This window comes from Haliotis cracherodii, unplaced genomic scaffold, assembly GCF_022045235.1.
Source record: "Haliotis cracherodii isolate W230 unplaced genomic scaffold, xgHalCrac1.p SCAF_32, whole genome shotgun sequence".
NCBI lineage: Eukaryota > Metazoa > Mollusca > Gastropoda > Lepetellida > Haliotidae > Haliotis > Haliotis cracherodii.
The window spans coordinates 278675-422853 of record NW_027266289.1 but is presented as its reverse complement, the minus strand read 5'-3'; the positions used below and the strand labels follow the sequence as shown (position 1 = coordinate 422853).

Sequence of the window (144179 nt, the reverse complement as noted above, 5' to 3'; positions counted from 1 at the left end):
TTCTCTCAAAACGTAAACGATTTGTTTGATTTTTTGCAATCTCACAAAAGAACCAAGTTTTATTCTGTCGAAACATTCGATTTTCTATCTTTGTACACCACTCACTATCCCACACAACAAACATAATGGAAAACTTCATTCCTTTGTCCGTGGGACATTTGCCACTCAATGTGGTCACCCTACATAAAACAAAAACATCTCCACAAAATAGGATGGAGGAATGGCTTCAACTTTCCAATAGTTTACTTTCATTTTCTGTCGATCAACAGTTTTAGCTTGGGTGTCTTCAGCTTTTAGGTACAATCGAGCTTGTTCTTTCAACGGAGGTTTCAAAAAGCGTTATTCGACTCTTGTTCAAAAGTTGTTTGATCAATGTTACATCATTCAAGGCATCAGTAAAATTTTCAAAAAGTGTAATGAGAGACAGAGTGGTGAAGAGGACATTTCCAAATTTGACGCATCAGTGACAAAAATGATGTCTGATGAAAGTCCCTCTTGGACGTGTACCACATGTTGCCCTGTTTGTTTTAGGTGGACAATTTATTTCCTTGTATGTGATGGGTGCCACCGTTGTGGCAGGATACGCTCATGATTTCGCAAACACATGGTATCATCATTATTGTATTGTCGTTCATAAACACTTTTTTATTATTTAATCGGAATCTTTCACTGGACTCTGCTTTTGATCATGAACTAGTTTTGTTGTGTATTCCTGTAGATCCACACATAATGGAAACCGTACATGCTATTCATATCTCCATTTATTATTTGATAGCGAGTCATAAACACTTGCTTATGATATGGTCGAAATGGAACAAATCAAATATACTTTTAGCAGAGATTGTCTTATGAATGTGGACATGATTTTCTCGAATTTAATCAAATAGTGTTCTTAGTGTAGTTTAGCAATCATATCCTGAAAACACGTACTCGCTATGTATTCATTTAATGCTCACCAGTCCCTTTTGGTCGGCCTGAGTTAGGTCTAGCTGGAGCTACAACCAATCCACCAACAGCCATGGGAGGATTGAAGACACCTGGAGGTGGATACCCGACAACTGGGGGGAGATAGGTTATCGGTACGGTACCGTACGCAGTCGGTGTAGCAGTAGCCATAACTACTCCACCAGCAGGCATTGGAGGAGTGGCTACTGGAGGTGGGTATCTGGCTACTGGAGGTGGGTATCCTCTGTATGCAGCTTTAAAATGAATATAGGAATTATAGTATGTGCTACTCTCCATATTGTATTGATTGTTTAAGGGGTGTATGTATGTACGTGTTCCAGCGTGTTTGGTGTTATACACAGTTATGGAAGGATCTGAGGCCTTTGAATCAAACACATCGTGGTGTATATTGGAATTGTGTGGATGGTACATGTAAAACGTTGAGCAGATAAAGCATGCCATGTGTAGTGCTTGTTATATCTATGTAGCTTGTTAATATTTCACAGAAATGATATTCTCTTCAGCAAGGTGAACAGTCAATGAAACACGTGGTATGTTTTCATGTCGATGTCTAAAGCATCATCCGCATCCCTAAAACCTTCTAAATTGCAAGGCAAAAGGAAGTTCATACCCATGTTGGATGGTACATAAACATGTAACAAACAAGAATCAGGAATTAGCATTTGTCCTTTTGAAATCAACTGCCACGTGGGGATTCCGTTGTGGCGGCCACGTGGGGATTCCTTTGTGGCGGCCACGTGGGGATTCCGTTGTGGCTGCCATGTGGGGATTCCGTTGTGGCGACCACGTGGGGATTCCTTTGTGGCTGCCATGTGGGGATTCCTTTGTGGCGGCCACGTGGAGATTCCATTGTGGCTGCCATGTGGGGATTCCGTTGTGGCTGCCATGTGGGGATTCCTTTGTGGCGGCCTCGTGGGGATTCCGTTGTGGCTGCCATGTGGGGATTCCTTTGTGGCGGCCACGTGGGGATTCCGTTGTGGCTGCCATGTGGGGATTCCTTTGTGGCTGCCACGTGGAGATTCCGTTATGGCTGCCATGTGGGGATTCTTTTGTGGCGGCCACGTGGGTATTCCGTTATCGAATAGTTCCCCGGCGGCCCATGCTGGTCGACTTAATGGATGGTGTGGTTATAATGTAAACATGTATTTTGTTATATATTTCTCAATTGTCCACCATGCTTACCATTTCGTTGTTGTTCATAGCTTATTCTCTGCATCTGAAAGTGTATGAACAACATGTATCATTCTTACGTCACTATACCTCAGCACCGTATTTCAAACCTGTAACTTCATCAATAAACGCCCTTGCATATTTTCAAAAATAACTTCAAAATATATAAATTGATGTTACCGCACAATCATAATGATTCAAGCCATATATTGGTTTGTCCATTAGTAGAATCATAAGCACAAATATTCTAAATATAGGAGCAAAAAACAGGAGATGAAATTATGAATTCATAATATGATTGTTGTTGTAGTGTTAGTCAATGATTGAAGCACTGTTAAAAAGTTCAGTGGGTTTCAGAGTCAACAGACATGGCAGGCTTGATCGTCCGAGGAACTTTGGGATGGAACAGTTTCTAGAAGGCTGGCTGTACCAATATAAGAGTGAGTGAGTGAGTGAGTATGCGCCGCTTTTAGCAATATTCCAGCAATATCACGTCGTGAGACACGAGAAATGTCTCATTGTACTCATGTCGGGAATCGAACCCGGGTCTTCGGCGTGACGAGCGAACGCTTTAACCACTAGGCTACCCAACCGCCCCACCAATATAAGAGCGACCGTTTGCAACATGACTTGCGTTTTAACTACCTGCCCAGTGCCGACTATGACAAAGAAATCCTGCCAGTTTCCATCACTTTCCCGGACTCAAGAATGAAGACAGCCCTTTTTGACAGTGAAATATGCTGGTCGTGATGGCAGCTGCATGTAATGAAGGGCCTGCTACTCACTGCTGCTGCCATTTGGTTGACCCATTGTATTGCCTTTTCCGAAAGTAAACCTAAACGTTTGTTTTACCACAATTTGGTAATTATTCTTTGATTTTTTTTTTTTTTAGAAATGTGTTATTGTTATGAAAGGGTTTTATCACTTTTATTTAACAAGAATGAGAAAGTCTCAAATTGTATAATAATGCCAGGACTATATTCTGGAACAAGATCATTATTCAAAGTATATTAGAGTGTTGGAAAAGGTTCCAGGTAGACACCTAGCTATTAGACAAAGCAAATAACTGAACAAATGATATGGCTACAAAAACTATTCACATATGGTAATACCACCTTGTTATACAGAAATTGGTTGACTATGACCTTGCCTTAAACGCATCTAAAATATAATATAGAAACTGTCAGAATCATTCACGGCTGAATGGAGTTTACTATTTCTGATGAAATGTTCACCACAATGTAAACAATAAGTGATTCCAAATAAATGTCCCTATACTACTTGCTTCACTCTGCATCCATCTCCGTTCTCGCTGCTCATCTGAAAATAGTAATTCAACTTATGATTTGATAAACATTGGAATTAGGTAGATATTGTATTGAACATAGGAAACAAATATATCTTGTATTTAAAATGGGATATAAGTAGATATTGTATTTAACATGGGAAACAAATATATATTGTATTTAACATGGGATATAAGTAGATATTGTATTTAACATGGGATATAAGTGTATATTGTATTTAACATGGGATATAAGTAGATATTGTATTTAACATGGGAAACAAATATATATTGTATTTAACATGGGATATAAGTAGATATTGTATCTAACATGGAATATAAGTAGAAATTGTATTTAACATTGGATATAAGTAGATATTGTATTTAACATGGGATATAAGTAGATATTGTATTTAACATGGGATATAAGTAGATATTGTATTTAACATGGGAAACAAATATATATTGTATTTAACATGGGAAACAAATATATATTGTATTTAACATGGGAAACAAATATATATTGTATTTAACATGGGATATAAGTAGATATTGTATTGAACATCGGATATAAGTATATATTGTATTAAACATCGGAAACAAATATATATTGTATTTAACATGGTATATAAGTACAAAATGTATTTAACCTGGGATATAAATACATACTGTATATATCATAGAAAATATGTCTGTATTGTATTTTACTTAGGAAATAAGTATAAACTGTTTTTGACGTGGAAAATAAGTATATATTGAACTTAAAATTTGAAATAAGAATGTATTGCATGCTTCCGGTGGCATTCGTAGTAGGACGACAGGACGTGTCTAATACCTCAACATATATCCTAAATGATAATGGAATTCAGGTTTCAAATAAACCTGAACCGGCTGGCAGGATGTGTTTAGTTGTTTACATGCAAAGTTGAAAACTGAACTTTTAATGTAAAAGTGTAGGACTTCGTGTCGTGTACAAAAGGCTAAAACAGTGAAAATGTCGACTCAAAGATGCAGGGAATACTGTACTCAACAACAAAAGTTTCTGTGACACAAACATTTTAGTGTATTTTTCAAACAAGTAAAGTTTGGTTTCAATATGGTAGTACATGTATGGAATCAAGTCACAAAAACGCAACTGCTACAGAAAAGCATGCATTCCATGAAAAAGTTGACTTTTATGCAAGTCCCATGCATTTCACTACCTAAGAATGGGTATTATAACGTGTGCGTTAACGGGATTCCCTATGCATTGTTTAGCATCGTGCTGACAACAACCACTCAGAAAAACAACAAAATTACGCAATTATTCAACATTACGAAATGCCACGCCTGTCCGAAAATGAGCGTCTGCGAGCCATTGGTATGCTTGAAGCAGGATGGAGTCAACGTGATGTTGTAAGACAATTAAACGCCCACAAAAACACCATTTGGTGTTTATGGCAACATTGGCAACAGAGGAATGCAGTCAGACACCATACTCGGAGTAACAGACCACCCGTAACCAATAATCGACAAGACAACTGGATTCGAACAACACACCTACGAAATCGATTCCAGCCAGCAACAGTGACTGCAAGAAACATCCCTGGCTTTCGACGAATATCTTCACAAACCGTACGTCGTCGCCTCAAATGTGCAGGGATTGTCGCCAGAAGACCCGCCAGACGTCCCATTTTGACAGGAAACCACCGTCAAGCACGTCTACAGTGGTGCAGACAGCGTCTACGCTGGACGGGCATGCAGTGGTACAAGTTCTATTCACAGACGAGTCTCGTTTTCACCTCAGCCACAGCGATGGGCGGATTCGAGTGTACCGACGTCGAGGTGAACGTCTTTCAATCATTGTGTCATGGATGGGTGCGGGGGTGGCAGCGTTATGGTATGGGGTGGGATTACAGCAAGACAGACGACCCGTTTGATAGTGGTAGACGAAAATCTCTATGGACAGCGCTACCGCGACGAGATCATCGTCCCTGTTGTTCTACCGTTTTTGCGTCGTCATGGCCAAGGCATTACCTTTCAACACGACAACGCCCGGCCTCGACAATTGCTCGACTTGTTCAGGATTCAACAAAACAACGTGAATGTCATCCCCTGGTCGACTCGCTCCCCTGATCTCTCACCAATCGAGCACATGTGGGATGAGATGGATCGGCGCCTTCGGCGTCATCCACGTGTTCCACAGACGCTCCAGGAACTTCGAAACGTGCTCCAGCAGATATGGACAGATATCCCACAGGACCTTGTGCGACGCCTGTCTATTCCATGAGACGAAGATGTGTTGCTTGCATCGCAACCAGAGGTGGACACACACGCTATTGATTTGTAAGTTGACATTTTGGCATGGTCATTTTTATTTATGAAATCACGCATTTTCTGGAGTCAGTATGGCAAATTGAACCATTTGAATACTTACATGAGTCTTTTATCTGTTGCAGACCGAAATTGTTTCAGATTTGGTAAAAAAAATAACTTTGCATTAAATCTTATTCAATGTCACACGAAATTTTGTTGTTCAGTATATATGCTACTGTATAAATTAGTGAGCGTGTCATTTTACCTTTTTAGCCAAATGTAACCTGTTTCGAATGGATAATCAAATCTGTTTATTCTCTGCCGTTGACGTTCTACATCTACTTTGTTCTTGGTAATTATTTTGGCAATACTAATACTCGAATATATTTATAATATGTCAAAAGTTTAATGCATTTATGAAGTAACTTCTCTACTCTATTGTCTGCTTACTTTGCAGTTGTTCCTCCATGGCTGCCTGTTTTTCCAGCATCAGTCGTCGTGCTTCTTGTTCCTCCATGGCTGCCTGTTTTTCCAGCATGAGTCGTCGTGTTTCTTGTTCCTCCATGGCTGCCTGTTTTTCCTGCATGAGTTGTCGTGTTTCCTCCTCCCTCTCAGACTGCTCCTTCACTTCCTGTATCTGCCATGTAATGTTTATAATGAGTTACAGGCTCTATGTGATGTTGTCATTAAGGACGATTTCAGTTTTTCTAAATTTAGATATAAGTTTTTAAAAAATGAATAGGTATTGATCTAGTGCTCCAAACGTCCTAAAACGGTTGTTGTGTATTGTGTTGCACCCTGTGCACTTCTCACTGTGTACTCCTCAGGCATACATGACAACATGGTTTTAACAAGATTTACTGACATTAGTAAACCTTTCTAACATATTTTAATCAGATATTTATCAAGCCTTCATGAATAAGAACACCCTGGTATCTGTATGTTATTATGCTAACCATAAAACAAATGACTACACATTTGGTCGTTTACGTAGGAGCATCTTTAGCTTGCCGTAGGCAATGTCTGACCTGCCTTAGAGTGAGAATTAATTCACGTTTTTATGTTAGTCATATTGTGGTTTAATGACATCCCACTTTGTTTTTACTTTCAGTCATAATGTTCTAAAATTACATCTCACTATTTCAATTGTCACTCATGATAGGAAAGTACAGCAAATTGTTTTCAGGAATCCTCTCAATCCAGCAATCAACAAGAACTATTTCTGAATACCTCTTTCTGCATTGCTTGTTGATCGGTATCTTCATCTGAAATTAGTAGCACACAATAAGTCGAGCGCAAACTGAGTCAATATTATGTTTAGTATGGTGGGTGAGATCTGTTAGGGACACGTGGAAGGCAAGTAATATGAAGTCTTCTTTAAAAGTAATAAGTATGACCTTCTTTCGTCCGTGTTTATCTCGCTTCACCTTTATGTACTGGTTATGTTTAATGTATTGCTGGTATGAATTATTCATTGTTAATCAGGTTTACTATTTTTACCTGGCTCCTCAGAGGCCTGGCCCTGGTCACAATCCGCATCACCATAGTTGTCCTCTGTGGATTCAATAAATAGCATGTACGATTTCTATAAAGCATATACCTACATGTACAAACATCAAAACTGTCCATGGTCAAAGTTTATCATTCCTATTAAATAATATGCATGTGTTTTGAATCACTTTAAAATAGTGATGATTCCAGGTGTTCGCGAAAAGGTGAGCGTGTCCTGCCACATCGGTGTTACACATCATAAACACATGCAAAGGGAAGTCAAGTGACAATATGAAAAAAACATATAAGAAAAAAGTTAGTTATTGAAAAATCGAAGTCACCTTGCTTGTCATACAATCTTATGGATAGTGTGTTGTTACTCTGATTGTGTATGAGTAAATATAAATTTGAAACAGATGAGGTGTTTTGTCTTGTCTTATTATATTTCCAGTTCAGTTTCGGAAATCAACGGAAGGTAAACGTTTTGGCCTGGTCCTCTTGTTTTGATTTTACCAACCCATTCCAAACTTTACACAATAAGTAATATATTTACAACAACATTTATTTATCGTGTATTAGCGACATACACGTGCTGACTTGCGCTCCTTAGGAACGCCAGAAACGTATGATCGTGGGTTTGAGTCCTGGTTCAAAGTGGCGTTGAACCTAACGTACCCACTTATTCATTCAAACGCTCATACCTGACACAGCACTGTCCTATGCTATGTTGACACATCTCTAAGAGCTGATGTTCTTCTTGATATGTGTCAGGACATAGACACTTAAAACATGAATATGTATATATATATTTACCCTCAGCTTTGTCTGTTTGGTCATCTGGTTTTCGGAGATCAATGATGCAGTCTTTGATGATCTGCACTGCGCCATCTTGCTGTTCGCCAGAATCGTCTCTCTGTCTGATGTTCAGGTCGAGGAACTGAAGGTTTCCACCGAGTAGATTTTAGAATTTTCGATGGTTTGTTCATTTTCCATGCCTCCGTGTACTTCCCCAACAACAGTAGCGTCCTTGACAGTACCACCTGCAACTCCAGTGACTTCCTTCGGTTTGTCATCTGCATCTTTGTCATCACCATCCGGCTGGCCTCTGTTACCTGTGATACAGATGTCGCTGTCAATCACGGTCTGTTTTTTGCGCATTCCGCCTTTTACCACGCCAACTACAGTCGAGTTGTCAACATCTCCCCCAGTAACGCCCGAAATGTGCTCCACTCCAACATCAGAAGAATCAACATCTTCATTGGATGAAGTCCCCATCACCTGATTCATGCTGCCCTCTTCATCCACGCCTGTGGCGCCTGTGATGTGCACATCATTGACAACGTTTGTCACGTGTTGCATGTTGTCCTCTACATTGACGACATCACCTCCCAAAGAGTCGTTGCTAAGTTGTCCATCTTTGACCACGCTGGTCAGGTTTTGAATATTGCCCTCTTCCTCCACGGTATAATCTCCCTCGCTGACGCCTTTAATTTGTGCTTCCTCGACATTAGCAGAAGAAATATGACCTTCTGAGACGAGTTCCGCGTTGGACCTTTCCTTCATCATTTTAGAATGACCCCTGGCAGTCTCAGCAACAGCCGTTCTAGAACTGTCAGGATGAGATGATCTCCATCCCTTCATCAAATTTCTAAAACGCTTTGCGCTTTCTGTATTTCCTCGAGCAAAAGCTTCAATTTCACAATTAAAGCGTTCATCAGTTTTACCTTCAAAGTAAGCTATTATTTCCTGTACCGTGTATACTTTACCCTCCATAGTTGATACTGTCGTCTTCTTGTTGCTGTGATGTAATATTTCCACCTCACTTTATATAACTTGTCTGTCTAGGCACTTAGAAGATTGCCTTGTTTGCTGTTGTTATTTTCTATCACTGGGTAGATTTTGAGAAGTCCTTTTCCTGGTGCCTTTAGTTTAGATTTCTGCAAATTAAGAAGTAGGGGGCAATGCAAGTGAAATTCAATCGCATTTATACAGTTCATCTACATCTCATAGCTGAGTATATGATGATAAGACATTCAGTCATTCCCATACTTTCACAGTCTACAAATTATTTCACTGAAACTGTCGGAATATTCCCGAGGCTTACGCTGTGTTTCACGATGCGGTGTCTATAATCATGATCATATCTTATCAGGTCTATTTGTGTTGTCTTGAAAAATGTTCTCTAAACAATAGCAAAAGAAGCATCCCAAGATTAAACAGCAGAAAACTAATCATGGGAGGAACTGAGATTATTGAGAACTTATTATTGCTTATTATTGTAATACAACGTTTTTTCAATTGCTCCATGGCAGCCTTAAAAAGATCACAAATTAATTGAATCAAATCATATGTGCTGAAGTCGACAGTCGTACATCAATATCTGAATATTCTAGATCTTTTGAGCAATGTTTTATCATGTGATCTCCAAAATCTTCATAAGATTTTATTTTTCACTATTGTGTGTGTGGTCTTGCCATCTATTCTCGTATCGTAAGCCAGAAATTCTTCCTAGGATTTAATAGTAGGGAAAATTTTAGACACCCGTAGGATTTAACAGTAAAAAAAACAAACAATTATGACACCTGTAGGATTTAATAGTAGAAAAGTATTTATCACACCCTTTATGATTTAACAGTTGAGAAGTAATAATGACTCACTCAACGTAATTTGAAACAATGAGAATTGACCTACTCTATATATCTATTCATGTAGAATACGTTCTCGGTTAAAGACGCGACAACATTCACTGTTCTAGAATGATGCTCGAATATATTTCTATCGCAACCTTCGGGCGTTTCCTTTAAGTGCCACATCCCATTACTTGCAGTTGTCCCTATACATCTAGTCGGCACACCAGATTGAAGCGAGTACATGACATGTTTTCTGTTTATGTGTGCACAACATTTCAAGGTAGGTGTAAACTTAAAACTCAAAGTATGCACACCCGTTTGAAGTTTATAAATCCATAAACGCGAAAAACATGTTGAAGTCAATTCTTATAAATAAATATGTAAATAAATTAATAATTTCACAGACTGCTTATTTAATAATTAACACACAAACAACTGGAGACAACACAATCAAGCTTCATTTATATTGGTACCTTCAGTATATAGATCATGCATGTATACTCTAAACAAATAAACGGAATACGGATACGTTTGGCCATTAAAGCAAAATTTGCGAACCAAGAGGTGCACAAGGAAGAGGTTTAATGTGTTATCGTGTCAACAACACTAAGAACGTTATTAAAGTGCAGTTTTTTTATTGCCTGGCATCAACCCCAATCGAACGGTGACAGTTCCACAACATGCCAAGATTAACAGAAGTGCAAAGAAACTACGGCATTGGCCGCTTGCAGGCAGGGGATTCCAGATCAGCTATAGCCAGGGTTTTCATTGTAGCGCCCAGCACCATCACAAGGCTATGGGGTCAGTTTCTACAGCATGGGTCAATACGTGATCGGTCAAGGTCGGGACAACCAAGAGTAACTACCCCCGCCCGAAATCGCTACATCCGACTGCGCCACCTACGAGAAAGGGCGACCACAGCCACGTCAACATCATTTAAAAGACCCGGACTGCGCAGAATCTCCGACCAGACCGTACGAACCCGCTTAAGAGCAGCAGGTCTACGGGCATCATAATGAGTGAACAACATCGTCAACAACGACAGTATTGGTGTGGACAACACAGGGTGTGGCCTCAACGGCGATGGAGAGATTCAGCAACGAATGAAGATGTCTCCCTCCATCGAGGGGATGGAAGAGCCCGGGCATACTGGACTCTTCCATGGGCAAGAGATGTCAGACAGCTATCGATTCCGACGGGGGACATATGCGTTATTGATGGTAGCTGACCTTCACCTTGGACCTTTACTATGTATCGATAACTGAGATGACTAAAGTCACCAAGTGTTCTCTCCTAAACATGACCATGACAAGTACTCTCAATTGCCTTCCGTCAACAAACAGTTTCCCATGCAGCAAAACCTTATTGCCGAAATATATTCTTGACAGCCACATCATATTAAATCATAACTCTTAACCCCTGTTTGTTCCACTATTTGTTTAACCACAACATAAATGCCATGAAAGGGCTGGTGGTTTGGCCAGTAGGGCTGGGACGAGCCGAAATTTACCACACGGGTACCCACACCCCTATGAACAGACCCTACCCGGGTACCCGCTGTAGGTCTCAAGAGATAGGTCCAAATGACCGAAGCACTGGGAAAATGCTTTCAGATACTCGTATAAAACGATCTGGTCATGCATAAACTGAAGTTGACTGAAGTATTATTTTTATTCAAACATATAACGCCAGATCCGAGTACCCGAGTTACCTGTGCCAGCCCTAGTAGCCTGGTGGTTAAAGCGTTCCAATTCCCCACATAGGTACAATGTGTGACGCGAATCTCTGGTGTCCCCGCCGTGATATGGCTGAACATCATACTCACTCACTGTAGAACTCGTAGGGATTGAAAAAAGTTGTCGGAGGATTCGAGACAACCTACTTAGTGAATGTTTTAAAGAAAAACAACATATCATAAGACATGCTAACTTATAATTCAAATTCGCTTTCCTAGTTTCTAAGGGGCGTCGGATAGCCTAGTGGTTAAAGTGTTCGCTCATCACGCCGAAGACCCGGGTTCGATTCCCCACATGGGTACAATGTGTGAAGCCTATTTCTGGTGTCACGCAGCATGATATTGCTGGAATATTGCTAAAAGAGGCGTAAAACCGTACTCACTCACTACTAATTTCTAAATTCCCATGTGTCAAGGGAAGTCACATGAGAACAATAACTTGCTGCATACAGTAATCAGCTGGCTCCTTCGATGCCAGGTCTGCTTGTTGATTAGGCTCGATTAGATAGCAAATGTTTAGAAAGCATCCTCCCTTTGATGTAATTAAAACAAACGGAGGTCAGTCGGTTGTGTACGAAGCAAGTTTAAACTTTGGCATGCGTGGGTGTGTGGACGCAATTTTTTAATATTTTTTAACTGTTCGAGTGACCAGGAGACCTTTATGCTTAATTGGATAATTGGGATTCCCAAACGAGTTCGAGACAATATGGAATTTGACACATCGAGTTCACAGATCCGAGTATAAATTGTGATAAATATAGACGCAGGGACCGGAAGGTGAGTTCGAGACAACCGGCAACTCGACACATCCGAGTTCCACAAAACGAGATTAGACTGGAGTTGAAAAGCAGCAATATGTGACGGGGGACACTTTAATTGTGCAGTCATCACAATTCGTTAGTTCATTATAGGTCTCTGCAGATTGATTGTATCTCCGAAATATGTATGTATACCTTCTGCAGGATGTATTTATCTGTGATTCAATATCAGGATTTCTATGAAGTAGTTAATTCTCCAAACATATAAATGTGTGCAGTGAAATGTCAAATCAAATTCATGTAAGAAGAAATATTTCATTGTGATATATGCTCCTGTCTAAATGGTTAGACTAAATCACACAATGGACTCTGCTTTTCACAGAGATTTCTTATGAATATTGAAAAGGGCTTATATATATATTTTTAAAGCGTTCAATGAAGCAAGTGTCACGAGTCACGTTTTCTTAACTAATTATCTAGTTATGTAACTCTCATAAAGGGAAGATGCGTTAATGTAAAGTATTTTCCATAATTTCAGTACTCACAAAATAACTGCTTGTGTCCGTACTGCCCAACACACAACCTTCTCAACATCAAGTTGAAATCCTGTTACGCCCCTCTCTTTCAAACTTTAAACTTCCCTATCGGGTCAGGTGACTTTGTTTTTTCTTCTTTCAGATAGGCCGTTATCAGACATGATAAAAAACGTAATCTAAGTGTATCTTGTCATCAGTCAGTAATGTTTTGCACTTATACATCGGTTTATACATGATGTTGCACCATAATTAATGGAGCTCTAGCCTTATCAACAAATGTAACGAGTCACTAAAACCATGACACCATTGTATTTGATTTCAGTGCTGGTTCATGTCTGTGACATCGTCGGAGAAAGACGACACTGGTATTTTGAGTCAAACATATCTCCCCTTATTTTCGTTCATGGTATTGGAAATATCCATGTATAAAACGGAATGTGATGCTTTTTCGACACAACATAAAAGGACTGTTTTTACAATGTAAAACACCTGTTTTGTATCAAATACCCAAAGAAAATTTCAAAACAACTAACATTGTATTCAATATTGAACACATATTTGTTCATTATTATGTGATCATGACAACTGTATCACCTCAGTATCATAATGATCATGCCATGTGTATCATCTCCCCAGCAAACAATTCTACGTTGTGACAACGTTGTGACAACGTTGACTTTTCGTTGCTATAACGTTGTGATGTTACGTTGTCACAACGTAAATCTGTAGACTCCCAGATTGGTTGCTACAACGTTGTGCATAAACCAAAATACAACCAAATCAAGACGTTGTCACAACGTCCATTTTTTACATTGCTACAACGTTTAACCAAAACGTCGCGACAACGTAGGTATCGCATACTGTTCACATATGGCGACACTACGGCGACACTACAGCCATTGCAGCACGTTGCTGCAATGTCCATGTAGATTAACGCCTGTATTATTACTCAATACCTCCAGGGCAGCCTGAAAAGTTTGTAACAATCTAGTTAAGACATCAGGTACCAAGCAATACATTCTGCAAACTGAATTCACTTTAACCCTATCCATGAAACAGCAAGTCAATGAAATGCACTCTCTTTTGGCAGAGTTTGAAATACGGCCAAGATCAAAATCTAAATGTTTTAAATTGCATGTACAATTTGGTTATATAATATTTTTTTTCCCAAACAATTTTCAAGGCTATGTGCAAATTGTTCACAAATGTTTCAACACAAATAAAATATATTTGATTTTCCCCCGAATTTGCAGATTAAAACCACCAAACAATTAGCCCTGCACAAATTGAAACATTTAAATTTTCTTGGCCTTACCCCATACATTCAGCATTGAGAGCAACACTGTGACAAACAGAATAGTCTATGCATCTGATGTCCTAAGATCCATTTCCCAGTAAACGAAATGACAATATAATTCTGGTTGAGGTGACCTTTATTTATTTGTTAAATGACAAGTCAGAACTTGGTCTGAGTGGCTGAGGAGCCTTTTCAGTCCTCAAATGAAAAGTCACAGGGATGATCTTCAACTGTATCCATAGTCTCTCCTTATGCCTTGGTAACTGAATAAAAAATGACACAAATGTTATAAAATGGCAAGACAAGGGACAGATTTCTGACAGAACAAAATAATGGTTGCATTCCCCAAAATAATATTTTGATGTCTGATGTCGGTCTTTAAACTGTTAAAAACTGCTGAAAGTGCGAAGAATGCGCTGACAGTAATGCCATGATGCTCTTGGATCATACATAAGCAGAAAAGCTTTTAGCACTGAATCATTGGTGTAACTTTATACCCCCGCCCTTTTAGATTGTGGGTATAATTAAATAAGAATCATCTAAATTTTAATTCTTGAAGATGTTTGTATATATTATTGCATCATACATACCTTTCTGTCAGCAATGTACTTTAAACAAATATGCTTCCACAAGACTGTTTTCTCCACCTGAAAGAAAAACAGAAACCACAAAGTATCACATTCTTAAATAAACCAGTACAGTATAGCTAAATCCCATTTACTTAGATTAATAGAGTATGATGTAACTGGTGGTAATATTGCCAAATAGTTTTATTCAAAAGTAGGAACTTTACCCTTCTGCTGTACATCACAAACTAGTGATTCAAGTTAATATGTTGGCCAAGTTTCTAAAACCTTATTTGAAAAATATGTACATAGATCTAAATGAAAAATATATATTGCCAAATAAAATAAATAATTCCCATATTTGAAGCAAGAATGTTGAATATGAATTACGAATTGACCCACCAATAATTAAGTTATAGAAGTGTTAACACTTTGGGGTATTTAGCCTAATTAAGATTGTGATTATTTTTTTTGATACTTAGATCTACCTTAATATTTTCCATATTAATATGCCAGGATAGTTATATATGTTCTAACATTTACAAAGATTAGAAACATGGGGAAATTAACAAAATGCAATAGCTTATTCAATACCAGACGAAGTTGAAACAGCTCTGTATATATTTATTGAAATATATTTGTTACTACGTTTATTAACATAGATATAATACAGTTTAATATCGTTAAATATAATTCTGTAGTATGGTAGCCTATGGCGACATATGGAGATCGAAAACCGAACGAATATGGTTGCTATCAATTCCATTGTATTTTTCATTGGTGCACATTGGCTATACCTATCTCACCTTAATAATCAACAAACGATGACCAACTCACCGACAATATATGGTGATATTTAACTTTTGACTATCGGCTAGCTTATCATCACCAGCGAGGACAATACTGCAAACACTCCGTTATAGCGCGCGACGAGAGACTCGTTTTACTTTTGCTCGTTTTCATTAGAAGGGAGTCTGACATAGATCTAGTTATCGGAACATGATGAATTAATTCTTTTTTGGAAATAATAAAAATATACATGATAAGCGCCTTGCTATTATAAACTTTATAGACAGCACCAACAACCTGATGATCCACATTTAGGCTACTTCAGTCAGTGCTAATTAGGCCTTTTCGGAAACAACAAGTATGTTTCTGTCTCTTCCCGAAAATACAATTTTTTCATAACATCATTTAGCACTTTAGACCAGGGCTACAACTACAGAGTCGATCTGAAAATACTTCCATTGTTTTGATTCCCTCTCTTCGCTGTATAAGAGAAATCTACTTCACCTTTCACATGGCCTGAATGAGCCGTATTGTTTCACAAAAAATCAAAGTCAGAAGATTAGTACATGTAAACTTTAAATAGTAAGGATTTCAGAAATAACACGGAAGAAATGGCGATGTATAAGTTAGGCCTATTTACAGACCTACGAGCTTACGATCGAAACCCGAACATAATATGACGGCCACAAAACGCCGCTGGACTGAATTCTGGTCAAACATATACTGCTTGCCCTTGGTAATTACCCTTCCCAGCTAACACACGACGTTGTCACAACGTTGTGGAAAGGTTGTGGATTGTTAACGTCGTGAAATAACGTTGTCACAACGTTATTATAACGTCAACGTGAAACGTTATTTCACAACGTTATAACAACGTTGCACATTCACGTTGTGAAAACGTTGTGCATCGGACATCGCACAACGTTTTGTAACTACGTTTCTGAAACGTCGGTGAAACGTTATAAAGTTTGCTTCTTGATAGTCATAAAGGAATAGAACTGCTTTATCAAAATCAACATGAATTTGTCAGAATATCAAGGCAGTAATGCATTACCTTTCTGTATATTCGGCATTTGAATTTTCATCTCTTAATACTAAAATTTCCAGAACGTAATTGCGAACTCTATTACAACGTTAGTATTACGTTACATTGTAACGTTATTCCACAACGTAACAACAACGTTGCAAATTAACGTTGTGATAACGTTATGCTTTGGACATTACAACACTTTTCGTAAATGATGTTTAGGAAACCACTTGTAGATCTACCATCTCGTAGTTTTATTTTTTTTAAACATAAGAACGAAGTTATCTATCTACTAAATGTTGTCTAAAGCAAAATTACAGTTAAAAACACTTTGGCGCGCATTTTTTGCGGCGTGAGAGCGACTGCTGAAAAGTTTAGCCTGTTGCCTCGTGAAGTGACGTCAAAATGACGTCACATTGTCGCGGAAGATTTGTTGTCACCAGCCATCTTAGTTCAAACTCTCTCTGGATATATTACAACCAAGTGATTGTGCAGCAACGGGAACTGGACAGATGATCTGTGAATTCGGGTAAGGTAAGTTATTTTTTCAAAAGCAGTCTCCGCTTGTTGATATGTTTCTGTACATGCAGATAGTCAAATGATTTAAATGTATTGTATCATTCAGAGTGGCGGGGTTTAGAATGCAGTTTGCCGGTCACTTTCAATGAGCTGAGCGTCAGTGTTGATAGTAATATTTGATACACAGAACGTTATGTATATAGAGGTGAAGGAAGCCCATGACTTTTTACCATATTATTATTTTATGGATACCAAGGGTAATTACCAAGGGCAAGCAGTAGGTATATCATATGTTTGACCAGAATTCAGTCTGGCGGCGTTTTGCGGTCGTCATATTATGTTCGGGTTTCGATCGTAAGGGTATAAGGTCTGTAGGCCTAAATAGGCCTAACGTATGCATCGCCTACTGACCACTGACAGTTATCGCCATTTCTTCCGTGTTATTTCTGAAATCTGAAAGTTTACATGTTCTAATATTCTGACTTTGATTTTTGTGAAACAATGTGGCTCATCCAGGCCATGGGAAAGGTTGAGGAGATTTCTCTTATACAGCGAAGAGAGGGAATCAAAACAATGGAAGTATTTTCAGATCGACTCTCTGTAGGCTACTAGTTATAGCCTTAGTCTTAATGCGCTCAATGATGTTATGAAAAGTTGTATTTTCGGGAAGAGATAGAAACATACTAGTTGTTTCCGAAAAGGCCTAATTGGCACAGACTGAAGTAGCCTAAATGTGGACCATCAGGTTGTTGGTGCTGACTATACATTTTATTTTAGCAAGGCTCTTATCATGGTGTAATTTTATTATTTGCAAAAAAAGAATCAATTCATCATTTTCCGATAACTAGATATATGTCCGACTCCCTTCTAATGAAAACGAGAAATAGTAAAACGAGTCTCTCGTCGCGCGCTATAGCGGGGTGTTTGCGGTATTGTCATATTGGTGATGATAAGCTAGTCGATAGTTAAAAGTTAAATATCACCATATATTGTCAGTGAGTTGGTCATCGTTTGTTGATTATTAAGGTGAGATAGGTGTAGCCAATGTGCACCAATGAAAAATACAATGGAATTGATAGCAACCCTATTCGTTCGGTTTTCGATCTCCATATGTTGCCACGTATAGGCTACCATACTAGGTCTACAGAATTATATATAACGATATTAAACTGTATTATGTTAATAGACGTAGTAACAAATAAATTTAAATAAATATTTACTGAGCTGTTTCAACTTCGTCTGGTATTGTATAAGCTATTGCATTTTGTTAATTTTCCCATGTTTTCTAGATCTATCTTTGTAAATATTACAACATAGATTCTATATAATTATCCTGGCATATTAATATGGAAAATATTAAGGTTAGTATTAAAAAAATTAATCACAATTTTAATTAGGATAAATACCCCAAAGTGTTAACACTTCTATTCATAATTCATATTCAACATTCATGCTTCAAATATGGGAACTATTTATTTTATTTGGCAATATATATTTTTCATTTATGTATATATTTTTCAAATAAGGTTTTAGAAACTTGGCCAACATATTCACTTGAATCACTAGTTTGTGATGTACAGCAGAGAGGTAAAGTTACTGCGTTTGAATAACTACAGTTGATCTGTTGACTGATAAAACTATTTGCCAATACTACCACTAGTTACATCATACTCTAAGTAAATGTGATTTATCTATACAGTACTGGTTTATTTAAAAATGTGATACTTTGAGGTTTCTGTTTTTCTTTTAGGTGGAGAAAACAGTATTGTGGGAGCATATTTGTTTAAAGTACATCACTGACAGAAAGGTATGTATGATGCAATAATATATACAAACATCTTCAAGAATTAAAATTTAGATGATTCTTATTTAATTATACCAAAAGTCTAAAGGGCGGGGGTATAAAGTTACACCAATGATTCAGTGCTAAAAGCTTTTCTGCTTATGTATGATCCAAGAGTATCATGGCATTACTGTCAGCGCCTTCGCACTTTCAGCAGTTTTTAACTGTTTAAAGACTGACATCAGACATCAAAATATTATTTGGGGAATGCAACCATTATTTTGTTATGTCAGAAATATGTCCCTTGCCTTGCCATTTTATAACATTTGTGTCATTTTTTATTCAGTTACCAAGGCTTAAGGAGAGACTATGGATACAGTTGAAGATCATCCCTGTGACTTTTCATTTGAGGACTGAAAAGGCTCCTCAGCCACTCAGACCAAGTTCTGACTTGTCATTTAATAAATAAATAAAGGTCACCTCAACCAGAATTCTATTGTCATTTCGTTGCTGGGAAATGGATCTTAGGACATCAGATGGATAGATTATTCTGTTTGTCACAGTGTTGCTCTAAATGCTGAATGTATGGGGTAAGGCCAAGAAAATTTAAATGTTTCAATTTGTGCAGGGCTTATTGTTTGATGGTTTTTTAATTTGCAAATTCGTGGGGAAATCCAATATCTTTTAATTGTGTTGAAACATTTGTGAACAATTTGCACATAGCCTTGAAAACTGTTTGGGAAAATAAATATATAACCAAATTGTACAATCATGTAATTTAAAACATTTAGATTTTTATCTCGGCCGTATTTCAAACTCTGCCAAAAGAGAGTGCATTTCATTGACTTGCTGTTTCACGGATATGGTTAAAGTGAATTCAGTTTGCAGAATGTATTGCTTGGTACCTGATGTCTTAACTAGATTGGTACAAACATTTCAGGCTGCCTGGGAGGTATTGAGGAATAAGACACGGACATTGCAACAACGTGCTGCAAAGTCTGTAGTGTCGCCATATGTATGCGATACCTACGTTGTCGCGACGTTTGGGATGAACGTTGTAGCAACGTAAAAAATGGATGTTGTGACAACGTCTTGATTTGGTTGTATTTTGGTATACGCACAACGTTGTAGCAACCATTCTGGGAGTCTACAGATTTACGTTGTGACAACGTTACATCACAACGTTGTAGCAACGTAAAAAATGGATGTTGTCACAACGTCTTGATTTGGTTGTATTTTGGTATATGCACAACGTTGTAGCAACCATTCTGGGAGTCTACAGATTGACGTTGTGACAACGTTACATCACAACGTTGTAGCAACGAAAAGTCAACGTTGTCACAACGTTGTCACAACGTAGAATTGTTTGCTGGGTTGGTATCCATGAAATAATAATATGGAAACAATTCTTGGGCCCCCTTCACCTCTATCATCCTGTTCTGTGTATCATATTAATATCAACACTGACGCTCAGTGAAAGTGACCGGCAAACTGCATTCTAAACCCTGCAACTTCTGAATAATACGATACATTTAAACCATTTGACGATCTGCATGTACAGAAAGATATCAACAAGCGGAGACTACTTTTGAAAAATTAACTCACCTCATCCGAATTCACAGATCATCTGTCCAGTTCCAGGTACTGCACAATCACTTGCTTGTAATATATTATGTCCAGAGTGAGTTTGAAGATGGCTGGTGACAACAAATCTTCAGCGACAATGTGACGTCATTCTGACGTCACTTCACAAGGCAACAGGCTAAACTTTTCTGCAGTCGCTCTCACGCCGCAAAAAATACGCGCCACTTGTTTTTAACTGTAATATTGCTTGTGAAAACATTTAGTAGACAGATAACTTCGTTAATAGATCTATATGTTTATATGTTTAAACATAATAACACTAAGAGATGGTAGATCTACAAGTGGTTTCCTAAACATCATTTACAAAAAGTGTTGTAATGTCCAAAGCACAACGTTATCACAACGTTAATTTGCAACGTTGTTGTAACGTTGTGGAAAAACGTTGTCATAGAAATATGCAATTACGTTCTGGAAATTTTAGTATTAAGAGATGAAAATTCAAATGCCGAATATATTGAAAATTAATGCATTACTACCTTGGTATTCGGACCAATTCATGTTGATTTTGATAAAGCAGTTCTATTCCTTTATGACTATCGAGAAGCAAACTCAATAACGTTTCACCGACGTTACAAAACGTTGTGTGATGTCCAATGCACAACGTTTTCACAACGTGAATGTGCAACGTTGTTATTACGTTGTGAAATAACGTTGCACGATGACGTCATAATAACGTTGTGACAACGATATATCACGACGTTACCAATCCACAACCTTTGCACAACCTTGTGACAACGTCGTGTGTTAGCTGGGTCAGTACCATATTGATCATGACAACTGTATCACCTCAGTATCATATTGATCATGTCCTGTGTATCACCTCAGTATCATATTGTTCATGGCAACTGTATCTTCTCATTATCATATTGATCATTCAATGTGCATGTGCTGTAGTGTATACACGTGATACTCTGGAACATCGCGCATTCATACTGACTGCTGTGACAGTGTAACCTTGAGTATGCTCTGTCTGTGGAGTGGATGTCCAAATACTGGTTTAAGCTGCATCATCTATATCAAAGTCTATTGCAGCTAGACAATTTGTGTGTGCAATTTCACATAATAGTACTGACATGCGGAGTCCATCGTGGTTCGAACCCCGGCTGCGTCATATCAAAAGACATTAAAAGATGGTACTTGTTGTTACCCTGTCTGTCGCTCGGCATTAAGGGATTAAAACAGGAACTCGTCGGCTTGGAATAAGTAGATTGGCATCTAAAGTTATCAACACTGAAATAGTTATGTTGAGCAAATGCTAATGTATTACGCATGTTCCTTCTTTGCCTAGAGATCAGACAATTCTCAGATCCAACACGTTTTCTGAATAAAAACATTCATGTAGGTTTACCTTCACAATCCACAATTCTGTATCGATCAGTCAGCTTTGGGTCACTCTCTGAAGACTCCTTCTTTGAGATTGTGACTTCGATGAGTTACGGGTGTGCTGTATTGCATCCAAGTGGGGAAGTGAAGTTTTTTTTGTAAATCCCCGCTTGAGCCCCAAATATGTGGAGATATTGTGCTCTTATTATGTGTTCAATTTACAAAAACTTGAAATATAATGTTTCTTCCAATAGCAATTTGTAATTTTTCATAACAATGTCAGCCTTGTGTACGTGTATTGCATGTATTATCCTGTATATTAAAACATATTATAACCAAATCGTGAAGCACATACAATGTGTGTGCGGTATGACATTAACCTAACATTCAAGAAATATACAAAACACAAGTGAAGTCTTTGAATAGGATTTAGAAGTGATACACATAAGGAAGATAATTCATGGATGTCAACTTCTTTATTATGAGGAACTCAACGTTTCGGGGTATATACTTACTCCTTAATCAGGTGAATACATGCTATGAACCAGAGCATGGTAAGTCCGTGATGCAATCATTAACAGGATGAAATAGCCAGGTGTTTTATTTATCCAGTTACCATATAGGCGTATCATGGGTACTCCTTTGAAGCACAAATTAAAGATGTAGAGAAGCTTTCCGTCAGATAGGTGTTTGCCACGGTCAGGGTGCGGCAACACCTGCAGCAGTTTGGTCAGGGTCTAAACAAATCTCACGTGGTAATAAGGGTGAGAGAATGTCGTGCTAGTTAGGAGTTAGTTCAGGTGTGGTAAGCTAGTGTCAGCTAGGGTCAGAGAAGATATCTTGGAAATTGGTGTTGGTTAGACTAAGAGATGTTAGGATGACACATTTCAGGTAGGTATTAGTTAGGATGAAATGATGCTGGTACATGATCAGGTGAAATATATCGGGTAGATGTCAGTTGGGGTTGGAGGTTTCTGGTAGGTGTTAGTTAGGATGGTAGGTGGTCAGGTGAAATATATCGGGTAGATGTCAGTTGGGGTTGGAGGTTTCTGGTAGGTGTTAGTTAGGATGGTAGGTGGTCAGGTGAAATATATCTGGTCGATGTCAGTTGGGGTGGGAGGTTTCTGGTAGGTGTTAGTTAGGATGGTAGGTGATCAGGTGAAATATATCTGGTAGATGTCAGTTGGGGTGGGAGGTTTCTGGTAGGTGTTAGTTAGGATGGTAGGTGGTCAGGTGAAATATATCTGGTAGATGTCAGTTGGGGTGGGAGGTTTCTGGTCGGTGTTAGTTTGGGTCAGAATGGATCTCTGGCAGGTAGGTTTCTGGATTGCGCCTGTTCGTTTTTATTTGAAGCGTTGATATATGTGTACCAGAATCCATTGACACTACCAATATTCTGAAAAAAGTAGAATTTGATTCTGTTTGAGAGTTACAACATCAACATATATTTGCATACATAAATGAAGATTGTTGGTAACTAAGTACATTGTTTTTGGTTGGTTGGTTGGTTTGTTGTTTAACGCCGCACTCAGCAATATTCCAGCTATATGACGGCGATCTGTAGAATAATCGAGTCTGGACCAGACAATCCAGTGATTGACATCATAAGCATCGATCCATGTAAATGGGATTGATGACATGCATCAACCAAGTCAGCGAGCCAGACCACCCGATCCTCTTAGTCGACTTTTACGACAAGCATAGTCACCTTTTACGGCAAGCATGGGTTGCTGAAGACCTACTCTACCCCGGAATCTTCACGGGTCACATTGTTTTTGGCAACGTTTGCAAGATGGCTTGATGCTTAAATGTTTCTCACTTTCTGACAGCAGGTATGTACATCTCCTGCCCATTAGTTGTCATGCCAGAACAGCGTGCCGCGCCCACTTCCAGCTGTGACGCCTCAGTCGTGTTGACGTTGTACATAGACAGGTAACGTCGGCAGATGAACACCCCCCAGCCTGACGACAATGTGATTATTCAGTTGCTCTACTGGGTAATGGAACATACACACAAACAGACACAGACACACAAACACACACAGACACAGACACACAAACAGACACAGACACAGGCACACAGACACATATGCAGACACAGGCACAGACACACAGAAACACAGACACAGACACACAAACACACACAGACACAGACACACAAACAGACACAGACACACAAACAGACACATATGCAGACACAGGCACAGGCACACAGAAACACAGACACAGACACACAAACACACACAGACACAGACACACAAACAGACACAGACACACAAACAGACACATATGCAGACACAGGCACAGACACACAGAAACACAGACACAGGCACACAGGCACACACACACACACACATTCACAGAGAAGAGAGATAGATAGATAGATAGATCGATCGATCGATCGATCGAATATTTGGGTTATTCGTCTCTTAAATTTACCATCGAAGCTGATATATATTGGTAAAGGAGAGCCGGGAGACTATGTAGGAAGGAAACGAGAGAGAGAGAGAGAGAGAGAGAGAGAGAGAGAGAGAGAGAGAGAGAGAGAGAGAGAGAGAGAGAGGGTAAGGGAAAAGGGTAAAGAGAGAGAGACATACATACAGAAAGAGAGGGCTAGAGAGAGAAGGGGGCTGAGAGAGATGAGAGAGAGAGAGACATATAGACAGACAGGCAGACAGAAAGAGAGGGCTAGAGAGAGAAGGGAGCTGAGAGAGATGAGAGAGAGAGAGAGAGAGAGAGAGAAAGGCATATAGACAGACAGACAGAACGAGAGGGCTAGAGAGAGAAGGGGCTGAGAGAGATGAGAGAGAGAGAGATATATAGACAGACAGACAGACAGACAGACAGAACGAGAGGGCTAGAGAGAGAAGGGGCTGGGAGAGATGAGAGAGAGAGTGAGACATATAGACAGACAGACAGACAGACACAAAGAGAGGGCTAGAGAGAGAAGGGGGCTGAGAGAGATGACAGAGAGAGAGAAAGACATATAGACAGACAGACAGACAGAAAGAGAGACAGAGAAGTGAGGGGAAGGAGAAGAAGAAGAAAACAAATAGCAATAGAGAGAGAGAACGTTAGAGATGCAGGGGAACTGATCAATTGCCGAAAATTATTGACATTATTTTAGAAGGGGCACCTACCTTTGTCATCAACAACAAATGTATTCACTCTTGTCGAAAATTGGGCTATTCTCGTCGAGAACTTCCCATCGTAGCTGATATACATCATGTCCTGAGACGATCTCCTCGTACATGCACAGGTGTAGTACACACGCCTGAAACACATTCATTTACAGGCAGGTGAGCTCGAAGCCGTTTCCTTCAGAAGGTTGTTGGACGTGTACAATATATGTTAAACAAGAATATGTTACAAACCGAACTAAAGCTCATCTACCTCAAAACAAAGTATGTGCATGTTTATTATTGTATCGAGTTGTAAATAATATATATTAGTTGTAAACATTACTATTATTTTTAGAACATATATTATCAATAGTTAAAAGATCAAACCTGTTGAATTTGTCGAGGTATAGATGGCTACTTCTGGTAAATTTCCCTCGAACTAATTCTTCTGATTCACATTTTGAAGCATTACATCTGTGAAGGGCTTTGTCAGATAATATAAACACACGGTTGATGCTGCTGTCGATATCAAATGTAATCGTTCGGACTGAAAGCAAAAACATTTGTTTTAATTATACAAATTTACCCTAGTCTGATATATATCACAAAACGATCACTGTTGCAATGTACTCTGAATATGTTTACAAAAAAACTTTGCTGTGATCCTATGAAGAATAGTCACAGAACGTGCGAAATTACTTTGTCTCTTCTTCAACATTTAGCAGATATATACATATATAGAAAATATGCCGCCCAAAAAATAAAAAGTCAACCAGTCAATTTAAAACTAAAATAACAAGAAACTCACATGGCAATTTCCAATGATAGAATTTTTTTCCCTTCTCACTGTTCGCTTTTGTCGATGAGATAGATTTTGCATAGAGGGATCTTGTCCAGTATACAGTGTTTATTGTTTGGTGGTAGTGGACCTCATATATTGTGTAACTTATGGCGTAGGTGTCTATCTGGGTGGTGTGAACGATGCCCGGCCCTGACACAAACGTGAACTTACACAGACGGCCATTCCTACATACCATGAACAGTATCTGTAAAGAAGAAAAGAATCCGTCACATTGCCAACATTACATTACACCCTCTGATGCCACGGGGTGGCCAGTATTAAGAAACATAGCCACCATTCAAGATAACACTGCGCTCCGATTTAGGAATCATAAAACTTTCATAAAACAATAGGTTTTTCATTATCTATGGCAAGAAGATATATCTAATGTCAACCAGAGTCAAAAATGATTTCTAGGAATCAGGACCTATGATGTATTGATTTAAATGTTGGTCCATTCTAGATCTCAAAGCAGATTAATAATCAATTAAAAGCTGAACAGATGTTCAGAAAACTTAGTCACGAAATACTATAGACAAAACACCTATACATACATATATGATTATGATTTATATTATTTTAAGCAACAACATCAATGTGTTCACAAAATATTAAAATGCTACAATCATCAGAAAGTACGCAATTTAATGTTTGGGGAGAGAGATACAAAAGCGGGAATATACAAAATGAGCACTCTGATGTAATCAAAGCAATGTGAAACTTTGAAAAGGGAATCTAAGCATAAACATACTGGATGCTAAAATACCAGACAAATCCGTCGCTCATCTAAATACTCACAAAATACAGATACCGTCATTGTAAAAAAAATGGCACAAACCTCGATGTGGAACTTGACCAAAAATATTTGTTTGAAAACTGGTTATTTAAAATTTTACTCTTTAAATAGCAACATGAACTGCATCCGTAAAGATGTGTACGTTTTAACATGTGCGACCTGGGGTGACCACTGGAAAAAAGGGTATGCAACTAAAAGACCAAATCATGAGATCACTGTGCACAGACAGCAAATTCGAGTTCCAAAATGTCCTTTGTATAAATGTAAGCAAACGCACTGATGAATGCGGGAGTGACCGTTCCACTATCTCTCCGTTTAACAATGACAAACATTTACGTTTTGAAACATAACATATATCCTTTGGGGATTTAAGACCAAAATGAAATTCCAAAGTATAATTTTCAAAACTTCCCTTTGTAATTCAGTGAGTGTTTGTGCAATCACACCAAAATGAATCATGATTGTCGCTGACTATGACGTCAAATGTTTTTGACGTCACGAACTGTCGCAACGTATTATCATTAACTATGCAGCCATCGACGTCATATGACTGACGCGGTAGCGTCATCAACACGCAAGAAAAACAACATTCAAAATGTGACATGTCAAAATCAGTATTTTTGAAAAGAATTTAACAGTTGTGGTAATAATCATCATAGGAGAGTGAATATCACCTTTTTACCAGTTTTCAGAGGCTTGGCGAGAACTCGTCGATAGTTGCAAAGTGATGGTGGCTGAGCTATGTTGCAGGCGCCAGATGTAACGTCAAAGAAGAAGCAGTCAGCCGATGTCCTCAAAGTTGACCAGACGGCGCACCCAACCAAAGAGGAGCTGTTATGAGGAGATCCCGCGCTTCCCGACTTGACCATCCGTGTCTGAGTTCTCGTGTACAGGAACGTCACAGTGTGAGAGTTCACACAAAGTGTTTCAGCTAGAAGTATGATGACCACGGGTAAATTCGCCATGGCTCGTCGCAGCACAACCACGTCCTTCCTCTGATCAAGTAGAGTATATACAATCTGACTCTTGACAAGGATTTAATCTCAACCTTAAAGAAAATTGATCATTTCTTAAAAATTCCAAGGATTTTATTTATGGGACAACAGCTGTATTGATATTTCCCAGTGACATTCAAGAATATGATGTACAGTTAGTTTTTCACATTACTCTGCTGCAGAAAATCAAATGTTGACTTTACTTCAATTTATTAATGTGACGATGTGCTGGTGTTGGGAAAACAATGGCACATGTCTGAGGCTTTTAATTCTTTGTGAAAATAAGTTCATTGGCAAGACGACTGCTAATTAAATTACGCTATACTATATTTAACCAGTAAGCCACACATTGATCTTCATAAGGAAATCCCTCGCAACAACCTTTGGTGTTAGACCATAGTGTCTCCAGTGTAGCAAAATTCACGTCAATGCGTTTGTGTATGAACTACATTTAATTCTTGCCTGTGAATAGATCACCCTTTTAATAAACATACAGCTGTATTACACATTGTGTAATACCAAACGCGCGTGCTTATGTACTCTCGGAACAAGTTTTACGAACAAATAATGAAAGCTCTCGACATCCCTTGGCTTATTCAACGACATTGTGTGTAGAGATGATAGATCACTGAGAGGAGAGTATGCACACTCGATGACCCCAGCAACCTTGTTGCTAGGCTGACGTTTCGTCGATGAGGTGCAAGGCCCTGTTCCACTTCGTAAGTCGTAAGTCTACATTAAAGAATGTGAGTTACGATAACCTCAGCGTAACGATAAGTGTAGATGCAAGATTTCCTAATGTTTTGAAAGTATGAACTGTTAGTGAAATGACATGAAAACAAGTTAAAATTGTTACAATCCATTTAACTTATTATTCATGGTGGTCCAATGATTAAGACACTTTATTATTACACTAACGTTCTAAAGTTCAATTTCCACGTAATATGTATCAATTCTAAGATACATGTATACAATGTTTACATGTTCTCAGTAACTTTCCACTACCTCGTGACCTTAACCTTCATGTGCAATGTCAAAGCTCACAGGTCATGTCGCGACCTCTTCAAAGCTCATGCATTTTGAAGCACATGCTCACCAGTGTGTATTGGACCTCCATGCTGCCAAGTTCTCTCCTTACTGCCTGCTATATTTGAACTATGTAGAGACACATGTGAGTACCTTTCCCTTTCATTGTTAGGTTTTATGTTTATTACTGAACACCTTGAAATTGTACATATGCCAAAATATTAATTTAGTGCAAAATTGTTTAGATATTTCACACAACTGTTACATTGTATTTGCAAATGTGTGCTTGGTAATTTTGCATAATTTCAATGTAGTCAATGTATTTATTGCCTTATTTGGACGTAATTTCGAATGTGTTAAATACTAGGAAAATTGGTAAATGTTTCTGAATTTAAAGAAAGCTATTGTTTATTGTAGTTTTCTGAACCTCATCAACTTGTCGGCGCTTCCACGTGTCACCAACTCGTCACCAACTTATCACCAATTGTTCCTAAAGCCATGGCTCTGACTATAAACTGTATTATGTTTAACGTCACAAAATAAACCCTGTTGATGCGAGTGTTAGTTTTGTCGTCTTGCATCCACAATAAGTTTGTGGAACGGACGCCTGAATTCTAAAGGTGGACCGTTGTATGGTATTAGATTCCTACGTTTCAATTTTTGACATGTTTGAAGTATTATTCTGTTAAACTCAATTGGATTATGCCGTGGATCGTGTAGGTGTCAGCCTATTCATACTCAACAGTATAATTCTTAAAATGTTAAAAATGGCAAGTAATAAATAAAATACTAAACTCGCTCCCGTGTAAAACCAAATTACACGGATGCTCGTTTAGTATTCTACATATATTACACTTGTCATAACGTTACAACTTAATACGAGGGCTGGTCATAAAGTTCTGAGCCCGACTAACTTTCAACTATTGGCCATATCAAAACGAACTAGTCAATGTAAAACATTGTTTGAGTAGATCATTGCAAGTGTATCTGGTCTGTTAATGCCGTTTGTAGATTAGTGACAGCCAGTTGAACGTGATAGGGGTCCAAATAGACACAGAAATGGAAAAGAGCGAGTGCCGAGCAGTCATGAAGTTATTGACTTTAGAGAAAAGTACTCGCCAAGAAATTCATGACAGCATGTCACAAGTGTATGGGAATAAGCGCATGGCTATTGAACTGTTAAACGTTGGACACCTATGTTTAAGACAGGGAGAACAAGCCTTGATGATGACCCTAGATCTGGACGTCCCTCAAGTTCCATCAATGAAGAATCAATCTAGCAGATAGAAAATCTTATGCTGTGAAATAGCCGTATTACCATTGCTGAACTTGAAGAAGATACAGGTCTAAGCCATGGATCCATTGAAACTATCATTCATGAACATTTACAGATGAATAAAATGTCTGTACGTTGGGTGCCAACGTTTCGAAATTCAGATCTTGAGGAAAAGACATTGCCAGGGACAATTTAGAGTTTTTGAGCAGGATTTTGTCTTATTCCAAAATAAATTAGTAACATGTGTCTATCACTACGATCCCGAATAAAAACGTCAATACAGCATTCCAATTCACCAGCTCTAAAAAAATTATTTCTTCAAGATCAGTGAAGAAAGTTATGGTCACTGGCAAAGGGGGTGATCCTTGTTGATTACCTGTAAGGTCAAGAGATTACCCGTGCCTACTATTTGCTTCATCATCTGAGGGATTCTTTCAAAGAAACACGGCAAGGAATGCTGACTGCTTGAGGTCTACAGCTTCGTGACCATGTCTCCTCTCACACCTCTCGACTTGCAAAGGCTGCTGTGTGACAATGTCGATTAAAAGAGCTTTCTGACCCCCCCTACGCACCAGATCTGGCACCAAGTGATTTCCGACTATTTCCTAAGCTGAAAGAACACCTTCGTGGAAAGTGCTATGACGACAACGATGACCTCAAAGCTGAGGTCTATCTCATAGCTTCATTTTCATTATGAGAAGTGTATTGAAAATCAGGGAGATTAAGTTTAAAAAAAACAATAAAAAAACCAAAACACTTACACATGTGTTGGTTTTGTTTATTTTTACCAGCACCATACCACTTTCAGGAGAAAAGTATGTGTACTCTTTGCAGTGTGTGACGGTGTGTGTCTGTACATCAAGCCGCAAGTAACATAATGCATCTCAGTTGACGACACCTCTCAATGTCCCCCTTGCTACAAAGCATCATCGACCCCTTGACAATCACGGTGTGTTTCGCTCTATTGAAATATTTGGCTTCATGCATTTGGTCTTCAAAGAGATTATTAAATTTGTTCTGCACAAACCCTGCATGTCAAAGCTACTCTTCTAGACATATGGGATAGTGCTGCAATGACGGTGCGTCAGGCCATACATATATTTCCATGTGTTGTGCATACAAAAAGCCCCGAGAACATGTTCCCTGAACAAGCCAACAACCATTGGGCCAAACGCGTTTCATTATGTCTCGTTTTTATTCAGCTGAGTTGGCTGTGAATTTCACTCTTTGTTGTTTCAGTCACATGAAGTGTTCTTGTACTGCTGGGTTTATAGATTCTTAGTCTGAATAATTAACGTAAACTGATAGAAATACATTGTCATCAGGTGAAAACCATAAACCAGCACATTTGTGCTAAAATAAGGATAGTATATTTCCTTGCTAAATAACTTATAATCTATAGATTGATAGCAGTCCATTTTCATCTACCAACATATTTGAAATGGGTTGCAAATCAATTTTTGCTGTAAATTAGGATTATGTTTCATATGAAATGTGTGTTGATGTGTTTAGTAATTTTTATGTGTAACAGTTACCTTTAGATCTCGACGTTACAATGTAACGTCATGATTGGCAAAGTGTTTACTACCTGATTGTGTGCAGAACAAACCAAGGAAATAATGACAGTGTTAAATAAATAATTGTCTCACTCAGCACAGAGTGTATTGATTAACATCCTGAATATAAATATATTTGAAACGACGGAGGACGCTTATCATATACACTAGAGCATGCTGTAAATTATTAAGAGCTCGTCATCGTGTTTCTTAAAAAGGATTATTGATGCTGCAGACAGAAAATTCAACACACTGTCGGCTTCATGATTCTGAAGGACTGAAACTTCAGGATAAACAATTAGAAGATTCTCTAGAAGAATGAACTACTGGAGAAACCACACCTATTACGTAAAACATTCCAACATATCTAGCTGCTCATTGACCATTGTGACAATGTCAAAATGCTCAGAAGCTAGTTACTAAATTGGCCTGAAGATGTAGCGTTAAATCACATTATCTAATACATTGTTGAACAAAGGAGCCATTAGCGATCAGATATAGTATATCTTTGCTAGAAAATAGGCAAACGTGAAGCCTCGTGAAGCCTCTGCCATATAGGAAGGCGTTCATGAAATCTAGACGTAAACTCTCCTGGTGTGATGTCATGACATCCGTATTCAGAAATAGACATGACCAATGCAGTACAATATTGAACAGAAAGGTCCATTATTCTAACCTTGATTAAAACGTTTGAGTATTCATATACGAATGTCTTTCCAGAGCCAAAATAAATTCTGCAATTAACCCCGACGACCAAGTTATTTTGATATTCTTCATTTTCGAGAGCTCGTAGTGATTGTTATCTACATTCTTGATTACCTCTAATGTTACAGGGTAACATTGGAATACTAGTTTCACTTGGATGAATGTCAGACAGTTCTATATCTGTAACTACCTTTTCTTTATATAATGGTTCATTACTTCCTTCTATCAACCTATGCACAAGTGTAGTGTTGTACCTTGAAGCATTGATGGCAACAAGGGCCACGTGATTGTTGAAAAATATACTTATTCATTTGCGTGACAAATAAGGGTCGTTAATGTTTTGAGTTGTTACTGCTCGCTGAAATAATACCTATTGCTGTACACCGAACAATACATCATTTTGCAGGAACATTTTGATTAATGTTTTGTTTTCATTAAGTAGGTGCTGATAGGTTTAATGATATATAACAATACAATGGAAAATGGGGTTTCATGTTTGGCTTTAGATAATTCAAATGAGTGTGGTAAGTATTATTGATATATTTACATGACGAATATTAAGCTGTTAAAATAGAAATCGTATGTTTGGTTAGGTTGAAAACAACAATTATAATGCCCATTTTGTAACGTCCAAATCTTCATAGATCATATCCAATCAGTATCCATAAATATATTTTGCCTAAAGGTATATTCATAACTCAGTTAAAAAGACGTGTATTTATATAGTGCTTCCACCACAAAATTCCCTGTAGTGCATTCTGGGTTAATAAAAATATGCAAAATAATCCTTTTGGTGTTTATGTGTCAAAATAAGCGGGACGTATTGCTGAATCACCATGTCATGACACAAAACAGTATTATGTTGACTGTGTCATGGTGTCGTGTGAGTGGTATTGATCATGGCAAATGTTTCACGTCAGTATTCTATTGACCATAGCATATGTATCACGTCAGTATACTATTGATAATGACAAATGTTTCACGTCAGTATACTAGTGATCATGACAAATGTTTCACGTCAGTATATTATTGACCATGTCATGTTTCTTGCTTTGATGTCACACTGATCATAAGTGTTTCACCTAAGTATGATGTTGATAATGGCATATACTTCACCTCAGTATTCTATTGATCATGCTATGTGCATCGTCGCAGTGTCATAATGATCATGCTGTATGAATCAACTCAGTACAATGTTCATATATATTATGTTGATATCAAGCGTAATTAATATAACGCTACATCAAATTTAATATTAAACATTCCCCCTAATTATTATTAGCGGTAGTGTAAGTGTTTCATCATAAAGATGTAGTATTGTGTTTTGCGATAGTGAATTTTAGCTTCATCAGTTTACTTAATATGCAGTCGCACCGTCTCCTTGTTGAGATATGATAGGACGTCATTCTTTGTCGATGACAACACACACTGATAACATTGCACCACGTGAACAGCATGCGGACTGACACAACATTGAGTTGACACACCATAGAAGTTTCTTTATTATATTTCTAAAAATAACAATACAGGATATATGATACAGCCTACTCGAAAGTTAGATAAATGAATTATCTATAGCCCATGAATGAATTATCTCCCTTGGAAAGTGTTGGCACATCAGATCATTGATTCATGCGGTCATTTAGACCTTAATATTAATAAAGTTTTGACAATAATTCAAAGTCCGAATTATACAAATGTGGTTTATCTGTACTTTCTAAAACAAAATACAATCTGCAGAGAATAGTAATTAAACCTTTCAATAACCATAACAACTCTCTGCTGAATCCCGTACAAATTTATTCAGATATGCGTTTATTCTCTTGTACAGCCCTTGTCGTCGTAAAATATGCACTGTGGGTCCACGCGTCTTTGTGATTGAGCGTACATATGTAATATCATGGGATTCATACTTGAATGAGACGTATTAAAGGCAACGAGCATGAAGACAATGCAATTAATACTGAAAGAAATAGCTCCAATAGTGTCATGATGTGTGGGCGTGTATATACCCAGCACGTGACTATCATAGTGTGAAGAAAATACAGGGGTCATTGGCTGTTTATCGACAGATTATATGGACGATGAATACACATGTAGTCACGACTCAATCACTGAGTAAGTTACACATGGTAGGACATCATAGAAGTCAATCCGATTTGCTGATTCAGCCATGCTTTAATAATAATTTAAACCCACCACCACAACAACAAAAACGATAATAATAATTAGGATACAATCGTTAAAGGCATACTACCAGTTTCGTTTTTCTTTGCTGTGTCAGTGTGAGACATGCACCTATGCTAGACACTACCTTTACAGCATATAGGGGCGGTCTGGTAGCTGTGGCAGTGTGAGACATGCACCTATGCTAGACACTACCTTTACAGCATATAGGGGCGGTCTGGTAGCTGTGTCAGTGTGAGACATGTACCTATGCTAGACACTACCTTTACAGCATATAGGGGCGGTCTGGTAGCTGTGGCAGTGTGAGACATGCACCTATGCTAGACACTACCTTTACAGCATATAGGGGCGGTCTGGTAGCTGTGGCAGTGTGAGACATGCACCTATGCTAGACACTACCTTTACAGCATATAGGGGCGGTCTGGTAGCTGTGGCAGTGTGAGACATGCACCTATGCTAGACACTACCTTTACAGCATATAGGGGCGGTCTGGTAGCTGTGGCAGTGTGAGACATGTACGTGTGCTAGACACTACCTTTAGAGCATATAGGGCGGTCAGGTAGCTGTGTCAGTGTGAGACATGCACCTATGCTAGACACTACCTTTACAGCATATAGGGGCGGTCTGGTAGCTGTGTCAGTGTGAGACATGCACCTATGCTAGACACTACCTTTACAGCATATAGGGGCGGTCTGGTAGCTGTGGCAGTGTGAGACATGTACCTGTGCTAGACACTACCTTTACAGCATATAGGGGCGGTCTGGTAGCTGTGGCAGTGTGAGACATGCACCTATGCTAGACACTACCTTTAGAGCAAATAGGGGCGGTCTGGTAGCTGTGTCAGTGTGAAACATGTACCTATGCTAGACACTACCTTTACAGCATATAGGGGCGGTCTGGTAGCTGTGTCAGTGTGAGACATGTATATATGCTAGACACTACCTTTACAGCATATAGGGGCGGTCTGGTATCTGTGTCAGTGTGAGACATGTATATATGCTAGACACTACCTTTACAGCATATAGGGCGGTCTGGTAGCTGTGTCAGTGTGAGACATGCACCTATGCTAGACACTACCTTTACAGCATATAGGGGCGGTCTGGTATCTGTGGCAGTGTGAGACATGCACCTATGCTAGACACTACCTTTAGAGCATATAGGGGCGGTCTGGTAGCTGTGTCAGTGTGAGACATGTACCTATGCTAGACACTACCTTTACAGCATATAGGGGCGGTCTGGTAGCTGTGTCAGTGTGAGACATGTATATATGCTAGACACTACCTTTACAGCATATAGGGGCGGTCTGGTATCTGTGTCAGTGTGAGACATGTATATATGCTAGACACTACCTTTACAGCATATAGGGCGGTCTGGTAGCTGTGTCAGTGTGAGACATGTATATATGCTAGACACTACCTTTACAGCATATAGGGCGGTCTGGTAGCTGTGTCAGTGTGAGACATGTACCTGTGCTAGACACTACCTTTACAGCATGTAGGGCGGTCTGGTAGCTGTGTCAGTGTGAGACATGTACCTGTGCTAGACAATACCTTTACAGCATATAGGGGCGGTCTGGTAGCTGTGTCAGTGTGAGACATGTACCTGTGCTAGACACTACCTTTATAGCATATAGGGGCGGTCAGGTAGCTGTGTCAGTGTGAGACATGTACCTGTGCTAGACACTACCTTTACAGCATATAGGGGCGGTCTGGTAGCTGTGGCAGTGTGAGACATGTACGTGTGCTAGACACTACCTTTACAGCATATAGGGGCGGTCTGGTAGCTGTGTCAGTGTGAGACATGCACCTATGCTAGACACTACCTTTACAGCATATAGGGGCGGTCTGGTAGCTGTGTCAGTGTGAGACATGTACCTGTGCTAGACACTACCTTTACAGCATATAGGGGCGGTATGGTAGCTGTGGCAGTGTGAGACATGCACCTGTGCTAGACACTACCTTTACAGCATATAGGGGCGGTCTGGTAGCTGTGACAGTGTGAGACATGCACCTATGCTAGACACTACCTTTACAGCATATAGGGGCGGTCTGGTAGCTGTGTCAGTGTGAGACATGTTCCTGTGCTAGACACTACCTTTACAGCATATAGGGGCGGTCTGGTAGCTGTGTCAGTGTGAGACATGTATATATGCTAGACACTACCTTTATAGCATATAGGGCGGTCTGGTAGCTGTGTCAGTGTGAGACATGTACGTGTGCTAGACACTACCTTTACAGCATATAGGGGCGTTCTGGTAGCTGTGGCAGTGTGAGACATGTACGTGTGCTAGACACTACCTTTACAGCATATAGGGCGGTCTGGTAGCTGTGTCAGTGTGAGACATGTACCTATGCTAGACACTACCTTTACAGCATATAGTGCGGTCTGGTAGCTGTGTCAGTGTGAGACATGTACCTATGCTAGACACTACCTTTATAGCATATAGGGCGGTCTGGTAGCTGTGTCAGTGTGAGACATGTACCTATGCTAGACACTACCTTTACAACATATAGTGCGGTCTGGTAGCTGTGTCAGTGTGTGACATGTACCTATGCTAGACACTACCTTTACAGCATATAGGGGCGGTCTGGTAGCTGTGTCAGTTTGAGACATGTACGTGTGCTAGACACTACCTTTATAGCATATAGTGCGGTCTGGTAGCTGTGGCAGTGTGAGACATGTACGTGTGCTAGACACTACCTTTACAGCATATAGGGGCGGTCAGGTAGCTGTGTCAGTGTGAGACATGTACCTATGCTAAACACTACCTTTATAGCATAGAGGGGCGGTCTGGTAGCTGTGGCAGTGTGAGACATGTACCTGTGCTAGACACTACCTTTACAGCATATAGGGGCGGTCTGGTAGCTGTGTCAGTGTGAGACATGCACCTATGCTAGACACTACCTTTACAGCATATAGGGGCGGTCTTGTAGCCTAGTGGTTGAAGCGTTCGCTCAACGCGCTGAAGACCCGGGCTCGATTCCCGGCATGGGTACAATGTGTGAAGCCCATTTCTGGTGTCCTCCGCCGAGATATTGCTGGAATATTGGTAAAAGCGGCGTAAAACCATACTCACTCACTCACTCACTCACTTATTAACAGCATGTGCCTGATGTGATAGTATCCAGTCTGGGTAAACACATTCACATTTACTGCAAGCCCTGTTCTTGCTCTGTTAATATGTGAAAAACAACAATGCATGTAGTCGTATTCAGGAGAGGTGGGAGATTAATTAGAGTTAATTACGGTTTCTGTAATGTCGACGTGGTTAATCAATATCATTTGTACACACAAGTAAGTTAAGTGTTTCTCAAAGTTGTAAAGACGGTGCAATAAAGGTCAAGAACGCCTTTTTTGGAAGTATAAATGAAACTGTATTTTCATGAACCGTTTCCATACAATGTTCACTTTAACAACTTCGTATTCCCCAATAATGCCTGCTTTACTCTATTGTTAAGAGATTTGGAGCTATCAAAGACCAAATATTGCTGGTGAAAGTTTCTGACTATAAGACTAGTCCAAATGCTATGTTTAGGGGAGAATGTGGACGATGCCATATATGTCATAATTTTTGTCTGAAGTGAATAAGGATTATGCATATGCCTAGCAACAGACATGCGCGTCAGGCACGAGGAACACTTTGTCTGGGATTGAGTGCTCATTGTAATATGTGAGCAATTTCTGTAGAGACATTTTTGTTAAGTTTTGTTTTGATCTTTCAGAAAGTGTTTTCAAATATTTTTCAATGAGATTTAAAAAAAAGAGTTTGATAAATGTTAACTCAAGAGCGGTAAAGTAGTCTTGAGGTGAAATTGGGTTTAACGTCGGGTCCACAATTATTGCACTTATATAGCGACGTGCATGTATGTGTGTGTGTTTGTGTGGCTGCGTTTACCAGTCCTGACTGTTACCGATTTATAGTGCTAGCTCACTGTGATACCATCCCGCATTTTAACATGCATACCCCCCTCAGACACAATATACTGACTCAGAGCCGACCAGTGCTTGTTTTAGCCCCTTAATGACAGGGTAACAACAAGTACAATCCTTTAACGTTTTTTTGTAGGACGCGGCCGGGGATCGAACCCCGGACCTTCCGCTCTCCGGGCAGAGGCTCTAACTCTAGACCACAGAGGGGGTCGTAGTTGATATGATCTGTACTTGGCATTTAGGTGGAAGTTAGAACCTGAGTTGTATGTAATAGAGCCATTGTTGCTTTATAGCGCCCTGTATATTCCCCAGAGGATGAGTTTCAATTGTTATTTACAGTTCTTTGTACAAAAGAAAATTCATAAATCTCTAACTATGAGGCAACCACACTTGTGTAAACATGATACTTGAATAAATAAGGTGATATAATACCACATACTTTTCTCAGTGAAAGCAATCATTATATAAGGATTATTTATATGCTATACATGTACAAACGTGATTTCTCAGTTCTGTTTGACTACATTTTTTACATGGGTTTCAAAATCAGGACAAAATGGTTAATAACTATAATATCTGCTAAATGTATTGCACTATACGAATCCGCATGCATTTGTCAATCAGGCCTAAATTACAATGACATTAGATGGTCAAGTATCCTTTCCAGTGTTTGGTTGTTTGTCAACAGAATAATATTAGCATGTCAATATTTTGTGTGAATAGCATTATCAGCACTATCAATTCACAACATGTTTATTTTATTTACTGAGTCTTACAATGTGCCCAAATACATATGTCATGGCACTAAACACACAAGTGGAGCATCACTTGTCTGTTCATATGAAAGCGACAGAAGCTTCCATATCGTACCATTGTCAAGGTCGACAGTAAAAATACTATTTTGTTTCCATAAAGTAGCAATGGCTTTACCGTTTCCATCAACATGAAATTGTTTCACTTTTACCTGTTTACGTCTTATCAGGAAACTCGACGATTTGGTCCTAATAGAGTATCTTAGTATGTTGTGCATGCCATAATATATGGATTTGCCTTCGTCACCTATGGTGACAAATGTAGTATAAGTTTTCTTTTTAAGAACCCCCTTCATACATCCTTTATAATCATATGCTATGAGTTGTTTGTTAGTAACGCAGTAAGCAATTTCAAGTTGTTGGTCAATATCAAAGGCCTTAAAATTAAATAGGTTTACTCTAATAATGTTAGGTAGTTTGCCTTCAGTCGTCATTGTCATAAGATGACTATACCTTGTTCTGTTTGTCCTAACAAGCATGAACACAAGTGGCTTAACCTGGTCAACCACCAATTGGGCTGCGCTAAGGTTAATTAGAAACCTTGGTCGTAATTCACCAGAGCGACAGGACAACACTGAAGGCTGCCTGATTGCTACTAACAACTCCTTCGATGCCTTTACAAAAGCCATGTCAATAATATGTTCTATCTTATAATTCGTGTAATTGACAGTGTGTCCAGTATTTAGATCCAATTGGTACAGATAAGGTGTCGATGAGGGCGTGTATATGACCTGTGGCACGAACTCTCGATTTCGTATACGTCCACTGCGACCAGCTGAAAACAAAATGAAAGCACTGGAACATCCGTAAGAAGTAAGCCTGACTATGTTGTTCTTGACAACTGACATCATTGTATGAGATATACATGCTGTCATCATTAATCAAATCTTGAAATGTGAATACAAGCTACAAAACCCTTTCCAAAATCAGAACAGTGACCTGAAAAAAGGAGAGTCTGTTGAAGTATTCCGAATCACAATCGGATCGTTGTAATATCAGATGATCGCCCCACCTAAAGATCCGGGTTAGAACAGGTCTTCAGCAAACCAATGCACTGCAAAAAAAATCCATATATACAAGCTTGTATATCCTTTGGAAAGATGATATTTCCAAAGGATATACAAGATTGGAATGATGATATATACAAAAATATACAAGTTTGTATATACGACATATACAACAATATACAAATTTGTATATAAGGCGTATCCAAATTTGTTTTCTTTGTATATATTGGTAAAGGGAGATAATTATTATGTATTTGTGTATAAATATTATATATGTACAAATTGAAGTGTTTTAAGTTGAGCACTGTGTTTCTTTGTATATGTTGGTAAAGGATGATAATTGCTATGTATTGCTCTATATCTGTTTTGTATGTGCAAAATAGTATCAGCAAGTTACAAAAAACTGATTTAGTGGCGGGTAACATTACTGGAAGGTTTAATTAGTACTCCACACTGTTAGCGGGAGTACATACTGTCCTTGCAATGATATTGACGGGTGGGCGGTTGAGGCGTCTGGTACTTTTCCTGGCGCGGTGCTTGGTATGTGAGTAGACTTTATGGTCAAATGCACAGAGAGGATTAGCTGTCGGGGGCGATTGCATTGACGGTAACTTCTGTATTGAAAGTGTTTGAGCTTGGATTCCTTTTACGGGGAGGCCGCGATGTGTTTTGTAACATGCTCTCGTGCACATATGCCAACAGAGTGGATTGCACAGAGGATGAAAACTATTTTATCACTACTTAAAAGTGTTGAATTTGGTTTGTTCTGAGCTGTCGGTTTCATTGTAGATATACATTGTTATAATGTGAAATCTCGGACTACAATGGCGGATTGTCCTGTTTTCGTTCAGAGCGTTCAGCATCAAACATGCCGTTATTATTATTCATAACACAATCGTCGGATCTTACATTTCCAGACATCATACGTTTTCTATCATGGATACTTGCACTATAACGGGGAATGTAGCGTCACACATAAAAACTGTTAATACTCCGATGATGACTATGTTTAAGATGAAGTTGTCTTTTATAAATGAATGAGATGTTCAGCTGGCTTGGTCTAATTGGTATTCACTCCCTGGAACAAAAATATTGTTTACTAGCATTGTATTATGAGCAAGCGGATGCGTAAATAACGTGTGTAATATATTCCCGTATTATATTTTATAATACTTGTTCTTTTAATATTGTTATCAATGAGAGAACGAAGATTACCTTGAAAAAACACAACAGCATGCATATGTTCTAGCAAAAGGAAACTTGATATATATTCATTTGGCTTAATTTCTACTTTGGAAAACTTAGTTGGCGCTCTAAAAGCTTGACGCTGTATAATTTGGCACGCGCATGGTTGGGTGCAAACCATATGTACATAAATAATAATAAAATAATAATACATCATGATGGCAGTTTCAATGTAAAGATTAAGTATTTCTAAAGATATGGAGAATAAATCTTGATAACTGCTTTAATCTTTGATCTTTGGGAAAATAATTAAAAGTGACAGGAACGTGATTTACATAATTAAAATATAGATTAATATACAAATTATAAGAGAGGGTTTGTGATTTATTTTGGGATGAAGTCAGTATTTAACTTGCGCTTTCCGACATTATGCGTATTTCGCACACGGTTAAGAAAAAAAATGCAATTCATTTATTTATAAGAAGTACGAATGCATCAATCCTTCATCACAGGACCATGTACATAATTTGTTGAATGTTATTTCGTGAATACACAAATTGCATAACACATTCCCTGAGGACAAACCCAAATTGCCCGTCCCTTTGTGACAGGTGTTAATTAGAGAATGTATTGCCACCACATGTCCCGGCACTTTTATGATATGTAATGAACCTAGTCAATCCCTGGGTCTGTAACAACAACATGGGTCTAATAAAATCAAAGTAACATAAATGTTACGTAATTCGAATTAAAAAAAAGACTGAAAAAATGTAACATGAATATAATTGCCCTTTTGAGGGTAATATAATTTTGGGAAAATATACGTTTTTTTGTATTTATGGAAGACTTCACACAAGCTGAAAAATTAAACATATGTTTATATAGCTATATTTACATACATGGCATTAACATGTAATATTAATAATATTGATCATGTTTGTTAATTTGTACATTTCGTTGTTATTGGTATCCTGAGTATGTTGTAATAATGTGTTCTGATCTTATTTGACGTAGATTACATGAACTAGAAGAGTGACTTTCTTTCATCAGCATGAAAGGATTACCCACACATATACCCTTAATCCTTTGTCAAACAGAAAGAAGTCATATAGATATCATATCTAACTGGTACTAAAAGTTCACTATCAATCTCCTCTGATAACAAACTTGCATTTAATATCCCCAAGCTACAATACCCAGCATGCTCATGGAGAAATTATGAGAAACCCGAATGATATCCTGTCTAGGTGGTCACACCCGGTGATTGTTAAGACATTCAGACAGTATGGAAGTCTGTATTCATTTCTTATATCCCAAAAGGACCCACCAAGCTTCCTTTTATTAACATTGGGATGAGGGGAGATATACATATTGTATTAAATAATACATCAATACATCAAAACAGAACAAAAAAGATAGGTCAGCAGTGCGGTTGATGGAAAGGGGTTTCCTAAGAAAAGCTATTTAACTGTTTAATACTTAATACGTGTCTCAAAGTATGTATTAATTCTTACTACTAGTTATTATATATGTGCAAATCCACCCGAACGTCGGATGTACATGGCCGAGTTCAAAATAGCTAAATTAGGCACTGTTCAAATTGTTTCCAATAAACCACTGATTAGAAACTCACTTAACCTTTAGAATAGAATCGTTTCTTAATATATTGTAGTTGGGGCATGTGAAAAAATTAATGCAGTGTACCATTGTGACAGCCACAAGAGCATGCATGATGTGTTATCTGAGATGTGTTTTTTAAGCCGATGGAAGTTTAAAGTGACAAAATCTGGTATCATGGCTTAACTGAATTTAACATTCTCCAAGTTTAATAATCCTCTTTTTCCGGTGACTATTCCAATTATTAATGGTATCAGGTAGGAATGACTTGGCATAGCATTCTGTTCTACAACGTATAGCCTGTGAATTGGTTAGATTTCTTTATATGTAATCACTAACAGCAAAGATGTTTTCCATCTTGTAAAAAGGTGTAATGGCTACGTTGATCTCATTTGGCAGGTGACCGAATCATCAGACAGACCAATCAAATGTGACCAGTGTATTCGCCTGGTCTAAACTACTAATTACTGTGCTGCTCTCGACTGTGGGCAGAGTAAGCTATTCAAACTCGTTAAGTGATACAGATTAACCAGATTCCTCTACGCTGGGCAAACACTGGTCTATGTAGAATCATATCGTTATCTGGGACTACGGGTTGACGAGCATCTAGATATGTGAAACTGTGAAAGAGTTGTACAATTCTGCCAGCCATGCTTTGTCTTATTCTGTTGGGTGTATGTCTTATGATGTTTTTATAAAACTGTATGAAAGTCTTGTGGAGCCGGTAATGTTCTATGGCTCTGGTATATGAGGATAAAACGTTAATCTAATCCAAAATAGAGCCTGTAAATTATTTCTTGGTGTTAGTAACGGTACCTCCAGTATAGCCACTAATGGAGACATGGGTCTCTCCTCCCCGTTTGTTACATTACATGCTAATGTTTTTAGACTACCCAAAGATTTAATAACAGTACTTGTAACGCTTTGATGAAGAAAATGGTTACTATGTAAAAGTTCATGGAGTTCTAAAGTTGTTAAAATTGCCTGTAATCTTAATATTTATGATGTTTTAACTGCTCCAATGTCCCAAAAGAAGAAAATTGCCCATATTAAGAACGTTCTCATAAACAAAGATGAACTGAGCTGGAGAACAGAGCTTTGGAACGATAAACATAATGTTCAGGGCAATACAATACAATACAATACTTTCATGATCGTAACAATGTTGCTCCATATGTTTTAGATACAGTGATCACTGTCGCATTTTAGCTAGTTTTAGATCTGGATCGAAACAGGACGATTTACAACCCCCGAACCCTTTTAGAAAATAGAATCTGCCCACACTGTTTTAAATTTGTTCATAAAGGTTTGTCGAAAATGAATTTCACTTTATTCAATGTTATGTGCTTTATGATCTTAGAAGTATTTTACTTAGATAATGGTCATCTCTTTTGTAACACGTGACGCGTTCATAAAATAACTTCCTCTGTAAGGTTCACATCCAATTGTCAGACATCCCATTTGGCAGGTGACCGAATCATCAGACAGACCAGTCAAGTGTGACCAGTGTATTCGCCTGGTCTAAACTACTAATTACTGTGCTGCTCTCGACTGTGTGCAGAGTAAGCTATTCAAACCCGTTAAGTGATACAGATTAACCCGATTATGATTGTGTAAGTGGCGCTTGATCTGTGTCGGGATGTGGGTGTGTTGTTAGCACAGAGTAGTTTGTTCAGTGATATAGAACATAGGAAATTAAGAAGATTAATAAAAACAAATCGTTGAGGTTGTTTTGCATCATTTTCATTAAATATATTGTTACACAGATTAAACTGCTCCATAACCTGAGTACAATCTCACCCACTATAAGTACAGTATTATATTACATTGAGGAATTCTCTAAGATCGCAATGACAAGGTACGCCTATATTTTGCAACCTGAATCAATTCCCTGGAGCGTCAAGACCATACTTTGCTCGGTTTAAACAAGAATTGCAGTTAGATCCGCTTTGTCGTAGATAAGTAATAGCGAAGGCCAAACAAACAAAATTTCCCTACATTTCTGAGAGATAGCTACTCTAACATATGTACACAGAGCAGCTAAAGATAAAAAAATGCGAATATATATATATATATATATATATATAATAATGGGATCATCACAAACATAAATTTTATGAATGCTAAAACTCGCAATAAATGTGTACCCTACTCACACACGAGTCCCACAGGAGACAGGTCAGCCAAAGTGGCCCAGACAGAAGACGATCACACTTAAACACTTAAAGCAAAGCAAGAACAACAACTTTGAGGAATAGTGTCCTTTGCAATGATCTAATGAAATACATCAAAATGTGTGATAGCACTCGTTTCAGTTTATGTTGTATATATAGTGTCTTTCTGATAATGAAAAAAATATAATTTCTTATGATAACTTTTCCGCCCACTGTATGAGTGGTATGTTCCACATTAAAGTTGATAAGAAATAAATATATCCCGTAAAAATATTTTACTTCTGGTGTATGATTTGATTAAAAGTGCATAACTTATCCTGTAACCATCAAAATGTCTGCTTTCTGGCCACTTGGTCTGTTCCACTTTAATGAAAGGTAAACAGGTAACTATTTCTTAACTAACCATCCTTGACTAATTCTGACTAAAGGTGTCGTACGCATTTTATATTGATCAAACTGTTATTAAGATCTGTACAAATCTTCTATTTCTTATGTAAAACATAACGAAATACAAATTATTTCATAACATCATATAGTTGTCATAATGAAAATAGTATTAAAGCATTGTTGTCACATGCAATAATAATACTGTTCGGTATCATTAGTAAACTTTGCAACCACATATTATGTGAAACCTTCTATAAGAGGTGAAGAAATTCAATGAAGCAGTGGTAAAATCTAACCATATATACAAAATTGTATAGTTTTGGAAATACCAACTATACAAAATTGTATATTTTGGAAATACCAAATATACAAAATTGTATATTTTGTATATATGGGTATTTTTTCTTGTGATGCTTGTCAGACCATGGGATCGTTTGGTCAGGCTCGTAGATCGACGCTCGTGGTGTCAATTACTGGATTGTCAAATATTTACAGACCGCTTTCATATAGCAAGAACATTGCTGAGTGCGTTGTTAAACAACAAGAATACAAAGAAGAAGCATATATGTGTAGGACTGATATTTTGAAATGCATTACCAATGTCAGGAATGCAATTAGGCAGAAACAAAAACTTGGGTCTACATATTTTGGCATCAAAGCACGTCCTGCGTACCTCACTGATACAAGCATGACATTTGTTTTAAAAGTCCATGTTTGTTAGCAAGTACTTTCAGAGTACTGAACTGGATGCAAATACTTACACACAACACATCGCAGTCCTCTTGTTCTTGACTGGACAATGGTGGAGTGTGCACCACATGCAGAGTCCAGCAAAGGAGCTGCCTGCAAGACAAATATAACCTCATATCTAAACATATTTAGTTTCAGTCACCACACAAGTGGACGTGTGAATATGTATATGTAAATATACATGTGTATATTTCTTAAACACTACAATATAAATCAATCAATCAATCAATCAATCAATCAATCAATCAATCAATCAATCAATCAATCAATCAATCAATCAATCAATAAACACACACAACGACAGTGCAAGAACGGGTAAGAAAATGAAAAGTTTTGATGTGCTATTACCAACCTGTCTTAGGTTAAACTTATGTACTGTCACACCGGAGGTCTCTGTAGGGACGGTCTGAGTTGTCAGGTGGCAAGACAGGTCGGGAGTCGTGACAATGAAACTAGCGCAGTCAACAACCTGGCGACAGAATAGCTCACACATCTCGGGGCCGCATGGCTGTTTGACATAGGGTGACCCCAATACACAGCCCACAGTTGAGATCAGCATCAGGAAGCTTGGTGTTCTGCCCATAATGATACTGTCTTAACGGGGGTATGCCTAGTATCATCTGACGTCAATTGTTGCACTGAAAGATAAGCACATATATATAGTTGGAGTCGCATTTGAAGACATGGATGGTATACAATAGTCTTCAGGCAAGACAGGCAAGGTTAAACAATGTACTTACATCTGAAGCACAAACCTACGCACGTTCCCATAACGTCCATGTAATGATTTAAATCGTGTTTAGCATTGAGTTCCAAATCTAGATATATTTAGTCTCTAAACAAGTTTAGATTAAAAACGTCTGGGAACTATGCATGTTTTCAGTCTATATAAGTCATGCTTTCAGTCTAGATAGGTCATGTTTTCAGTTTAAGCATGTTTTCAATCTAAACCTGTATATAAATGAAAATATAGCTTTGACTTGATAACATTAGGCTGGCACGCCGTGATATGACTGGAATACTGTTCAAAGTGGCATTAAACACAAAGCACAAACTAACTCACTACTTTCTAAATATGATTCAAACTGAAACTAATCTCTTACATATTTATACACAAATAGTTTACCAGTATTTTGAAACTATTCATGCTATCGTTGGACATAGTTATCCATCAGTCTGTGTTTGAATAACATGCACACGGATATGCTATCAATGCAATGTGGATTTTTCCAAGCATAGCCAAATCCATACGTGTACAATTTAAATGGGCATTTCGCCAAACCCTAAATTCCGAATCATAGGCCATAGTTGGTGGTACAGGTATCAGATCAATCAACCAAAGTCTTAATTGTAAAATAATTTTGTAATAACACGATCATAGCCCTTTCTGCAAATGTTGCTTTATTCCATCAGATTAAAGAAACTATTCTGTTCAATTCCACTACAAAGGCCATCAAATTGGTTTACAATTTCCAAATTATTTCCATCATAATACCAACACTCATGTGTCTGGTTCTTCACTGGTACAACCAATAATATTGTTTTTATGTTTTATTTACATTTACACCTAAAACCCAATGACAAACATATCTTTCCTATGAACTTAGAAAAGTTTGCATATCTCTAGGAGATTCTGACAATAATACCATATCATCTACAAACAAAATCAGAAATATATATGTTCCAGGAGCAGATGACTCACTACATTTTCATTGAGAGTTATTGCTAATGCTTCCATTTATAAGGGAAAGAGTATAGTAAACATTGCCTCCCTGTTCTTAATTCCTAAACCAAAAGTACAATGTTCTGACTAAAGAAAAAACCTTTATGTTTGACACATGCCTTAACATTACATTACATTGACTTTATCATTCATTTAATTTTCCTCAATAACAAGCTTGCTGATGATATACAACAAACAGCCTCTGTCTATGACATCAGCAGCTTTTGAGGGTCTCCATTGCGTTAGTGACACCCATGTATTATGCGTGTTGGTCACAGTTCGACTGGATAGGAGACAAAGTAGTTCGACTGGATAGGAGACAAAGTAGTTCGACTGGATAGGAGCCAAAGTAGTTCGACTGGATAGGAGCCAAAGTAGTTCGACTGTGTAGGAGACAAAGTAGTTCGACTGGATAGGAGACAAAGTAGTTCGACTGGATAGGAGACAAGGTAGTTCGACTGGACAGGAGACAAGGTAGTTCGACTGGGTAGAAGACAAAGTAGTTCGACTGGGTAGGAGACAAAGTAGTTCGACTGTGTAGGAGACAAAGTAGTTCGACTGGATAGGAGACAAAGTAGTTCGACTGGGTAGGAGACAAAGTACTTCCATACAGACACAATAAGCTGGGGATAACGAGGAACTGCCCGCCCATGCTTCCTTTACCAATAAGTCCTTCACTTGCTATTTTAATAATGCGTCTAACGGTGTCCTATTGTTGGGAAACCAAGCAGGGATCAGTTCTCACATTGGGAACGTGGCTCTCGGTTATTTGAAACATCACTCCCTTATGTACCCTTATTGTCGTTCCGTTTTTTGGTTTATTTCCTGGTATACGGTCCCTCTGCCCGTTCATAAATGCATTAGTATGGTAGGTTTTCCCAAGGAACAGCGGTATTAAACACATTTAGATTTGTTTACTATTGCTTACATTGTTTTTTGACATGCCTGTATCAATATTAAGCTGTTTGTTTCACATCTCATTTCACAATTTTTGAATGTAAGTTTGAACAAGAATTGAACGTCAGTTTGGATGGGTCAATTGAAGTGTGAGCGATTTAAAAGCGCTGGTTAAACTGTGTGAACCTCCGAGCTTGTGAACTGTTTTTGTCTGTTCACAGGTGTGTGAACTCCAAATATCAGATCAATTGACTACCACTTCAGCCAACCAGCATGAAAGAATCAGTGTAAACTTTAAAGTATGAAATTATATATTCATGCGTGTGAAGTAAATGGAAAGTTACTAATTGGATCAGACTTCATGAAAATATAACAGCTAAATATTGGTTACGTGGACAGCTTTAAGTTATATCTTAGTATTCATATCACAAATCACAAAGATCAATTATCATCAGTTAACATACCTTATTGATTACTATAACGATAACCAGGTAACACATTCTTCTAATTTCCAAAACAATACAGACACAAAGTGAATTATCTCCCGAATACATACTGAAACAAATAGCAAATGAATTTGTACTCACCATATTTGCAATCTAACATTGTTAAGATTATTGGGAGTTTCAGCGTGACTTTAGCCCGTTTCACGAGTTTCAGCTTTAAATACGTTCAGATTAAGCTCATACTACTTTCATTCCGTTAGGGATTTAAGCACCTGCCGCTTTTAAGATTAAACATGTCTCACGTGTATTTTAGACACGAACACGATGTTACAGTGAATCCTTCAAAAACTGTGCATTAATCAAACCGACATGCTTGAATAGATTCAGAATCCTTCACAATACATTTTCAATTATGACACTGGTATAAAGGCGCTTTGTTATAAACGTACATTTAATAAAAACTACAGACTGAAGAATATACACGTAAGTGACAATTCCTAATGCAAAACTATAAAAAGGTGTTTACCTTGTGGACAATGTCCTGAGACTAAGCTGCTGCATTGAGGTGAAACACAAACGTCAATCTTATCTCGTGGGATTATCAGTGTTGAGAAAGGCGTCAGTATCGATGTTGAGAACGTGGGACCAGAGATAAGCATCGCCAAAGCTATGGGGACGTGGAATAGCCCTGTGGATCAATGTGTCAATTTAATTGGTACCACTACTGTTCATATAGTGATGGAATGATTTCTAAAAGCGACGTAAAATCCTACTTACTATTTGACATGATCATGAACATGTGACAGATGCTGGGAAGTAAAGTTGTGGAAACACAGGACTTGGCAACAATGAATTTCATGGTGATAGGACATTTAACATTTAGCCTTCAAACTTCGTCATTGTATAACAAACATTTTTAAACATTTCTTTCTTTTTGTTAATAAGCAGTCTATTCGTTTTTGCACAGTGGACATAGTTCAAAGAATAGTTTCAACAAAATCATGAAACAGCATTCTATTACAAACATTTTTAAACGTTTTTCTTTTTGTTGTTATGAGCTTGTGTACAGTGGATATATTTCAAATGTAACGTATCGTTTTTCGTTTTATAACAATCAGGAAATGCGCTATGGTGTGACTGGCTTTCTGGTCCATCCCTTTTTTGTCGAGTTTGTTTGGATGCCACCGTCGCTTATGTGAGGTGTAGGGCAACTGGCGTGTACTTTTATATGCACATTGTGTGAGTTGCGGGTCTTACCGGTAGGACATGTTACCCTCCTCGCGAAAACATGGTGTCATCACTGATTTTCAGTGAACCATTCAAATATATTTCACTGCTGTTTTGCCTTTTACCCAAAGGAGTCTGTTTCGAGACTGGTTGTTCTATGGCGTTGACATTTAAAACAATTTATTATTTATGATGTCAGTCAAATATTTACAATTCTATTGACACTATCTTGCTTAAAGTATGATACCATCTTTTTCCCACGATTTGTTTTTCATTTCAGCCATACATCAAGTATCGGTCAATTATTTATGACTGTTTTGACACAAACGCACTGAGGTGCTGCTATTGGCTGTGCAGAGTTGCGTCCCTTGGGCACGCCAGAAACCTATGATTGTGGGCTCGAATCCCGGTTCGCCCCCATTTTGTGTCTATGTTTGTCAGCACCATACCCGTGCTCGTGGGTTTCATCGAAGTGGTAAACGTTTGAGACCTCCATCACTTTGTACTTTCCTCTGACATTAATCTGACACCCCTTGATATAACTGGAATATTGTTAAAAGTGACGTTAAGCCCAACTCACTCACTCACTCTCATGTCAACCTGGTTGACTTCTTCTGTAGACTCCCTGCAAACACCAGACCATCCATCTCAGACCTTCAGTGGAATGTCACACAGAGGACATAGCAACATCTGTGACAAGTTGGTCAGGGGTGAAATAATATGAGGAGTTAGTTAAAGTTTGGTAAGCTGGTGTCACCAAGGGTCAGATGTATCTGGTAGGTTGGTGTTAGTTAGGATGGGATATTTCTTAGGCGTCAACCTGTTTTCATTGCCAGATGAAAAGGCCATGGTGAACCGACTACACGCGACTTATTGACATGAGGTTTAGATGTTTACGTCAGGTCAGTTGATAGATAGAGCAACAATTTCAAGATAGAAGGTGAGCGAGAGAGAGAGAGAGAGAGAGAGAGACAGGAAGAGAGACGCACAGAGAGACAGATACAGAGACACAGAGAGTGACAGACACAGAGAGAGACAGACACAGAAAGAGACAGACACAGAGACACAGAGAGAGACACAGAGACAGAGACAGAGAGAGAGACAATCAAAGAGACACAGAGAGCAACAGTCACAGAGACACAGAGATAGAGAGACACAGAGACACAGAGAGAGACAGAGAGACACAGAGAGAGACAGACGGAGACACATAGAGAGACAGATACAGAGCACACAGAGAGACAGACACAGAGACACAGAGAGAGACAATCAAAGAGACACAGAAAGCAACAATCACAGAGACACAGAGAGAGACAGATAGAGAGACACAGAGACACAGAGAGAGACAGAGAGACACATAGACAGACACAGAGACACAGAGAGAGACAGAGAGACATAGACACAGAGAGAGACAATCAAAGAGACACAGAGAGCAACAATCACAGAGACACAGAGAGAGACAGATAGAGAGACACAGAGACACACAGAGAGACAGAGAGACACACAGAGAGACAGACAGAGACACATAGAGAGACAGATACAGAGACACAGAGAGAGACAATCAAAGAGACACAGAGAGCAACAATCACAGAGACACAGAGAGAGACAGATAGAGAGACACAGAGACACACAGAGAGACAGAGAGACACACAGAGAGACAGCCAGAGACACATAGAGAGAGAGATACAGAGACACAGAGAGAGACAGACACAGAGACAGAGAGGGAGACATACACAGAGACAAAGAGAGAGACAGAGACACAGAGAGAGAGCATCACAGAGACACAGAGAGACAGACACAGAGACACAGAGAGAGACAGACACAGATACACAGAGAGAGACAGACACAGTCACACAGAGAGAGAGACAGACACAGAGACAGTGAGAGAGACATATACAGAGACACAGAGAGATACAATCACAGAGACACACAGAGAGACAGATACAGAGACACAGAGAGATACAGAGACACAGAGAGAGACACAGGGAGAGACAGACACAGAGACACAGAGAGAGACAGACACAGAGACACAGAGAGAGACAGACACAGAGATACAGAGAGAGACATATACAGAGACACTGAGAGATACAATCACAGAGACACACAGAGAGACAGATACAGAGACACAGAGAGAGACACAGAGACACAGGGAGAGACAGACACAGAGACACAGAGAGAGACAGATACAGAGACACAGAGAGAGACACAGAGACACAGATAGAGAAACAGACACAGAGACAGAGAGAGAGGCATATACAGAGACACAGAGAGAGACAGATACAGAGACACAGAGAGATACAGAGACACAGAGAGAGACACAGAGACAGAGACAGAGAGAGACACAGAGACAGAGAGAGAGAGACAGAGACACATAGAGAGACAATCACAGAGACACAGAGAGAGAGACAGATACAGAGACACAGAGAGAGACAATCACAGAGACACAGAGAGAGGCAGACACAGGGACACAGAGAGAGACAGACACAGATACACAGAGAGAGACAGACACAGAGACAGAGAAAGAGAGACAGACACAGAGACAGAGAGAGAGACATATACAGAGACACAGAGAGATACAATCATAAAAGACACAGAGAGAGACAGATACAGAGACACAGATAGATACAGAGACACAGAGAGAGACACAGAGACACAGGGAGAGACAGACACCGAGACACAGGGAGAGACACAGAGACACAGAGAGAGACAGATACAGAGACACAGAGAAATACAGAGACACAGAGAGAGACACAGAGACACATAGAGAGACAGACACAGAAACTCACAGAGAGACAGACACAGAGACAGAGAGAGAGACAGACACAGAGACACAGAGAGGAAACAGAGAGACAGAGACAGAGACACACAGAAACAATCACAGAGACACAGAGAGAGACAGATACAGAGACTCACAGAGAGAGACAGACACAGAGAGAGACAATCACAGAGACAAAGAGAGAGACAGGTACAATGACACAGAGAGATACAGAGACACAGAGAGAGACACAGAGACTCACAGAGAGATACAGAGACACAGAAACAGAGACACAAGGAGAGACAGACACAGAGACTCAAAGAGAGAGACAGACACATAGAGAGAGACAGACACATAGACACAGAGAGAGAGACAATCACAGAGACACAGAGAGACAGGGAGACAGACACTGAGACAGAGATACAGAGACAGACACAGAGACACACAGAGAGACAATCACAGAGACACATACAGAGACAGAGAGACAGAGAGACAGAGACAGAGACAAAGAGAGAGACAGAGACAGAGACACAGAGAGAGAGACAGATACAGAGACACAGAGAGATACAGAGAGAGACAGACACAGAGACTCACAGAGAGAGACAGACACAGAGAGAGACAATCACAGGGATAGAGAGAGAGACAGAGAGACAGAGACAGAGACACAGAGTGATACAGACACAGAGACACAGAGAGAGACAGACACATAGACACAGAGAGAGAGACAGACAGAGACAGAGAGAGACAGGGAGACAGACACTGAGACAGAGATACAGAGAGTCAGGGAGATAAAGACACAGATAGAGACACAGATAGAGACACAGATAGAGACACAGATAGAGACACAGAGACACAGAGAGAGACAGACACGGATACAGACACAGAGACGCATGTTCGAATCTCCAGAAATGACGTCATGATAGAACAATGTCTTGAAATATACCATGCTTCGTTTTCTTTGTTCTTTGTGATTCATCCCGTAGTTATCTCTTTCATGTGTGTATTGACTTCTAGCCGCATTAAGTAAACAGGCTAAGCACACACTCTAAAATGAGGTATTGGACACACCCACAGGTAACATCAGCAATGTGTTTGTCCTAACGATGTTTACGTGTGTAACATGATGGCTTAGTTATTTCAGATGCTTTGATCTTATTTTCATTTCTTATCACAAATCTTCTTCGACCAAGTGTGCCTTAGCGATCAAAGACGTCGTGTATTCTTAAAAAAATATTTCTATTTACACTTCAAACATTTCTGTTTAGGTCATGCTAAACCCTTTAATCAAAACGTGTGTATAAGGACTGGCTTTCTATTGCCGCCCTTACATGCACATTCCTGTAAACTTATCTTGAGTTTTGGAACAGCATAAATGAATGCAAATGATTTTTTATCAGATTACATTGTAATGGGCTAGCAGTCGGAAAGGGTGACTCTTTAACATTCAACCCATTGAGGAAACATCTTATCCTCGTATTTTCTATAGTACTGTCGTAACTGCTGTTCGGCGTCCAGTGCGACCCTGCTACAGTTACTAAATGTATTGCCGTTCCTGGTCCTTGTGGTCAATTAAGCCAGGACATTGCCCTCGCCTTGTCCACCACGGCTCGGCTCCGTCAAGGAGTGATTGGCCTAATGACCCTTACTCCAAGTTGTCTCTATCAGCATTCATACTCACATAATAAAGAAACGCAACACCAGTTTATACTCACATAGTTTTACTTACTCTCAGCCCATCTATCAATACAGAACAGGATCAGACTGGCCAGGCTCGTCACTAGCTGGGAGAAACTTAGAACGATCGGGATTCGACTCGATCGACTGCAAACTGCGCTCTTCTCTCCTAATGTTGAGGGTATCATTTTATAGTGTTCGAGCCTGACCTGTCCTTGTCACATGTCTCAATACCTCCATTTGATTCGTTACAAGTTTAGATCTGACCATGAACTCATGTGTGTCGCCATCGGAAAAATACCAAAAGCCTACGTGCCAGATTGCTCATCTCTCTATTGATTCTGTGACTCGCTCCGAAGCTCCCAATGGCTTATACCTTGTAATTCCCCATTTGTTTCATTAACTCATGGACGATAGCCAGAGACCAATCCAATGATAAATGTGAAATGTCCAGAATACACTTGTGATAAATGTAAAATGTCTTTTCTCTATTGATTCCTTTCCAACTACAAGTTCTGTCACGAACTATATCTAATGCAATTCCTAATTGCAGCTATAATGGTTCTATTTATTATCATTCGTTTCTGAGATGCATTTTTGACCTTATAACATCCTCCGCCTGTGGACAAGAGCTGCCCACAGCTCGGAAGATCTAAGCATGAGTTCCGGTCCGAGATATAAAATACAATCACAATAAACATAATGGAAATAAAACAGGATCGATCATTCCATATATTAAATTGTAATCAATTTTCAAATGTTATAACGATTTCGAAAACAACGAATACTTTTACAGTAAAAATGTATTTACCTGGTAAAGAATAAGTTAATGATCCTGTGTTATTTCGTATAACCACAAAGCATAAACACCATGAAATATTATTCAAATACCATGTAGAATTAATTAATAGCGATGCATAAAAGTCAAATGTCACTGCACATGGCCACAATATGGCACCACCATTCACGAAAGTTCATTTGTCGCTGGTCCCAATCGAATTCACTGGCTCCTTTCTTGTTTCGTAAAGTCAACTGGCGAAACGCTGTCCAACGTTCTTGAATCCTTGAAAACACACGGCCTATGCACACAGTCAGGTCCTCGGCTGGGGTGACAAAGCGAGAGGTCGACGTTTCTTGACACTGCTTGAGTGTTGACTGGTCGCTCTCTAAAGATGTTGGAGGCCGATAGAGTTACAATGTGTATGCGGTCGTCGTGAGCACCTGTAGATGCAGACGTCGGGGTGCTGACAGATATAGATAACTCTCTGTTGCCTGCGTTTTGTGTCTAGCGGCAGAGGTGATAGGGGCCGTGCGGCAACTAGCGGAGGAGAGGAACGCCTCTCGACTGGGGAACGCTGTAAGTTATGTAACGAGGCACTAGAAGACCGCCGGTTAATTTGATGGCGTCGAAGACAGTCTTCCCACAGAGGAAGCGACGCCGTTTCGGTCTCCTGAAGGGCAAGTCGCCCTCTCAGGTAAGGGGCACCGCACGCCGGACAAAAGACCTCGGGGACGTTTATCGAGTATCTAGGTAACGACCTAAAACGGAGAGAGCACGATCTATGGATTGTTGCAAAGCAACATGGCAACGGGACGATCCGTACAGCCAACCCGAGTTAAAAAACAACTGGAGTTTTGCAGTAGACACACAGCGGCTGTCGTAACCACCTTTGGTATCTTCTCCGTGTCTGAGATACCACATGGGCCACTAATGGGGCATTAAAAGTGGATGCAATAGGCGTATGGTGCACAATTCGACACGACGGCAGCCCATACTCCATCTCCAGAAAATCAAAAATTTGACAGACGCTGTGAGTTGGATTGGCAAGCTAATGTTGGCTCTCGTTATCCATAATTCCATGATGCTAAAAGGGGCCGTTCTGGATAAGGCAGTCTGCGCACAGGTAAGGAACAGGCCTTGTGAACGGAAATACTCCGCCAATATTGTCACTTGTTCCAACGTTGCATCGTCCATTTGTCTAAGGTCAATTAGGCAGGGTAGTAATCCTGCCAAGTACAAAACTACCCTCCAAAATGGAAGCGCCCGGAAAAAACTCAGACAGCTGATAGTCGTGTAGGAGCGCGGACCTTCAGCTATACGAGCCGAATTGCTTCGTATGGTGTCCGCTAGTGGCTGGTCAACTACCAAGACCTTATCATAAGCTAACCATTGGAAATAGGTAGTGTTATAGAGGGCATCCATGATCAAAAAAGTTTAACACGGAGAAAGGAGCAAGAGAAGAAATAGCAAAAAATCTCAAAGATGGAGCTTCACTCTATCTCAACAATAAAATCCTTTACAAGGTAAAGAGCCAAGTAGCACAAAGACAACCTGTACAATGTGATAGACAAAAGTGAAAAAACAACGTCTCACCGATACCAATGAAAGAAGCGACGAGAGTGGGGTTGATTGTGGGGTTGTAGGGGCCTTAAATACTAGTATACCCTACCGACTATGATGCTGAGGGTGACAAGTGGCCGGTCGTTAAAAGGCTGGGATATAACAAAGACAATAAATTATGAAGTAATCCGTGCCATAATATCCTATTTAGGCAACGAAAACTATTATCATTATTTCAAGGCAGCTGGCCAAAGTGGAGAGGTCAACAGGGCTTAAAAAAACCTCAGAGGAACTGATCTCAATGTTAATCATGTAAGAGGTAACGGAAAGGCGACTCCACAATGTTGAAGTACCATAAAAACACCTGTCGTGGAAGGAAGGAATCGTTTTAAACGAAACGCCATGAGCCAACTTACATAAATTTTTCCCGAAATATATATAGATTGTGTCGGGGTTTGAATTTGCAAATTGTGACAATCAAACAGTAAATAATAAGTGAGGAATACCCGCTGAATACGAAAATTAGTAAAAGGATTTCCAGCCGTTAACGTGAGGTCTCGGGGACAAAGATAAAATTGTGAGACGACAATTTCATGACAAGCAAAGGAATTTGTCAAATGTAAAACCAGTGACGTAACCGGTCGATTGACTTTTTTTATTCTTCGAAAAAGCAAAATACCAGAAATACTGTCGATATGATCAGAAAAACATCCATGGAAATAGTGGATTTAATCAACGACATAAATGAAGGAGGTGGATAATTTGGATAGGATGTAGTTTGATGTGTTTTCCAAACTGTCAAACCGTCAGTTGGGGAGCCTGCTGTAAGTAAGAGCAATGCAAAAAATAAGCGTCGAACTTTAATCCATAAGAAAAGAACGATTATTAAGAGTAACAGGGATAAACCCGCGGCGATGCTTGCCGTTAAGTGATATGGGTTGGTTAAATCTCCATCTAATGCGTAAGGTGGGAGGGAATCCATCCAATTACCATCAATTAAATTATCCGAAATGACCTGTGCCTTTTTCATACGTTGAGAAATAAGGCGTAAATCAACTTGAAATTCTGTGTCCTTTCTACGAATTTCATCGAAAACTTTATCATCAATTAATAAATGTGGGATCTTAAAAGCGGAATCGTCCAGAAGGGGTTGTAAACTATCAATGTTTTTTAAGATTGAAGCATTAAAAAATTCCGATAAAAGTAAAAGATTAGGTGGGTATAATTTTGAAATAGTTGACGTTTTCTCACATTTATGAATTCTCATGTCTATGTCGAATTCATCCAGTTTCAACGCACAGTAACAAGGAATTTTAAATATACAAATCTGACAAGCTGGACGCTTCTCAATGCGACCCTTGCACGTTAGTATTATGGTTTTTATGCCAGTTAAAAGAACTGTGCCTGGTTCAATTTCGAGAGCCATTGAACGTAGCCCATTTAATCGGAATTTTGTATCACACAAGGATTTGATTTCTTGTGTGTCTTTAGTAAACAAAGCAAGTGCGCATGTGAGCGATGTTTTTGGTTTCGGACTGTGAAAAATTGGACAGTGTTTTTCGTGTTCACCATAACATGTTTGAAAATCCCTAGCCTAAAATTCAATATACTGATCTTTAGCTTCCGAAACAGCAAGATAATCTGGTAAATTCATAACCTGAGTGACATGCGTACTTGATTGATTAAGTGATAAGCCAAAAGAATTTATTCGATATACATCAAGGAGAGTAGAATGAGTCTGGATAGGAACAATAAGCGAAATGAAAATTGAATCTGAATTCCGGGAACAGTGAACAGTGCGTTCCCGATAATAATAACCTGGATCCTTATGTGCAACGTGAAACAACGGGTATTCTGCATTGAGACGTTTCTGAATCATTTTTAACGCTCTCTTTACTTCCGAAACTGGGAGTAAAGATGGACTCAATCGTTGATTAACTAACTGTTGAATGCCTAAATACATTTTATCAATTTCTTGTCTAACAGTAGTTAGGAACGTGAGGCGATTTAACAAGATTTTCATTGTGATAAAAATAAATCTCTCCACATCTTGTATTTGTTTAGTGACAAGTATAATATCTTTATGGTTCGTTTCATTTGTTTTCGTTATAAATGACGACATCTGACGAACTTGGACTTGAAAAGCACGAGAAGTATTAGCAGCATGCAACGACAATTGTTTAACATACCGCGCCAGTCGTTCAACATCCTCGACTGTAGCAGTACCAAACAGCGAACGACTTATTGATCCAATAAAAGGAAGTATCGCCCGTTTAGTGCGGGAATCCTTGTGAAAAATGTTAATATGGGGAATTAACAGGTTAATGTCTTTATGGACATTTGTCCAATACGCGAACAACTCTCGTTCGGCCTTTTCTATATACTAGTATCCATCCATCGCCGAAACGGTATAACAAGCCAAAGTATATGTGGACCTAAAGTCTCGATATCTTGATCTATTGCCCATTCCATCTAAATCAGGCAATTTATATTGAAAGATATGAATCCATTTATTCTAGGAAATGTCGATTCGTGACATATGTACGAAGACAACTCCCCATGGAAGTCGGAGTTCCGTATGCACGGAATTAACCCGATTCTGGATGCTAACCAACGCGATGACAATGAATAAGACCCATACTGGTCGGAGGAGGTCTCTGGATTCTAAAATTCAAAGAAACAAGAGCATAAACATAATTATTAACTTCAAACTAAATATCATATATCACTCATGTTTAGTTAGAAAAGGTTTCCATGTCTTATGAAACCTAGTAACTGTCTGACTGTATTCATCGCGAATCTTCACCTCGCTGACTGTATCTAAGAAGCATGATAAAAATTGTCACAAGTAGGTAATATATAATCTCACACTGGGAACCGTGCGAGTAAGCAACATCCAACAATAGTGAACTTCTTTTACAGCATCAACATATATCATCACAACATTATTTATTGTCTCGTTTTTGTACTCCACGTCACCTGACGGTATTCAGTTCACATGACTGTATCTCAATTCTCATCATCGAATATCACTTCACTGTATTTGTAACCGTATTGTATAACCATGCGACCCGTAGTCGTCATTTCACGTATATTGTAACTCATTTGTATTCTCGTATATACCCACAAAGCGAACTTGCTTTATAGTGGCCTGCGAAATACATGTGCAGCCAGAATCATCTCGTAGAAGGAGTATATAACCAAGCGACCCGTAGTGGTCTTTCTTTATATTGTAACTCATTTGTATTCACGTGGCCCGCGAAATACATGCGCGGCCATAACCCATGACCATGATTTTTATTCTTCAATATCAACCAACACATCTCTGTAAATAATCCGAGTATTCGGAGTATTCAAACACAATATTTGACAATTACAATACACATTTTCAACATATATGCACGTTTGTATTTTCCTATAACCTTGTGACAATTGAATCATCTTAACACCGTAGTAAATCTATAGCATGTATCGATATGAGCCGTGCTCCATGCATATAGCCTTATGTAATTCTAAACCTGAAATACAACACATGCAAAAATCAATATTAGAGCGACCGTCTCCAACACGAAGTCTGCAGTGTCTGAACTAAAAAGGAAATGAAATATAACAATTAATCCGAAACACTATTCGACAAATATAGTCAGATATATTCTAACGTTTTCGCTTCTTTTGTAATGACTTCTGGATCATGTAATCACGAATCAATCCTTGAGGGATATTAGATTCGGGTTCCCATGTAGCCTCCTGTAACGTGAAATTTTCCCAGTGAATCTTGTAGTACTTTTCTCCATTCACAATTTTATGCGCTAAGATACGTTTTACTATGAAAACGTCCTCCTCCTGTAAATCAAAATCGGGATTCTGTGCCTGCTCGGGGTTTAATGTCTGAGGCGTCGGGGTGGTCATTTCCGTATGATTGTTGTCAGATTGAGACGGAATCGTTTGGTTGTCCGTAGCAACAACTGGGATTGGGTTAGTTGGTCTATCTTTCGGGTTGACAAACCGTTTAAGCCGGTTCGCGTGGACTGGAACTTTCAGGACTTTGTGATCATTACAACGGCGTAACTTATAGGTGAAATGTGGCAGTTCATCCGCAATGTAAAAAGGTCCTTGGAATATCTGGCCTAGCTTTTTACATTTCCCAACAGCACGTGCCGTGGAATGAAGCCATACCTTATCTCCGAGCTGGAAAATGGGATTTGAGGTGTTCCTGTCATAGTAATATTTCGCTTTGTTGTGAGCCTCTTGTAAATTGGTACGCGCCAATTTTCTAGTAACGTCTATATGATGTAAAATGACATCAAGCCGTTGCTTAATTGTTTGTGGTAGGGGTTCAAATGATTGTAATTCAACATCAACGGGTACTGAGCATTCCTGACCAAACAGGAGAAAGTAGGGGGAAAATCCAGTACTCTGAGTTGCCGGGCTAGTGTTATAGGCAAACATCACACTAGGGAGAAGCTCATCCCAATTGTCCTGGTTATCATTGATAAAAATGCGGAGCGTTTGCACGATAAACGAATTTAGTCTTTCACAAGCTCCGTTGGTTTGTTGGTGGTAACTACTAGTTTTCAATGGTTTGATCCCCAATATTGAACACACCGCTGTAAAAAGTTTGCTGGTAAAGGAAGTGCCATTATCAGTCAATAACACTCTGGGAATCCCATAAACGCAAATGTATTTTGAGTAGAATGTCTTGGCTACTTCCACAGCCTCCAACGTGGAAATCGGAATAGCCACGCTCCATCGGGAAAATGCGCAAGTTAACAAAAAAACATACCTGTAACCTGCTTTTGTGGGTGGTAACGGCCCTAGGAAGTCAGCTTGAACACGATCAAACAATTTACCAGGGACTGGTAATGGTTGTAATGGGGCAGGTCTCTTGTGAAAGTCACGTTTATTTGTTTGACAGGCAGTACATGACAAAATATACTGCTTTATGTCCTCCAGCATGTGATGCCAATAGTACTTCTGTCTAATAGCATTGAATGTTCTGTCAATACCAACATGTCCAGCCAACAAGCTGTCATGGTATGCTTGTAAAACATGTTTTACCAACGACTGAGGTATCACCAGTTGACGAATGATTCTGTCGTTCCTGTGGCCCCGGCCGGGCGGCGCATATAAGTGGTACAATATGTCATTGTCAAGGATAAAATCCTGGCTTTGTAACAATAATGTACGTGTGGCCTTGTCATCAGTAGAAAAGGTTTGAGACTTAATGCAATCAATCAGCGCCCGTAGTTTATGGTCGTCATATTGCCTCTTTGCTATGGAGTAATCTCCTAAGGGGTCGGACGATACACTGAGAGGGTCGTCAATTGTGGAGGCATCATACAACTCTGATGTTACCTCTGTTGCAGGCACAATCGATATTTGGTCGCCGTGGTCATTGGACGAGACGATATCATTGTTTGTACTGTTCGTATCAGTACGTGTTTCCGATAGGACTGGGTTAGGTTCACATATGCCTACCTGATCAGACGGAGAGCAACCCATGTAAACTGGGAAAATGATTTCAGACTGAGGGGGAATTGTGAATGCCTGCAGTGCTCGAACTGGGATGGTTTCCTGCTCTACCATCTGTGGATGGGGATCCGAATCTAGGGGTGGGATATCATTGTTTGCCCAAATGGGAACAACTGTGGAGCCATTATGAAGCGACAAAGTACAAGATTGGAAATTTAAGACAGCATCTTTCTGAATCAGAAAATCTAATCCTAAAAACATTGGTGACGTTAACTCTGCAACTATTTGAAAGCGTTGTTCCATGTGGAAATCACCAATAGTGATGGGTAGTAAAACTTGTCCTAACACTGGCACAATATTTTGACCTATTCCCTGAAGAGAGGTCACATCAAACTTTTGAATGGGGATTTCTTTCCACAGACCCGAATCATAAAAAACTTCCCGACTTAAAATACTAATAGAAGCGCCTGAATCCACAATTGTAGAAACTAACTGTTCTCCCAAAATAACATGAATCCTATGCTTGTTGTCATTTTTTGAAGTGACTTGTAAAACAGGCGATTGAGGACGACTGTAACTTGGTAAAATAGGAACCGGCGACTCACGCGAGTGCAAGTTAGTGGGGTCAAAAACATGGCACAATGGCAAGGTGGCCTGCGTGGTCGTGAATTTAATTGCTATCTGCTTTGAGGAGCTTCTGACTGCAACCGGGCATTACAAACACGTTGCAAATGTCCCACTTTTTGACAATAATGACACCTTACATTACGTGCGGGACATCAATCAGTGTGAGAGAAATCATACTCACCACCGCATCTGTAACAGGGGCGTGCCCGAGCCATGGTCCGTCCAGTGTTGTACTGTGTGCGTTGAGGAGGGGGCTGTCTTCTCTGCTGGTGTGGTCCGTCCGGATACGAGAGTGGCTGGAACTGCTGTTGGGGAGGCTGCCACGGCCGAGTTGTATACCTAGAGGACTGTCTGGGGGGTTGGGAATATTGATTCTGTCGTGACTGGAAGGTATTAACCTGGGACGACGATGGTGCGAGCTTTGCCGCGAGTGTAGCAATCTGGTCTCTCAGAGTATCGATTGCCAACTTGACACCTGTATTTTCTGCAATTTGAGGGATTATGGATCGAGCCAATCGTGCAAACGAAACAGCTTCGTTCAGAGCCGTTGGCTGTTTCATTAGCACGTGTTGCCTCGTACTGTCATCCAGTCCCCGAACAAATGCATCCATCAAGTCCATGTCAGTCTTATCTAATAGGCTAGCTGTTTGGGTCAAATCCGCTAAATACGTGTCTATAGGTTCAGTTGGGGATAACCTACGACTCACGAAAGATTCTAGAAGGGCCCACCGGTCAGTTGGGTGGACATACTTGTCCCTGAATAATCTCTCTACCTCATCGAAAATGATGATATCTTCCCCTAGCGATGGTATAAGATCTTTGTACCAGAGGTACGCAGAGTCCTTCAAAAATAGTGGAAAAACTTCTACTTTCTGTGCGTCAGTCCACTTTTTAAAGTTTCCAAAATGAAGGAAACGGTTAAGCCATTCAGCAGCATGGGTCGTGTCTCTGCCAGTAAAATGTTCTGCCATCAAGGTCGAATCTCCCATATTGAAGTCAGGGGGTGGATTTTGTGCTTCGGGGCCTGAGGACGAACTTAGTGAGGAAACGTCAGGGAGAACACAAGCGTACTGATGTAAAAGCTCATCGGTAGAGGGTGATAAGTCCAAACTCTGATCAGAAATAGGGGGTGAGGGTTCCTGGGGAGGAGGGGGCGGTGGGGGTGGTTGGGAGGGCGGTTGAGTTATGACAACTCGGGGGGAATTCGAGAAAATCGTACCAGTAAGGAGACGAGCTGGGGCAAGACGGTCACCTGACGGAGATGTATCAGCATTTGGTGTATGAGACATTACCAGCCCAACTACACCATGTAAGTCCAGAATACCCTATCCATACGTCAAAATGAAACCGTACCGTCAAACGTAAGTCTGGGTGGGAAGACGGAATTGAAGGATGGGAACGACAATACGAAAAACAAAGAATGGGATCGTCTTAAACATTTTGTTCAAGAGAAAACCCGCATACTCCACCATGTCGTAACTGCTGTTCGGCGTCCAGTGCGACCCTGCTACAGTTACTAAATGTATTGCCGTTCCTGGTCCTTGTGGTCAATTAAGCCAGGACATTGCCCTCGCCTTGTCCACCACGGCTCGGCTCCGTCAAGGAGTGATTGGCCTAATGACCCTTACTCCAAGTTGTCTCTATCAGCATTCATACTCACATAATAAAGAAACGCAACACCAGTTTATACTCACATAGTTTTACTTACTCTCAGCCCATCTATCACTACAGAACAGGATCAGACTGGCCAGGCTCGTCACTAGCTGGGAGAAACTTAGAACGATCGGGATTCGACTCGATCGACTGCAAACTGCGCTCTTCTCTCCTAATGTTGAGGGTATCATTTTATAGTGTTCGAGCCTGACCTGTCCTTGTCACATGTCTCAATACCTCCATTTGATTCGTTACAAGTTTAGATCTGACCATGAACTCATGTGTGTCGCCATCGGAAAAATACCAAAAGCCTACGTGCCAGATTGCTCATCTCTCTATTGATTCTGTGACTCGCTCCGAAGCTCCCAATGGCTTATACCTTGTAATTCCCCATTTGTTTCATTAATTCATGGACGATAGCCAGAGACCAATCCAATGATAAATGTGAAATGTCCAGAATACACTTGTGATAAATGTAAAATGTCTTTTCTCTATTGATTCCTTTCCAACTACAAGTTCTGTCACGAACTATATCTAATGCAATTCCTAATTGCAGCTATAATGGTTCTATTTATTATCATTCGTTTCTGAGATGCATTTTTGACCTTATAACAGTACTGCTTCTCTGATCAGAATGAACTATCCCAAACATGTATTTATGGATCAAATAGTGATAATGCTAAATGCTTGCTAACAGGGACCCGTCACCCCTCACCCGTCACCAACACATGCAAAGGCAAGGCAAACAAAACGGAAACATACGATGCAAAGTGTATCAAAATCTTGTTTGGAAATGTCATCCACTGGTCTTCCAAAACATGTTGAAACCTTAACAAAGGCTTTGTGTGATGCAACTCTGATTGAGCACCCTTTGAGTAAACAGACACAATACATTTTCTGAAGAGAAGACATGCTCGATTATATCTCCCAGCCTGCTGGAATAGTGCTGAACATAAAGGCAAAGTTGACTGTTTGAAAGTTAAAGTCATCCTTCTTGTCATATGCACTTGTTAATATGTTTTTGACACTCTTATTCTTTATGGATTCATATAAAGAATAAAACAAATGAGGTGATGTCACTGTTGTCTTTGGTTTCTAGGGAAATCAGTGCAAAGGGAATTGGCAACTTGACAATTATTGAACGCCATCGAATGTACACACCCACATGACTTCAAACATCGCAACTGGACTTTGATACAAAATGCACCAAAGGCGACCATTGTTAAACCTGATGAGAAGTGCTGAGGAGGAATTGCAATAAGAATTCATGCATTCACAACAAGGGTGACTTGAGTGCTTCATAACATAACAAAGACATTAGCTGGAACACAATGGCTTGGTGTTGATGGAAACATGTATGGTGGGAAATGTAGCATAAACTTAGGATCATCATACCCATCAAATGTCATTACGTAGATAGTATCCTACATTCCGTGAATCATTTATCGATTCATCACATATGGTTTAATCACTGATTTTTAGTTATAAATTCACATAGTTTTCACCGCTATTTTTGATTTTGCCGTATGGAATCAGTTTAAGCGATAATCGATACTCATCTCTGTCTGGCGTTAACATTTAATATTTCCTTGGGGTGGGTCGGTGTCTGTGCTGATGGACTGAAGATCCCGTGCTGCATCTTAAGCTCAGCATCACTTGTCAGTAATACTGAGTCATCTAACAAATACATGTTTGGGCTGAGACATTAAAACTGCCCACTACTGGGAACGTATTACTCTGCTTATTATTGCTAGAATACATGTGCTTGTACACGACATGCATGATCAATATTTCAACCAAATAAGTAAGTAGGCGGTATAAAGCACTATATAAACACTAACCTGCCCTATTGTGTGGGTCCCTTGAAGAAAGCGCTACGTTGTGTAGGTCCTTGAAGAGAAGTGCCTCCTCATGTAGGTCCATGAAGAGAAATACCTCCTCATTAGGTCTATGTTGAGATGTCCCTCCTTATGTAGGTCCATGTAGAGACATGCCCCAATTAGTAGGTCCATACAGATAAATACCTCCTTTATTAGGTCCATGTTAAGAGGTGCCTCCATATATAGGTCCATTTAGAGAAATGCCTCCTTATTAGGTCCATGTAGAGAAATACCCCCTTATTAGGTCCATGTAGAGAAATACCCCCTTATTAGGTCCATGTAGAGAAATACCTCCTTATTAGGTCCATGCATAGAAATACCTCCCTATTAGGTCTATTTAGAAAAACATCTCCTTATTTGGTCCATGTTGAGAAATGCCTCCTTATGTAGGTCCTTAAAAACAAATACCTCCTTTTTAGGACCATATAGACAAAAAATCCTTTTCATTAGGTCCACGTAGAGAAATGCTACCTTGTGTAAGTCCATTCAGAGACGTGCCTCCTTGTGTAGGTCCGTGTAGAGAAGTGCCTTATTGTGTAGGTTCCTGGAGGAAAGTGTCACGTTGTGTAGGTCCTTGTAGAGAAGAGCTACCTTGTGTAGGTCCGTGTAGAGAAGTGCCTTATTGTGTAGGTTCCCGGAGGAAAGTGCCACGTTGAGTAGCTCTTGTAGAGAAGTGCTACCTTGGGTAGGTCCACTTACAGAAGTGTCTCCTTGTGTAGGTCCTGGGTGCCAACTGCTACCCTTGGGTATCTCTATGAAGAGAAGTGTCTCCTTGTGTAGGTCCTGGGGGCAACTGCTACCTTGGGTATCTCTATGAAGAGAAGTGTCTCCTTGTGTAGGTCCTGGGGGCCAATAGCTACCTTGGGTATCTCTATGAAGAGAAGTGATTCCTTGTGTAGGTCCGTTCAGGGAAATGCTATCTTTTCTTATTCCGTGGACGGAAGAGCACGCTTGTTTAGCTCCATGTAGAGAGGTACTGGACATTATGTTGACCCATGTAGATGCCTTAAAATAGTACGGAATTGTGCTCTGTGCATTGTTAAGGAGGCAAGTATTAACACCCACACTTATTATGTTTTTAGTCATCGGTTTTATAATGTGCGCCTAGTAAATAATCGAGGGTGAGCAAACGACAAACATGTAATCAATCACTTGAGCAATGGCACCGCTTGGGTACGCCGACATTCAATCAGGCATGCCTAACCACCAAACACAACTTTTGTCTCATGACAAGTTAATGACCGAACTCTAAACCCGGATCCCAAAGGGTAGAAGAGAAAACACCTGTCAGATCCACATGCAAAAACATACACATTGTAGTATACATTTGGTATTAAAGTATAAATTCATATTGATCCTTCAACAAAATACAGTAGCCATGAAGAGTTCAAATTACATACATACTCACTGTTGTTTAAGTGAGTGAGTGAGTTACGATTGATAGTCACTTCGGCAATATTTCAGCCATATCGTGACTAAAGAAATTTATGCGTTATGAAAACATCTATTTAGACTCTATAAAAACCTGTCAGCAAAGGACAGTAAAATTATCAGACGTATCACAGATATATAGTTTTAAAACAATTTTGTGTCCATAAAAAAGTAATACTATATAGAACAATACATTGTAAAAACGGGCTATAGATCGCCAGCAAATGAAGGTAGATCACCATACTAGGGACCATTGGGACTAACAGTACTTACGCTTCCTGCATGGACCCCAGCAGGTTTTACATCATTCCTTCAGTCGCTGGCGATTCTACAATATTGTAGCCACAATTAAAATGACAAATATGCTACGTTTGTTGTTTAAGTTTATTTGCAATAAAGATAGAGAAGACAGGGTATTGCAGTCATGACATACAACTGGCATTTAAACAGACATATATCTTGTTGTAAATATGGTCAGGAACAACGACAACCTGTACACTCACGTTGCCGAGTTGTCGACTCATCCACAAATTCAGTCAAAGAAAACCGATCTTGTCATAATTCAATAATCATTGTGTTGTAAACTAACTTAAATGTAGCTGGGGCATCTCGGGAGCGTAAACACATACTTACTTTTATCTCAAAACAAGAAGTGTTTTACCCGCTAAAACGTTATTGATTACATCATCTGATTTATTGTTTATTTCTTCACGACACAAAAGGATATATCTCACGTGGTTGACGTTGTAGAATTCACTCAAAATTATCGTTCAGGAGAATCATTCTCTTCGATTGATGATGACCGAAAGTAAGAGATTTTTGTTATTCTTTAATGATTAATGATACCACATCCAGAACATATGTGTGGCTGTATCGGTCAAGTGTATATTTCATAACGTAATCGTGATTCAAACAACTGCTGCCAAAATACCAACCCATGATGACAAATTGTGTTCTGATATTTTGGTTGAACCATTGGTTTGAAAACTGCCCTGACATCTGACTGCCTCAAGCTCCACTATTAAAAGTCAGTTAGCTAAATGTCACAGTTGGCCATGGTGTAATAATATATGCATCGATGTGATGACACATTTGGCTATAGGCATCAGGGACATATTGGTGACAATGAAACAATTGCCACCGTAACACATCTCAAATTTGATAAGGAAATCGACAGCTAGTTGCTTTATAATTCAACACATTCCCTTCCCGATGTTGAATTCATGGAGGGCAGTGAATCCGTCCAACTCGATACGTCGGACACCGCTGAGAGGAAAGCGGATTGGGTTAGTCATCCACAAAGTTCCATCGACGTACGTCTGGAAAATATAGTATTAGATAATCTAGGGAACAATACATTGAAAACATGGTTCGTTAATGTCATAATCTGGAAAGTTCTACCAATTCCTAAAAAAAGTATATTTCAATACCTAACACACGACAACCAACCCACCAAGAAAGACATGTGTAGATCAACAGGTAACACTAACTGTTGGACCGGCATTCTCAGAGTTAGTGCGTTAGTAGGAAAACGTACAACTTTATGGATAACAACTTCTGGTTTGATAGCATATAGTGACATATCGATGAAGATTCTTACACATATATCATCAGCTAAGACGTGTAAGGATATTATATTATGATTTAACACACTCAAACTTCCTTCTACTCAGTGACACATGACAATAAACCTACCAGGAAAGACGTCTCTGTTATGGATATCTCAATCACATAGTTAGCGGAACTGTTTGGGATAAAGTCGGTCCGAAACTCAGCACCCCATGCGTTTCCTTGACGAGTGTTGAAGATAATTTTAAAGAGTCCAACGTTGGGGAAGTCCCACCTCAACGACAACAGATAGATGACGTCTTGATTGGGAAGCATCAGCCAGACATGGTTGCTGCAGTTTAAGGATACTCACTTGTAAGCTTGCGAGTGGTGGTGGACATGGATGCAGTGTAAGGATATTCAGTTATTCTATGAAGTACAGGCGGACATGGGTGCAGTGTAAGGCTCTTCACTTGTAAGCTGGGGAGTAGGGGCGGACATGGGTGCAGTGTGAGGCTCTTCACTTGTAAGCTGGGGAGTAGGGGCGGACATGGGTTCAGTGTAAGGCTCTTCACTTGTAAGCTGGGGAGTAGGGGCGGACATGGGTGCAGTGTGAGGCTCTTCACTTGTAAGCTGGGGAGTAGGGGCGGACATGGGTTCAGTGTAAGGCTCTTCACTTGTAAGCTGGGGAGTAGGGGCGGACATGGGTGCAGTGTGAGGCTCTTCACTTGTAAGCTGGGGAGTAGGGCGGACATGGGTGCAGCGTAAGGCTCTTCACTTGTAAGCTGGGGAGTAGGGCGGACATGGGTGCAGCGTAAGGCTCTTCACTTGTAAGCTGGGGAGTAGGGCGGACATGGGTGCAGTGTAAGGCTCTTCACTTGTAAGCTGGGGAGTAGGGGCGGACATGGGTTCAGTGTGAGGCTCTTCACTTGTAAGCTGGGGAGTAGGGGCGGACATGGGTGCAGTGTGAGGCTCTTCACTTGTAAGCTGGGGAGTAGGGGCGGACATGGGTGCAGTGTGAGGCTCTTCACTTGTAAGCCGAGGAGTAGGGCGGACATGGGTGCAGTGTAAGGCTCTTCACTTGTAAGCTGGGGAGTAGGGCGGACATGGGTGCAGCGTAAGGCTCTTCACTTGTAAGCTGGGGAGTAGGGGCGGACATGGGTTCAGTGTAAGGCTCTTCACTTGTAAGCTGGGGAGTAGGGCGGACATGGGTGCAGTGTAAGGCTCTTCACTTGTAAGCTGGGGAGTAGGGGCGGACATGGGTGCAGTGTGAGGCTCTTCACTTGTAAGCTGGGGAGTAGGGGCGGACATGGGTTCAGTGTAAGGCTCTTCACTTGTAAGCTGGGGAGTAGGGCGGACATGGGTGCAGTGTAAGGCTCTTCACTTGTAAGCTGGGGAGTAGGGGCGGACATGGGTGCAGTGTGAGGCTCTTCACTTGTAAGCTGGGGAGTAGGGGCGGACATGGGTGCAGTGTGAGGCTCTTCACTTGTAAGCTGGGGAGTAGGGCGGACATGGGTTCAGTGTAAGGCTCTTCACTTGTAAGCTGGGGAGTAGGGGCGGACATGGGTGCAGTGTGAGGCTCTTCACTTGTAAGCTGGGGAGTAGGGGCGGACATGGGTTCAGTGTGAGGCTCTTCACTTGTAAGCTGGGGAGTAGGGGCGGACATGGGTGCAGTGTGAGGCTCTTCACTTGTAAGCTGGGGAGTAGGGGCGGACATGGGTGCAGTGTGAGGCTCTTCACTTGTAAGCTGGGGAGTAGGGGCGGACATGGGTGCAGTGTGAGGCTCTTCACTTGTAAGCTGGGGAGTAGGGGCGGACATGGGTGCAGTGTAAGGCTCTTCACTTGTAAGCTGGGGAGTAGGGGCGGACATGGGTTCAGTGTAAGGCTCTTCACTTGTAAGCTGGGGAGTAGGGGCGGACATGGGTTCAGTGTAAGGCTCTTCACTTGTAAGCTGGGGAGTAGGGGCGGACATGGGTTCAGTGTGAGGCTCTTCACTTGTAAGCTGGGGAGTAGGGGCGGACATGGGTGCAGCGTAAGGCTCTTCACTCGTAAGCTGGGGAGTAGGGGCGGACATGGGTTCAGTGTGAGGCTCTTCACTTGTAAGCTGGGGAGTAGGGGCGGACATGGGTGCAGTGTAAGGCTCTTCACTTGTAAGCTGGGGAGTAGAGGCGGACATGGGTTCAGTGTAAGGCTCTTCACTTGTAAGCTGGGGAGTAGGGGCGGACATGGGTGCAGTGTAAGGCTCTTCACTCGTAAGCTGGGGAGTAGAGGCGGACATGGGTTCAGTGTAAGGCTCTTCACTCGTAAGCTGGGGAGTAGGGGCGGACATGGGTGCAGTGTAAGGCTCTTCACTTGTAAGCTGGGGAGTAGGGGCGGACATGGGTTCAGTGTAAGGCTCTTCACTTGTAAGCTGGGGAGTAGGGGCGGACATGGGTTCAGTGTAAGGCTCTTCACTTGTAAGCTGGGGAGTAGGGGCGGACATGGGTGCAGTGTGAGGCTCTTCACTTGTAAGCTGGGGAGTAGGGGCGGACATGGGTTCAGTGTGAGGCTCTTCACTTGTAAGCTGGGGAGTAGGGGCGGACATGGGTGCAGTGTAAGGCTCTTCACTTGTAAGCTGGGGAGTAGGGGCGGACATGGGTTCAGTGTAAGGCTCTTCACTTGTAAGCTGGGGAGTAGGGGCGGACATGGGTGCAGTGTAAGGCTCTTCACTTGTAAGCTGGGGAGTAGGGGCGGACATGGGTTCAGTGTAAGGCTCTTCACTTGTAAGCTGGGGAGTACGGGCGGACATGGGTTCAGTGTGAGGCTCTTCACTTGTAAGCTGGGGAGTAGGGGCGGACATGGGTGCAGTGTGAGGCTCTTCACTCGTAAGCTGGGGAGTAGGGGCGGACATGGGTTCAGTGTAAGGCTCTTCACTTGTAAGCTGGGGAGTAGGGGCGGACATGGGTTCAGTGTAAGGCTCTTCACTTGTAAGCTGGGGAGTAGGGGCGGACATGGGTTCAGTGTGAGGCTCTTCACTTGTAAGCTGGGGAGTAGGGGCGGACATGGGTTCAGTGTGAGGCTCTTCACTTGTAAGCTGGGGAGTAGGGGCGGACATGGGTGCAGCGTAAGGCTCTTCACTCGTAAGCTGGGGAGTAGGGGCGGACATGGGTTCAGTGTAAGGCTCTTCACTCGAAAGCTGGGGAGTAGGGGCGGACATGGGTTCAGTGTAAGGCTCTTCACTTGTAAGCTGGGGAGTAGGGGCGGACATGGGTGCAGTGTAAGGCTCTTCACTTGTAAGCTGGGGAGTAGGGGCGGACATGGGTTCAGTGTGAGGCTCTTCACTTGTAAGCCGAGGAGTGGTTGCGAAGATGGATGCAGTGTAAGGAAAATCACTTGTAGGCTGGGGAGTGGTTGCAGACTCAAGTGCAGTGTAAGGCTATTCAGCTATTCTGGGGAGTGGTTGTGGAGGGTGGTGCAGTCTAAGGCTATTCAGTTATTCTGGGGAATGGGCCAAAGGCATTACAAAGTGTCAACAGCGTCAGATCGCAGAAATGCTGTCAACTGGACACGTGCAAAAACTCGCAGGGTAAAGGAAAGATTTCACTGATGCACTCACGTACAATATTGTTTCACTTCCTGATACACTGAGCTTCAGAGTCATTCCAACGTCGAGATCAAAGTCAACATCCTCCGTGTAGGATGCCGCTGGATCCTGAGTTCATAAGATAATTATTATTGCTGTAAAAAGGACATTATCACATACACTAAATAATTTGTGAGATCAAACTGTACCGATGACTTTGTCAATCGAAATGTAATAACTTACTATAGTATGATAACTGAGTATTTGATATGATAAGGATGGAGGACAACAACGACGACGACGACGGTGACGATTATGGTGAGTATTTCATATTTTCCAAACATAAAATAATTCATAATAAGCTTTTATCGTATTAACCATGGTAATGCTACCCTTGTTATTTTCTTTCCTAAACAGTGGACATAGCGACTATGTCAAGAACGTGAAGTAACCCTACTATGCTCAAAATGAAATATAATCAACCAGTAATAGTCAAACCATTCATCGAGGGATTTGTAAGAATGTCAACTTTATCATATCTTACCATTGACGGACGGGCAGCAAGACTATAACACGGAAGACACTTTATTTTCACTGTTTTCCAGAATGCTCCTCTAAAACAGGAAGAGGAGTTGTCAGACTTTGTTAAGAAGCTGCTGTTGCACATCTCCGCTGGGTCTGTGTCGATGACGTCCACGTCCTCCCGGCTATTTGCCAATCTGTAGTCATCGCAGGCAACTGTGGGGGAAGAGCAGAACTTCGAGCTTCTGATGTAAGTATATAGCAACTATACGTTATGTGTAATCAACATCTATCACTATTTGTGCTACTCCTGCCTGCCCACAAGGCTGTCTTTGTCACGTCTACAACCTTAGTGACCAATCAATCGTTACCTGAATAGGGGAAGCTAGTGGTATTATGTAGCTACATCATTTCTTACACTGTCTCGGATCATTTCTATTGGATTTTTTTTCATTATGTTAAGGTTGTCTATGTGTGACGTGACCTTGAATTTCATTTGTCAAATCAGCGTTGTTGTACAAAAATCACAACCTTGACTGATTTGTGCTACTTTTGAAGCTTCATTGACGCAGCTCATTATACTTGATCTTCATCAAGACTTGAGTAAAGCACGATCACAATGAGAGGCCTTTCATAACATCCACAGCTGTGACATCGGGACAAATTGTTACACACACTGAGGAGTGTTTATTGTTATACTCATATCTGTTTTCAAAGTTAATGATTTTAAATGTGCAGCCAAATTAGTTTGAATATTTTATGCTTAGGTACATGGAACATGTTCTGTGTTTTGTAATCGAGGCATGTGATGACATTTTCTGTTTCCATATATTTTCAACCTCGAACCTATGTCAGAATACCGGCTTGTGTTTGCTTGTTTCGAAAGGTGCTTTGTGACCTCTCCATTAGCATTTAGAGGTAGACTTACTGAAGTTTCACCTATTTATTGATATCACATTGTGAAAGAACAAAAATGAATGCAGCATTTGAAATGTAATACGGTTTACATGGCCCAGTTCTCAGTTTTCTTTTTGTACAACCGGTAGATTTATAAAAGCGAAAAGAAACCTTTTAATATTCTAAGGAAACATCACATTTGTCAATTAAATAGACGACCACAAATACACCCGTCAGAAACACATGATAAGGCAATCATCCTGTTTTCAGAACGAAATGTCATTTCACCTATATCTCAACCTCGACCTGCACGCATCAACTGGTGCCCTGTTAGAAATGTCAACTAACTATACTGAGTCAAATTAAAAACTTAATTTTTTTTAAGTAATCCCATATATGATATACAGCGGACAAATGTATTAGAGAAGGTAATTTTTAATCATTAAAGTCCAAAGAAGGATTTTCATTTACGGTGGTAGCCATAATTTGTTCCAAGCACCTACAGTATTCGGTAATAACATCAACAGTTTAAATCATAGGTCCCAAGCATGAGAATCTGATGGCACACAAGTTCAGTAGCGTGTATGGCCACCATAAGCGTTGACAACTGCCACACAACGCCTCCGCATGGACCTTGTGATGCTTGTGAACACATGATTGGGAAGACGACGCCATTGTTTTTTCAAAATGGTGCCAAGATCTTGCAAATTCTGTGGTTGGTTCTGGAGAGTGCGCAGACTTCTGCCAAGAGCATCCCAGACGTGTTCGATGGGAGTGAGGTCGGGAGACCTTGACGGCCAGTCCATGACGTTGACTACTGCAATCTGAAGAAAATTCCTTGTCAAAATTGCTGTGTGAGGTCTGGCATTGTCATGTTGGAAGATCAAACCGGGTCCATGTGCTGGTTCTGGTGCCAGTACCTGGTCGTGGTAAGCAGCAGCATTGAGGTTGCCACTGATGACAAGAAGCCAAGAGCGTGCATTGCCACAGAAAGCACTGCACACCATGACACTTCCGCCTCGAAATCTGTCAATTTCCTGTACAGAACACTCGGCGTAACGTTCATAACGGCGCCTCCGCACCCTCGCCCTACCATCAGCAAATCGAAGATTAAATAGGGATTCACAACTGAAGACGACTTGATTCCAGTTCCTCTGAGTCCATTGTAAGTGTTGCTGTGCCCACAATTGACGTTGACGTCTGTGTAATTGAGTCGGAATCGGCCCTCAGTATGGCCGTCGTGCTTGAAGGTGAGCAGTTCTCAGACGGTTTCGAACAGTTTGCGCACTCAGTCTTCCCCTAAACAGTTCATTTCTGGTTGATGTAGCCTTCAAAAATCGGTTACAGAGGTAACGTAAGACAATCTGACGATCCTCTGCATGTGACGTCACACGTGGTCGACCTGGCCGAGGGCGATCAGCGGTGGTACCCTTTTGCTGTAGACGCGTCTGTAAATCATAAACAGTCCGTCGACTACAACCTATCGTCCTTGCGACTTCAGCTACGGACGTTCCCGTCTGCAACATGCCGATGGCACATTCACATTGTACATTTGAAATGCGTGGCATGACAAATGGCCGTAAAGACTTTTGTTTTCTTCTGTTTTTTACTTTTTTTGTAAATGACTGCTAACAATTATGGCTGCAAACACGTGCAGTATTATGGCCACGTGACCACTTGCACGTGAAAAACCACTATTGCCAGTATAGTGTTGTTGGCAGTCGAACAGTGACAGTTCAACAACATGCCAAGATTAACAGAAATGCAAGGAAACAAGGTCATAGGCCGCTTGCAGACAGGGGAATCGCTTTGAGCTGTAGCCATGGTTTTCAATGTAGTGGCCAAAACCATCACAAGGCTATGGGATCGGTTTCAACAGCATTGGACATCGAGTGATCGGCTAAGTACGTGACGACCAAGAGTAACCAACCTCGCCCAAGATAGCCACATCCGACTGCGCAACCTACGTGAAAGGACGACAACAGCCACCTCAACCGCATCCCAAATACTCGGACTGTGCAGAATCTCCGTCCATACCAAACGAAACCGTTTAAAAGCAGCAGGTCAACAAGCAAGACTGTTGACGCATCATATTGAGTCGACATCACGTCAACAACGACTGTATTGATGTCGTCAACTCAGGGTACAGCCTCAACTGCGATGGAGAGATGTCTGGATCAGCGACAAAGTATGTTTGGCTCAAAATGTTGCGACAGTTGTGCGAGAACTTTTTCGTTTAATTTGGATTTCGTTAACACCTGTTTCATCGTTAGTTTAATTGTATTTGTACTGTATTAAATGAAACAAAATACACTCCATTTAATTTAAAAAAAACAAAAACAAAACTAATAACTACCTCTACGATAATACGACACACCTTTGGTATCCTTAATATTTTTGAAAGGAATTGAAAGAAATGGACAGAATTGCATTCTCATTTAAGCCTGCTATCATAAAATGATGCAATAACCACCAGTCCTTAAATGATCTTAATGTCCTTGTTGTGTTCATCACAAATCCTTCATACACAGGTTTCATTTTTCATACTCACCCCCATAATACTGCCATCCACTCTCGAAAACAACTTCACTGCTCGAGTTTAAACCTTCAGAGAGCAGTCTACATGTTCTTGAGAGGGGGTTGTACAAGACCAGGTTACACACCGCCCGCCACTGACACTGAGAGAAACACTCAGCCCTCACGTCCACCTGGTTGATCTCTTCTATCAGGCTCCCGGCAAACACTAAATCGTCCATATCCGACCTTCTGTGGAATGTCACATTTGTGCAACTGTCCATGTTGTACACAAACTGACAATGGATTTGTTGTAAACCTATAAATAATCCTAAGATATCCACTGACTTCAGTAACACCATTGCTTCTTACTGGAATTAATAGTGTAAGCTGCTACTGTGGAGTCACCTGGCTGTGTCAGTAGTAAGGAATGACTCTCTCTCAGAGCTACATTATTCTACTGACGTTCACGATGTTAGCCCGGGGACCTTGACACCAGTGAATCCACGCACTTGATTTGGATTTGTGTATACATTGGTCGGCTTGGCTACGGTGTATTTACACAAACATCAACACTTGAAAAATATGAACGAGACTGTCAAAAGAGACGAATCAATATTATATGGATTATCAATATAACCCGGAGGAAGCTCTTCTTGAAGATCCTTCTGAGATGCTGAGGAAACTGAACGAGAAGTTCAAATTAAGTGCATTTCCTTGTTAAAAATACAACACATAATATACTTTACAGTACTATTTTACGCTTTAAACAGTAGATCGGAAATAAAACCTTATTTGTGTGCATAGCCGAGGTAGGGACCTTAGAGCATAGGCATAAAAAATAGAGTTTTAACACTGCATGAGATTTGGCATTTCCATGCATGCCCTCATGTTTGGAATAAAGTGTGGAATGTTTGGATTCTATGCCCATAGGCGACATCACCTGTGCAACTATGCCTTTATATGACAAATGTTAGGAACGTGTGCCCTTAAAATGAATGAATTCCATGTATTCCCAACGGTGCTGGAACATAACGGAATGAATGCATTTCATCATGTATAAGTGTGAGTGACTTGGGTTTAACGCCGCTTTTAACAGTATTCCAGTTGTATCACGGCGTGTCAGCTTAATGTGGGAGGAAAGCCCGAAGTGATTCAGGTCTCAGACGTTTACCACTTCGGTGAAACCCACGAGCACGGGTATCGTGCTGACAAACCTAGAAACATAATCGGGGCACAATCATAGGTTTCTGGCATGCCCAAGGGATGCAACTCTGTACAGCGAATCGCAGCGACTTGGACGACTGGGCCCCCCGTGCCCCCTCATGTATAAGTATTATACATGTTTGAAATAATGGAAATGAAAAGGAACATGACTGAATAGTTACTATAGGTTTTGAAAGTGATGCAAATTGTAGTTTTTTTTACACATATTATAATCGCGATGAAATGGTATTGAGAATGTTTGTCCGTCTTACATCTGTTACGAGTGATTCCACTCAACAGTTTCAACACATAACACACAACCATTTTATAACAATTTAATACTGGCAGTCTGATCAAGCTTCATATGATGTGAGCTAACCAGGGCTTACATATAGACAATGTGAAGTGAAGTGTCTACTGTAAACAGCTTTATTTCTGACCGTTAAAATATTGTGAATACCACACCAAAGACAATACTGCGACGAGATATTTTTGCGAGTTGCCGTGTTGAGATGACCCCTCGATTACCAAAAATATAGACAGTTTCTCTCCGAAGCTAGTTATTCTAAGTTGGCCGGAAAGTTGACCGGAAGGGATTGCGACCAATTATCAAATACGATAATTGACTCAACTCAGTGTCATGACTGTGAGTTTGAATGCAAACAAAATTGCAAAGGGCACTGACGCAGTCAAGCGAGGTTGGAAGAAGGCAGGATTACTGTGAGGTAACAGTGACACTGACTGGTCTGTTTACACTGTCATTTGTGATGTATTGTGTGACCATTCTGTATTCATTTGTGTTTTTAACTTATTGAGTAACTTGTGGTTCTGGTTGATGATTTCAACATTTGATGACGTGTTGCAGTAAATATAGTATGTATATATTATTGATACTTATTTTTGCGTTTTTAATTTTTGCGATTGAGTCTCGTTCGCAAAACTCGCAATAATAAAACGGTCGCAAAAAAATCCCTGTTTACAGTAATTGTGAGCTAACCAGGGCTTACATATAGACAATGTGAAGTGAAGTGTGTAATTGGTCAGTGTTGATCACTGGCAATCTGTACACAAGCAACATAATATATAAGAAGGTATGACAATACAGTTCATCCAAACTAAGTACATTTAATATATTCTTATGACAAGTAAATATACATATATGATAGATTCTCTTAACACAACATATCTCTAAAGTTCCTGACTTTGCACTGAATTGGATATACTTTAGTATAATCGATAGGGTTTATGTCAATTGTAGCCTCACATGAAACCACAATGCCGAGATACTCGTTCATTACGGAAGTGTTGCGTCATGACTTAAAGGCTGTAACACAGATTGTTCATGCATATATTTTCGCATAAAACATCGTGTCCGAGCCGTTAAATCAAAAACGAAAACATGGAAATAATAACTGAGCTGTAAGTTTGACAACTTTTAGATACATTTTTGTTGATTGTATTTATTACTTTTTATTCTGTTTTGAAAATTTTGCTTGACACGTCTTTATTTTGCTCTTTGACATGTACAACGTGGATCCGTTGTCGAGGTGTGTGTCCGAGAATTTTATTTTCAATAACATTGCTGGTAATAGTGAAGAATTTTTAAATTTATCGATAAAAAATGATTAATTGAAATGGAATAAGTATTTCAGACATTGTGAAATGTGATAGATTTAATAAATGAATCCTATGACAGGTACGTTCATACAGTTATATACTATTTTGACGTGACTATTGTTTGGCTGGCCTACGGTGTTGAAAGAGTTAAGTAGATAGCTCGGAGATAAAACATACTTCGTGTACATTGTAGAGGTAGGGTACTTTACACTTTAGAGTTACTTTATTTAACACTGCATGAGATTTGGCATTGCCATGCATGCCCTAATGTTTGGAATAAGATGTGAGAATTGTTGGATTCTATGCCCATAGGCGAGATCGTCTTCGGGAAATTAAATTGGTATGTGCAACTATTTCTTTATACAACAACTGCTAGGAACCTATGCCCATAGAATGAATTATTTCCATGCATTCCAAACGGTGCTGAAACGGAATGAATGCATTTTCTGAGATCTGTTTTTATACAGGTTTAAATAATGGAAATGAAAAAGACATGCCTGAATTGTTACCTTAGGGTTTGAAAGTGACGCAATGATAGTATAATTTACACATATTATAAACGCAATGTGATGGTATTGTGAATGTTTGTCCGTCATAAAACATATCTCTAAAGTTCCAGACGTTGAAATAAATTATATATCCTTTAGTAGTATCGATAGTGTTTATCCACATTATGACCTGATATCAAACCACAGTGCCGAGATACTCGTTCATTACGCAAGTGCTAGGTCATGACGTGGAGAGGGCTTAATGTTATTGATGTTTTTAGTCCTTAATGTTTATGAGTCCGTACTTTATTTTTTATTGGGTCCTTCATTTCGAAAGAAATATCAATAATTATAACATGAATATTCCTAAAAAGATATCACATACACTGGCATAACATTTCATTTTTTTTCTTTTTAGGCTATTTATCAATATTGAAATAATGCCGTCTTAAATGTAGATTCTATATTGGAGTGGGTTGGTGGCACTATATTCTGTAGTGTACACAATATGCTCTTTATGTTGTCTAAAAGACATCAGTGACGAATACAAATATTTGCTTTTGTGTCACATATTTGATAAAACAATACTCATAACGTTAACTCATCATTTTCAAAGTTTTGTGGGAGCACCTCACTTCTTATTGACGTATGTGTCATACATAAGGTCTGCATTAACGTAAACGCAGCGGAAAATATATATTCAACATATTATTAGTATGTATTTAGTACATACACCATTTACATTCGTGGTTTGTTTGTTGTATATTAGAATGTCTTGCAAATGATGCTCATGAAACAGTTCTCTTAACTGAACAAACAACAATGGGATTTTCCTCTTCTCCATCTACTGGGATAAATAAGTTCAGTTTATTTTGTACGGAAAAGGTAGTCGTCACCTGTTTCAGAGTAACAAGGAAGATGTACAGCTACATGTTTGTACTGAGAGTTTCCATTACTATTTAAACGATTGAACGCAACAAGCTGAAGATAAAATATTGTTTAGAATTTTGCCTTCATGCAATTACTTAACACGTATTATGTGTTCATGTCGTCCATACCCCAGTATCATAAGTGAGCATACAGTTTATATATTTCAATTATCTGAACAGACAACATGCAGTTGTGAAATAAGGTAGGGTGATGCTAAAGGAAAATCTTACCCCATCCATCTTGTCCATTTGGAGACTCATTTGAAGATGCTAAATCGTTAGCTCGAATGAACATTATCTTCCCATTAATCATGTTTTTTTAATTAGTGACATTCTACATGGTGTAAATGACAAAGGAAGGAAGGACACGCCTTAACATAACATGTTCTAATTCTAAGTAGTGATATATAAGGCAATGTACACATTGAACAGAGAGAAGACAACTATTTTACAAATTTTACATCATGGGACTACGCATATATCATGTCGTTTTAGCCGGGCATCCACTGGCAATACGTTGACCAGTCTCATTAAATTCATTGTATCCATGGAGCTGAGTGGCACGTACAGAGTTCCCTCCCCTGGTCACAAAGAAGTTCACTGGCTCAGCTGCGTTGTGGTGTGACGCCTTTAAGAGTAGAATCAGGAAGATACGAAAACTTGCCTTTGGAAGAGAGGGTGTGGTTTAATTGTAAAGAGAGTGTGGAACATGAATGTTATTTCTTGTTACGCTGTGCCCTTTATAATGAAATTAGAGCGCCGTTATTAAGAATGTACTCAAGTCGATGATATTTTCAATGATTATCCTGACGTTGAAAAACCAGATGTAATGTTCTTAGCTGCCAACACCTGCAAACTTTTATTACATCAACGCAAATCTATTTATATCATGGTATGTAAGTTGTTGTTGCCTGTTTTGGAATGTGTGGTGGTTTATTTTGTGTTTTATGCGCCTGTTTAGTAAATAGTTTTACGCAAGTCGCAATTGTATTTAATAATCCATAGACGGGTGACTATATGATGTTTTTTTTTACTTCGTCATTCATCTTAATATGAGGTGAGACTGTAAAAAACTATGTCTGTTTGTCGGTCCATCAAATTTGATGCAGAAAATATACAGCTAGTTGCTTTAAAAATAGCGAATTTAGGTGTTTCATCTTCTTTAACACATTCCCTTCCCGATGTTGAATTCATGGAGGGCAGTGAATCCGTCCAACTCAATACGTCGGACACCGCTGAGAGGAAAGCGGATTGGGTTAGTCATCCACAAAGTTCCATCGACGTACGTCTGGAAAATATAGTATTAGATAATCTAGGGAACAATACATTGAAAACATGGTTCGTTAGTGACATAATCTAGTAAGTTCTACTAATTCCTTAAATAAGGTGTATCTCAATACCTCACACACAACTACCATCCTTAAATCAAAACTTACCTGTGTAGATCAACACTTAACACACTCAAGTCTCATCTACTGGAACCATCTCCGTGGACTAGTGGTCTAGCGGTAGAACGTCCGTCCGGACAGCGGAAAGTCTGAGGTTCGATCCCCAGCCGCGTCATACCAAGATATGATACACGTTGCTACCCTGCCTGGCGCTCGGCATACAAAAGACTAAGACAAGGATTGGTCGGCTGGGTGGCAGTACACTGCGTCTGAGTATAACAGCATTGATATCATTATTCCGGGCAAGTACTCGCAGCCTCACACACACACACACACACACACACACACACACACACGTACATGCACGTATCTATATAAGTGCAATAATATTGGACGCGAAGTTAAACCTCTTTTCACCTCATCTCTTCTGCTCATGACATACATAGATCAACGTGTAACACTAACAGTTGGACTGGTGAGTAAGTAAGAAAACGTACAACTTTATGGATAACAACTTCTGGTTTATTGCATATCGTGACGTTTTGATGCAGGTTCTGACACCAAAGTCAGCAGTTAAGACGTTTAAAGAAGTGTATATAAACATTTAACACACACATTCCTCCTTCTGCTCAGTGACACATGACAATAAACCTACCAGGAAAGACGTCTCTGTTATGGATATCTCAATCACATAGTCGTCGGAACTCTTTGGGATAAAGTCGGTCCGAAACTCAGCACCCCATGCGTTTCCTTGACGAGTGTTGAAGATAATTTTATAGAATCCAACGTAGGGATAGTCCCACCTTAATGACACCTGGTAGACGACGTCTTGATTGGGAAGCATCAGCCACACCTGGTTGCTGCAGTATAAGGATATTCACTTGTGAGCTTGCGAGTGGTGGTGGACATGGTGGGTTCAGTGTAAGGATATTCAGTTATTCTGGGGAGCGGTGGTGCACGGTGGTGTAGTGTAAGGGTATTCAATTATTCTTTGGAGCTGTGGTTGAGGGTGGTGCAGTGTAAGGGTATTCAGTTATTCTGGGGAGCGGTGGTGCACGTTGGTGTAGTGTAAGGGTATTCAGTTATTCTGGGGAGCGGTGGTGCACGGTGGTGTAGTGTAAGGGTATTCAGTTATTCTTTGGAGCTGTGGTTGAGGGTGGTGCAGTGTAAGGTTATTCAGTTATTCTAGGGAGTGGTGGTGGAGAGTTGTGCAGTGTAAGGATATCCAGTTATTGTGATCATTGTGTTTGTTTGAAAACAAAAAAGTTCATCTGTTCGACACGAATACTGCATGCACTCATTCACTTACAATCGTGTTTCACTTCCAGATACTCTGAACTTCAATGTCATTCCAAAGTCGAGATCAAAGTCCAGATTTTCCGCGTAGGAGGCCGTTGGATCCTGAGATTATTACAGAATGGTTATTGTCCTAACTGTGACATTATCACATGCACGAAATAATTTGTCCATGAAACTGTACCAATTATTTTGTCATTTGAAATATGACGATTATGGCGATGAATGTCATGTTTCCCAAACAAAATGATCAATGATAAGCAATTGTCATATTAACCATCCCAATAATACCCATGTTATTATTTATCGTAAACAGTTGACAAAGCAACTGTGCCAAGAATGAGTAGTAGCCTATAGTTGGCAGTTGTTCTTACTATGATAAAACTAATTGATAAACAAGTAATAGTCAAGTAAGGATAAGAATTCATGGATGAACAACTTCTTACACCATTATCACTTCACCTACACCGAATCGTCGCTCATAATTGTAATAAAGAAGTTGTTCATCCATTAATTCTAACCCTTACTTAGTACTCTAACTTCTAAATGCCTACCAAAGTAGTAATAGTCAAACCCTTCATCAACAGATGCCATTCTAGCCTTACCAGGCTCACCACTCTAATAAGATTGTTTCATAAGAATGCCATTTTTATCATATCTTACCAATGACGGACGGACAGCAAGACTATAACATGGAAGACACTTTATTTTTACTGATTTCCAGGATGCTCCTCTAAAACAGGAAGAGGAAATGTCAGACGTTGAATAGTAGCTGCTCTTGCACATCTCCGCTGGGTCTGTGTCGATGACGTCCACGCCCTCCCGGCTATTTGCCAACCTGTAGTCATCGCAGGCAGCTGTGGGGGAAGAGCAGAACTTTGAGCTTCTGATGTAAGTACTTAGCAACTAAACTTTATGTTTAACCTGTGCCAAGTCAGGATTGAATTTTGTTTTGCAAAACAAGATTGGGGAAAAAACTCTGACATTTTGAAATGTGTCATCTGTCGCTCTGGAAACAACACTTCCCTGCGTTAATGGTGGACATATCTTGTAACTTATAACTCTTGTCTGGTTGTTACCTGATACAAAATCAATATCTACCATGAATTGTGCTGATGTTGCCTCCACACGTGCCAACAGGCTGACTTTGTCACGTCGACAACCTTCGTGTCCATCGTTATCTGAACAGGGTAATCTGGTGGCATTATGTAGCTACATTATTTCTTACACTGTCTCGGATCACTTCTATTGGATCTTTGTTCATGATGTTAATGTTGTGTGCACTTGTGATGTTACCTTGAGTTTTATTTGTCACGTCAACTTGTTAACAATCCGGAACTTGTGTGTGCTACTTATCAAGCGTCATTGACCTAGTAGGAAAATACTTGCCATGCATTTAGACTTAAGTAAAGCAATGAGATACCTTACATAATGTTAACCCACAGCTTGGACATTGGGGAAAATCGTCACTCACACTGAGGAGTGTTTATTGCTCTAGTCATATATGTTTTCAAATTTATCCATAATCACTATCACCATCACAACCGACTATAACATACATATGTAAATAGAATGATTCCATGTGTTCCCCATAAGAATTGACTTTCACTTTGTGTGAGTGCATTGGAGTATGAACCTTCATCGAGTGAGGGCCAAACTGTATGAACGTCAGACTGAAAGTCAATTCTTATAATTTTTTTATCACAAGTTCTTACCTCAATGGATGTAGGCCAAGGTCTAAACACAATTTTATTTAGTACGTGTGACTTCATGTTCGCACTGACAGACATACAACAACCAGCTATATCGTGGAGTAAAATAGTTCCTCAAAAAGAGAGGTGACATGAGCGTATGGATTCAAAACTTACTCTTCAGAATCATCTTACGCAGCACATGTGTTCAAATCTTTTCCTCATTAGGTGAGGAAGTTCTGTAAAGAACTACCTCAGTAAGTCACAATGAAAGCGCGTCGTAATACATTTACATCAAGTACAATACGTCAAAATGGCCGACACAATAAACGTGACGGGAGAGATTTCAGAAGTTGTTAATGAACCTGTGGCGGTTACATGTGTTATTCATCATTGATCAACTGGCCGATCATTGAAAGGTGAATAAAGATGCGTCAAACATATACTAAAGTAAATTCATAGATTGCTGGAGACGGTCAGTGTCAGCCTAGACACGGATCGAGTCGATACTACGATAATTTAGATGTGCATTTCTTCGTTTGTTCACTAGGAAAGGCTGTAGCGAGGATATTCGTGACCAATCATGCAGTTGCGCTCTCCGACATTTCTCAATGTATACTGACACGCTGAGACCAAGAATAAAGGTTCTAAATGATCAGAAAGAACGTTTTTGTATGTTTTCGTGCTAGGGAATTCCCATGGGTTTCCCCCAGGAATGTGGAATGGTCCGTCAGCGTTTACGTCATTTCAAGAACACGGTCTCGTGAAAAACGTATGAACGTCAAATTGTGTCGTTCATACACTTATGAACGTCAGTTTCGCGGTCATATGACCGTCCAACGAAAGGCTGTATATCGTGTAAACTTCAAATTAAAAAAATATGTAACATTGTTCACCCTGTTATTTCACCCCAACCTCAACCCAGGTGATACTATTCTTGGCCTGCACGCATCGACTGGCGCCCTATCAAAAATGCCAACTCTGTTTACGCTACCACAATACAGTAGAGGTCATTTCTGTATTTACAACGGAATTAAACAATGTAATGTTACATTCATTTCAAATCTACAAATAGGTACATACCATATATGTAAAATGTTAATACAATTTCTAGCAATTGGACATCACATGAATGACAGATGCTGCCAGATGCTGCACAACTCTACTCCTGCCACACGTCAAGCAAATGATCTGCATTCTCTGATTGAATCAAAATTATCTTACATCTTCTTTAACTAACACACTCGAAACAGGCACGTGAAAAACACAAACCTCAAGCTCAACATAGTCATTTTCAAATGTAGACACACTTTTATGTAAATAACCTTCTCTCCTTATCAATTAATAAAAGCTACAAAACCCTTATATATATTCTGTATAAAGAATATATACTGAGTCAAATTAAAAACTTCACATTTTTAAAGGTAATCCCATATATGATATACAACGGACAAATGTAGGTAAAGAAGGTAATTTTTAATCATTAATGTCCAAAGAAGGATTTTAATTAACGGTGGTAGCCATAATTTGTTCCAAGCACCTACGGTATTCGGTAATAACATCAACAGTTGAAAATCATAAGTCCCAAGCACGAAAATCTGATGGCACACAAGTTCAGCAGCGTGTATGGCCACCACGTGCGTTGACAACTGTCACACAACGCCTCCGCATGGACCTTGTGATGCTTGTGAACACATCATTGGGAAAACAACGCAATTGCTGCTGCAAAATGGTGCCAAGATCTTGCAAATTCTGTGGTTGGTTCTGGAGAGTGCGCAGACTTCTGCCAAGAGCATCCCAGACGTGTTCGATGGGATTTAGGTCGGGAGACTTTGACGGCCAGTCCATGACGTTGACTCCCGCATTCTGAAGGAAATTCCTTGTTGTTGTAAGATCAAACCGGGTCCATGTGCTGCCATAAAAGGCGGAAGTTCTGGTGCCAGTACCTGGTCTCGATAAGCAGCAGCGTTGAGGTTGCCACGGATGACAAGAAGCCTGGAACGTGCATTGCCACAGAAAGCACCCCCCACCATGACACTTCCGCCTCGAAATCTGTCAGCTTCCTGTAAACAACACTAGGCGTAACGTTCATGACGGCGCCTCCACACCCTCGCCCTACCATCAGCAAAGCGAAGATTAAATCGAGATTCATCACTGAAGACGACTTCATTCCAATTCCTCTGAGTCCATCGTTAGTGTCGCTGTGCCCACAATTGACGTTGACGTCTGTGTGATTGAGTAAGAATCGGCCCGCAGTATGGCCGTCGTGCTTGAAGGTGAGCAGTTCTCAGACGGTTTCGAACAGTTTGCGCACTCAGTCTACCCCTAAATAGTTCATTTCTGGTTGATGTAGCCTTCAAAAATCGGTTACGGAGGTAACGTAAGACAATCTGACGATCCTCTGCATGTGACGTCACACGTGGTCGACCTGGCCGAGGGCGATCAGCGGTGGTACCCTTTTGCTGTAGACGCGTCTGTAAATCATAAACAGTCCGTCGACTACAACCCATCGTCCTTGCGACTTCAGCTACGGACGTTCCCGTCTGCAACATGCCGATGGCACGTTCACGTTGCACATGTGAAAGGCGTGGCATGACAAATGGCCGTAAAGACTTTAGATTCTTGTGTTTTTCTTTTTTTGTTAATGACTGCTAACAAGTATGGCTGCAAACACGTGTGGTATTATTACCATGTGACCAGTTGCACGTGAAAAAACGCTTTTGCCACTATAGTGCTGTGCACATGATTTTGATCGATTCACCTGCACAAAAACGGGTGTTATCTGAAGACAAGACGTGGCCATTACTGTTTAAATACACAAAAAGGGCCTACAATGATAACTGGTCAACATTTTAAAATTTTAGGATTGTGAAGTTTTTAGTTTTATTCAGTATACATTATATTTAGCGAGCCTTGGCGAGTTACATACATAGTGTTTATTCATAATATAGGACATTTACCACCCCTAAACACACAAGCGTGATAACCTCTGTATGATATAATATCATTCTTCAATTCTGTGCTCGAAAATCTCTTCCCATCTCTCACAAACATTACTTAAACATTGAAAGTTTTCCTGGAATGTAGGTCAGAGGGTAAGTGATGTGTCAGTCGGACAGTGGCAATAGCCGAAATAGTTCCAACTGAAGCTACCCTAACCCTAGTCTTTGAGACGTCACGGCCACAGTCAGACATTGACAGTCTACCGTTCCTGTCATAACGTTACGCAGTGCAGTCAGATGTACAAACAGCAGCAAGACGAAACATATTAAGGCCAAATCAAACTGTTTTAGTTTGTGAAACAGGTTCCAAGCCGCAGAGGTCTACAAGCACAGCTATGGAAACTGATCCCGCTTGTCTAGTGTCCTCCATAAAAGACAAAACTATTAACAAACCTTAGCTACGTCACAGTTAAACACTGATTGTCAGTTTATTAGACTATATGTTTATAATGATAGCCATTATTCTAGAAGTTTCTCAAGATACCCGAGAGTTAATTTTGACATGATCGCCGAATGACAAGGGCGACCCCATTTGTGTTATGTAAACACTGAAAGAAGTCCCTATTTGACCTTTAATATTTGCATCTCTCTCCACGTATGCCTCCAACAGAGGTTGGTATCCGTTGGCCTTATCCTGCCGGGAAACCATGCTATCACATAACAAAGACGTTTGACGTCAAGTTACTCCCGCAAAAGAATCCCTGTGTGCAGACGTTATGTCATGGTTTATCAGAAATATGTCTGAGCATCAGAAATTATTTATTGTTTATTCATTGGGCAAAAATATTGTGACAGTTGCCCGAGACACTTTTTCGCTATGATTTAGGTTCTCTTAACACCTGTTTCATCGTATGTTTAATTGTATTTAGCCTTCTGAGACTTTTATTAAAGGCAAAATCACACTCAACTCTAGATATAAATAAATGACCCTTTATATTGTTAATTTGGAAAAAAAATGACGAGAGTGGTTCATCTTTCGCTACAGGTACTACTAACTGCCTTGACGACTATGTGATACACCTTTCATATCCTTTCGTATTTTTTAAAGGAATTAAAAGAAGTTGGCAGGATTGAATTTGCATTTACGTCTGCTTAAAAAAATGATGCAATACCAATAAATCCTTATGTAGTTGTTTTATGTCCTTGTTGTGTTTATTACAAATCCTTCATACACATTGAAACTCACCCCCATAATACTGCCATCCGCTCTCGAATATACCTCCACTGCTTAAGCCTTCAGATAGCAGTCTACAAGTTCTGGTGAGAGGGTTGTACAATACCAGGTTACACACCGCCCGCCACTGGCACTGAGAGAAACACTCTGCCCTCATGTCCACCTGGTTGATCTCTTCTATCAGGCTCCCGGCAAATACCAGATCATCCATTTCAGACCTTCTGTGGAATATCAGATTGGTGCAACTGTCCATGTCGTACACAAACTGACAACGAACTGGTTCTAAAGCTATAAAAAATCCTAAGATGTCCACTGACTTCAGGAACACCATTGTCTGTTACTTGAATTAATCGTGTAAGCTGTTACTGTGGAGGCTCTCTTAATAGTATGGAGTTACATTCTCTCTCAGAGCTACGTTTTCCTTACTTACGATCACTCTTTTCTTAGGCTCAGTTAGCTCAGGGACATAGACACTAATGACATGACGCCTGACTACATAATTTCAATTTGTGTATACACTGGTTGACTGGTCCTTGGCGTATTTACACAACCATGAAACAAATGAAAAATATGAACGGGAGACTGTCAATAGAGACGAGTCATCCTTGCTAAATGAAGATGAAGATGCTTCTGCGATGCCGAGGGACTAAACGAAACAATTCAAGTTAATTGACTTTCCTCGGTAAAATAGAACACATACTATACTTTGCAGTACCATTGTATATAACTCTTTCAACACCAGTCATCCAGAAGCATTTACTGCTGTGACACCGAGTTCCCACCGAGTTCCCACCGAGTTGTGTGATAGATGAAGCCAACATTTATCAAAGAAAATATCTGCTTGTACAAATCTTTGCTCTTACATGTCACACACCATTTGAAAGGTCTGATCCTATTGTTTATAAATATAAAAGTTATGTTTATCACATTATTGAAATAATTCATTTACAACTTAATTAAATGTAACGCATTCATAAAGTCCAGATTAAGGAACAAGGAATCGAAAATTTGACCTTATAAAATTTCATAAAATCCACCTGTCTATTTCATTTCTTTTTAATTTCATTGTTTACGTAATTGGAAAAGTAGTTTACCCGATAACAGCGGCTGTCCGCTCAGTAACATGAAAAAAATACCTCCGTTTTCGAAGCTTCGTATGAATTATACATTCGTCAAAGACTGACATATGAAACATCTCCAGGAAGCTTATTTTGTGTTATCTACACGCTCGTCACATCTCTGACTCTGTCATGTATGGTGGCATACTACTAACGCATAACCTGTCACGAAAATCAAGTATTGAAAAATGTTGCCAAAAAGCAAGACAAAGTATAAAATCATTAAAATCTGTGGGACGCAACAGTTCTGAGCTACATTCAGCTACCTGTGTAAATATCTGGTTAAGAATGATATCAAAATGAAGTATTAACGGCTGCGAACTGCTCTTTGATATTAAGGGTCAAAACATTAATGTCATTGAAACTACTCAATGCTATTTCGAACGAACTGTACAAGGACTTGATAAAAGATCTCCATCAGAATCCACTATTGCTAATCTTGGGCTTTGGATAATGATCGGCTATATCGACAAGTATAAACTTCAGCTGCTTGTCCGCTTATGTATGTAACTTAACCTGTAACAATTTTGTTAAACATATTTTTTGTGCATATATTGCAAATCCAACTAATCCTAGATATGTATGTGGATATTTATTATCAGTTCTTAACAAGTATAGCCTACGAAACAACCTTTGTACATACGTAAGCTGTGGTGTATTTCCTACAAAGAGAAACTGGAAGCAACTGGTTAATAAATCCATCCATGAATATTAAGAAAATTTGTGGCGCAGAAAAGTTATTGTCAATGCCGGTCTTGCACGCTTCATGCTAATACACACAAAGAATATAGAAACAATATAGAATCTCTCATCGCCTAGGGTCCTTTCGTAATTGTAACACTCGCTTTAATTGGATAAACATTGGTTTCTGATGAAGCTTTCTTGTCGAAATCTGCAACAATCTTCGTGATTGGTCAAATTTGAGCACGTGAACTGAGGCAGCCATTCAATTTTTAGCTAGAGTACCGTCCTCGTGTATGATGAATTTCAGATTTTTGCTAATACGTATTATTATGAACGTTTTAAGCAGGAAATAGCGATCTATATTAAACATGTGGAGCTTTGTGGGCGTATCGTACTAGATTATGAGCTGCAACAAAGATTTCTCATGCGTATATTTTTGCATAAAACATCGTGTCCGAGATGAGAAATCAAAAACGAAAATATGGAAATAATAACTTAGCTGTAAGTTTGACAACTTTTTGACATATGATGGTTGATTGTATTTTTTACTTTGTATACTCTATTGAACGATTTCCTTGAAAAGTCTTCACTTTGCTCTGTGTCATGTACAATGTGAATCCGTTGTCGAAGTGTGAGTCCAAGAAGTTTCTTTTCAATAACATTGCTGGAAATAGTGAAGAATTCTTTTAAATTTATCGATAGAAAATGAGTAATTGCAATGGAATACGTATTTCAGACATTGTGAAATGTGATAGATTTAAAAAATGAATCCTATGACAGGAAGGTTCATACAATTAAATACTATTTTGATGTGACTACGGCTTTGCGCAGTCTACCGGCCTACGGTGTCTGGGGACTCGAGGCTTCATGGCCAGTGTTCTGGTCTACGGTGTTGAAAGCGTTAAGTAGATGGCTCCTAGATAAAATCACCCCCGGGAAATTAAATTGGTATGTGCAACTATGTCTTTATATGCCAAATGTTAGGAACCTATGCCAATTGAATGAATTATTTCCATGTATTCCAAACGATGTGGAACGGGATGAATGCATTTTATGAGATCAATTTTATACAGGTTTAAAATAAGGGAAATGAAAAAGACATGCCTGAATTGGTACCTTAGGGTTTGAAAGTGACGCAATGAAAGTATCATTTACACATATTACAAACGTGATGTAATGGTATTGGGAATGTTTGTCCGTCATACAACATACAATGTATCTCTAAAGTTCCAGACGTTGAAATAAATTAGATATCCTTTAGTATTATCGATAGTGTTTATCCACATTTGACCTGATATCAAACCACAGTGCTGAGATACTCATTCATTCTAAAGTGCTACGTCATGACATGGAGAGGGCGTAATATTATTGATGCATTTTGTCCATAATATTTATGAGTCTGCACTTTTTTATTTTTGTATCCTTCATTTCGAGAGAAATATCAATAATTATTACATAAATATTTCTTAAAAGAGATCTCGCCTACACTGGCATAACCTCTGTTTCCCTTTTTAGGCTATTTATCAATATTGACAGAATGCCACTAGCATAATCGTCTTAAATTTAGATTCTACATTGGAGTAGGTTGGTGGTAAGATATCCTACATTGTAAACAATATGCACTTTATGTGGTTTAACAGACATCGGCTACGAAAACAAATAATCCTTGCTTTTGTGTCGTATGTTTGATACAACAATACTCAAATCGTTAATTCATATCTTCATTAACCAAAGCTCTGTTGAAGCACCTCACTTCTAATTGACGTATCTGTCATACGTAATGTCTGCATGAACGCAGCGGAACATACATATTCAGTACATTATTAGTATGTACTTCGTGTTTTGTTTATTGTAAAATAGAAAGTATTGCAAATGATTATCATGTAAAAGTTCTCTTAACTGAACAAACAACAATGGGATTTTCCTCTTCTCCATCTACTGGGATAAATATGCTCAGTTTATTTTGTACTGGAAAGATATTCGTCACCTGCTTCAAGCAACCTTTTCTGTAAACTATAAGGGAACATGTACAGTCACATATATTTACTGAGTGAGAGATAGAATGAAATATTATAATTGTTTTGATTATACAGACTCTACCATATTAAACGATCATACTGAAATAAAAATTAAATGTGTATTTAAGATTATTGTTTGATTAATATATTATGTATAACACATTGAACCTCACAATAAATACTGGAACATCTCTTTGACTGAACACTGACTCACGGAATGATCCCTTCTAATTTAAGGATAAGAATACGTCTTGTTATCCCACAAGTAACGCGGTAACACTAAAGGGAAATACAGCAATGTTATCAGACAGATAACAAGACAACAAGTTTACATATTTCACTCATGGAAACTACTCATATGTTTCTTAAGTCAGTGTGCTTGTGACAAAGTTGGGCATCCACTGACAATGCGTTGGCCGGGTAGAAAAGGGGATATGTTCACGAGTGGCGTATCCTTTCCCCCGTCACTCGATAAGAGAAACATGATATTTCACTCGACATATGAAATACCCTCTGTATGATGACGACATATCTTATTTGTGATGTTGTTTTGGAACCTCTAGCCATTCCGGAATCAACCACCCACTCCGCAACAATCAACCTCATCTGAACCATTGTCAAGGAGACGACTGATACACCATCACCTTATCGCACTAGGTCAGAAACGAGGAGGACTTTTCATCATTTTGATTTGTTTGGGAAATAATGTATGTGCGATTTTAGGAAATAATTTGCATTGTGAAATACAGCAAATATTTTCAGATGAATTGATGAATAAATTGTGTCAAATATGGTGAGTTTGTTGCCCTGAAAGTAACGGTTGTTGTTCATCGCCACCCAGGACCATGTATTGTGGTTGAGTTATATGCATATTGGATATGAATAGTTATTAATGTTCCGGGTGTTACACCTGGAAATCCATACTTCACCTTCTTCCAAACATACCTAGTGCATTGTTAAGTTTTGTGTTTTGTTCTCTCCTCCAGTCACTTGGACGATCCTTGGAGATTTGAAACGATTTTTCTTCTACATTGTTTATAACCTGAAGGTACAGCATCTGATTCATTAGTGCCCATGACAGAATAGTAAAATTAGGCTATCACAAGTGATCGTGAAGAACGTTGTTGCGATCTTCAGTAAGATTAAGTTCCACGAGAAGAAAGCTAATTGATGCTGCTGGTTTAGAAATAAACACAAAGCTATGCGTTTTCCCATGATATTCCTGGGTTTCACATCATGTAAGAGTAAGTCGAGCAGTCTCTCGACAATGGGTAATTCATCCGTGACAAAAGACGATTGATTATTGTTTTCCACTTGCAAATGAAGTTCATCTGAGACCCATGGGTAGATTCCTTTGATAATAATGTCTTGTTGATATCCAATTGTTTCCTTGAGTATCAATATAATTAATGGACTGGAACTCTTTTTTCTGTACCAGATGCTGTAAGGTCTCTCGTGTCTATAGTATCGTTGGTTTCATCTGAAAGATAGTCTTCTGCGTTGTGGCTGTCTTTTAGAATGTAGCAAGGCATAGCAGTACTGCACTGTTTTAGGATATAATCATGCGATATGAGGGGCCTCCTAACACAGGTTAGCTTGACATTAAAATAATGACATGGCTGTAACGTTGTAATCTCTTTTTAACACTCTCCTTTTGTGGTATGTCTCCAATCAAAACATTATGCAAAACATTGATGATAGTTTTAAACTGTTGGCTTGTAAGGTGAGACAAAGGTGTCTCTCTCCCTGGATCGAAATTTCGCAAAGCAAGTAGAGAACGTCCATATGAATCTGTTCACACGAGTTTTTTATATAAATTCTGACCTGTATATGCAATTTGACATAAATCATGTTACCTGGACCGCTATCAAAGATTTTATGCACACTTCTTTTGAGGAAACGACCTGTTAGCGCTGGTGGGGTGATCATTGTTCGTTTCATTTGTTTCTTTTACTCTCTAGTAACGCCGACTCTGCAATATTCCAGCCTTGAGCCGGCGGTCTGTAAATTATCGAGTCTGGACAAGACATGCCAATAATTTATGCCATAAGCATCAATCCACGCAATTGGGACATGATGACCGAGCCTGACCACCTGATCCTGTTTGTCGGTTCTTGCAACAAGCACAGTCGCCTTTCATGGCAAACATGGGTTGCTGGAGACCTGTACTATCCCGAATCTTCATGGGTCGTTAGGTATTCCGATGGGAAGAGTGATTGAATCAGGAATAGCCCTGTCTCGTCTGGCAGTAGTGAAGAAAGTGACATCAGTTCGATGTGGACAGGATCTTATATGTACAAACTGTTCTCACTCTATTGGTGTTGATGGTCGTGCTTTTTGCTTGTTTGTTCGTTGTTAAACGCCACACTCAGCGATATTCCAGTTAATTAACGGCGGTCTGTAAATAATCGAGTTTGGACCAGACAATGCAGTGAGTGAAATCATGGGCATCGATTCACGCAATTGGGATACGATGACATGCATCAAGGTAGTGAGCGAGCCTGACCACTCGATCCCGTTAGTCGCCTCTTACGACAAGCGCAGTCTCCTTTTAAGGTAAATATGTTTTTGAGGAGACATACTCAAAACCGGATCTTCACGGTTAACGAGATGATGAGATAAGGTGATGTATATATTTAGCATGATACGGCTTTTATATAGTTCCGTTTCTGTCAGTAAGTTTCTGAAGCTGAATGTGATGAATAACCCCTTGCATGACGATATATAGGTCTTGCCATATTGTATAGGTTGCTCATCAAACAACACTTTCGCATTTCGCAATATTCTTCAGTGAGATAGACTGTTCCAATACACGTACAACCAGTTAGCGCAATTGTAGTGTGTGTATCAGACTTTCTGTTTGGTCTGCGGTCTTTCTCGTTGAGCACTGCTCGGTCGTGAGATAGAGATTACAACACGAGTGTCTGTCAGATACCATTTATCCTACAACGACATGCAGAAAAACCTTAATGTTCGACTTGAACTTAACAACTGGGGCCATAGGGCTCGAACCTACAAACTGCCTCAGTACACAGAGATGTTGACTGTTTGGGTTCCTTTGGCTAAGCCTCCACCGCTAACCGTAACCGTAACCGTAACCGTCTTACAAAGGCTTCTATTCCTAACATCTGCTCCCTATTCACACCTATTATATCTTCTAAAAAAACATTGTCATTGAATGCTAATATATGCCCTAGATGTAATGCATAGGTACATGTCGCGCCACCGTCTATCGCGTGTAACGTCTAGCTTGGGTATGATCACATGAGCTCAAACAAGCAGATGCGTTTTTTGAATATAAAACAACACAATCAAGAAGTATATACTAATAATTCAATGAATACAATATAGACATTTGAAGTCAGACAAAATCTGAAACTACAACAAATACTGTTTGAACATACATCTCATGTTGAAGGAGATCACGTTTAAAGTTAGACACAATATCGTTAAGTAATATGTTTGTCTTACATGTCTTCAACACATCATATAAACAATAAAACACACAGACATTCGATGTGACACATAGTTACTACCATATGTTTAAGAATCACTATCAAATAGTGATGATACCAATGGCACAGGTCATAAACAAGTCAAGTCAATTGTTCACATGAAAAACACACCACGGAAACAGATGGTCGAAATAAAAATATGGATCGGACATCATTCTTGTCACTGATGCATCAAGTTTGGAAATAACTTCTTTGATTGGCATTTAGAAGTTGGTGTGATGAAGTAAGACGAGTTCTATGGATGAACAACTTCTTTATTACAATTAGTGCAGTTCTATGGATGAACAACTTCTTTATTACAATTAGTGCTGATTGTAATAAAGAAGTTGTTCATCCATAGAACTCGTCTTACTTCAAGTTTGGAAATGTCATCCTAATGTCTATCATAAAACGTGTTGAAAAATTTACAGAAGAGCCACCTAGAATGTCGCCAAGCACATCACTATTCGTGTTGAAACAATAACATTCATCAACGAAAACGTGAAGTCACTGAGCTTTTGCATTTGACTGATTCTTAAATCATTCCATAATTTAGACACTGTTTGCAGCTCAGCTTGTATGATGAAGGAGCTCCCACTTAACGTACCTCTTGGTGTTTACTAAACGTGGTTTTATGAGGCTTTTGTCACGGTAGTGATCTGCGCATGTCTTTAAAGGACAGCTTGAAAGGATTTATAGATAATGACTGATATAGAAATTATTAAACTCACGTGTTTGTCATGCTTATTTTACGACACTGATGCAAGAAATTGTGCTTTGCCATCGCCCTCGCTCCGGAAATACAATAATTCTGACACTCGTTTCGTAAAATCAGTATCAAACACATGCTTGTATAATAATCACTATATATTTCTCAGCGTTGACTGTGTATCAAATGTAGGTCTATATGATGAAAAGAATTACCCTCGACGTTAACTAGCGTGGTCACATCCACGGACGTAACTCGATAATCGACACTTGACAAAGTCAGGATATGGAATATTTGTAGAACACTTCGTCTCGATGGCCAAGCGATATTAAACGTTCATCGACAATCAGCACTTGTTGAAGCCCACCTGAAGCTTATGCCAGGCAGTGATCCCGTTTACTCCAGCATATCTCACTTCTGTGAAGGGGACTCGCATGTTGTTGACCATCAGAAGGGAACCGTCGAGGTATGTCTGCACAACACAATAAAGTTCACATAAAAGTTGCCTTGCTCTGTAAGCAGATTCATTTACTCCATGCTAATGTTTTCAGAATCATTATACTCGGGTACAGACATGTTGCGATGAACAAAAGTACAGATAGATATAACGCAAGATATTTAAACCTGTGTCTGTTACAACAACCGCATGATACATTAAAATGAACAAAAACAAAGCCCAGTGTTCCACTAGTACCATAGACAGAAACATGGATTGAAGGATGGACGAATGGAGGAATGGAGGAATGGATGGATGGATGAATTGATTGATGGATGGAGGGATAAACGGATGGATGGACGAATGGACGGATAGAAGAATGGATGGACGAATGGATGGATGGATGAACGGATGGATGGATGAACGGATGGATGGATGGTCGGATGAATGGACAGACGGACAGACGGACGGATAGATGGATGGATGGATGAACAGATGGATGGATGAACAGATGGATGAATGGATGAATGGATGGATGGATGGATGGATGGATCGATGAACGGATGGATAGACGAATGGATGGACAAATGGATGGATGAGGAACGGATGGATGGATGGATGGATGGATGGATGGATGGATGGATGGATGGACGGACGGACGGACGGACGGACGGATGAACGGATGGATGGATGACAGATGAATGATGGACGAATGGATGGATGGATGATGGATGAAAGATATATGGATGGATGGATGGATGGATGATCGGATTGATGGACGGATGAATGCATGAACAGATGGATGGATGAACAGATGGATGCATGAACAGATGGATGTATGAATGGATGAATGGACGAATTGATCGATGGACGAATGGATCGATGGACGAATGCATGGATGGATGGATGGATGAACGGATGGATGGACGAATGGATGTATGGACGAATGGATGGATGGACGAATAGATGGATGGATAGATTGATGGACGGATGGACAAACGAATGGATGGATGGACGAATGGATGTATGGATGGATTGATGAACGGATGGATGGACGAATGGATGTATGGACGAATGGATCGATGGACGAATGCATGGATGAATTGATGGATGAACGGATGGACGGACGAATGGATGGATGATGGATGGATGGATGGATGAACAGATGTATGGATGGATTGACGAATGGATTGATGGATGCATGGATGGATGAACAGATGGTTGGATGGAATGCATCAGACACCATATTTGTCACTGATGCGTCACATTTTGAAATGGCCTCCACAAAATAAGATAAGAAAGCGCTTTTGATGCCTTGAATACTGTAACCTTCTTCAAAGACTCTCGAGTCGTATGCCCATTTTTACAATCATGGTGGACAGGGCATTCTCGATTATGTCTCAAAAGTTGTGAAATGTAAACACCAAAGGCTACAGTTTCTGGAATGTTGCTCAACATGAAGGGAAGGTTGACTACTGGAAAGTTGAAATCACCCCTCTTGTCATACAGTCTTTTGGAGAATGTTTCGTCACTCTGAATCTTTATGCAAAGATCTAAATAAGACATAGATGAGGCGATACATTTTACTTGTAGTTCAGGTACTCAGGTACCAACAACTGTATTTGAACTTATTGGTCCAATGGCCTTGTTTAGGTTTTGACAAGGTAGGCAACAAGGTTCGGGCAGTTCCGGTATTGATCGTTATACAGTTACACTGTCAGGATCTGTTACGAAACGTCGCTATTGCAGTATGATGGAGAATTTGTTGTTGAATGTGTTTGTGCGGGTGTCAGTGGTAGGACAGGATTCGCTAATCTGGTCAGACAACGCCTGTTGTCATTACTATTCCATACTGATTCATAAACACAGGCTCGTTATATAGTTGTAATCGTACAAAAGACTCTGTTTATGGCAGGAATTAGAAATTTGGAAACTGATTTACTGCGTTTTGCTTATCTATAAGTGGTTGTCTACTTTGTTTCCCGAATCTAGTTGATATTTTCGGGTATGGGTACACTGTTTAACGTCTCTGTCTGCGGTTAAGAGTGGGAAGATAATTATAGTGAAATACGTCACTCATGTACACACTCACGCACTCTACACCATTTACCTGAAATACGCCGATGCCGACATGGACGTCAATTATGAAGTGGTCATAGTCGTTTGGGCGCCACCCTGAAGACGATTCTTGACGACCATATCCAGAACCATGGATCAGGGTGTTGAATATTACCTTAGGTTTGCGTAGCCACAATCTGAATGATGCCATGTAGACACGGGGATAGAGGTCTTGGCACTGAAGGAATATTTGGCTTCTGAAAAAGCAAGTTCAGATGTAGTGTATAACGTTTAAATGTGTGCCTCGTATGTTGTGGATGTTATAGCTCCCTGTAAACAGACCCGATAGGTGTGAGGAATCGCCATCTTTTTATCACGCATATGGTTTTGCTTACAGAAACACATCTGATATAACTGTGCTGTCCAACTCTGTAAGTGGGACAGTGAGTGAAGGGGCTGGGCTAACGGCGGTTGAAAACTTTTTCAGTTATTACATATCGTGTCAGTTAAATTAAGAAGCCACCTTGGTCTTGTGGTAGAGCGTCCGCCCGGAGAGCGGAAGGTCCGGGGTTCGATCCCCGGCCGCGTCATACCAAAAGACTTTAAAAGATGGTACTTGTTGTTACACTGTCTAGCGCTCGACATTAAGGGGCTAAAACAAGGACTGGTCGGCTCGGAGTCAGTATACTGTGTCTGAGTGGGGTATTCATGTTAAACTGCGGCATTGTATCTCAGTGAGCTAGCACTATAAATCGGCATCAGTCCGGACTAGTACAAGCAGCCACACACACACACGTACATGCACGTCGCTATATAAGTGCAATAATCTTGGACGCGACGTTAAACCCAATTTCACCTCACCTCAGTTAAGAAAAAACGCGACGGGTGGGAGTTGTTTATCGTACGATAAAACACTGCACTGTGTACGGGCACGATAGCAACATTCGGTGCAGCCTTTCCAAGGATGTCAATAAGTTGTCCAAGCTGTCAGATGTACATGTACCCGTGCGTGTGTAAATAATGATGTCTCCCAGAACTGAAACCGACCTTAGCAATGTCGGACAACTCCATGTTATGTACTGGGAAGTTAACTCTGGTAGTCGCCCAATGTACACCGAGATTATCTGCACCATTTCCCCCAATACGGATTGTCATATCTCTCCCACCTTTGGGTGCGGTCGTTCGGCCATTGCGTGCATCTGCGCTGTCCAGCCACATCTATGGGGAACAAGTCAACAGACACTTCACTCCTAAAAACAACGGAGTTATCACGTCATCAAGTTGCGAGCGCATGTTCGACTCTCTAGAAATGACGTCATACCAGAACACGGTTTTATCGTGAAATGAACCATGCTTCGTTCTTCATTGTTCTTTTTGGTGTTATCGCGTAGCTATCTAATATTGTGATATAGAATTGTGACTTTATGCGTTTACCAGGTTCTCAGCCGTTTACCACTTTCATGAGGCCTACGGCCACAGGCATTCAGCGACAAACCAAGAATCATAATCAGGGCAAATTTGAAGTCGACGTCAGAGGATACTGACACGCGTATGGGGGAGAACTCTGCATAGCGAACAACGAAACAGCCGCGGGTAGCGCCCCGTACTTAATGGCCGCACCCGCGACTGTTTCGCTGATCTTTGTAAACATACGGAATGACACTTGTACATCTTGTCATTCAACTTGCGCATGTATTCCCTAACATGGACAATTATCCTACTTTTCTATTGTATTGTATAGAGATAATTGCCATTATGTGTGTATTTATCAAGAGTAGGTGCACATATACATGAACACTATATTTAATAAAGTATATATCTGAAGATAAATAATATGTCTGGACAAGTACACAACATACGTGGTAAAGGGGTAAGTGTATTGTAATTTGCGTGTGTATGTCTCGTACGTGTTACACATATAATATGTATATATGATATCGTATGTGTTACATATAAATAATGATATGTCTGGTCAAGTACACAACGTGACGAGGTAAAGGGAGTAATTTGCGTGTGTATGTATCGTACGTGTTACACATATAATATGTATATATGATATCGTATGTGTTACATATAAATAATGATATGTCTGGTCAAGTACACAACGTGACGAGGTAAAGGGAGTAATTTGTATGTGTATGTATCGTACGTGTTACACATATAATATGTATATATGATATCGTATGTGTTACATATAAATAATGATATGTCTGGTCAAGTACACAACGTGACGAGGTAAAGGGAGTAATTTGCGTGTGTATGTCTCGTACGTGTTACACATATAATATGTATATATGATATCGTATGTGTTACATATAAATAATGATATGTCTGGTCAAGTACACAACGTGACGAGGTAAAGGGAGTAATTTGCGTGTGTATGTTTCGTACGTGTTACACATATAATATGTATATATGATATCGTATGTGTTACATATAAATAATGATATGTCTGGTCAAGTACACAACGTGACGAGGTAAAGGGAGTAATTTGTATGTGTATGTATCGTACGTGTTACACATATAATATGTATATATGATATCGTATGTGTTACATATAAATAATGATATGTCTGGTCAAGTACACAACGTGACGAGGTAAAGGGAGTAATTTGCGTGTGTATGTCTCGTACGTGTTACAAATATAATATGTATATATGATATCGTATGTGTTACATATAAATAATGATATGTCTGGTCAAGTACACAACGTGACGAGGTAAAGGGAGTAATTTGCGTGTGTATGTATCGTACGTGTTACACATATAATATGTATATATGATATCGTATGTGTTACATATAAATAATGATATGTCTGGTCAAGTACACAACGTGACGAGGTAAAGGGAGTAATTTGCGTGTGTATGTCTCGTACGTGTTACAAATATAATATGTATATATGATATCGTATGTGTTACATATAAATAATGATATGTCTGGTCAAGTACACAACGTGACGAGGTAAAGGGAGTAATTTGTATGTGTATGTATCGTACGTGTTACACATATAATATGTATATATGATATCGTATGTGTTACATATAAATAATGATATGTCTGGTCAAGTAACAACGTGACGAGGTAAAGGGAGTAATTTGCGTGTGTATGTCTCGTACGTGTTACACATATAATATGTATATATGATATCGTATGTGTTACATATAAATAATGATATGTCTGGTCAAGTACACAACGTGACGAGGTAAAGGGAGTAATTTGCGTGTGTATGTCTCGTACGTGTTACACATTTAATATGTATATATGATATCGTATGTGTTACATATAAATAATGATATGTCTGGTCAAGTACACAACGTGACGAGGTAAAGGGAGTAATTTGCGTGTGTATGTCTCGTACGTGTTACAAATATAATATGTATATATGATATCGTATGTGTTACATATAAATAATGATATGTCTGGTCAAGTACACAACGTGACGAGGTAAAGGGAGTAATTTGCGTGTGTATGTATCGTACGTGTTACACATATAATATGTATATATGATATCGTATGTGTTACATATAAATAATGATATGTCTGGTCAAGTACACAACGTGACGAGGTAAAGGGAGTAATTTGCGTGTGTATGTCTCGTACGTGTTACAAATATAATATGTATATATGATATCGTATGTGTTACATATAAATAATGATATGTCTGGTCAAGTACACAACGTGACGAGGTAAAGGGAGTAATTTGTATGTGTATGTATCGTACGTGTTACACATATAATATGTATATATGATATCGTATGTGTTACATATAAATAATGATATGTCTGGTCAAGTACACAACGTGACGAGGTAAAGGGAGTAATTTGCGTGTGTATGTCTCGTACGTGTTACACATATAATATGTATATATGATATTGTATATGTTACATATAAATAATGATATGTCTGGTCAAGTACACAACGTGACGAGGTAAAGGGAGTAATTTGCGTGTGTATGTCTCGTACGTGTTACAAATATAATATGTATATATGATATCGTATGTGTTACATATAAATAATGATATGTCTGGTCAAGTACACAACGTGACGAGGTAAAGGGAGTAATTTGTATGTGTATGTATCGTACGTGTTACACATATAATATGTATATATGATATCGTATGTGTTACATATAAATAATGATATGTCTGGTCAAGTACACAACGTGACGAGGTAAAGGGAGTAATTTGCGTGTGTATGTATCGTACGTGTTACACATATAATATGTATATATGATATTGTATATGTTACATATACATAATGATATGTCTGGTCAAGTACACAACGTGACGAGGTAAAGGGAGTAATTTGCGTGTGTATGTCTCGTACGTGTTACACATATAATATGTATATATGATATTGTATATGTTACATATCAATAATGATATGTCTGGTCAAGTACACAACGTGACGAGGTAAAGGGAGTAATTTGTATGTGTATGTATCGTACGTGTTACAAATATAATATGTATATATGATATTGTATATGTTACATATAAATAATGATATGTCTGGTCAAGTACACAACGTGACGAGGTAAAGGGAGTAATTTGCGTGTGTATGTATCGTACGTGTTACAAATATAATATGTATATATGATATTGTATATGTTACATATAAATAATGATATGTCTGGTCAAGTACACAACGTGACGAGGTAAAGGGAGTAATTTGCGTGTGTATGTATCGTACGTGTTACACATATAATATGTATATATGATATTGTATATGTTACATATAAATAATGATATGTCTGGTCAAGTACACAACGTGACGAGGTAAAGGGAGTAATTTGCGTGTGTATGTCTCGTACGTGTTACAAATATAATATGTATATATGATATTGTATATGTTACATATAAATAATGATATGTCTGGTCAAGTACACAACGTGACGAGGTAAAGGGAGTAATTTGCGTGTGTATGTCTCGTACGTGTTACAAATATAATATGTATATATGATATCGTATGTGTTACATATAAATAATGATATGTCTGGTCAAGTACACAACGTGACGAGGTAAAGGGAGTAATTTGCGTGTTTATGTCTCGTACGTGTTACAAATATAATATGTATATATGATATTGTATATGTTACATATAAATAATGATATGTCTGGTCAAGTACACAACGTGACGAGGTAAAGGGAGTAATTTGCGTGTGTATGTCTCGTACGTGTTACAAATATAATATGTATATATGATATCGTATGTGTTACATATAAATAATGATATGTCTGGTCAAGTACACAACGTGACGAGGTAAAGGGAGTAATTTGCGTGTGTATGTATCGTACGTGTTACAAATATAATATGTATATATGATATCGTATGTGTTACATATAAATAATGATATGTCTGGTCAAGTACACAACGTGAAGAGGTAAAGGGAGTAATTTGCGTGTTTATGTCTCGTACGTGTTACACATATAATATGTATATATGATATTGTATATGTTACAGATAAATAATGATATGTCTGGTCAAGTACACAACATGAGGTGGTAAAGGGAGTAATTTGTGTGTGTATGTATCGTACTTGTTACAAATATAAAATGTATATGTGTATATCGTATTTGTTACAGATACATAATGATATGTCTGGTCAAGTACACAACATGACGATGTGTGGGAGCAATAAGATAAATAATGTGTGATGGGGTTATGAGACTCGTTGAGGGAGGTTCTTCGGGGATTGAAATCAAGACTCGTGGCGTATCAAGCAAACACTGTACCTACTCCATCCTTTTGCCCTGCTGTACACTAGAAATCGTCAGACTCGGACATATCGGACATATCGGACATATCGGATATATCGGATATACCGGACATATAGGACATATCGGACATATCGGACATATCGGACACATCGGACACATCGGACATATCGGACATATCGGACATATCGGATATATCGGACATATCGGACATATCGGACATATCGGACATATTGGACATATCGGACATATCGGATATATCGGACATATCGGATATATCGGACATATCGGACATATCGGACATATTGGACATATCGGACATATCGGACATATCGGACATATCGGACATATCGGATATATCGGACACATCGGACACATCGGACACATCGGACATATCGGACATATCGGATAGTGATGATGTCGCTGTAACAATTCAACTTTTCTTTGAACTAACTTCGTTTGAGGGCGATGTGGAATCCCTCCCGCTAGTCCCCACGTCACTGTCATCCCAGGTTTCAGATTAAATCCCAGATCGTTGATGAGTTGCGTCCCAGTGGACTAGGGGTAAAACAATACATACACTGCAATTACAGGCGAACAATGAAGTATTAGTATACAAAAACATACACTCGCAGTTTATGTTACAACATATATCGTATCCAACACTTATAGGTACAATACGTACGTCTACAGTAGCATACACTCACAGTTTATGTTACAACATATATAAATATCCAACACTTATAGGTACAATACGTACGTCTACAGTAGCATACACTCACAGTTTATGTTACAACATATATAAATATCCAACACTTATTAAACATATGTACAATATCCCAAAATGTAGATATAAATACGTACATCTACAGTGGCATACACTCACAGTTTATGTTACAACATATATAAATAGCCAACACTTATAGGTACAATACGTACATCTACAGTAGCATACACTCACAGTTTATGTTACAACATATTTAAATATCCAACACTTATTAAACATATGTACAATATCCCAAAATGTAGATATAAATACGTACATCTACAGTAGCATACACTCACAGTTTATGTTACAACATATATAAATAGCCAACACTTATAGGTACAATACGTACATCTACAGTTGGATACACTAACAGTTTATGTTACAACATATATAAATAGCCAACACTAATAGGTACAATACGTACATCTACAGTAGCATACACTCACAGTTTATGTTACAACATATATCGTATCCAACACTTATAGGTGCAATACGTACATCTACAGTAGCATACACTCACAGTTTATGTTACAACATATATCGTATCCAACACTTATAGGTACAATATGTACGTCTACAGTAGCATACACTCACAGTTTATGTTACAACATATATAAATATCCAACACTTATCAAACATATGTACAATATCCCAAAATGTAGATATAAATACGAACGTCCTAAGCAGCATACACTCATAGTGTATGGTAATTAAACATGTGTACAATCTGCTTCACTTGTAGGTAAATACGTACGTCTACAGTAGCATACACTCCTAGTGAATGGTTAATAAACGGTAGTATCACCTTATTCGACAATCTGAAATTATATCTGTTTTTTTAATGTGTTCCTGACAAAAGTTAGTTTCAGGAATGAATAGAAAAAGAATTTTGGTCTATACTGTCCATACTGCATATTGAGTATAAGTCTAAAATATCGGAATACTTCACATTGTCCTTTAAGTTGTTGTCAGTGTTAGTTTTACTTAAGGTCGCCGTTATTACACACTAAAACGTGCATTTAAGTGAAATAATATGTGTGTATGGATAGAAAGTATTCAGGATTATACTGAATAAAAATAGTGTCGGAAAATAAGTATATCATGAGATTGTGTGCTAAATCTTCACTATAAAAACATATCACTTTCAATATTCTTTTCTGTGAAGTATGTATATGCACTTTTATATTTTGTTTAATATAAAACGTCATTATTCAAAGGCATCATGTGATTTTGGAAGTGCTGGAAGAACACCCACCACGTTTGATGACGGCTTCCCGTAGAAGCTGACATGTGGGACGCACTTGACGTTCACTATGTCCCAGGATGCTCCACTGAGGCAATGGAAGTGTCCAGGACAGTGTCTGTTCGAGTGGGACACACTCTTGTAGTTTACAGGACGTCTTACTTCATCGCAGGTGACTGAACATAAAGCATGCATGGCAGTTTACAGGACGTCTTACTTCATCGCAGGTGACTGAACATAAAGCATGCACGGCAGTTTACAGGACGTCTTACTTCATCGCAGGTGACTGAACATAAAGCATGCATGGCAGTTTACAGGACGTCTTACTTCATCGCAGGTGACTGAACATAAAGCATGCATGGCAGTTTACAGGACGTCTTACTTCATCGCAGGTGACTGAACATAAAGCATGCACGGCAGTTTACAGGACGTCTTACTTCATCGCAGGTGGCTGAACATAAAGCATGCACGGCAGTTTACAGGACGTCTTACTTCATCGCAGGTGACTGATCATAAAGCATGCACGGCAGTTTACAGGACGTCTTACTTCATCGCAGGTGACTGAACATAAAGCATGCATGGCAGTTTACAGGACGTCTTACTTCATCGCAGGTGACTGAACATAAAGTATGCACGGCAGTTTACAGGACGTCTTACTTCATCGCAGGTGACTGAACATAAAGCATGCATGGCAGTTTACAGGACGTCTTACGTCATCGCAGGTGACTGAACATAAAGCATGCACGGCAGTTTACAGGACGTCTTACTTCATCGCAGGTGACTGAACATAAAGCATGCACGGCAGTTTACACTGGTCACCGCAGCATCATGAGGTGAAGTTGTATTATCCAAAACTGGTTTCAACTTGCGATTTACAAAGTAGAAGACTTCTAGCTTATCTCAAGTTCAAAATACGTTGTTGCAACATGCAGATTGGTAACTGCGTTTTTACGTTCCAAAACTGGTTAACAGATTATATACAAAATCCATCCATCCATCCATCCATCCATCCATCTCGTGATCTTGATACAATACTATGTCATATGGAAATACATTTCTGACATCAGCACGTATTTTAACCATAGTTCCAACTCACAGCTCTTTTATAACTTTGAATTTTTTTATACAAAAAAGAATTGCACAGGTAGATTATTAGTAAATTTACTGTACCTAATAAAGTCGCTATATTTAATGTAATATCATAGATACAAATATGAAAGTTTGGAGCTCAATAGTCACATGTTGTCGTTGTACAAAGGCATTGAAAACTGTTCATTGTCATGTCACATAAGGCCACAAGGCTGCGCTGAGCTCACTATCTCGTAGGACAACCCCGGACAGCAATCACGGCTCTGCATCTCCTGGGCACTGATTGCATACGTGTAGGAATTGTGTCCTGCGGAATTCTGCGCCATTGTGAGTGTAACGCGTTGACCAGTTGTGGGAGAGTCTGCGGCGTGTTCTGACGTTGACGTACAAGTCGATCGAGTTCATCCCAGAGATGTTCGATTGGGTTGAAATCGGGAGATCTAGACGGCCAGAGCGCCCTCTGGTGGTCAATGATGGGAAGAAGGTGAGGTCGAAGAATTTGATTTGATTTGCTGTCAAATTTCCGTGAACCATAACCAAGTCATATCTCGTGGTGTAGGAGACACTACCGCCACCAAATTTGTCGAATTCACGTACACAATGTTTCGGCATCGCTAAACCACACTCGTCTCCAGTTTCTCAAATTCCAAGGCTGTCAGGCATGGTACCAACGCAAGTGTCGCTGTCGATGGATCTGTTGCAAAACAGGGATGATAACCGGTCTTCCGGGTCTGATTTCAGCCTCGCGAAGATGGTTCCTGACAGCCTGGTGCGATATCCTCCTCAAACCAGGGATGCGTACTGCAGTCTTCGCAGCTGTGGCATTGCCATGGCATAGGTGGAACAGTCAGTGTAGCGATCCTGTACAGAGGTGGTAACTCTTGGTCGGCCGGTGCAGTGCAATTGAACTGTGTGTATCGGTCACAAAGTCAGTAAATGGTGCTGTAGTGGACGTTGAAGTGGCGTGCAACAGAAGACACTGATTCCCCTCTTTGTATACGTCCTATGGCGATGTTTCGATCGGCAGAGGTGAGCATCAGCATTTTAACTTGAAAAATGTTGACAATTGAATGACAAATTATTGGCTTATGCTTGCCTTTATACACAAGTTACTTGCACGTGCATTTTGCTTTATTTTGATATTTTTGAACAAGCGTGAAAACAATGCCGTTTAAGACATTGCATATCGACAATTTGACCCACCGTTTGTCGAATATCAGGCCTCGAAAATTTTCCATTAACATATATCCAATTTAGTTACCGTTTTGTGCGTTCAATGAACTACAAGCGTACAAGCTACCACCGGTGCGTTTCTTCTTTTGAAGAGAATATATATATATATGCGTGTGAGTATATATATATATATATATATATATATATATATATATATATATATATATATATATACTCACACGCTAAAGAAACACAAGCCGAGTATGCAGTATACATGTTATTTATTTTCAACAGTAAAGACAAGAAATTCTATTAGGGCAAGATTGACAACAAATTGACTGAAGACAGTTTAATGGATTAAAAGGTAGATGACATAATTGTTTTTGTGTTTTTTCCAAATGTTAAGGGACCGTCTCCATGGTCTAATGGTAGAGCGTCCTGCCGGAGAGCGGAAGGTGCGGGTCTCGATCCCCAGCCGCGTGATACCAAAAGACGTTAAAAGATGGTACTTGTTGTTACCCTCTCTGGCGCTCGGCATTAAGGGGCTAAAACAAGGACTGGTCGGCTCGGAGTCAGTATACTGAGTGGGGTATTCATGTTAGGCTGTGGCATGGTATCTCAGTGTGCTAGCACTATAAATCGGCATCAGTCCGGACTATTACAAGCAGCAATAATCTTGGACGCGACGTTAAACAACATTTCACCTCACCTCAACTCACTCAAATGTTAAGGGTTTACACAGTTTCGGGTCAATACCCAAAATGACAGTCAATACCTGGTGTGACCACCATTAGTATTGATCACTGCCACATATTTCCTGTACATTTAGTGGTTTAGACGATTTGTGAAGGCCCTAGGGATCCTCCTGCACACATCCAGAGCTTTGCTTCGTTCATCGGCAGTTGTAGGGACTGGGCGCACATTGTGCAGACGCCTTTAAACCTCATCCCACAAGTGTTTGATGGGGTTCAGATCAGGGCTGAGGGCTGTCCACGGTAGAACACAGATGTTGTGTTGTTGCAGAAAGGCCATGGTAGCTCTGGCAACATGGCGACTAGCGTTGTCCTGCTGGAAAATGTGTTGTTGATGTTGTGCGAAAAATGGAACAACGTGAGGTCTGATCACTTGGTCGATATACCGCTGAGCAGTGACGCCATGTCCCCGACCTTGACCCACTTTAAGAAAGCACATGGATCCAAGTCTCGCATTAAGTCCAATCCCTGCCCATATCATGAGGCTAGGTCCACCCCATGGATCTCTTTCCACAACGTTTCTGTCAGCGAAACGATCACCTCGACGCAGCCAAATTCTGACTCTTCTGTCTGCATGGGAGACACAAAAGCGACTTTCATCAGAGAAGATGACACGCCTCCACTCACGATGACGCCAATTGCGATGGCCCTGTGCCCACTGAAGTCGTGCTTGTCGATGCCGTGGTTGGAGAACAGGACGACGTGCTTGTCGGCCACATCTGAGGTTGTTGGAACGGAGACGTCGGATCACAGTGTCCCGGCTCATGTGTCGATTATGTGTTCCAACGGTCTGTCGAGCACTTTCACTTGCAGTTAGGAACGGATGTTGCTGGTGTTGACGGGTAATCTGCCGATCTTGTCGAGGGATGGACACCCTAGGACGACCGCTCCGAGGAAGGTCATCTGTGGTCTGTGTAGCATTGTATCGATGCAGGAGACGGTAAATTGTGGTTATGTTAACGTTGAAATGACGGGCAACATCTTGGACAGACCCTCCAGCTTCCAAACGTTCTATAGCCTGGTTTCTCTGAATTTGAGTTAGGCGTGGCATTGTTGACCAAGGAGTGGTAGGTCCAAGAATCGGACAATATAGATAGATAGATAGATAGATATACAGTCAAGTCTCGTTAATCTGACACACACACACACACACACACACACACACACACACACACATATATATATATATATATATATATATATATATATATATATATATATATATATATATATATATATACATGTTGTATGCAGTTCCTTCCGAAGGTGTACGTTCAAACTGTCTTACCCTTCTTCATTATTGCTGTACATATCTGGTCTACGTGACGGTAGTCAGAAGACTGACACACCAACATCTTCTTGCAGTTAGTCCCCACACAGTACACACCAGGGACGTTGATGTTGCTACTGTTGCTGCTGTTGCTGTTGAGGATGTCTTTGACGCTGTTGCATAGAAAGATCTTGAATATTTCAAGCAACATTATACGTATATGTACCTTTCCTATGGGCCAGCTTGAGTGTATCACGTCAGGTATGTGTCACGTGGTTTGGAGACTCTTCAGCGTATTTCCCACGTGGTATGTTGTATGCACACTGTCTGCAATAATAACACGTAGAATAAGTGTCCATCAGAACATCATCAGTATACTTGTCATGAACAATAGAGAATATTAATCAACACACATGGAAATACTCAAGATCTTTGGGGTCCTGAAAAAGCAGGTTAACAGCAGGACTGCCCAACAAGAACAGGTATTCGTGTTGAATATTCCTGGAGACTGAACGTTAGATGAGTCTTTGCATTATGCTTCATATTGTTTTAGTTGGTTTGCCTCTTCCAAGCTCTATTTTTTTCATCGGTAATAGGTTTTGCGGTCTAAATATTAAATATAGTGATTAAGACTGAACAATTAACGTTAAAACAATTGTTATAGCTATTTTTTTCGGCATCATGTTGGGACGATAATTGTTGAAACTGTTCAATTATTGAGTATAATTCAAACGACGAATTGTTGATTACAAAGGGCAACGGATATTAAATGTTCCTTCTTCATTGTTCCAAGTCATAATGTTTCACCACTTCCCATTTAAATATTACTTCTTGATGAAAATGAACGTTTGGTCATATGTTAATCTGCATTTTGATGGCATCTTCAGCATTTAACATTAACTTTTCATGTTAACTGATCTGAAAATGTAATAAAGAAAACTTACGATCGACCCTAATACGATCATGGAGGACATAAATAACGGGGAGATCCGCGAACATTCGTTTTACAGCCAAAGAAAGAAGATCTGTCTTTTTAAAACGGCTTTTCCATGAATAGTTTAATGCACTCTGGGACAGACAATAAAGACAAATGCATGTGAATGTTATACAGTATGTGATCCTCAGGCAAGTGTTCATTAACTGATCCTCAAACGTATGCTTTCGTTGTGACGTTCAAGGTGACAAGCAGCAATGTATCTCCTTGACAAACCTCTGAAACAATATTCCATGTACACAACAGCACAATTACCATAAACAGTGTACATAAGTGATCTTTCAGCTGTGTCACACTCTCAGTGTTCATACACACCAATTCACTCCATTTAATTTAACTACAATAATTACAAAATAAATACACATGATGTATCTATTGAGCAGTTTGAGTCAATTACACAGTTATAACAAAGTGAATACGAAATAATGTATCTATTAAGCAGTTTCAATCAATTACTCCGTTATAACACAGCTAATAGGACAATGTATCTAGTAAGCAGTTTCAATCAATTACACAGTTATAACAAAGTGAATACACATAATGTATCTAGTAAGCAGTTTCAATCAATTACACCGTTATAACAAAGCTAATAGGACAATGTATCTAGTAAGCAGTTTCAATCAATTACACAGTTATAACAAAGTGAATACACACAATGTGTTTAGTAAGCAGTTTCAATCAATTACACCGTTATAACAAAGTGAATACACATAATGTATCTAGTAAGCAGTTTCAATCAATTACACAGTTATAACAAAGTGAATACACATAATGTGTTTAGTAAGCAGTTTCAATCAATTACACCGTTATAACAAAGCTAATAGGACAATGTATCTAGTAAGCAGTTTCAATCAATTACACAGTTATAACAAAGTGAATACACATAATGTGTTTAGTAAGCAGTTTCAATCAATTACACCGTTATAACAAAGCTAATAGGACAATGTATCTAGTAAGCAGTTTCAATCAATTACACAGTTATAACAAAGTGAATACACATAATGTGTTTAGTAAGCAGTTTCAATCAATTACACAGTTATAACACAGCTAATAGGACAATGTATCTAGTAAGCAGTTTCAATCAATTACACAGTTATAACAAAGTGAATACACACAATGTGTTTAGTAAGCAGTTTCAATCAATTACACCGTTATAACAAAGCTAATAGGACAATGTATCTAGTAAGCAGTTTCAATCAATTACACAGTTATAACAAAGTGAATACGAAATAATGTATCTATTAAGCAGTTTCAATCAATTACTCCGTTATAACACAGCTAATAGGACAATGTACCTATTAGCAGTTTCAATCAATTACACAGTTATAACAAAGTGAAAACACGTAATGTATCTAGTAAGCAGTTTCAATCAATTACACAGTTATAACAAAGCTAATAGGACAATGTATCTAGTAAGCAGTTTCAATCAATTACACAGTTATAACAAAGTGAAAACACGTAATGTATCTAGTAAGCAGTTTCAATCAATTACACCGTTATAACAAAGCTAATAGGACAATGTATCTAGTAAGCAGTTTCAATCAATTACACAGTTATAACAAAGTGAAAACACGTAATGTATCTAGTAAGCAGTTTCAATCAATTACACCGTTATAACAAAGCTAATAGGACAATGTATCTAGTAAGCAGTTTCAATCAATTACACAGTTATAACAAAGTGAAAACACGTAATGTATCTAGTAAGCAGTTTCAATCAATTACACCGTTATAACAAAGCTAATAGGACAATGTATCTAGTAAGCAGTTTCAATCAATTACACAGTTATAACAAAGTGAAAACACGTAATGTATCTAGTAAGCAGTTTCAATCAATTACACCGTTATAACAAAGCTAATAGGACAATGTATCTAGTAAGCAGTTTCAATCAATTACACAGTTATAACAAAGTGAATACACATAATGTATCTAGTAAGCAGTTTCAATCAATTACACCGTTATAACAAAGCTAATAGGACAATGTATCTAGTAAGCAGTTTCAATCAATTACACAGTTATAACAAAGTGAATACGAAATAATGTATCTATTAAGCAGTTTCAATCAATTACTCCGTTATAACACAGCTAATAGGCCAATGTATCTAGTAAGCAGTTTCAATCAATTACACAGTTATAACAAAGTGAATACACACAATGTGTTTAGTAAGCAGTTTCAATCAATTACACCGTTATAACAAAGCTAATAGGACAATGTATCTAGTAAGCAGTTTCAATCAATTACACAGTTATAACAAAGTGAATACACATAATGTGTTTAGTAAGCAGTTTCAATCAATTACTCAGTTATAACAAAGTGAAAACACGTAATGTATATAGTAAGCAGTTTCAATCAATTACACCGTTATAACAAAGCTAATAGGACAATGTATCTAGTAAGCAGTTTCAATCAATTACACAGTTATAACAAAGTGAAAACACGTAATGTATCTAGTAAGCAGTTTCAATCAATTACACCGTTATAACAAAGCTAATAGGACAATGTATCTAGTAAGCAGTTTCAATCAATTACACAGTTATAACAAAGTGAATACACACAATGTGTTTAGTAAGCAGTTTCAATCAATTACACCGTTATAACAAAGCTAATAGGACAATGTATCTAGTAAGCAGTTTCAATCAATTACACAGTTATAACAAAGTGAATACACATAATGTGTTTAGTAAGCAGTTTCAATCAATTACACCGTTATAACAAAGCTAATAGGACAATGTATCTAGTAAGCAGTTTCAATCAATTACACAGTTATAACAAAGTGAAAACACGTAATGTATCTAGTAAGCAGTTTCAATCAATTACACCGTTATAACAAAGCTAATAGGACAATGTATCTAGTAAGCAGTTTCAATCAATTACACAGTTATAACAAAGTGAAAACACGTAATGTATCTAGTAAGCAGTTTCAATCAATTACACCGTTATAACAAAGCTAATAGGACAATGTATCTAGTAAGCAGTTTCAATCAATTACACAGTTATAACAAAGTGAAAACACGTAATGTATCTAGTAAGCAGTTTCAATCAATTACACCGTTATAACAAAGCTAATAGGACAATGTATCTAGTAAGCAGTTTCAATCAATTACACAGTTATAACAAAGCTAATACACATAATGTATCTAGTAAGCAGTTTCAATCAATTACACCGTTATAACGGTCAATAAAAAACGCATCTAACAAGCAGTTTCAAGAATTATACCCGTAGTGACAAAGTTAATAAACAATATGCATCTGTCAAGCAGTTTCACAGAATTGACAAAAACAGCTAAGTAAATAAATATACTGTATCCATCAACGAGTGCGTTTCACTACATTACCCATAACAGCGCACACACGCACTTACGCATGCATTTTGTTGACTCTTAGAACAAGAAAAGACAAGCATCTATTGTGCAGCAACGTTGTATGTATAGCTGATGTAAAGTCGCGTATAGCAACACTATCAGTGTTCATGTTTCATAATCAAATAGATGACATGCATCAACACAAGTCAGCGAGCCTGACCACCCGACCCTGTTAGTCGCCTTTTACGACAAGCATAGTCACCTTTTACGGCAAGCATTGGTTGCTGAAGACCTATTCTACCCCGGAATCTTCACGGGTCTAAACACATAAGAACACTCAAAATCATTCTACGGCAACACACGTAACAAGTGATATAAGGCAATTACTATATACATTGTTCTGTATTACATGTTACAGGTATATATATGTACTATGATTGTATACACACACACACACACACACAGACATATCCACACACACAAACACCCACACAGACGTATCCACACACACACACACACACACACACACACACACAGACGTATCCACACACACACACACAAACACCCACACAGACGTATCCACACACACAAACACCCACACACACAAACACCCACACAGACGTATCCACACACACAAACACCCACACCCACCCCCCCCCCCCCCCCCCACACACACACACACGTATCCACACACACAAACACTCCCCCCCACACACACACACCCACACCCACACCCACACCCACACCCACACACACAGACGTATCCACACACACAAACACCCACACAGACGTATCCACACACACAAATACCCACACACCCACACACCCACACACCCACACACACACGTATCCACACACACAAACACCCACACACACACACACACACACACACACACAGACGTATCCACACACACAAACACCCACACAGACGTATCCACACACACACACACCCACACAGACGTATCCACACGCACACACGCAATTCTACTGTTAACATGACAAGTGTAAAGCAATATGACATGTACAGTGTCACTACATACTGACTAATCTAATATCTCTATGTAACGCTAAATTAAATTGAAAACTGGCTCCCACAGGAGATATCGCCTGACTTCCAGGATACATGGACTGGGTGAGGTCAAGCCATATCTACATTGTAATGTAATACATCAAAATGCTTTGAAGACGATTGTGACATCATCGGTTACCATGACGTCACAATCAAATGACATCACTAATGGCTCTGCTACTGAAGCTGTTAGCAGTATTTCTTTTACACTAATACACTGCTTATCGCTGTCTTCTAGCTGAAAGCAAGTTGGAAAAATAATGATGGGTGATAAATAAAATCGCACCCACGTTTTTTCTTATATATTTGATATCAAAAGACACTCGGGTGAGATTCTCTATGCATTTACCGCACACATAGTGTAAGAGCCATTCAGTTCTAAATAGTTGATATAATTTCGCCTCTTCCACCTATCAAATGCACATTTATTATAAATTAGCAATAGTAAGCTTCAATTAATGAAATATGTAGATATACTCAATTGAGTAATACTAGTCTCTCCCTTGGGCAAACCAGATATCTATACTTTGTGTCTGCACCCTGCTTTACCCCGATTATATGTTTATTTGTCAGCACGACACCCGTGCTCATGGGTTTCACTAAAGTGGGAAACGTCTGAGACCTGCATCACTTCGGGCTTTCTTCCAACATTAACCGTGGTCGCCGTGATTAACTGGAGTACTGGTCCAGACGGCGTTCAAATTACTCACTCACTCATTCACATCAGTCTCAGAACACTACAATCAGGGTTCCTAACAACCGTACTGTACAAGACAGTGATATCGCTCTGTCGATACAATTCATCGAAGAATCGCTCTATTTCATTGTGATATGGTTCTATTACATCGTAATATAATTATTATGCGTTTCATTATTGCCGAAGTACCGTCCTTAGTTCTATTCCATCGGAATATTACTCACTTAAGTCGTAATATGATTCTCTTACATCAGAACTACACTCTGTAGCACCTCAATACTGCTCTGTTACATCAAAATATCCCTTTTTTGCATAACTGCATCGCAATATCGTTATCTTACCAAAATCCGTATATTACCAATATTGTGATATTACCAATTTCGTTATATTCCCGATATCATTATATTTCCAATATTGTTATATTCCCAATATCGTTATATTACCAATATCGTTATATTACCAATATCGTTATATCACCAATATCGTTATGTTACCAATATCGTTATATTTCTAATATCGTTTCATTACAAGTATCGTTATATTACCAACATTGTTATATTGCCGATATTGCTATGTTACCAATATCGTTACAATTCAATCTAGTACATAGTTTCATGGACTCACGCCCCTGTCGTATCGCTCATCAAGGTGATTTGACAAACTCATAGTCATAGAACTCCAATTGAAGCGACACTAAGATGATCTATTGGCTTTCTTGCTCATCCATTTCATTTTGAAATAGTCTTTTGTAGAACACTTATTAAGCTATGCATTTGGTGACCCACTAAGATAAATATTATAAGAACCTCATAACGTGTAATTTAATAACTTCAAATGTGGCATACATACTTTGACAGGTTTACTAATATTGAACTTTTTTTGTCCCCGCATCTGCTTTAAAATCATAAAATTTTACTGTACACATAAGTTTTATTGAGTAATCATGTTTATGCAGATTTGAATAGCATCCTAGTATCAGACATTGTGCCACGATGGTACTCGGAAACGAAGGCTGAAGAGTTTCGAGAGAGCGCTGAACCATCTAGGCCACATCGCACAGGTTTAAGATGAAAGGACGATGTTGATGTTCTGTAAATTACAGTGAGTGAGTGAGTGAGTCGGGTTTAACTCCGCTTTTGACAGTATTTCAGTTATATCGCGGCGTGTCAGCTTAATGTGGGAGGAACGCCCGAAGTGATTCAGGTCTCAGACGTTTACCACTTCGGTGAAACCCACGAGCACGGGTATGTTACACTTAGCATATGGTAATGTTTACAAGACGTTTACAAAGGAACTATTACATTGGCGTTAATAGTTTCTATCATGCTGATGCTCAAAACAACAAATAAAGATGGCATCACAGACACCTTCAATACATGAATAACAGCATTACATTCATAAACAGGTATATTCGAAATAAGGAATTATTTTAAATTGACAAGAAACAATAAACACACTGAGTAAGTATTCTGTCTGTAACTTTCTCACTGTCCGTGGGTAAGTTCAATGACCCTTGAATCTATTACAATGACTGTTTCAGAAAATTTAAAAACTAAAGCTAGTTCTGAACAGCATTGTACTTATACTGTTGTTTTGGAATGATTTTGTAACATATGGGTATTGGCGTTTGTAAGATAAAAAACTGTCGTCATAATGTGATACTGAGCCAAACTCGTCGAAAACTGAAAACTCGTCCTCACCTTTACTGTCTCGTGTCCGCGAATACCACAGCTGAGAAGAAGAGGCCTAAGGATTCCTTAAGGACTATGTCGGTGTAGACGTCAATGAGGTGACTGCTGGCAGTGTGAGATTCATTCAGATTGCTGCTGTCAGTGTGGGCGTCAGTCAGGTAGCTGTTATAAGCGGGGGTGTCTGTGAGCTGGCAGTTGTCTGTGTTGGCGTCAGTGAGGTGGCTGTTGTCTGTGTTGGCGTCAGTGAGGTGGCTGTTGTCAGTGTTAGCGTCAGCGAGGTGTCTGTTGTCTGTGTGGGCGTCAGTGGGATGTTATTGTCAGTGTGGACGTGAGTGAGATAGCTGTTGTCTGTGTGGGCGTCAGTGAGATGTGATCGTCAGTGTGGGCGTGAATGAGGTGGCTGTTGTCTTTGTGGGCGTCAGTGAGGTGGCTGTTGTCTGTGTGGGCGTCAGTGAGGTGGCTGTTGTCTGTGTGGGCGTCAGTGAGGTAGCTGTTGTCTGTGTGGGCGTCAGTGAGATAGCTGTTGTCTGTGTGGGCGTCAGAGAGATGTGATCGTCAGTGTGGGCGTGAATGAGGTGGCTGTTGTCTGTGTGGGCGTCGGTGAGATGTTATTGTCAGTGTGGGCGAGAGTGAGGTGGTTGTTGTCTTTGTGGGCGTCAGTGAGCTGGCTGTTATCTGTGTGGGCGTCAGTGAGGTAGCTGTTGTCTGTGTGGGCGTCAGTGAGGTGGTTATTATCAGTGTTGGCGTCAGTGAGGTGGCTGTTGTCAGTGTGGGCGTCAGTGAGGTAGCTGTTGTCAGTGTTGGCGTCAGTGAGGTGGCTGTTGTCTGTGTGGGCGTCAGTGAGGTGGCTATTGTCAATGAGGTGGCTGTTGTATGTGTGGGCGTCAGTGAGGTGGCTGTTATCAACGTGGGCGTGAGTGAGGTGGCTGTTGTCTGTGTGGGCGTCAGTGAGCTACCTGTTGTCAGTGTGGGCGTCAGTGAGGTGGTTCTTGTCTGTGTGGGTGAAAGTGAGATGGTTGTTGTCAATGTGGGCGTCAGTAAGGTGGTTGTTGTCAGTGTGGGCGTCAGTGAGGTGGGTTTTGTCTGTGTGGGCGTCAGTGAGGTGGCTGTTGTCTGTGTGGGTGAAAGTGAGATGGTTGTTGTCAATGTGGGCGTCAGTAAGGTGGCTATTGTCAGTGAGGTGGCTGTTGTCTGTGTGGGCGTCAGTGAGGTGGCTGTTATCAATGTGAGCGTCAGTGAGCCGGCTGTTGTCTGTGTGGGCGTCAGTGAGGTAGCTGTTGTCCGTGTGGGCATCAGTGAGGTAGCCGTCGTCTGTGTCCGCGTCGGTGAGGTGGCTGTTGTCAGTGTGGGCGTCAGTGAGGTGGCTGTTGTCTGTGTGGGTGAAAGTGAGATGGTTGTTGTCAATGTGGGCGTCAGTAAGGTGGCTATTGTAAGTGAGGTGGCTGTTGTCTGTGTGGGCGTCAGTGAGGTGGCTGTTATCAATGTGAGCGTCAGTGAGCCGGCTGTTGTCTGTGTGGGCGTCAGTGAGGTAGCTGTTGTCCGTGTGGGCATCAGTGAGGTAGCCGTCGTCTGTGTCGGCGTCGGTGAGGTGGCTGTTGTCAGTGTGGGCGTCAGTGAGGTAGCTGTTGTCGGTGTGGGCGTCTGTGAGGTGGCTGTTGTCTGTGTGGGCGCCAGTGAGGTAGCTGTTGTCAGTGTGGGCGTCAGTGAGGTGGTTGTTGTCAGTGTGGGCGTCAGTGAGGTGGGTTTTGTCTGTTTGGGCGTCAGTGAGGTGGCTGTTGTCTGTGTTAGCGTCAATGAGATGGTTGTTGTCAATGTAGGCGTCAGTGAGGTAGCTGTTGTCTGTCTTGGCGTCAGTGAGGTTGCTGTTGTCTGTGTGGGCGTCAGTGGGATGTTATCGTCAGTGTGGGCGTCAGTGAGGTAGCTGTTTTCTGTGTGGGCGTGAGTGAAGTGGCTGTTGTCTGTGATGGCGTCAGTGAGATGGCTGTTGTCTGTGTGGGCGTCTGTGAGGTGGCTGTTGTCTGTGTGGGCGTCAGTGAGGTGGCTGTTGTCTGTGTGGGCGTCAGTGAGGTGGTTATTTTCAGTGTCGGCGTCATTGAGATGGCTGTTGTCTGTGTGGGCGTCAGTGAGGTAGCTGTTGTAAGTGTCGGCGTCAGTGAGGTAGCTGTTGTCTTTGTGGGCATCAGTGAGGTGGCTATTGTCAGTGAGGTGGCTGTTGTCTGTGTAGGCGTAAGTGAGGTGGATGTTATCAATGTGGGCGTCAGTGAGGTGGCTGTTGTCTGTGTTGGCGTGAGTGAGGTGGCTGTTGTCAGTGTTGGCGTGAGTGAGGTGGCTGTTGTCTGTGTGGGCGTCTGTAAGGAGGCTGTTGTCTGTGTGGGCGTCAGAGAGGTAGCTGTTGTCAGTGTGGGCGTCAGTGATGTGGTTGTTGTCAGTGTGGGCGTCAGTGAGGTGGGTGTTGTCTGTGTGGGCGTCAGTGAGATGGTTGTTGTCAATTTGGGCGTCAGTGAGATTGATTTTGTCTGTGTCGGCGTCAGTGAGGTTGTTGTTGTCTGTGTTGGCGTCAGTGAGGTAGCTGTTGTCTGTGTGGGCGTCTGTGAGGTGGCTGTTGTCTGTGTGGGCGTCTGTGAGGTGGCTGTTGTCTGTGTCAGCGTCAGTGAGGTGGCTGTTGTCTGTGTGGGCATCAGTGAGGTAGCTGTTGTCTGTGTTGGCGTCAGTGAGGTTGCTGTTGTCTGTGTGGGCGTCAGTGGGGTAGCTGTTGTCTGTGTGGGCGTCAGTGAGGAGGTTGTTGTCAGTGTGGGCTTTAGTAAGGTAGCTGTTGTCTGTGTTGGCGCCAATGAGATGGTTGTTGTTGTCTGTGTTGGCGTCAGTGAGGTAGCTGTTGTCAGTACGGGCGTCAGTGAGGTGGTTGTTGTCAGTGTGGGCGTCAGTGAGGTAGCTGTTGTCTGTGTGGGCGTCAGTGGGGTAGCTGTTGTCTGTGTGGGCGTCTGTGAGGAGGTTGTTGTCAGTGTGGGCTTTAGTAAGGTGGTTGTTGTCAGTGAGGGCGTCAGTGAGGTGGGTTTGTCTGTGTGGGCGTCAGTGAGGTGGCTGTTGTCTGTGTGGGCGTCAGTGAGATGGTTGTTGTCAACGTGGGCGTCGGTGAGGTTGATTTTGTCTGTGTCGGCGTCAGTGAGATGTTGTCGTCAGTGTCGGCGTGGGTGAGGTGGCTATTGTCAATGAGGTGGCTGTTGTCTGTGTGGGCGTCAGTGAGGTGGGTTTTGTCTGTGTTGGCGTCAGTGAGGTGGCTGTTGTCTGTGTTGGTGTCAGTGAGATGGTTGTTGTCAATGTGGGCGTCAGTGAGGTGGCTATTGTCAATGAGGTGGCTGTTGTCTGCGTGGGCGACAGTGAGGTGGCTGTTATCAATGTGAGCGTCAGTGAGGTGGGTGTTGTCTATGTGGGCGTCAGTGAGATGGCTGTTGTCAATGTGGGCATCAGTGAGGTAGCTGTTGTCAGTTTGGGCGTCAGTGAGGTGGCTGTTGTCTGAGTGGGCGCCAGTAAGGTGGCTTTTGTCAGTGAGGTGGCTGTTGTCTGTGTGGGCTTCAGTGAAGTGGTTGTTATCAATGTGGGCGTCGGTGAGATGGCTGTTGTCTGTGTGGGCGTCAGTGAGGTGGTTATTGTCCGTGTGGGCATCAGAGAGGTATCTGTCGTCTGTGTCAGCGTCATTGAGGTAGCTGTTGTCAGTGTGGACGTCAGTGAGGTAGCTGCTGTCGGTGTGGGCCTCAGTGAGGTAGCTGTTGTCAGTACGGGCGTCAGTGAGGTGGTTGTTGTCAGTTTGGGCGCCAGTGAGATGGTTGTTGTTGTCGGTGTGGGCATTTGTGAGGAGGCTGTTGTCGGTGTGGGCGTCTGTGAGGAGGCTGTTGTCTGTGTTGGCATCAGTGAGGTTGCTGTTGTCTGTGTGGGCGTCAGTGAGGTTGCTGTTGTCTGTGTGGGCGTAAGTGGGGTAGCTTTTGTCTGTGTGGGCGTCTGTGAGGAGGTTGTTGTCAGTGTGGGCGTCTGTGAGGAGGTTGTTGTAAGTGTGGGCGTGAGTGAGGAGGTTGTTGTCTGTGTGGGCGTCTGTGAGGAGGTTGTTGTCAGTGTGGGCGTCAGTGAGGTGGTTGTTGTTAGTGTGGGCGTCAGTGAGGTGGGTTTTGTCTGTGTTGGCGTCAGTGAGGTGGCTGTTGTCTGTGTTGGTGTCAGTGAGATGGTTGTTGTCAATGTTGGCGTCAGTTAGGCGGCTATTGTCCATGAGGTGGCTGTTGTCTGTGTGGGCGTCAGTGAGGTGGCTGTTATTAATGTGGGCGTCAGTGAGGTGGGTGTTGTCTGTGTGGGCGTCAGTGAAGTGGTTGTTATCAATGTGGGCGTTGGTGAGATGGCTGTTGTCTGTGTGGGCGCCAGTGAGGTAGCTGTTATCAATGTGGGCGTCAGTAAGCCGGCTGTTGTCAGTGTGGGCGTCAATGAGGTAGCTGTTGTCCGTGTGTGCTTCAGTGATGTAGCTGTTGTCGGTGTGGGCGTCAGTGAGGTGGTTGTTGTCAATGTGGGCGTCAGTGATGTTGCTGTTGTCGGTGTGGGCATCAGTGAGGTAGCTGTTGTCAGTACGGGCGTCAGTGAGGTGGTTGTTGTCAGTTTGGGCGTCAGTGATGTGGGTATTGTCTGTGTTGGCGCCAATGAGATGGTTGTTGTTGTCTGTGTGGGCGTCAGTGAGGTAGCTGTTGACGGTGTGGGCGTCAGTGAGGTGGTTGTTGTCGGTGTGGGCATCTGTGAGGAGGCTGTTGTCTGTGTCGGCTTCAGTGAGGTAGCTGTTGTCAGTTTTGGCGTCAGTGAGGTGGGTGTTCTCTGTGTTGGCGCCAATGAGATGTTTGTTGTTGTCAGTACGGGCGTCAGTGAGGTGGCAGTTGTCTGTGTGGGCGTCAGTGAGGTAGCTGTTGTCGGTGTGGGCGTCAGTGGGGTAGCTGTTGTCGGTGTGGGCTTTAGTAAGGTGGTTGTTGTCAGTGTGGGCGTCAGTGAGGTGGGTTTGTCTGTGTGGGCGTCAGTGAGGTGGCTGTTGTCAATATGGATGAGGTTGATTTTGTCTGTGTTGGCGTCAGTGAGATGTTATCGTCAGAGTGGGCGTGGGTGAGGTGGCTATTGTCAATGAGGTGACTGTTATCAATGTGGGCGTGATTGAGGTGGCTGTTGTCTGTGTGGGCGTCATTGAGATAGCTGTTGTCAGTGTGGGCGTCAGTGAGGTGGTTGTTGTCAGTGTGGGCGTCAGTGAGGTGGGTTTTGTCTGTGTTGGCGTCAGTTAGGTGGCTGTTGTCTGTGTTGGTGTCAGTGAGATGTTTGTTGTCAATGTGGGCGTCAGTGAGGTGGGTGTTGTCTGTGTGGGCGTCAGTGTGATGGTTGTTGTCAATGTGGGCGTCAGTGATGTTGCTGTTGTCGGTGTGGGCATCAGTGAGGTAGCTGTTGTTAGTACGGGCGTCAGTGAGGTGGTTGTTGTCAGTTTGGGCGTCAGTGATGTGGGTATTGTCTGTGTTGGCGCCAATGAGATGGTTGTTGTTGTCTGTGTGGGCGTCAGTGAGGTAGCTGTTGTCGGTGTGGGCGTCTGTGAGGAGGTTGTTGTCTGTGTGGGCGTCAGTGTGATGGTTGTTGTCAATGTGGGCGTCAGTGAGGTAGCTGTTGTCAGTTTGGGCGTCAGTGAGGTGGCTGTTGTCTGAGTGGGCGCCAGTAAGGTGGCTATTGTCAGTGAGGTGGCTGTTTTCTGTGTTGGCGTCAGTGAAGTGGTTGTTATCAATGTGGGCGTCGGTGAGATGGCTGTTGTCTGTGTTGGCGCCAGTGAGGTGGCTGATATCAATGTGGGCGTCAGTGAGCCGGCTGCTGTCCGTTTGGGCATCAGTGAGGTATCTGTCGTCTGTGTTGGCGTCAGTGAGGTGGGTGTTCTCTGTGTTGGCGCCAATGAGATGATTGTTGTTCCCTCTGTGGGCGTCAGTGAGGTGGTTGTTGTCAGTGTGGGCGTCAGTGAGGTGGTTGTTGTCGGTGTGGGCGTCTGTGAGGAGGCTGTTGTCTGTGTGGGCGTCAGTGAGGTAGCTGTTGTCAGTACGGTCGTCAGTGAGGTGGTTGTTGTCACTGTGGGCGTCAGTGAGGTAGCTGTTGTCTGTGTTGGCGTCAGTGAAGTTACTGTTGTCTGTGTGGGCGTCAGTGGGGTAGCTGTTGTCGGTGTGGGCCTTCTGTGAGGAGGTTGTTGTCAGCTTGGGCGTCAGTAAGATGGTTGTTGTCAGTTTGGGCGTCAGTGAGGTGGGTTTGTCTGTGTGGGCGTCAGTGAGGTGGCTGTTGTCTGTGTTGGTGTCAGTGAGGTGGTTGTTGTCAGTGTGGGCGTCAGTGAGGTGGCTATTGTCAATGAGGTGGCTGTTGTCTGTGTGGGCGCCAGTGAGGTGGCTGTTATCAATGTGGGCGTAAGTGAGGTGGGTGTTGTCTGTGTGGGCGTCAGTGAGATGGTTGTTGTCAATGTGGGCGTCAGTGAGGTAGCTGTTGTCAGTTTGGGCGTCATTGAGGTGGCTGTTGTCTGTGTGGGCGCCAGTAAGGTGACTATTGTCAGTGAGAAGGCTGTTGTCTGTGTGGGCGTCGGTGAGATGGCTGTTGTCTGTGTTGGCGCCAGTGAGGTGGCTGATATCAATGTGGGCGTCAGTGAGCCGGCTGCTGTCCGTTTGGGCATCAGTGAGGTATCTGTCGTCTGTGTTGGCGTCAGTGAGGTGGGTGTTCTCTGTGTTGGCGCCAATGAGATGATTGTTGTTCCCTCTGTGGGCGTCAGTGAGGTGGTTGTTGTCAGTGTGGGCGTCAGTGAGGTGGTTGTTGTCGGTGTGGGCGTCTGTGAGGAGGCTGTTGTCTGTGTTGGCGTCAGTGAGGTAGCTGTTGTCAGTACGGTCGTCAGTGAGGTGGTTGTTGTCACTGTGGGCGTCAGTGAGGTAGCTGTTGTCTGTGTTGGCGTCAGTGGGGTAGCTGTTGTCGGTGTGGGCGTCTGTGAGGAGGTTGTTGTCAGCTTGGGCGTCAGTAAGATGGTTGTTGTCAGTTTGGGCGTCAGTGAGGTGGGTTTGTCTGTGTGGGCGTCAGTGAGGTGGCTGTTGTCTGTGTTGATGTCAGTGAGGTGGTTGTTGTCAGTGTGGGCGTCAGTGAGGTGGCTATTGTCAATGAGGTGGCTGTTGTCTGTGTGGGCGCCAGTGAGGTGGCTGTTATCAATGTGGGCGTAAGTGAGGTGGGTGTTGTCTGTGTGGGCGTCAGTGAGATGGTTGTTGTCAATGTGGGCGTCAGTGAGGTAGCTGTTGTCAGTTTGGGCGTCATTGAGGTGGCTGTTGTCTGTGTGGACGCCAGTAAGGTGACTATTGTCAGTGAGAAGGCTGTTGTCTGTGTGGGCGTCAGTCAGGTGGCTGTTATCAATGTGGGCGTCGGTGAGATGGCTGTCGTCTGTGTGGGCGCCAGTGAGGTGCCTGTTATCAATGTGGGCGTCAGTGAGCCAGCTGTTGTCCGTTAAGGCATCAGTGAGGTATCTGTCGTCTGTGTCAGCGTCAGTGAGGTAGCTGTTGTCAGTGTGGGCGTCAGTGAGGTAGCTGTTGTCGGTGTGGGCGTCTGTGAGGAGGCTGTTGTCTGTGTGGGCGTCAGTGAGGTGGCTGTCGTCTGTGTCGGCGTCAGTGAGGTGGCTGTTGTCTGAGTGGGCGCCAGTAAGGTGGCTATTGTCAGTGAGAAGGCTGTTGTCTGTGTGGGTGTCAGTGAAGTGGTTGTTATTAATGTGGGCGTCGGTGAGATGGCTGTTGTCTGTGTTGGCACCAGTAAGGTGGCTGTTATCAATGTGGGCGTCGGTGAGCCCTCTGTTGTCTGTGTGGGCGTCAGTGAGGTAGCTGTTGTCTGTTTCGGCGTCTGTGAGGTGGCTGTTGCTTGTGTGGGCGTCAGTGAGGTAGCTGTTGTCTGTGTGGGAGTCAGTGAGGTGGCTGTTGTCGGTGTTGGCATCAGTGAGGTAGCTGTTGTCAGTGTGGGCGTCAGTGAGGTGGTTGTTGTCAGTGTGGGCGTCAGTGAGATGGCTGTTGCTTTTGTGGGCGTCAGTGAGGTAGCTGTTGTCTGTGTTGGCATCAGTGAGGTAGCTGTTGTCAGTGTGGGCGTCAGTGAGGTGGTTGTTGTCAGTGTGGGCGTCAGTGAGGTGGGTGTTGTCTGTGTTGGCGTCAGTGAGGTTGATGTTGTCTGTGTGGGCGTCAGTGAGGTTGCTGTTGTCTTTGTGGGCGTTAGTGAGGTAGCCGTTGTCTGTGTGTGCGTCAGTGAGATGTTATCGTCAGTGTGGGCGTGGGTGAGGTACCTGTTGTCTGTGTTGGCGTGAGTGAAGTGGCTGTTGTCTGTGTGGGCGTCAGTCAGGTAGCTTTTGTCAGCGTGGGCGTCAGTGAGGTGGCTGTTGTCTCTGTGGGCGTCAGAGAGTTGGCTATTGTCAGTGAGGTGGCTGTTGTCTGAGTGGGCGCCAGTAAGGTGGCTATTGTCAGTGAGGTGACTGTTGTCTGTGTGGGCGTCAGTGAAGTGGTTGTTATCAATGTGGGCGTCGGTGAGATGGCTGTTGTGTATGTGGGCGCTAGTGAGGTGGCTGTTATCAATGTGGGCGTCAATGAGGAGGCTGTTGACTGTGTGGGCGTCAGTGAGGTAGGTGTTGTCTGTGTGGGCATCTGTAAGGAGGTTGTTGTTAGTGTTGGCGTCAGTGAGGTGGTTGTTGTCAGTGTTCGTGTCAGTGAGGTGGGTTTTGTCTGTGTGGGCGTCTGTGAGGTGGCTGTTGTCTGTGTTGGTGTCAGTGAGATGGTTGTTGTCAATGTGGGCGTGGGTGAGGTTGCTGTTGTCTGTGTTGGCGTCAGTGAGATGTTATCGTCAGTGTGGGCGTGGGTGAGGTAGCTATTGTCAATGAGGTGGCTGTTGTCTGTGTGGGCGTCAGTGAGGTGGCTGTTATCAATGTGGGCGTGAGTGAGGTGGCCGTTGTCTGTGTGGGCGTCAGTGGAATAACTGTTGTCAGTGTGGGCGTCAGTGAGGTGGGTTTTGTCTGTGTGGGCGTCAGTGAGGTGGCTGTTGTCTGTGTTGGTGTCAGTGAGATGGTTGTTGTCAATGTGGGCGTCAGTGAGGTGGGTTTAGTCTGTGTGGGCGTCAGTGAGGTGGGTGTTGTCTGTGTGGGCGTCAGTAAGATGGTTGTTGTCAATGTGGGCGTCAGTGAGGTGGCTGTTGTCTGTGTGGGCGCCAGTAAGGTGGCTATTGTCAGTGAGCCGGCTGTTGTCTGAGTGGGCGTCAGTGAGGTGGCTGTTATCAATGTGGGCGTCGGTGAGATGGCTGTTGTCTGTGTGGGTGCCAGTGAGGTGGCTGTTATCAATTTGGGCGTCAGTGAGCCAGCTGTTGTCTGTGTGGGCGTCGGTGAGATGGCTGTTGTCTGTGTGGGCGCCAGTGAGGTGGCTGTTATCAATGTGGGCGTCAGTGAGCCGGCTGTTTTCTGTGTGGGCGTCAGTGAGGTAGCTGTTTTCCGTGTGGGCATCAGTGAGGTATCTTTCGTCTGTTTCAGCGTCAGTGAGGTAGCTGTTGTCAGTGTGGGCGTCAGTCAGGTGGTTGTTGTCTCTGTGGGCGCCAGTAAGGTGGCTATTGTCAGTGAGGTGGCTGTTGTCTGTGTTGGCGTCAGTGAGGTGGCTGTTATCAATGTGGGCGTCGGTGAGATGGCTGTTGTCTGTGTGGGCGCCAGTGAGGTGGCTGTTATCAATTTGGGCGTCAGTGAGCCAGCTGTTGTCTGTGTGGGCGTCAGTGAGGTGGGTGTTGTCTGTGTGGGCGCCAGTAAGGTGGCTATTGTCAGTGAGGTGGCTGTTGTCTGTGTGGGCGCCAGTGAGGTGGCTGTTATCAATGTGGGCGTCAATGAGGTGGTTGTTGTCTGTGTAGGCGTCAGTGAGGTAGCTGTTGTCGGTGTGGGCGTCTGTGAGGAGGTGGTTGTCAGTGTTGGCGTCAGTGAGGTGGTTGTTGTCAGTGTTAGTGTCAGTGAGATGGTTGTTGTCAATGTGGGCGTGGGTGAGGTTGCTGTTGTTGGTGTGGGCGTCTGTGAGGAGGTGGTTGTCATTGTTGGCGTCAATGAGGTGGCTGTTGTCTGTGTTAGTGTCAGTGAGATGGTTGTTGTCAATGTGGGCGTGGGTGAGGTTGCTGTTTTCTCTGTTGGCGTCAGTGAGATGTTATCGTCAGTGTGGTCGTGGTTGAGGTAGCTATTGTCAATGAGGTGGCTGTTGTCTGTGTTGGCGTCAGTGAGGTGTGTGTTCTCTGTGTTGGCGCCAATGAGATGGTTGTTGTTGCCTGTGTGGGCGTCAGTGAGGTACCTGTTGTCGGTGTGGGCGTCTGTGAGGAGGCTGTTGTCTGTGTGGGCGTCAGTGAGGTAGCTGTTGTCAGTACGGTCGTCAGTGAGGTGGTTGTTGTCATTGTGGGCGTCAGTGAGGTAGCTGTTGTCTGTGTTGGCGTCAGTGAGGTTGCTGTTATCTGTGTGGGCGTCAGTGGGGTAGCTGTTGTCGGTGTGGGCGTCTGTGAGGAGGTTGTTGTCTGTGTCGGCGTCTGTGAGGTGGCTGTTGTTTGTGTGGGCGTCAGTGAGGTAGCTGTTGTCTGTGTGGGAGTCAATGAGGTAGCTGTTGTCGGTGTGGGCGTTTGTGAGGTGGCTGTTGCTTGTGTGGGCGTCAGTGAGGTAGCTGTTGTCTGTGTTGGCATCAGTGAGGTAGCTGTTGGCAGTGTGGGCGTCAGTGAGGTGGTTGTTGTCAGTGGGGGCGTGAGTGAGGTGGGTGTTGTCTGTGTTGGCTTCAATGAGGTTGCTGTTGTCTGTGTGGGCGTCAATGAGGTAGCTGTTGTCTGTGTGGGCGTCAGTGAGGTTGCTGTTGTCTTTGTGGGCGTCAGTGAGGTAGCCGTTGTCTGTGTGGGCGTCAGTGAGATGTTATCGTCAGTGTGGGCGTGGGTGAGGTACCTGTTGTCTGTGTTGGCGTGAGTGAAGCGGCTGTTGTCTGTGTGGGCGTCAGTGAGATGGCTGTTGTCTCTGTGGGCGTCAGTGAGGTTGCTATTGTCAGTGAGGTGGCTGTTGTCTGAGTGGGCGCCTGTAAGGTGGCTATTGTCAGTGAGGTGGCTGTTGTCTGTGTGGGCGTCAGTGAAGTGGTTGTTATCAATGTGGGCGTCGGTGAGATGGCTGTTGTGTGTGTGGGCGCTAGTGATGTGGCTATTATCAATGTGGGCGTCAATGAGGTGGCTGTTGACTGTGTGGGCGTCAGTGAGGTAGCTGTTGTCGGTGTGGGCGTCTGTAAGGAGGTTGTTGTCAGTGTTGGCGTCGGTGAGGTGGTTGTTGTCAGTGTTCGCGTCAGTGAGGTGGGTTTTGTTTGTGTGGGCGTCTGTGAGGAGGCTGTTGTCTGTGTTGGTGTCAGTGAGATAGTTGTTGTCAATGTTGGCGTGGGTGAGGTTGCTGTTGTCTCTGTTGGCGTCAGTGAGATGTTATCGTCAGTGTGGGCGTGGGTGAGGTAGCTATTGTCAATGAGGTGGCTGTTGTCTGTGTGGGCGTCAGTGAGGTGGCTGTTATCAATGTGGGCGTGAGTGAGGTGGCTGTTGTCTGTGTGGGCGTCATTGGAATAACTGTTGTCAGTGTGGGCGTCAGTGAGGTGGGTTTTGTCTGTGTGGGCGTCAGTGAGGTGGCTGTTGTCTGTGTTCGTGTCAGTGAGATGGTTGTTGTCAATGTGGGCGCCAGTGAGGTGGGTTTAGTCTGTGTGGGCGTCAGTGAGATGGTTGTTGTCAATGTGGGCGTCAGTGAGGTGGCTGTTGTCTGTGTGGGCGCCAGTAAGGTTGCTATTGTCAGTGAGCCGGCTGTTGTCTGAGTGGGCGTCAGTGATGTGGCTGTTATCAATGTGGGCGTCAGTGAGCCGGCTGTTGTCTGTGTGGGCGTCAGTGAGGTAGCTGTTTTTTGTGTGGGCATCAGTGAGGTATCTATCGTCTGTTTCAGCGTCAGTGAGGTAGCTGTTGTCAGTGTGGGCGTCAGTGAGGTAGCTGTTGTCTGTGTTGGCGTCAGTGAGGTGGTTGTTATCTGTGTGGGCGCCAGTAAGGTGGCTATTGTCAGTGAGGTGGCTGTTGTCTGTGTGGGCGTCAGTGAGGTAGCTGTTATCAATGTGGGCGTCAATGAGATGGTTGTTGTCTGTGTGGGCGTCAGTGAGGTAGCTGTTGTCGGTGTGGGCGTCTGTGAGGAGGTGGTTGTCAGTGTTGGCGTCAGTGAGGTGGTTGTTGTCAGTGTGGGCGTCAATGAGGTGGGTTTTGTCTGTGTGGGCGTCAGTGAGGTGGCTGTTGTCTGTGTTAGTGTCAGTGAGATGGTTGTTGTCAATGTGGGCGTCAGTGAGGTGGCTGTTGTCTGTGTTAGTGTCAGTGAGATGTTATCGTCAGTGTGGGCGTGGGTGAGGTAGCTATTGTCAATGAGGTGGCTGTTGTCTGTGTGGGCGTCAGTGAGGTGGCTGTTATCAATGTGGGCGTGAGTAAGGTGGCTGTTGTCTGTGTGGGCGTCAGTGGAATAACTGTTGTCAGTGTGGGCGTCAGTGAGGTGGTTGTTGTCAGTGTGGGCGTCAGTGAGGTGGCTGTTGTCTGTGTTGGTGTCAGTGAGATGGTTGTTGTCAATGTGGGCGTCAATGAGGTGGCTGTTGTCTTTGTGGGCGTCAGTGGAATAACTGTTGTCAGTGTGGGCGTCAGTGAGTTGGATTTTGTCTGTGTGGGCGTCAGTGAGGTGTCTGTTGTCTGTGTTGGTGTCAGTGAGATGGTTGTTGTCAATGTGGGCGTGAATGAGGTGGCTGTTGTCTGTGTGGGCGCCAGTGTGGTGGTTGTTATCAATGTGGGCGTCGGTGAGATAACTGTTGTCGGTGTGGGCGTCAGTGAGATGGTTGTTGTCAATGTGGGCGTGGGTGAGGTTGCTGTTGTCTGTGTTGGCGTCGGTGAGATGTTATCGTCAGTGTGGGCGTGGGTGAGGTAGATATTGTCAAAGAGGTGGCTGTTGTCTGTGTGGGCGTCAGTGAGGTGGCTGTTATCAATGTGGGCGTCAGTGAGCCGGCTGTTGTCTGTGTGGGCGTCAGTGAGGTAGCTGTTTTACGTGTGGGCATCAGTGAGGTATCTTTCGTCTGTTTCAGCGTCAGTGAGGTAGCTGTTGTCTGTGTGGGCGTCAGTGAGGTAGCTGTTGTCTGTTTTGGCGTCAGTGAGGTGGTTGTTGTCTGTTTGGGCGCCAGTAAGGTGGCTATTGTCAGTGAGGTGGCTGTTGTCTGTGTGGGCGCCAGTGAGGTGGCTGTTATCAATGTGGGCGTCAATGAGGTGGTTGTTGACTGTGTGGGCGTCAGTGAGGTAGCTGTTGTCGGTGTGGGCGTCTGTGAGTAGGTGGTTGTCAGTGTTGGCGTCAGTGAGGTGGTTGTTGTCAGTGTGGGCGTCAATGAGGTGGGTTTTGTCTGTGTGGGCGTCAGTGAGGTGGCTGTTGACTGTGTGGGCGTCAGTGAGGTAGCTGTTGTCGGTGTGGGCGTCTGTGAGTAGGTGGTTGTCAGTGTTAGTGTCAGTGAGATGGTTGTTGTCAATGTGGGCGTGGGTGAGGTTGCTGTTGTCTGTGTTGGCGTCAGTGAGATGTTATCGTCAGTGTGGGCGTGGGTGAGGTAGCTAATGTCAATGAGGTGGCTGTTGTCTGTGTGGGCGTCAGTGAGGTGGCTGTTGTCTGTGTTGGTGTCAGTGAGATGGTTGTTGTCAATGTGGGCGTGGGTGAGGTTGCTGTTGTCTGTGTTGGCGTCAGTGAGATGTTATCGTCAGTGTGGGCGTGGGTGAGGTAGCTATTGTCAATGAGGTGGCTGTTGCCTGTGTGGGCGTCAGTGAGGTGGCTGTTATCAATGTGGGCGTGAGTGAGGTGGCTGTTGTCTGTGTGGGCGTCAGTGGAATAACTGTTGTCAGTGTGGGCGTCAGTGAGGTGGTTGTTGTCAGTGTGGGCGTCATTAAGGTGGATTTTGTCTGTGTTTGCGTCAGTGAGGTGTCTGTTGTCTGTGTTGGTGTCAGTGAGATGGTTGTTGTCAATGTGGGCGTCAATGAGGTGGCTGTTGTCTGTGTGGGTGCCAGTAAGGTGGCTATTGTCAGTGAGGTGGCTGTTGTCTGTGTGGGCGTCAGTGAGGTAGCTGTTATCAATGTGGGCGTCGGTGAGATGACTGTTGTCGGTGTGGGCGTCAGTGAGATGGTTGTTGTCAATGTGGGCGTTGGTGAGGTTGCTGTTGTCTGTGTGGGCGTCGGTGAGATGTTATCGTCAGTGTGGGCGTGGGTGAGGTGGCTGCTGTCTGTGTTGGCGTCAGTGAAGTGGTTGTTGTCAATCTGGGCGTCAGTGAGATGGCTGTTGTGTGTGTGGGCGTCAGTGAGATGGCTTTTGTCTGAGTGGACGTCAGTGAGATGGCTGTAGTCTGAGTGGGCGTCTGTGAGCTGGCTGTTGTCTGTGTCTTCGTCAGTGAGATAGCTGATGTCAATGTGGGCGTCAGTGAGGTTGCTGTTGTTTGTTCGGGCGTGTTAGAGGTGGCTGTTGTCTGTGTGGACGTCAGTGAGGTTGCTGTTGTCTGTATTGGCGTCAGTGAGGTGGCTGTTGTCTGTGTGGGTGTCAGTGAGGTAGCTGTTGTCTGTATTGGCGTCAGTGAGGTGGCTGTTGTCAGTGTGAGTGTCAGTGATGTTGTTGTTGTCTGTGTTGGCGTCAGTGAGTTGGCTGTTGTCTGTGTGGGCGTCAGTGAGATTGCTGTTGTCTGTATTGGCGTCAGTGAGGTAGCTGTTGTCAGTGTGGGCGTCAGTGAGGTGGCTGTTGTCTGTGAGGGCGTCAGTGAGATGGCTGTTGTCTGAGTGGGCGTCAGTGAGGAGGCTGTTGTCTGTGTGGGCGTCAGTAAGGTGGATGTTGTCTGTGTCGGCGTCAGTGAGATGGCTGTTGTCTGAGTGGGCGTTAGTGAGATGGCTGTTGTCTGAGTGGGCGTCAGTGAGGAGGCTGTTGTCAGAGTGGTCATCAGTGATGAGGCTGCTGTCAGTGTGGGCCTCAAACCTCAAAAAATATTGCTCTGACAGTTTGAACGAAAGCATATCTTTCTTCTCATCCATAAATACTGATGAGCACCACTGCGATTCCCTTGGTAGAATACCTGCTTCAAACATTTGCTCTCTCTGCTTTGCATATTATTGTCTTACCTGAACAGACTCTCTGTAGAAAGACAGCCTGACATGATAGCACTACCAGTGTCTATTTCATGATACTGGAGATCGGTTCATACCTAAATCCTTCCAGTCTCTTTGGGTGTGTAGGAACTGATGCAATTGATGTTTGTCAGTGTCCGAAAGATCAAATTCACCGAGAGTCAAACTGAAAAGGGTCTTAAGTAGTTCTCTTTGAGGAGGTAACAGTGTTGATGGAATGCCATCTGACTGCCTGCGCAAAATCACCTTCTTGATGCAACATGCTGACTCTGCTTGCAGCATATCGATGTGTTGTTCGTGTGTATCAGTTGTGTTTAAACAGGTATACGGTTCAAACATATTATCTCACCTACGCCTATGACAGACAATGCCAAAATGTCTTTTGTCAAGTTGATAACGATAATATATCAAAAGACAATAAATATTATTTTTAATATTTTCAATTCAGGGAATGTTACACCATCAGCCTCTGCTTTGACATCACAACATTTGTTTTTAATTTATATCGTAACATTTGTGTAGCCAGTAACATGTGACATGTCTTTTTCCACAAATCAGGATTTGTTACTCACTGGGCAAAACAATATTAACGTAAACAATATCGCATATACAAATGCTAACAATGTGAATCAATTTTCTCTCAGGTTTGCTCGTCTTCAATATTAACATTTCATTAATCGAATCTGTATCTGTATCTGCGATATGCCGATGTTAGGATAGCATCGTCCATCGACCAGTAGGTAAGCAACTGATGTTTTTAGTAGAGATCGCTTGTGCTTAATATGATTTTGGTTTCGTCACTAATAGTTACGCCACAGTCAGCAGTATTTAAGCTATCTTACTGTGGCCTGCACTTAAGCGAATCAAGATGAGGCACAATACTGGTCGATTTGCCTTTGAATAACAACCCATCTCCCTGACAACAATAATACACAATCAACCAGGTCACACATTGTGTCCACCCAATCCTCAGTTTAGCGATACTGTAGATTTTAATGCTAGTAGTCGCCTAAATCAATGATTCGGCGAGGCTCAGTGTCATGACCGACTGTCTCCTCATGGTGTGGCTGCTGATGCTTGTGAGGTTGTCACGGTGATGTAGCTATATTATAGCTGATTACAACCGGATGGTAAAGTGTGATGATGATGCGGCGACCCACCAACGCCGCCAAAAAGAAGTTGTGCTTATGTAACTTGCGCAGATGGCGGCCCTACTGCGTGGTTGTCACACATGATCTAGTGTGATGTTATTGCTGAAGTCCGCAATGGTCAGTCCGCTGCATCAGTGTGTTCTTACAATTTAGGCCTGTGTTGCCCCAAATGCAACATTTCTTTTCCCTTCATCCAAGGTAACTTATATCACAATCTAACAATGTATAATTTCCTTTGATCGTTAGTTTAGCAGTGCAAGGAATACTAGGGAGTGAATATTACTTTCTTATTACGTTAGCTGGAATCAAGGCACTCTCTTGAAAATAAAAGTGATAAAACAGTTCTAAATCATAGTCGATAGTATGATATATCTTCAAGAATCACGACCAAGTAGTAATAATACCAGGACTGGTGTTCGTGAGCATATTCTGCACCACCAGTGAAACCCATCACAAACACATGCAAAGACAAATTAATTGTTCACCAGAAAATAAACACACGGAAACAGTTTTTGTATACCTAATGTTGAAATCCCGATCAAACAACTTTGAGCAAGAGGAGTGTAATGCTCTTTGAACTTGATCCTCGATTGTACATCAGAAGTTGTGAAATGTAGACAACATTGGCTGGATCTCATTCAAAACTGATTGACATCAAGGGACAGTAGACTTTTGGAATCGACCGTCAATGAGCGACATTTAGGGGCAAAAACAACATCCTTTCTGAAACGATCAATTTTACTTAACATCCTACACAGACATGTCGGATATGGATATACCCGGATGTAAGTTTCAACTTCAGAAACTTATCAAAGTGGTATCACTTATCTTCCCAGATGCCAATGGAATAATTTTATTCAGACTCCTACATAATTTGGTTTGTGTCAGACACAACTGGATATTGTGAATGCGTTGACAAATCCTTTGTCAAAAGATGATCCTAACATAACTAAAAGCAAAAGTGTATGTGTGCTTGTCAAGAATATTTGAGTTCAAAGCTATTGTTCTGGAAGTAATAGAAAATCTTGTGTGTGCGGTAAGATTAAGGAACATAATAATGATAGCTGAAACCATTTGATTTTATGCTCAAATGTGAATTGCCGTTTTGCATATTGGAAAAAAGAATAGAAGTTTATACCATTGTTCCAGTTTCGATTAAGGGCGGTTACATCTTTGACTAAATACAACGCAAACTCTTTGATTTTAGCAAATATATTGAGTGAAGCGTCATCGGTTGAGTCCAGTATTTTGAGTGGATTGTCGATGTGAATTACGGATTCATCAACAAACTTTAGACAAAATATGGCGCTGTAGATACTCAGGCAGTTTGTTTACACGGCAATACTTCTCTCAGGATATGACAGGCATTGACAGCTTATAAGCACGGTACCCCGAAAGAAAACTAAACACGTTTTGCAAAGCTTTCGTTCTACACCGTACGTCACCATTATGAATGATACGACGTCACAGTCGTATATAAAAAGGCGCCAAATTCCAAGATCTCTGTTGTCCTCAAAGCTTAAAATAATTCTCTTTTTAGATTTCTATCGTGTTTTCTGCACGAGATGTATTGCCACACATCCTTTGAATATTGTAAAATCCGCAACTTTGCATTTTGTAATCATAGATATAATTATTAAAATACGCCTGTCGACAATGACTGAAAAAGAACTCTTCTGTGAATATTAGCTTCCACGGCGAGGCCGCCGTCAAACCAGGTGTTTCAATCAGAGGGGGTTTATTGTGATTTAATAGCCTCTGATTGACCATTCAGAAACGAGTAATTTCCAAATTCATGGAAGAATAATGAATACATGAATTGTAGTATTGCCACGGTCAGCAACATTCCTGCTGTGTCACTCTGTCTCCTGTAAATACTCGAGAGTGCAGAAGGCAAGTCAGCAATATAAAGCACGAACAGCGGCTCCCCGTGTGGGTGTACGATGCTATGACATCAACCAGCTGCTACAGTGTATGACTAACTCCACACTTCCTTTACAAAGATCGCGCCATCGACACTCAATCAGATCGCACTCAAGTTGTATCATGTGGATAGATCTAGCGATCAGTAACCTGAAATGTGTACACAAAGAAATTTCTGATGCACACATGGCACGCTTATCATTCGACTGGTGGAGGTTGAGTATAGTCCTGTTTGAAGATTATTTGAATGAGTGAGATGCTGTGGTTGTTCATTATAACTATAAATGAACAATCAAAGAGTAATGGAATATAAACTAAATACCTGAACTGAGTGGATAGTGCTCAGAAGCGTGCGTACACTGTATCTCTTGATGTCAACGAATCATTTTCCAAGTTGTCCCATGGCTACGAAATGTATAGTGTCTTATTAATTATAAATGTCGTTTTCAAAATCATACCCTTTGCTGAAATACGACATGAAAGAAAAAGTAGAAGGTGTTTCCGATACTTGACATATAATACACGGTTTGAGAGACGAGAACGAGTTGCGTTTGTTGAGTGTAGTGAAACACCGACATGAAAAGTTGAAGTAAATAAATGTTACGAAGTGGGATTATGTATTACAGTTGAGTAAATAACACACATAAGCAAAAGTTGTGTTATGAAATGTGTTTGTTTGTTGTTTAACGCCGCGCTCAAAACTATTCCAGCTATATGACGGTAGTCTGTTTATAATCGAGACTGGTACGCAATTCGGGTACGATGACATGTATAGACCAAATCAACAAGGTCTGATCGCCCGATCACGTGACCTGGGTGGGTTTTAGGCAGATTTGAAAATTATTTTCGTTGCATCATGACATGTCCGCCTGATGTGGGAGGAAAATCCGCATCAGTGAAACATTATATCTCCGTTATGTCATGACATGTCCGCCTTATATGGGAGGAAAGTCCGCATCAGTGAAAGTTACAGATGTGAACATTACATCTCCGTTATGTCATGTCATGTCCACTTGATGTAGCTTCAGATCACTGTGCATCCAGCCTCTGTGGAGGAACACTTGATGTAGCGTCAGATCACTGTGCATCCAGCCTCTGTGGAGGAACACTTGATGTAGCTTCAGATCACTGTGCATCCAGCTACTGTGGAGGAACACTTGATGTAGCTTCAGATCACTGTGCATCCAGCTACTGTGGAGGAACACTTGATGTAGCGTCAGATCACTGTGCATCCAGCCTCTGTGGAGGAACACTTGATGTAGCTTCAGATCACTGTGCATCCAGCCTCTGTGGAGGAACACTTGATGTAGCGTCAGATCACTGTGCATCCAGCCTCTGTGGAGGAACACTTGATGTAGCTTCAGATCACTGTGCATCCAGCTACTGTGGAGGAACACTTGATGTAGCTTCAGATCACTGTGCATCCAGCCTCTGTGGAGGAACACTTGATGTAGCTTTAGATCACTGTGCATCCAGCCTCTGTGGAGGAACACTTGATGTAGCTTCAGATCACTGTGCATACAGCTACTGTTGACGAACACTTGATGTAGCTTCAGATCACTGTGCATCCAGCTACTGTGGAGGAACACTTGATGTAGCTTTAGATCACTGTGCATCCAGCCTCTGTGGAGGAACATTTGATGTAGCGTCAGATCACTGTGCATCCAGCTACTGTGGAAGAACACTTGATGTAGCTTCAGATCACTGTGCATCCAGCTACTGTGGAGGAACACTTGATGTAGCTTCAGATCACTGTGCATCCAGCTACTGTGGAGGAACACTTGAAGTAGCGTCAGATCACTGTGCATCCAGCTACTGTGGAGGAACACTTGATGTAGCCTCAGATCACTGTGCATCCAGCTACTGTGGAGGAACACTTGATGTAGCGTCAGATCACTGTGCATCCAGCTACTGTGGAGGAACACTTGATGTAGCTTCAGATCACTGTGCATCCATCTACTGTGGAGAAACACTTGATGTAGCTTCAGATCACTGTGCATCCAGCTACTGTGGAGGAACACTTGATGTAGCGTCAGATCACTGTGCATCCAGCTACTGTGGAGGAACACTTGATGTAGCTTCAGATCACTGTGCATCCAGCTACTGTGGAGGAACACTTGATGTAGCGTCAGATTACTGTGCATCCAGCCTCTGTGGAGGAACACTTGATGTAGCGTCAGATCAATGTGCATCCAGCTACTGTGGAGGAACACTTGATGTAGCTTCAGATCACTGTGCATCCAGCTACTGTGGAGGAACACTTGATGTAGCGTCAGATCACTGTGCATCCAGCCTCTGTGGAGGAACACTTGATGTAGCGTCAGATCACTGTGCATCCAGCTACTGTGGAGGAACACTTGATGTAGCTTCAGATCACTGTGCATCCATCTACTGTGGAGAAACACTTGATGTAGCTTCAGATCACTGTGCATCCAGCCTCTGTGGATGAACACTTGATGTAACGTCAGATCACTGTGCATCCAGCTACTGTGGAGGAACACTTGATGTAGCTTCAGATCACTGTGCATCCAGCCTCTGTGGAGGAACACTTGATGTAGCTTCAGATCACTGTGCATCCAGCTACTGTGGAGGAACACTTGATAAAGCGTCAGATCATTGTGCATCCAGCCTCTGTAGAGGAACACTTGATGTAGCTTCAGATCACTGTGCATCCAGCCTCTGTGGAGGAACACTTGATGTAGCGTCAGATCACTGTGCATCCAGCCTCTGTGGAGGAACACTTGATGTAGCTTCAGATCACTGTGCATCCAGCTACTGTGGAGGAACACTTGATGTAGCTTCAGATCACTGTGCATCCAGCTACTGTGGAGAAACACTTGATAAAGCGTCAGATCATTGTGCATCCAGCCTCTGTGGAGGAACACTTGATGTAGCTTCAGATCACTGTGCATCCAGCCTCTGTGGAGGAACACTTGATGTAGCTTCAGATCACTGTGCATCCAACCTCTGTGGAGGAACACTTGATGTAGCTCAGATCACTGTGCATCCAGCTACTGTGGAGGAACACTTGATGTAGCGTCAGATCACTGTGCATCCAGCTACTGTGGAGGAACACTTGATGTAGCGTCAGATCACTGTGCATCCAGCTACTGTGGAGGAACACTTGATGTAGCTTCAGATCACTGTGCATACAGCTACTGTGGAGAAAAACTTGATGTAGCTTTAGATCACTGTGCATCCAGCCTCTGTGGAGGAACACTTGATGTAGCTTCAGATCACTGTGCATCCAGCTACTGTGGAGGAACACTTGATGTAGCTTCAGATCACTGTGCATCCAGCTACTGTGGAGGAACACTTGATGTAGCGTCAGATCACTGTGCATCCAGCCTCTGTGGAGGAACACTTGATGTAGCTTCAGATCACTGTGCATCCAGCTACTGTGGAGGAACACTTGATGTAGCTTCAGGTCACTGTGTATCCAGCTACTGTGGAGGAACACTTGATGTAGCGTCAGATCACTGTGCATCCAGCCTCTGTGGAGGAACATTTGATGTAGCGTCAGATCACTGTGCATCCAGCTACTGTGGAGGAACACTTGATGTAGCTTCAGGTCACTGTGAATCCAGCTACTGTGGAGGAACACTTGATGTAGCGTCAGATCACTGTGCATCCAGCTACTGTGGAGGAACACTTGATGTTGTGTCAGATCACTGTGCATCCAGCTACTGTGGAGGAACACTTGATGTAGCTTCAGATCAAAGTGCATCCAGCCTCTGTGGAGGAAGTTGCGGAAAACTGAAACACATGATGTGGTAGGATGTGTGTCTGATGATTAAATGCAAGTGGACGCCTTTAACATTAGACTGACGGTGAATGTGTGTTGACACATGGGTGGGGTGTAACATTAGACTGACGGTGAATGTGTGTAGACACATTACTGACGGTGAATGTGTGTAGACACATGGGTCGTGTGTAACATGAGACTGACGGTGAATGTGTGTAGACACATGGGTGGGGTGTAACATTAGACTGACTGTGAATGTGTGTAGACGCATGGGTGGGGTGTAACATTAGACTGACGGTGGATGTGTGTAGACACATGGGTGGGGTGTAACATTAGACTGACGGTGAATGTGCGTAGACACATGGGTGGGGTGTAACATTAGACTGACGGTGAATGTGTGTAGACACATGTTCGCCTTTAACATTAGACTGATGGTGAATGTGTGTAGACGCATGGGTCGTGTGTAAACTTAGACTGACGGTGAATGTGTGTAGACACATGGGTCGGCTGTAACATTAGACTGACGGTGAATGTGTGTAGACACATGGGTCGGCTGTAACATTAGACTGACGGTGAATGTGTGTAGACACATGGGTCGTGTGTAAACTTAGACTGACGGTGAATGTGTGTAGACACATGGGTCGTGTGTAACATTAGACTGACGGTGAATGTGTGTAGACACATGGTCGCCTTTAACATTAGACTGACGGTGAATGTGTGTAGACACATGGTTCGCCTTTAACATTATACTGACGGTGAATGTGTGTAGACACATGGGCCGGGTGTATCTTTAGACTGATGGTGAATGTGTGCAGACACATGGGTCGGCTGTAACATTAGACTGACGGTGAATGTGTGTAGACACATGGGTTGGGTGTAACATTAGACTGACGGTGAATGTGTGTTGACACATGGGTCGGCTGTAACATTAGACTGACGGTGAATGTGTGTAGAAACATGGGTTGGGTGTAACATTAGACTGACGGTGGATGTGTGTAGACACATGGGTGGGCTGTAACATTAGACTGACGGTGAATGTGTGTAGACACATGGGTTGGGTGTAACATTAGACTGACGGTGAATGTGTGTAGACACATGGGTCGGGTGTAACATTAGACTGACGGTGAATGTGTGTAGACACATGGGTCGGCTGTAACATTAGACTGACGGTGGATGTGTGTAGACACATGGGTCGGGTGTAACATTAGACTGACGGTGAATGTGTGTAGACACATGGGTCGGCTGTAACATTAGACTGACGGTGGATGTGTGTAGACACATGGGTCGGGTGTAACATTAGACTGACGGTGAATGTGTGTAGACACATTGGTCGGGTGTAACATTAGACTGACGGTGAATGTGTGTAGACACATTGGTCGGGTGTAACATTAGACTGACGGTGGATGTGTGTAGACACATTGGTCGGGTGTAACATTAGACTGACGGTGAATGTGTGTAGACACATGGGTCGGGTGTAACATTAGACTGACGGTGAATGTGTGTTGACACATGGGTCGGCTGTAACATTAGACTGACGGTGGATGTGTGTAGACACATGGGTCGGCTGTAACATTAGACTGACGGTGAATGTGTGTAGACACATGGGTTGGCTGTAACATTAGACTGACGGTGAATGTGTGTAGACACATTGGTCGGGTGTAACATTAGACTGACGGTGAATGTGTGTAGACACATTGGTCGGGTGTAACATTAGACTGACGGTGAATGTGTGTAGACA

General features: G+C 41.3%; 6 protein-coding genes and 2 pseudogenes across 6 annotated transcripts; all 8 read right to left on the bottom strand.

Moving 5' to 3' along the window:
• Nucleotides 1-8980, bottom strand: part of LOC139477294 (uncharacterized) — a 9332-nt pseudogene extending 352 nt beyond the window's left edge.
• Nucleotides 8981-58409: 49429 nt separating this feature from the next.
• Nucleotides 58410-64627, bottom strand: LOC139477283 (uncharacterized; annotated as a pseudogene).
• Nucleotides 64628-69416: 4789 nt separating this feature from the next.
• LOC139477296 (uncharacterized) lies at nucleotides 69417-77751 on the bottom strand. Its single transcript, XM_071259851.1, has 5 exons — nucleotides 77383-77751; nucleotides 73957-74150; nucleotides 73450-73541; nucleotides 69998-70202; nucleotides 69417-69621 (listed from the first exon to the last, which is right to left on the bottom strand). Exons 1-5 carry the CDS (start codon nucleotides 77705-77707, stop codon nucleotides 69496-69498), a joined length of 942 nt encoding a protein of 313 aa, XP_071115952.1. The 5' UTR covers nucleotides 77708-77751; the 3' UTR covers nucleotides 69417-69495.
• Nucleotides 77752-82747: 4996 nt separating this feature from the next.
• LOC139477178 (uncharacterized) lies at nucleotides 82748-90467 on the bottom strand. The gene is made up of 5 exons (XM_071259728.1): nucleotides 90149-90467; nucleotides 84933-85126; nucleotides 84283-84374; nucleotides 83629-83833; nucleotides 82748-82873 (listed from the first exon to the last, which is right to left on the bottom strand). The coding sequence occupies exons 1-5, from the start codon at nucleotides 90465-90467 to the stop codon at nucleotides 82748-82750; spliced, it is 936 nt and encodes a 311-aa protein (XP_071115829.1).
• Nucleotides 90468-98505: 8038 nt separating this feature from the next.
• On the bottom strand, nucleotides 98506-112874 carry LOC139477287 (uncharacterized). The gene is made up of 5 exons (XM_071259841.1): nucleotides 112682-112874; nucleotides 108392-108555; nucleotides 106822-106925; nucleotides 100706-100910; nucleotides 98506-98631 (listed from the first exon to the last, which is right to left on the bottom strand). Exons 1-5 carry the CDS (start codon nucleotides 112872-112874, stop codon nucleotides 98506-98508), a joined length of 792 nt encoding a protein of 263 aa, XP_071115942.1.
• Nucleotides 112875-120970: 8096 nt separating this feature from the next.
• On the bottom strand, nucleotides 120971-121966 carry LOC139477233 (uncharacterized). Its single transcript, XM_071259788.1, has one exon. The coding sequence runs from the start codon at nucleotides 121964-121966 to the stop codon at nucleotides 120971-120973; it is 996 nt and encodes a 331-aa protein (XP_071115889.1).
• A 329-nt stretch (nucleotides 121967-122295) lies between these two features.
• On the bottom strand, nucleotides 122296-134404 carry LOC139477232 (serine-rich adhesin for platelets-like). Its single transcript, XM_071259787.1, has 11 exons — nucleotides 134270-134404; nucleotides 133530-133947; nucleotides 131998-133360; nucleotides 131388-131882; nucleotides 130759-131268; nucleotides 129684-130597; nucleotides 128742-129264; nucleotides 127616-128652; nucleotides 125568-127439; nucleotides 123538-125392; nucleotides 122296-123496 (listed from the first exon to the last, which is right to left on the bottom strand). Exons 1-11 carry the CDS (start codon nucleotides 134402-134404, stop codon nucleotides 122296-122298), a joined length of 10323 nt encoding a protein of 3440 aa, XP_071115888.1.
• A 555-nt stretch (nucleotides 134405-134959) lies between these two features.
• Nucleotides 134960-135529, bottom strand: LOC139477231 (germ cell nuclear acidic protein-like). The gene has a single exon (XM_071259786.1). It carries the CDS (start codon nucleotides 135527-135529, stop codon nucleotides 134960-134962), a length of 570 nt encoding a protein of 189 aa, XP_071115887.1.
• Nucleotides 135530-144179: the final 8650 nt, after the last annotated feature.

What these genes read in the sequence shown, in the direction of transcription:
- LOC139477296 (XM_071259851.1), bottom strand. Translation starts at nt 77,707, where the DNA reads ATGGTGTTACTGAAGTCAGTGGATATCTTAGGATTATTTATAGGTTTA. An exon ending in TTGCTGCCCGTCCGTCAATG is followed by an intron (nt 73,542 to 73,956) that starts GTAAGATATGAT and finishes TTATGAACTCAG; the next exon opens with GATCCAGCGGCATCCTACAC. An exon ending in TCAGGAAGTGAAACAATATT is followed by an intron (nt 70,203 to 73,449) that starts GTACGTGAGTGC and finishes CTTAAACTGCAG; the next exon opens with CAACCATGTCTGGCTGATGC.
- LOC139477178 (XM_071259728.1), bottom strand. Translation starts at nt 90,467, where the DNA reads ATGGTGTTCCTGAAGTCAGTGGACATCTTAGGATTTTTTATAGCTTTA. An exon ending in CGGATGGCAGTATTATGGGG is followed by an intron (nt 85,127 to 90,148) that starts GTGAGTTTCAAT and finishes CTTCCCCCACAG; the next exon opens with CTGCCTGCGATGACTACAGG. An exon ending in TCTGGAAGTGAAACACGATT is followed by an intron (nt 83,834 to 84,282) that starts GTAAGTGAATGA and finishes CTTATACTGCAG; the next exon opens with CAACCAGGTGTGGCTGATGC.
- LOC139477287 (XM_071259841.1), bottom strand. Translation starts at nt 112,874, where the DNA reads ATGTTGCTTGAAATATTCAAGATCTTTCTATGCAACAGCGTCAAAGAC. An exon ending in GGAAGCCGTCATCAAACGTG is followed by an intron (nt 106,926 to 108,391) that starts GTGGGTGTTCTT and finishes TTTTACCCCTAG; the next exon opens with TCCACTGGGACGCAACTCAT. An exon ending in TCGGCATCGGCGTATTTCAG is followed by an intron (nt 98,632 to 100,705) that starts GTAAATGGTGTA and finishes TGTGTTGTGCAG; the next exon opens with ACATACCTCGACGGTTCCCT.
- LOC139477233 (XM_071259788.1), bottom strand. Translation starts at nt 121,966, where the DNA reads ATGCCCACACGGACAACAGCTACCTCACTGACGCCCACACAGACAACA.
- LOC139477232 (XM_071259787.1), bottom strand. Translation starts at nt 134,404, where the DNA reads ATGACGCCCACACTGACAACAACCACCTCACTGACGCCCACACTGACA. An exon ending in TACCTCACTGATGCCCACAC is followed by an intron (nt 133,361 to 133,529) that starts GTAAAACAGCTA and finishes ACGCCAACACAG; the next exon opens with ACAACAGCAACCTCACCCAC. An exon ending in ACAACAGCCACCTCACTCAC is followed by an intron (nt 131,883 to 131,997) that starts GCCCACATTGAT and finishes TGACGCCAACAG; the next exon opens with AGACAACAGCAACCTCACCC.
- LOC139477231 (XM_071259786.1), bottom strand. Translation starts at nt 135,529, where the DNA reads ATGGATGAGAAGAAAGATATGCTTTCGTTCAAACTGTCAGAGCAATAT.